Source organism: Triturus cristatus, chromosome 10 (genome assembly GCF_964204655.1).
Source record: "Triturus cristatus chromosome 10, aTriCri1.1, whole genome shotgun sequence".
Classification (NCBI taxonomy): domain Eukaryota; kingdom Metazoa; phylum Chordata; class Amphibia; order Caudata; family Salamandridae; genus Triturus; species Triturus cristatus.
The window spans coordinates 167,215,410-167,359,588 of record NC_140593.1 but is presented as its reverse complement, the minus strand read 5'-3'; the positions used below and the strand labels follow the sequence as shown (position 1 = coordinate 167,359,588).

Here is a 144,179-nt window from a genome sequence, read left to right as displayed (position 1 = left end):
TTTGTTGTTTAATGTGTTTTGGAATTTACCTAAAAATTCCTTTCGCCTTCTTGTGAGCAGAGACGTTTTAATGCATGGGCAAAGTGGGCTCTGGCCCAGGGCCCCACCCTTTCAGGGGGCCACCTGACAGAGTCAGCTCTGTTCTCCAGAGTTTTGCCCTAATGACCTTGAGTATTTCTCAAACAGATTGTTTTAAATACTGTTTTCCTTTAATTTATTTTTATGTACCTGATGTGTGAGAGTCTAGTACAGCCATTTTGCAGAGAAATGTTGTGTTTATGTTTCATGCAATATACATAAAATAATTTTCTTTAAGATCAAAACAAGGCCTAACATATAAGAAATGGGAGGGCGTCGCAGAGATTATTTGCAGTAATATTGGTGAGCTGCTGCTGTGTTACAATATTGAAAACACACATAACTATCCCTGAGTATTAGATGTAAACACATTTAGGGCCTTATTTATGAGAAGTGATGCATCGCTGTGTGAAAACAGGGATGCGTCACTTCTTAGCGCGCCCTCCTTGCAACATGATGGATGCGTCATATTTACTGTATGACGCATCATGTTGCAAGGAGTTACAGATACAGCAGTATATCTGACGTATTTGTAGGCGCACAAGTGATGCATTGCTGGGGTGTGTCTGAAAATAGACGCAGCTCCAGTAATGTGTCCTTTCACATGGGGCAAGCCCCATGTGAAAGGCCCTGCATCAGTCTTACACCTGCTGTGAGGCAGGTGTAAGATATTGACACAATGGCGTCCTAGAAGTGGCGCACTGAGTTCTCATAGGTTTCAATGCGCCACTTCTACGAGGCTTTTTGCGGTGCAACACCCACCCTGCATACATTATACCTGGTGCAGGTATAATGTGGTGCAGGGGTTTACAAAGTGACGCATCTGCCTAGATGCGTCACTTTGTAAATAGGGCGCAACATGGCACATTTGTTTACGCTGCCAGTGCGTCACAAAACATGACGCACCAGCAGCATAAAAGGCCCTTAGAATTTGAACGAGTGTTCCTTTGCACTGTCAGGGACCTAATGAAATGAAATAGTGTATTTATCAAAGAGCACAGCTACTCAGACTAGAGTGTCCTGTCACATGACAGCGGGAGGAAAGCGTGTGTAAAGGTCCTTCCTGAAAGAGTGTAGGTCTGTGGTTAGTATCAGAGACTCAGGGAGGCTATTCCACAATTTTGCGCCTAGAAAGCAGAGGGATCTGCCTCAAGTGCGGGCAGGGCATATTTTAGGCACGGTGGCCAGGTTGGCATTGGAAGATCTTAGGGGTCTAGATGTTGTGTAGAGATTAACTCGCTTATTTAGGTAGCTGGGTTCTAAGCCGTGGAAAGTCCAGCTTACCCTTGAGAAATTCAGTCACTTCCAGCAGAGAAGATTCCGTACTGTAGTTAGCCCTAAAACCGGATTGGGACTCATGAAGGAGCTTCCCATTTTCAATGCGTTTTTGGAGAACCTTGTTTACATGCTTCTCTAATACTTTGGAGAGGGCCATAAGAAGGGAGATTGGCCTGTAGTTGGCAGGGTCCTTCGGGTTGGCGTTAGCCTTTTTTATCAGTGGAAGAATCTTAGCATTCTTCCATAATTTCAGCTTGTTGTCTGAGGAGAGGGGAGCATTAAAGAGATGGTTTACCATGGGGTTTATGGTGGGAGCTAATAGGTTCAGGATATTCGCTGGACATGGGACGGTAGGAGAGCCAGACTTAATGCTTTGGAGAAGGGTCAGTGACTCTTCAAGCTGAAACTCAGGGAAAACTAGTAAAGATGAAGGATTCAAGAGGTGAAATTTGCTATTAGAACTAAGGTAGAAGGTCAGTTCTTCCTCTGAGATGTTAGTGAAGGCTTGTTGGATCACGGACATCTCTTTGTGGAAAATTTGAGCTATTTGCTTAGACCATTCTTCCTTGCATGGCCCTTCCTTTGTGCCGAATTTCGGGGAGGTAAAGGATTTGACTATGCTAAAGATTTCCTTACTCTTATTTTGGGCATTTTTTATCTTGGTTTGAAAGAAGTTTTTCTTGGCTGCCTTCACGAGAATGTAATTAGCTTTTAAGTTGTCTTTATACACTTTCCTGTCCTCAGGTAGATAGGATTTACGCCATTTCCATTCCATTTTTCTACAATTTCTTTTGCTAGATCTGAGGGAATCGTTAAATCATGGAGCTGGTGGGGCCAAACTCTTTGAGGAGCGCGAAACAACCAGTACTGCTGCATCAATGTTGGTTCGGAGCCATGAATCCATTGAGAGGGCGTCCGAGTCAGGGCAGCCAGACAGCTCCGGTGAGGAATGACTGAGGGCGTCTGCGAACATCGGGATGGATACTTTATGGAACGTCCTGTAATTAGGGACCCTCTGCCCTGCGTTAGCCCGAGTGGCTGTGGCAGAGTTGGGAATGACAAATTTTAAGAGGAGGTGGTCAGAACAGATAATGGGAAGAGGTAGGCTTACTGATATGTCAAAGTTGTGAAAGATTTGATCTAGTGTATGACCCTTCTCATGGGTGGCCGAAGAAACATGTTGCAGGCCTGCAGAGTCTCCAACAAGGAAATTTTTGAGGGTCTTTTCCATTGTCCATATGTATATTGAAACCTCCCAGAATAAGGCAGTTGTTGTATTTTAAGGCTAGGGAGGTGGTGGCTGCATTAAGCATACTAATACAATTTCCAATGGCACTGGGAGGTCTGTAAATCAGAAAACCAGCTAAGCTATGATGGGGGGGATAAGGTACAGCAGAAGCCTAAGGTCTCTGCACCCTCGATGTTTTCCATCAGGATGGGAGAGCAGTCTAGTTTTTTATTGTAAATTTTGGTGACACCACCCCCTTCCCACTCGGCCGGTCCCTCCTAAGGACTTTATAACCCGTAGGGATGGCCGAGGTGATAGTAGGGTTGGAGGCTTCAGACAGCCAGGTCTCAGTGAGAAATAAAAGATCCGGCTGTTCGTCTAAAAGTAGGCCATAAATGTGTGGTTCATGCTTTTGCATAGAGCGACAATTTTAAAGGATGGCCTTTAAGTCCTCTGTTTTCTTATTGTTTTTACACTTATTGTTGCGTGGGAGGATCTTGGGTATGAGTTTCCTGGGCTGGAGGAGAGACAAGTTGCACTTATTGCATCAAAAGTCTTCCTCCAAGCTCAGATCAGCCGCTGTACCCTGACATAATGGTAGCTGCCTAAGGCTAAGCAGTTTTTCCCTATTGTAACATAGTGGAAGAAACTCACTGGAGGGGAACTGGGCAGCATGGCCAGCGCTGGACGCATCCGGAACGCCTCCAGGCGCAGACGGGCTTGCCATTGGTGCGACATCAGCGCCCGCTGCGCGCGTCCTTTTGCATCGGGAATATATAGGCTTATACCAATGATGCAAACTGGATCGCTAACACAGCTGAGGAAGTGGAAACTGAGTGGGCAGTAGTGTGGAGCCCGAGAGTAGCCCCAGCCCTCCGCACAATTGGCGTATCAGCCGTGGCAGACCAGGACTGGAGGAAAAGCGAGATGCGAATTGAAGCAGACAAGGAGGTATAAGCAAGCAGAATCAAGTAAAGTGCAAGTGCGCGTAGGTATGAGAAATTGTTAAAAAGCACAGAGTAATTAAGACACACATATACAATTTTAAAAGTATTAAAAACATAGTAGCATGGCAGGAAACACTAAATCCTATCACTGTCAGCTGCGCGCATATGTTTGCATCGGGAATATGTAGGCTAATGCCTATGATGAAAACTGGATCACTAACACAGCTGAGGAAGCGGAAACTGTGTGGGAAACAGGGGCCCAAATTGGAACATAAATTCAAAGTTGTTCTGAACAGGGGCCCCCAAAATATGTTTGGCCCAGGGCCCCCAAAATCCTTAAGATGTCCCTGCTTGTGAGTGTGAATCCTTCCTTCTACTCCTCACTACTCAGATGCTTTGAAGTCCGCATCAGGACGCACTGCCTGGGGATACTCCTGTTCTCAGGCGCACGATGTTGCTGCATGTGGTTGCGCAGCCATTTGCATCCCGCTCCCAGCCTGTTCTCTTTCCTGCCTTTGCTTCCCGTCCGCTTCTGGAACTCTAGGCATGGAGCGTGAGGACGCGCTGCCATCATTTGCTCGCCCCTTGTCTTGGATTTAGTTTGAATAGAGCGTGAGGACGGGCTCCCAACATTTTGTTCTTTGACCTCAGACTGCCTGGATACAGCAGTGAATCATCGTTTGTAGCGCGAGAAAGCGGTGTGGGCGTTACTTTTATTATATTTGCACTAATCTGCTGCAGAGGCAGTACGAAGGTTCTTTTTCCTTTGCTTGTTAGTCAGCTCAGTGCTGGACTACAGCTGCCTTTCGTGTCTGGATCCATTACCCTTTTCTGTTCATTACGAACTCTACACGACATAATACTTGGGAAAACACTGACTCCTCCCTACAGCTGTCTCAGCTACGTGGTTCCTATGCCCTGGGCAGGCTTATGTCTATTACAAAGTTCTGGACTAAGTGACACTGATCAGAGTGTGGTCAGTTTCTTGAAGCTTTTAATTTTGCTTTATGGAAATACGAGATCTCTTCATTTTGGAACGATTCTGAAATCCGGTGAGTTTGGGAGCGCACACAATCTGCCCTCACTAACCTTTGCTATTGCTCGTAGTATAGAACCCTGTTATTGTGAAGAATTATACTTAACCCTTGTTTTTCTGTGTTTTCTTGCTACACTACAGTGCTGGGGACAAGTATTGCTGGTTCTCACTCTTTTACTCTGTTGACCCTGTTTTGAACTACTGTCTGGTGGTCCGGAGTCGTCTCTTCTCTCCTTGGGGGTATTAGTCCGTATTCTGTTGTCCATCACTTGGCTGGAGCTGGCTATACCTTGGAGGAGAGTAGAGGCTCGCTCTTCGCTCCTGTGGATGTCTGGTTGTCTGCTGTGTGGATCAGGATCCCGACAGCAGGAACTGCTGCCCTGAACTGCCTGCTTCCCACTTGCCTGTGGAAGAACTGAACCTGCAAAAAAAAAAAACACACACACACACACACACACGCATACACACATACCCCCTCACCCCCTTTAGTCCTGGGCCCTCGAGCTCTTAAAATCAAGCTTTAGATTTCTTTGCAACCACGAATGGGCTTGTTCACCCTGTAAATTGCACCACTCGCATGGAAAATCGGCATGAGCTAGTGCAAGCCAGTCTCCTCACAAAGCAAGCATTGAATGCCCACGTGGACCACCAACGTAAAGCTCCAGCCTTCCCGTGTGCAACGCCCAGCCTACTCCTGGTGCCATACTGACCACCACCAGTGATTCTCTTCTTGCTCATGGCAATCCTTGTTCCATGAGAACAGGACTCAGCTAGACTAATCTGAGACTGGATCTGACCTGTACTCCGTCGCAGTTGCCTGAACTTTTGACATTGATCCGGTCCAGCGTGACCAGATAGCCGCGGTTGGTGCTTTATGCTTTCATGTGCTATATTAGTTTATTCTTTAAAAAGTCATAACTCCAGTTCTGCTGATTGGATTTTGTGTCGTTTTGATCTTGTTTTGTTTTGCTTGATGTGGGATATTTGTGTGGTGTTTTCACTGTTTAAGTGTTGCATAAATACTTTACACATTGCCTCAAAGTTAAGCCTTACTGCTCTGTGCCAGGCTACCAGGTGGTGAGCACAGGTTAATTTGGAGTTCGCTTGTGCCTTGCCCTAACGAGGATTGTGGCTGCTGCTTGACCTCAAAACAGTGACCACAAAAAAGTTCTGGGTGGATGATCAACTTTTTGTTGGCTACGTGGGTGCAAAGAAGGGTTGGGCTGTACTCAAACACACCATTTCTAGATGGGTCGTGTTGTGTATTTAGGTTTGTTATTCTCTAGCTGAAAAGGAGCCTCCAGTGGGGCTACGCGCTCACTCCACCAGGGTGACTACTGCCTTGGGAAGAGGAGTGCTTCTGAATGACATCTGTCAGGCGGCCACTTGGGCATCGCTGCACACGTTCACCAAACACTACTGCCTGGACAACCAAGTCCAGAGAGACGGCTTCTTTGGCAGTTCTGTTTTCCGGGACTTTCTGGTTGATCTTGGTTCGCAGACCCACCACCGGGGTTGGTATTGCTGGGGTATCAATTCTAAGGTAAGGAATCTATAACTAATGTGTTTCTTTCAGATGCACAAGTTACTTACCTTCGGTAACGATATATCTGTATGAAACATTAGTTAGTTATGGATTCCTTACCGCCCCACCCATCCTCCTTTCTAGGGTTAAGGACATCCTGTCAGGGCCCTAGTTTTGTGCACCAATGGTCAGTGTCTTGCAGGGCTGTGCATTTCTGGCGTGTAAAGAACTGACGTCAGCGCGTGAGGGTGGCGTCTAAGTAGCTGCAGCGACATCATCCCGGCGACCACGACGAACGCGGAGCCGACTGCCACCTTCCAACGGGCCGAGGTACTGCTGATGAGAACTTTCCATATCCAGTCTGACGCCTCGGGGTAATTCTAAGGAAAAGAATCTATAACTAACTATTGTTTCTTACAGATATATCGTTACCGAAGGTAAGTAACTTGTGCATTGGGTGCATATGCCCTCAGTTATTGAAGCAGTCAAAAATGAAGCAGTTCTTTTCAAAATCTGGAGAAATTTCAGAAGGGATCTAGAACTTGTGCAGGGTACCTCAATGAGGCTTCATTAACTTCAAATGCCATGGTTGGTGAAGGGACATTCCTGTGCATTATTGCAAGCCATTTCCCATAGACTGTAAAAAAAAATTTCCTGAGTTGCTCCTCAACATTTCTTTGCTTACCAATTGGCAAGAATTCTAACATGGAGCGTGTTGCTGTCCCAAAGTCACTAAAAGTGTCACTCAGCCTACTCTCAAGGAGATGTTTCACATCTACACCAATTACGCTGAATACTTGGTAGACAAGGGTGTTTTCAGACTCTAGTATTTTGATTATGTCCACTATAGCAGTCATGTTTTCCTGCAAAAACCTAAGCATGCAGTAGACTGTACTTTTTTCACATCACTATCAATGTCACCAAAAATGATCACTTTTCTTGCCTCTGGCATCATCACGAAGTATAAATTCTGCAAACGCTCGCCACGTGGATAATATAGCATTCAAAGCCTCTAGGACTGAGACCCACCGGCTAAATAATACCATTAGGATGACTCTCTCTTTGATGCCACACAAAGGGCAAAATAAGAAATGTTTGCATTTTAGTTCATGGGCATAACAAAACAGTCAAATAGAATAGACTACAGAGTCAAAAGCATTCTTCATTAACTCTGAATATTGTAAAGATGCTTTTAGCATACCATCTAGCAAGTGACAAGGATCTCGTACAGGGAAGCACTTCAGCTCAGGTATTGATTTTGACAGATCTTCATACAACTTTTTCATATATGTAGCTGAATTACTGCAAATACAAACAATATCTCTCCAATCTTCATTGAACTTGGTAGGAACGTTTTGCAGCAGCATTCCAAGTGACACTGCGTTCCATGATTACCAAATGTCTCGTGTCATGTTTTCACCACTATCTCAGATGCTTGGTGACAACACTCTTTTTACATATACCTGTCACTACACCTTGGAATGTTTAAAGTCTGAGGTGTTTGGCAATTTACCTACAACCAATACTGACTCGCTAGAAAAAGGGGTGGATGTATCAAAGGATTTCACCCATTCTCTATCTGTGGGTAAATGTAATGGTACATATTGGGAAAGATTCTTATGAAACCAGCCATTTTACCTATCGGTGACATTAAATGTAGCCAAAATATTATTTAGATTTTTCCTAATTCTCTACAGTTTATAAAATAACTAAATAAGACCAAAAACATGCTTCTAAACACTGCATATTTAGACCAAACATCACAAAACTGTAACAAACAGAAGGAAGAAACAACAATTTAGCGACATCCCTAAACAACAAAACTCAAGCAGAATAATGTTAGTCCAGTCGATGACCTCCTCAGCCTGGAATTCCAGCTTTTCCACCCTTGGATGATTTTTCTCACCATTGTCAACGGCTTCACCAAGACTTCAATTAGCAGCTTCCCGATGACAATGACTCCTCCTCGGACATAGCCTGCGGCCTTGCTCCGCTGACCTCTTCCTTCTCCTGGAATTGTTTTTAAAGAAATTCTCAGTTTGAATGTAAGCAGAGACCGGGCCCAATCTAGTCCTTGTATCGACCCGTGCTCCATCGCGGTCATCCATACCTTTTGACCTTGCCTGGGTCTTGCGTGACCAGATTTCCACAGGTGGTGCTTTGATCTTATAGGGTCTAGATTTCACTAAAAACTTTAAAAATATATTATTCCAGTTCTACTGATTGATTTAACTAGTTTTGGTGTCATTTTATTACAATGGTCTCTATTTTGCTACTCTGGTTTGGGATTCTTGTGTTGTGTTTTCACTGTATTACTGTTTGTGTGAAGCATAAATACTTTACATAGTGCCTCTAAGTTAACCATGACTGCTTTTGTGCCAGAGAGTGAAGCTCAGGTTAATTTAATGACTTTTGTTGTTCACCCTGACGGGGATTGTGGCTGTTTCTTAAGTGGGGCTCCACTCCCCTCAACTACTAGCGATATCCTGGCAGTTACATATATATTGCTTGAGCTGAAAACCTGCTGCCTAACTTAAACTTTCATTTTTGATTAACATAATTTTTGGGACTGGAATGTCCCCTGCATGCAGTTCAGTAATTTTCCCCTGCCATGAGCACCTGACTCCCAGTGTCTGGTGTCCTCGATTTTTATTTGGGCTCTAGCCTCACACTAATCTAGCGTGTGCCCAGAAGCCTATGCCTTTTTCTTGATATGATTGAGATTCTGTACCTGTTCTGTGCCCCAGAGGAGCACATCATGTGTGCCCTCATTTTACAGGTCCCTGTCATGGATTTACTGTGTACAGCAGTGTTTTTGTGTTAGTAATTGTGGCCAGAACCTTTTTTTTTTATCAATGTCACTGGAATGGAGGCTTACTGTCCTAGTTGTGTAAAGTTCCTCTTTTTTCTAAATACATTCTTTTTATTGAAAATTGCTTCTTACGTCAATCCATATATTTCACTCACAGAGAAGAATAAGTAGGCTTCAAATCAGGGGGTCCATGTATGGCTAAGTCACATATACAGGTCAAATGTTAAAAAGGAGGAAAGTGTCCACAGTAGATATTAATATACATCCCCCTCTACTCCACCCAACCACACTCTTTATAACTCAGCTCTATATTTGGCCCATGCGTCCCATATCTTTTCCCACTTTCGGGGGCAGCCCCTGTTTTGGTGAATATCCTTTTTAGCTAGTTGGCACCAGTACACATCCCTCATCCAATCTTCAAGTTTTGGTGCAGTCAGTCCTCCTCATACCTGTTCTATGTTTCTTTTAGCAACCCCGACCACCAGTATGAGCCATATCTTAGTGTACTTCGACCAATCCGTTTCCCCTGTCACTCCCAATATTTGCCATCTTGCCTCCACTGGAAGCTGTAGGTCTACCACTGCCAACATCGTTTGGGTGACTTCCACCCCATATGCCTGGACTTTGGGACAGGTCCATAGAATATGAAAGAAGGTGCCTATTTCTCCCCAGCTCCTTGCCCACTGTTCAGATTCACAGCGACCCACGCAGTATTGAAGTGTCCTAGGGGCATATGACCTGTGTAGGATTCGTAATTGTATCATTCAAAACTGCACCCGTATGCCGATTTCCCTGGGGCATTGTTTGACCTCTTCCCAATCATCATCTTCCAACAATCTCATGTCCACCTCACCTGCCTTCCTCAGGGGGCCTAGTATGTCAGGGACATTGTTCATTATTTTCCGATATGTGAGGGAAACCGCTTTATCAATCAAGTCCAGTAGGAGCCTATCCTCTATAGGGCAATATTCAGGGATCTGCTCTCCATCTGTTAGATGGCATCGTAGTCCAAGACTGCCAATCTACCTTCGTACATTCCTCATTGTAACTTACGAAGCGCAATTTGCGGGCTACCTTACCCCAAAGCAGATTGCACTGTTCTGCCTCAATGGCCCAGAAAACAGTCTCCAGCACACTGTATGAGGTGTTTTGGAGCACGTATAATAGGCAGGGGAGAGCCATCATTTTTAACAGAACTGCTCTGCCCATGAGGGAGACTGGGAGGCGTCGCTAATGGGCCACATCCTCTTTTAGCCTCTCCAGCTGTGTCTGAACATTTCGGACGATGAAGTCTTCTTCCGATGTGGTGATCCTGATACCGAGGTATTTGAATTCTTCCCGGCCAGTCAAGGCCATACAGGAGGAGGTAAGAGTTGGAATCTCGCCTGCCAACAAGACTACTAGTGACTTGTCCCAATTTATATGGTAGCCTGAATAGCTGCCAAAGAGACCAAATATATGGATAAGCCTGTGGAAAGTTTGCGAGTGTCTGTTTTCATATAGAAGGATATCGTCTGTGTACAGGGAGATACGCTCCTCCCATATGCCCCCCACCTATATACCTTGGACAAGCAGGTCCCCAAGAACCCAAAACGCTAAGGGCTCTAGCGCCAGGGCGAATATCAGGTGGGAGAGCGGGCAGCCCTGTGTGCCCTTGAACAGTTGGAATTCCCTGGATGTCGTCCTATTTACTCCAGCCTGGGAAGGACCGCAAAGACATACACCCATTCAATGCTCTTGAACGCCATTCATGCATCAAGTGATAGAAGTGCTGCTGTCTGTCAGGTGGGCCGCTGTTGCCTGCATGACTCCGTACAGACGGTGTAAGTTCAGCTGGGTACTTCTATGTTGCATGAATCATGACGGATCAGGGCAAATTACTGTATGCACCACTGGGGCCAGTCGGTTGGCCAGCACTTTTGCCAGGACTTTCACTTCGAAATTGAGCAGTGATATTGGTCTATAAAGGAGCTACACAATTACGGAGGCCTTCATTTTTCAGAATGACAACAATAGTTGCCAATCGTAAATCTGCTGGTAGACGTCCCTCATCGCACGCTGCCGTGAGCATATTGAGCATCGGCTGTGCCACCCCTTGTGCTACACACTTGTATAATTCTGAGGGGAGTCAGTTTGGGCCCGCTGCCTTTCCAGGTTGTAAATCCCAAATGGCCCCCACGATATCCTCTGTCGTCGGGTCCTGATCCATTGCCTCGCTGTCCTCTACTGACCGCATCGGAAGGGACATCTCGCCGAATGGTTCAGCACAGTTCTCCCCCCAACCTGCCAAAGATCGACTGGTCTATGTCCTATCAATAGGTTGCGAAAACCGGCTATCTCCGCTCTTCTTCTGAGGTTTGCCGGGGTTACGGAGTCTTGAGACCCGATTCCAGCTCCTATCTCTCCGCTCAAGCCATGCTATTATCATGTTGGATTTATCACCAAGCTCCTACATTCATCCTTGTGCAGCCACCACATGTGCCCGGGCTGGGTTCTCCTCCAGCTCCCTGAGCTCTCCCTGTTTCAGGCGCAGCTGAAGTGTCAGCGCTTGATTAGTCACCCTTTGTCACCCCAACTGTATCTCCGTATCTACTATTTCCTGTTCTAGACTATTGCAGCGGGACAGCTGTTCTTTCCTTTTACCCCCAATCACAGCCTGTACGAATCCCTGTGCTACCACTTTATATGCCTCCCAGCATGTGCTGTGGGAACTCACCGAGCCTGTGTTTTCATCAAAATACTGTTCTGTTCGTTCCCGAAATTTGTCTTGGAGATCACGGTCTTTAAAGTGCCAAGGGTCTATGTGCAGTGGGAGAGTATAATCCCGAGTGGGGCCCTAAAGCAGTACCCCAACTGGAGAGTTTTCTGAGATGCCCCTTGCTCTGTGTTGTGCCTCACGAAATTGCCCTGCATACAGTTTGAGTAAAAATATAGTCCAGAAGGCAGCCGCTACCGTGTGCCGCCAATATGTGTGTGTATTGCCTGACGTTCGCATTGTGTCCGTTAACCCCATTGACTCAGCAAAGTCACGCAGTGGCTGCGGTCCCGTTCCCCGAGGGCCCTATCATGCTACTCTGAAATGTTGGTGTTCATATCCACTCCCAATATGAGGACGCCTTGGGGCATGTCTTGTTGTAGAGTACTTGGTTCATGAAGGGTCTTTGCGTAGAGCCTTGGTCGGATATAGGTGGTGCAAATGTTTATAATCCGGCCCTCCCATGTTCTTGTGAGTGCTACATACCTCCCTGCTGGGTCCTCCCACGTACGTTGTGGCAGCACATGTAGTGCATTCCTAACGAGGATTGCCACCCCCCTAGACCATGAAGTGAATCCTGCATGTGCCAGGAACGTGAAGCCGAACCGATTAAATGCCAGATACCTATTGCCCTTCAGATGTGTCTCCTGTAGGAGAGCTATGTTGGGGAGTGTCTACGAAGATACTGCCGCACCATAGTGTGTTTGATTTCACCTCCCAGGCCATTGATATTCCACATCATTACCTTTGGTATTTTTTTTTTTGCATTGTCCTAGCCCTGATTAATTGATCCGCAATCTTCTCGTGCCCTCCCTGGTCCCCCCCCCCCCCACCCCCCGTCCCAATACATCTGTATATCACAAGTACTTGGTAGTAATGATTCAGAAGATAAAGAAGTAGAAACACTGACACAACATAGTAACATCAATACGAACACCCTCGTCAAACACCCCCAGCCAGCTACCCTGCTCTGTAGGATTAAAACTGTCCACATCCCCAACTTGCTGAGCGCCTGTCGCCCAATCGAGCTGTCACTGTATGCTGGGAGCCGGCCGGCACCGCTCTCTTATAGAATCCAAGCGGCCCCCCTCCCATTCCCCTTTGTTCAGTATTGGGCAACCCCAGTGTTCCTACACAGTGGATTCCTGCACTTATGTAACCTTCAAGTATGTAGGAGTTCATATTGCAGTCTTCAGTTCACGTCGCCCAGGATCATCCTTGATCGGTTTCTCATTGTGGTTCATCTTTATCCCAGTTCAGTGGAAAAGAACGGGTGTCACCTTTTGTCGGAGTCGCTCAGTGCACCAGGTTTGCCAGATGAGGCACAGGAAGGGACCTCCACCAGAAGCACTGTCCTGTGTCCCATCTGAGGCATCTCCGCTTTCCTTCCTGCGCCTTTTTGATCTCAGTGCCGTTATTGCTTGGTTCCTTTTCTGTTTTACAGCCAATCCCATACCTCCTTGGGTGTAGCGAAGTACCACGACTTGCCATTATCCAACAACCCGAGCTTTGCCGGGAACAGCATCATATACTTGAGGCCCTCAGCTCGAAGTGCTTGCTTGGCCTCATCAAGGGTGCGTTGTTGTTGTACCAGGAGAGTAAAATCCGGGAAGAACCAGATCATTGCGGTTTCAAATGGCAGATTTCCCCCGGAGGCGGGCAGCTTGCAAAATTGTGTTGTGGTCCCAGTAGTTCAGGATCCTGGCAATGATTGTCCTAGGCGGGCCCCAGGCTGAGGCACTAGCTAGACTGTGGAGGGGCCCTCCGCCCCTTCTGGGACTCTAACCACCCGTATACTGTTCCTGCGGGGCCGGTCTTCCTGATCCTCGAGTTTTGCAGCCATCGTCTTTTGTTGATGGGTTAGGCATGGTACCTGATCTTCTAGCCGAGTGACAGACCAGAGATCAGTGATATTGGTTTCTGCCACAGCGATCTCTCAGAGGTTTTATTCATGTCCGCCCTGAGGAGATTCACCTCTATCGTGACCTTGTCCATTTTTGTTTCCGGAGTTGTTCCTAGCTCGTGAATAGCTGCCATAATTGCCCCGAGTGAAGGCTCTGCCATCTCTTCCTGCCCCCCCCCCCCCGTCGCACCTCCATCTGGCCCGTCTGCCTGGGCACCGCATGCTTGTCCAGCTTGTTGGATTGGACAGGAGAGACTCCCTTTGGCCGCATGTTGGCTGTTCTCTGATATAAAATATACCTCTGTGTCTACCTTAAGATCTGAAGCACAAGGTGACTTACACACATTAAATGACCAACGTGCAGCACAAGGTGACTTATATACACTACATGACCAACGTGACGCACATGGTAACTCACAAAACATTAGGAACATGACAACATTGCATTACATGGGACTGCCACCCATAAACCGTGAAAAAGGAAAAGACACCCCTCAAACCACCCCTCATGTAAGGGAATAGTGGCAACAAAATGGAAGTGGGACAAAAACCCATTCCCATCCCTCAAGAAAGATATACTGACAAACAAAACAAGCCAAAACCACCTAATAGAATGGGTCAAAGAAAGTGGTATTGCAAACCACGAGAATGAATAACCAACATCCATAAAATGATAAGAACACCCTCCTGTAAGGGTCAGTAAGAACACAGAACATAAAAATACTGGACAGACTACCCCCAACAACAACTTCAACACAGCCGTAAATCATAGAATAGTGCATAAATAAACTATAGCACATATCCATTTGAAAAACATAGAAACATGCGCCGGTGAGCGACCTCTCACCCGAGAGTTGTTGAACTGGTTGTACCTTGGTTAACCCAAATACGAAGACACTTTCATTGGGTTTGAGGTTTAAGATGAAAAAAATTAAAACGACAAACAGTACCTTTGTTGCAAGAGCACACAGTCCTCGAAGACCACTAGACATTGAAAAGAGTCTACATGTGAAATAAAATAAAATCCATGCAAAGATGACTAGGCTGAGGCAGCTATGAAACCCGGCTGAAAACGAATAAAGTTTTACATGAAACTCGACTGCCACTGCTTCTAGAGCATAGCCACTAAACCCAAGATGGCAGCACGTAGGGACGGCAGCGCAGGGTGGCTGCAGGTGGGAGCTTGCTGAACAGTGTTCAAGAGCAGCTCGCAGAACTGCTGACCAACAGAAGAGACTCCGAAGACCCAGCCGCACAGCCAAGCAACCACCTAGAGAAGGTAAGGCAGTGCGCGCAAAAAGCAGCTTGTGCCTAAAGTTTTCAAACTGCAACGCTGTGGTTAAACTGCCAAAACTCTTGTGAGGGCCTCAAATGGGAGAAAAAAAAGTATTCAAAAGTCAGACATAGTCTCACCAAGTGTCCCGCTCCTGCTACCATATCTGGCCTGATGTCCAAATGCGTGTGTAACAATATCAAACGTAAGGGGAAAAAAACACCTCAAATCCAACGCTGACAGAGACCATCAAGATGAACACAAAGGAACAGTGAACAGCAAACTCCTGTCCATAACCCAAGCATAGAGGACTGTGGAGCTTGGACAATGTCATAAATGTGAAGCTTGCAGTGTAACAACACTTCCCAAAAATAAGATACTGCAGGCACATACTTTAGTAGCCACTAGTTTTATTACATTCTGATGGACTGTAGTGACAGGCACTTAAAAAAGGGCACTGTGAAAAGCACTATTACATTACCAAGCTGAATCTTGTGGAGCTTAAGAGGCTGGAAATCCTATTGTAATAAATGTTCACCAGCAAGGTGTAGCTTGCCTTGAAAATACAATGTCCTGAAGATGTAAATGCGTGCAACTGAGCACAACACGCCTGGGCTCGGGCTGTCCGGTGTAATGGACACTGGTGGGGCTGCGAGTCGTGCTGCTCCTGTTTCTCTCGTTTCTTTTCTACTTTCATTAGTTTCAACACTTTATCCTGGAAGTGTATTTGCACTGTCAGTGGTAGGTTCATTCGCATTGAAAACAATTTTGACATATCACCATTTTTTCAAATTAACTTTGCGCTGTCTGTCTTGTCTCTTTTGAACCAATTCCTCTTGGAAATGTACTTGCGCAGACTGCTCTTTTATGAACATCTTCTTCCTGGATATGTGCTTGTGCAGTCAAGTACTGCCATTTCTGTAGGTTTCTTAAGCTTTCAAGACTTCCTTATCAAGACATCACTTATCTTCATTAAGACCAGTGTAGTATCTTGATTATTATGCTGGGCGTTTTTCTCTCAACTCTGTTTTCTTTTTCATTCTCAACACTGTAGCCCAGTACTTTTCTATTTTGTTTTAACTCAAATGTTTATTATATTATGGAGAAGTATGAGTTATATAATATATTTCTCTTCTTCTCTGTCATCTTCTATTTCTCCTGATGTGTATTGCTCGCTCGCATACTTACCTGGCCAGTTGGTGTACAGAGAGTATTCAGTGATGGTTTCTCTTTCTTTTCTTTATTTCTTTCTCTCATTTATAGAAAGGAGGATGGGAAACAGGTTATGTTTATCTGTATCTTTAAGATTTTTGGTTGCTTTCTTTCTCTCTACCTCTGCTTTGTTTCTCCCTACTACTCTCCTCTCTATTTTGTTCTTCCTTCTACACCTGATTCTATATTTCTCTTTTCTGTTTTCTTTCTGGAAGAAAGGAGGATATGTAGTATCTTGGTTATTATGTTTTACTTGTCATCCACTGCTCCACCAGTGGAACACTCTAGAAATGATTTAACATAGAATGTTGGTGTATGAATTACACAGTTGGAGAAGGGCTGAGCGCCTTGCTGGCTGCTCCTGGTGAGGCTGAATTACTTCTGTACTATTGATCTACAATAAATACTCCTAAAACATCTCAACCAGCCTGGAGTTATCACTACAACCAGCTGTACAGCATGAGTTTATCTCCAGATCGTTGCCAAAATGTAGTGATGTAGTTCCATGCATAGAGGTGATGAAGTAGACGTAGCCGAGTGGTGTCTTTGTAAGTTATTTATTAAGTCCATAACATCAGTGGTAGTAGGAGCAGCCTGACTGCTGCTCAGCCCATCTTCCAACTGCCAACACTCACACCAGATACCCAAGCATTCCACTCATGTCCATCACACCAACATTCCACACAGAACACTCACACTGGCTGAGAAGCTAGGAACCAGGAAACAGGGAACATTATAACCACAACAGGAAGATATTACACAGACCCCGCCCGACACTAACCAAGTCAGGGCACCTTACCCCCAGCAGTCATCTCCCAGCTCACCGTGCAACCCTCGGAGCCGTCCCGAGCAACCGCTTTGCCCGTGGATGGCTCCCTGGCAACCCGTCCTCACACCGGGTCTCCCTCCGGCACATAGGATTTTGTACGGATTCATGGGGAAAGTTGAGGAGGGCCGACACGGAGGTCTCTGTTTATGCATCCATCTTGGCTGGCGCCAAGCCACGTCCTCCCAAACGTTTCTCTTTTATGCGCTAACCCAGATCCTTGCACGAATATTCCAAGTGCATATTATGCATGTTTGTGTATCTGGCCTGGGTGGTAAATGTTCAGTGTGTTTGAGTAAGCCAGAGTAATGGAAGCCAGTGGGTTCCAATTTGAAAGTCCCTGGCCTGTTCCTGTATAAAAGATGGAAGTAAGGTTGTTTTCCCAGATGGTGGAAATGTATTTATCGGTACAAAAGTGGGTGGTGATGGACGGAGGATCAGAACCACTCAAACACTCACACCCAGTCAACAGATCTGGGTTTGATCCAACACCATTCTTTAGCCCACTCTGCCACCCCAGTTCAGACATGGCCATATGCAAATCAGTCTGACCCTGTGCCTCATGGGAACAGCCCAGCCCGTACTGCCAAGCCATTCCTTCCCTGGACCGGAAACAAGCTTCCTAGGACCGGTTTCTGGCATTTCAGCCGTCTTCAGCCAGGCTTGCTTGAATCCAGTGGCAAAGTGAGCAAGGGACTCATGTCTGAGCATACCCTGCCAACTTATGGCGCACAAAGCGGTACAAAAGGGGGTGGTGATGGACGGAGCATCAGAACCAATCAAACACTCACACCCAGTCAACAGATCTGGGTTTGATCCATCACCGTTCTTTAGCCCACTCTGCCACCCCAGTTCAGACATGGCTCCATGCCACTGGAATCAAGCTATCCTGGCTTAAGAGGGGTGAAACCCTGAAACTGGTCCTAGGATGCTTGTTTCCAGTCCAGGGAGGACCTGGTTTGACAGTTCGGGCTGGACTGTCCCCCAGAGGCACAGGGTCAAGACTGATTTGCATATGGCTGGGTTCAAGCTGGAATGGCATGGGGAGCAAAAAAACTATGGATTTAGGCCCAGATCTCTGTACTGGGGTGAATGTATGACATTGTTCTGCATTCTGTCCATCAACTTTTGGTTTTGCATTTGTCACCCTGAGTGGGACGGGTATGCTCAGACGTGAGTCCCGTACTCTCCATGCCACTGGAATCAAGCTATCCTGGCTGAAGAGGGGTGAAACCCCGAAACCGGTCCTAGGATGCTTGTTTCCAGTCCAGGGAGGACCTGGCTTGGCAGTTCGGGCTGGACTGTTCCCATGAGGCACAGGGTCAAGACTGATTTGCATATGGCTGGGTTCAAGCTGGAATGGCATGGGGAGCAAAAAATGTAGGCCCAGATCTCTGTACTGGGGTGAATGTATGACATTGTTCTGCATTCTGTCCATCAACTTTTGTTTTTAGAAATGTATTTATGACAATCCTGAAGCTAGAGGTTGGAGACCTTGACATTGAAGTTGTGACTGAGGGCACAAGACATCTTTAGAAATTCAATTAGGCCTTTGGTTTTGCACTGAAGAGGCTCTCTGTAGCACTGCCATTTTGTAGACTAGAAGAGATGGAAGCAGGACATTCTCTATTGTTACAGAGGAAACCCCTTTAGGTGAAGCCAGCCTTTTTACTTTTCCCCGATCACTGTTCATTGTGGCTTTCGATAGCCAGGTTCAGAAAGCTCACACCACTTTGTGCCTCTTTGGCTACTCCACCCTGGAGACTACCCTGCCGTGAAGTGCATCAATCCACATAAATACTTTCTCTGGACAGAAGCCTGAAAAGACATGTGAAACAAGAACCATCCAAAACTGATTCTGAAAATGCAGACAGGATCCACTGATTCTGTCTGATTTGACTGTATAAAAGTGGGAACCACTCCCCCACTTGTGGTTTCAGTTCCATGTTCTCTTTGACCAAGAAAGGGAGTGCTCATTAGACTACATCGAGTAATCAGCTCTCCTCCTGTTCGCGGGACGAACCTCCAGCTGATGTGTCTTCTCCGAGAAGTGTGAGCAAATAAAGACACGGGTTACAGGTCCCCACCAACTGCTGGGAAAGGACTCTGCCTGCGCTGTGATCAAACTGCTGAAAGAGGACCTTCTTTTATTAATTGAGTGCTACATACTGAACTGAAGGCATTCTGTACCTGAGCCTTGCTATATGCCCAACAGAAGCTCCAAAACACCGGGGGGGGGGGGGGGGGACATGTCAGAATTACCAAAGGGGGAGGGGCACCCAAGAAAGTCACCAAGGTGGAGTACAAGTCAAAGCATAGTAGCCCAAGCAACAGCTATTTGTACCTGTCACTTGTTCTGTGGGGAATATTATAAGTAAAAGAGAGACCCCTTACAGAACCAAAGGGATAAAGTACTCTAAGCAAGTAAGATATAAATTCCCTTTGGAATAATCATTAAGCACAATTGCGAGAATTCCTGAGCAACAACAGACGGGTAGAATCACAGACTGAAACAATACATAGCACGCCGGGGAGGTCAACTATTCATATATCCCTCGAGCGGGTCATCATAAAAAGTCCTGTGAGAAGAGGTATTTACAGAACCTCCCAAGAGGGCTTTATTTCGAAGGGGTGGGCAAGAGGAAAAACACCCACAGAAACACGGAGTAATATATTGTTTGACACGCACGTAAATCGAGGAACAAGGAACGTGCAGAATAAGAAAACATTTTGTTGAGAAAACCATATCATTTGTCTTGAAGAAGATGGAATAAATTGGAATGATCCATCGAAACGCGTCGACGCAATTTTAACTTACACAATCTCTATTGGAAGATGGTCGGGTCATTGCACAATTAGAAGTGTTTAACGGACCATTCATTCACTGGCATAGATGATGTGTTGTAACAAAGACCAACAATAGCAGTCTATGATTTTGTTTTCTCTTTTGTGTTTATGTTTTGATACTCATGTACTTGAAAATAACAATTTGTCTTGTATGTCAATGCGATTAGTATGTTATGAACTAAGTGTATGTATAAAGTAAAAATAGTTTAAGTGTGAATCTATTAATTTTTATGCAATTTTAATTAAAGAAATATATTTTTAATATAAATTGTATTTGTTGTGTTAATATTGATCATAGGTTTGGAAAAACGATGTTTATTTTCATGCTGTGCTTGAATGGTAACAATTGTGCTTAATGATTATTCCAGAGGGAATTTATATCTTACTTGTTCTGTGGGGTACTACATTTTACATGTATAGGTTACAGTACTTTTCTTTTACTAAAGTTCTGGGTTGGACAATCAGTTATTGCACTGCTGGGTGATTGTTGGGTTCTGAGCTTGTGTGCCTTACACCACCCCCACGAGAAGCCTGTGACTGTTTGCTATTGGTTCCACCGAGAGTCGAGTGCTGAGCGTGTTGTATTTGGTCTAGTTTTGTAGAACCATAGTAGGGCAGCCCTGGGACACTGCTTGCTCTGTGGCCCCCTCTGACAGAGTCTGATTATACATTTTGTATATTCCTCCGATAAATTAAATAAAAAATAAACACAGGTGTTTGTATACAAGAACTTAAATGAGTTAAAACTGAGAGACTATAAGTATCATTAAGGCAATAAAAAAAAAGTTTGCACTTGTCTAGACCACTGACGGCATACACATCAAAGACTAAGAAAGCCTGTTTTTTTTTTTTGCGCAACCAAATATTTTGGCGGTGATTGGACTCTCTGTCCTGGATCACTTGAGACCCGAACTGAATGATGTACTGGTAGGTGTTCTGCTTTTGTTAGAGCGCTGTGCTATGGCCACCAATGCTCAAAGCTTGGAACAGGTCAGCATCCATGATCAGAACACAATGAGATCTGGAAGCGATACATCGAAGAGAGAAGGCACAAGGCAACACATGCCCCTGATTCCATGGATAACATAAACCATTAACAAGCATTGGCATAGCCAATAGGTCTCGCTTTTGGGACCTTATAAGTATTTAGTTATGCAGCACAATATCCTTGCCGCTACAAAATCAACTGTTGCATGGCTAAGCACTTTAAAGGTCCCAAAGGCGATCCCTATGGGCTATGCCAATGCTTGTTATATCTCTTCTGGCAACCCTCCATGATGCACTGAGGGGATCAGTGCTGGTAATCTTGCATCGGCTGCCCACTAAAGTAATCTTGCCTCATGTGGTCCCTATTGAAATAGAAGCTCCGGGGGATTTTCATTGAACAGCAGTAGCTTATATTACAGAAAAGGTTGAAGACTTCTGTTCTTTGTAATGATCAAAGAGTGGTTTACCAGTAAGGCGATAGCAGTCAAATGTACAAACAAGTACCAGCATGCGTTGCAATGTACAGCATGCCCTGCTCATAAAAGGGAATGGTAATTAAGGTAAAATTTCATATGGCGCAGACAGCCTTTCCTGATGTTGCTCACTTGCTGTTTTCCTTAGATGAATCAATGTAGACCTCTGTACGTGGAATTCAGAATTTTAAAGGCAACTTGGCAACGCTTACTTGAGCAGTGTGAAAATACAGGGAATTTGCATAAGTCCACTGTGCTCATTGATACGTTCCCATAAGTAGGCCATTTAAATGGTAGACAGGCAGAGATGCCTCAGTAACAGCACAGTGAACGAGTGCCGGCCAGCTGAGGGAGGAGTAGTGATAAAGAGCCCTTCTAGGAGACAGCTCGCACCACAACTGCAGATTTACAACAAAGACACTGCTTTGTGCGTTCTTGGCTTGGCTGCCAGCACTATATGCTGTGCTTTGCAGAACAGTCACTCCGGCTATACCTGGACAAATACTCATACCTCAACCAGACACCCACCCGAAAAGGACATACCATCATAGAAATACAGACAGGCACACAAAAAGACACATACATGCACAAACACACACAAAACGTATATAAAAGTTACCCAAATTCTGACACAGCATACAGAAACACAAACATACCGCACAGCCAGCCTACACCAAGACACACGCAACCCCATGCATATTAAGAAACACACCATTCACACGCATATACAAAAACAGTTGAATGAAAAGAAATGTACATACAGATCTACTGAAACACGCGCAGAAACACATCCGTTGAACAAGCACACGCACAGAACCATAGTCTTGCTAGAAGAGATTACCACCACATACAGGCACACTAACAAGCACACAGGTAAGCACGTCTACAAAACAAATAAAAACAGATGCACACATGCATACATGCATGCACACACAAGCACAACTCGGAGAGAACCACAGATGGCCATTAGCACATCTAGGTAGACACAGACATACTTGCACATGTACACACACCCACAGGCACAGGCAGAAAGAACACATAAAGATACACACAACACACATACTGATACACACATACCCCAAATAGCCCCTTCCACACAGAGATACCCATAGACATGCACCTTTCCACTCATACTGTGCACGCACATGCATGCACACAACAAGCACACACCTTGAAGCTGCTGGACGTTACAGCGCAAGAACTCATCTTAATATTGCCATCAGTATATTTTCATTTGGTAGTAAACCAGATTAATAAATTATCTGCGCTAAATCGGAGCTACGTCTTTATCTCTTGTGTTGATTGTAGGCTAGATTTGCGTGATTAGTGATTTGGAGTATGTTAGAGGTGGGTGACCTCTTTATTTGTGAACAAGAAAAGTTGAGCAAGTAGAACGGTGATAGTGTACTGAAATCATCCCTCGGTCCTGCAAAAGAATGCTGGTTTGGTTAATACGATTGTTTGCATTTATTCGAGCTGTTATTTGAAGTTTTGAGTCATTTTGTGGTACTTTATAAACCAGCATAAACTGGCATTTTTTTTCAACCTCCAAATATACCATTACTTAAAATGCAGATTAGATTTTGCATATTTGCACTGAATCCTAATTGTTCTATTTGCCGGAATGTAATCAGACTATATTATTCGAGAATTCCTGAGCAACAACAGACGGGTAGAATCACAGACTGAAACAATACATAGCACGCCGGGGAGGTCAACTATTCATATATCCCTCGAGCGGGTCATCATAAAAAGTCCTGTGAGAAGAGGTATTTACAGAACCTCCCAAGAGGGCTTTATTTCGAAGGGGTGGGCAAGAGGAAAAACACCCACAGAAACACGGAGTAATATATTGTTTGACACGCACGTAAATCGAGGAACAAGGAACGTGCAGAATAAGAAAACATTTTGTTGAGAAAACCATATCATTTGTCTTGAAGAAGATGGAATAAATTGGAATGATCCATCGAAACGCGTCGACGCAATTTTAACTTACACAATCTCTATTGGAAGATGGTCGGGTCATTGCACAATTAGAAGTGTTTAACGGACCATTCATTCACTGGCATAGATGATGTGTTGTAACAAAGACCAACAATAGCAGTCTATGATTTTGTTTTCTCTTTTGTGTTTATGTTTTGATACTCATGTACTTGAAAATAACAATTTGTCTTGTATGTCAATGCGATTAGTATGTTATGAACTAAGTGTATGTATAAAGTAAAAATAGTTTAAGTGTGAATCTATTAATTTTTATGCAATTTTAATTAAAGAAATATATTTTTAATATAAATTGTATTTGTTGTGTTAATATTGATCATAGGTTTGGAAAAACGATGTTTATTTTCATGCTGTGCTTGAATGGTAACAATTGTGCTTAATGATTATTCCAGAGGGAATTTATATCTTACTTGTTCTGTGGGGTACTACATTTTACATGTATAGGTTACAGTACTTTTCTTTTACTAAAGTTCTGGGTTGGACAATCAGTTATTGCACTGCTGGGTGATTGTTGGGTTCTGAGCTTGTGTGCCTTACACCACCCCCACGAGAAGCCTGTGACTGTTTGCTATTGGTTCCACCGAGAGTCGAGTGCTGAGCGTGTTGTATTTGGTCTAGTTTTGTAGAACCATAGTAGGGCAGCCCTGGGACACTGCTTGCTCTGTGGCCCCCTCTGACAGAGTCTGATTATACATTTTGTATATTCCTCCGATAAATTAAATAAAAAATAAACACAGGTGTTTGTATACAAGAACTTAAATGAGTTAAAACTGAGAGACTATAAGTATCATTAAGGCAATAAAAAAAAAGTTTGCACTTGTCTAGACCACTGACGGCATACACATCAAAGACTAAGAAAGCCTGTTTTTTTTTTTTGCGCAACCAAATATTTTGGCGGTGATTGGACTCTCTGTCCTGGATCACTTGAGACCCGAACTGAATGATGTACTGGTAGGTGTTCTGCTTTTGTTAGAGCGCTGTGCTATGGCCACCAATGCTCAAAGCTTGGAACAGGTCAGCATCCATGATCAGAACACAATGAGATCTGGAAGCGATACATCGAAGAGAGAAGGCACAAGGCAACACATGCCCCTGATTCCATGGATAACATAAACCATTAACAAGCATTGGCATAGCCAATAGGTCTCGCTTTTGGGACCTTATAAGTATTTAGTTATGCAGCACAATATCCTTGCCGCTACAAAATCAACTGTTGCATGGCTAAGCACTTTAAAGGTCCCAAAGGCGATCCCTATGGGCTATGCCAATGCTTGTTATATCTCTTCTGGCAACCCTCCATGATGCACTGAGGGGATCAGTGCTGGTAATCTTGCATCGGCTGCCCACTAAAGTAATCTTGCCTCATGTGGTCCCTATTGAAATAGAAGCTCCGGGGGATTTTCATTGAACAGCAGTAGCTTATATTACAGAAAAGGTTGAAGACTTCTGTTCTTTGTAATGATCAAAGAGTGGTTTACCAGTAAGGCGATAGCAGTCAAATGTACAAACAAGTACCAGCATGCGTTGCAATGTACAGCATGCCCTGCTCATAAAAGGGAATGGTAATTAAGGTAAAATTTCATATGGCGCAGACAGCCTTTCCTGATGTTGCTCACTTGCTGTTTTCCTTAGATGAATCAATGTAGACCTCTGTACGTGGAATTCAGAATTTTAAAGGCAACTTGGCAACGCTTACTTGAGCAGTGTGAAAATACAGGGAATTTGCATAAGTCCACTGTGCTCATTGATACGTTCCCATAAGTAGGCCATTTAAATGGTAGACAGGCAGAGATGCCTCAGTAACAGCACAGTGAACGAGTGCCGGCCAGCTGAGGGAGGAGTAGTGATAAAGAGCCCTTCTAGGAGACAGCTCGCACCACAACTGCAGATTTACAACAAAGACACTGCTTTGTGCGTTCTTGGCTTGGCTGCCAGCACTATATGCTGTGCTTTGCAGAACAGTCACTCCGGCTATACCTGGACAAATACTCATACCTCAACCAGACACCCACCCGAAAAGGACATACCATCATAGAAATACAGACAGGCACACAAAAAGACACATACATGCACAAACACACACAAAACGTATATAAAAGTTACCCAAATTCTGACACAGCATACAGAAACACAAACATACCGCACAGCCAGCCTACACCAAGACACACGCAACCCCATGCATATTAAGAAACACACCATTCACACGCATATACAAAAACAGTTGAATGAAAAGAAATGTACATACAGACCTACTGAAACACGCGCAGAAACACATCCGTTGAACAAGCACACGCACAGAACCATAGTCTTGCTAGAAGAGATTACCACCACATACAGGCACACTAACAAGCACACAGGTAAGCACGTCTACAAAACAAATAAAAACAGATGCACACATGCATACATGCATGCACACACAAGCACAACTCGGAGAGAACCACAGATGGCCATTAGCACATCTAGGTAGACACAGACATACTTGCACATGTACACACACCCACAGGCACAGGCAGAAAGAACACATAAAGATACACACAACACACATACTGATACACACATACCCCAAATAGCCCCTTCCACACAGAGATACCCATAGACATGCACCTTTCCACTCATACTGTGCACGCACATGCATGCACACAACAAGCACACACCTTGAAGCTGCTGGACGTTACAGCGCAAGAACTCATCTTAATATTGCCATCAGTATATTTTCATTTGGTAGTAAACCAGATTAATAAATTATCTGCGCTAAATCGGAGCTACGTCTTTATCTCTTGTGTTGATTGTAGGCTAGATTTGCGTGATTAGTGATTTGGAGTATGTTAGAGGTGGGTGACCTCTTTATTTGTGAACAAGAAAAGTTGAGCAAGTAGAACGGTGATAGTGTACTGAAATCATCCCTCGGTCCTGCAAAAGAATGCTGGTTTGGTTAATACGATTGTTTGCATTTATTCGAGCTGTTATTTGAAGTTTTGAGTCATTTTGTGGTACTTTATAAACCAGCATAAACTGGCATTTTTTTTCAACCTCCAAATATACCATTACTTAAAATGCAGATTAGATTTTGCATATTTGCACTGAATCCTAATTGTTCTATTTGCCGGAATGTAATCAGACTATATTATTCATACAGGGATTTCTTTATCAATGAAACTCAATGGAAGCACAAACGGCCCTCTGGGTTTACAACACAACCCAGCCCTGGAAAGCACCACAGTTGTAGACAGGCTGCTAATAGTCCTGTGCGAGCCGAATGCACACAGGGGGCTGGACGGGGAGAGTTGTTAGCCCCCTGCATGCCACTGCCTAGGAAGGGATGGAAGCATAAAGAAGCCAGGGCACTTTCCCCACAATACCTATGTATTGAAGCAATGAAAAATGAAGGGGAACGATGGGGTGGTGCTGGGAGTCCCTTGATCATGAATAAAAATACAGTAAACAGCGCTGCTTCGGCATCCTCATGAAACAGACTACAATATGGCGGTTCAAAGCACTGACGGGGATAGTATGATTTGTGGACAGAGCAAACAGACAGGAGGAAGGAGGTGGGCGAAAAGTGTCCTTGCCATTTCCTTCGTAAATAAATACTTAAATATAAAAGAGAAGCTGTGAAACAAAAGGCATGTATAAAAGATTTATAATAGAAAATAGCTTTGGCTCACCGTGCCTACTCTTGTTGCTGTGGAGCTCTGTAACTGGTTGCAGTATCTCTCTGAGGAAGAAGTTTATAGAGTGTAGTCTGTCTTTGATACAAAGCAATGGAGAAAGATTTGGCTGCGGCTTCCGATGCTGCTCTAACAGAATGTGCTGTGTTTATCGCCGTGAAACTGTGAACTCCGCAGTACAGTCCTATGTGAAAATGGCGGTGGCCCCAAAACAGCTGCTGTTGCCCATACCCTCGTCACCGTCTGCTGAGCCAGGACAGCACTCGCCCATAAAAACAAACACAACACCGCTTGCCCTGGAGTGTGATGAACTGAAGGATTGAGCTGTGTGCCGTTGAAGATAGACTTGGTTAGGAGCGGCACATCACCAATTGTACTTTGCAAACATATTTAAAACAAGCATTGGCCGCGCTAGCGGCTGCGAGACGCGATCTGTGGGGGGGAGGGGAGGGGCGAGAAGCGGGAGTTCTGTGCATAAGAAAACTTGTGTGAAATAGCAGCAGGGAAGGGGGCGGAGAGGAGGCTATGAGGGAGAGCGACGTAAAGCCATATGGCTGCTTTGCGCGCGTGCACGCCTCGTGCACTGTAGCTCTATGCCAGCGGTAGCACTTTGAAAAGTCCCTTACAAAATGTCTCGCTAGCAGCGCATGCGCGCTGGCTCAGCGAGACCTAAAAAGCGGGGCATCGGAAATGCCCTACTGGAAGTGCGCTGTGTGTCACAGAAAGGCAGGACAAAGCTATTTAAAAAAATAGAGCTCGGAGGCTGCAATTAAAGCCTTCCGAGTAACTACACATGGCCTAGGGGGTGTTGCCATGGGAGGCTACAAAAAGAAACAAGGCGGTACTAAGGAGGGACAACTACGCCTTTTGAGAAATGAACAGCCACAGTTTACAAAGACACAAGCCAATGAAAAATATGGGCGGAGACTGGGCGGGGCTTCAAGTACCTAACTCAATACAGCATGCATCACAGAGCAGCGGGCGCTGCCCAGGTTTAACCTAAAACCAGCCACAAATAAACTAGTAATCCTGAGTCCGAAAGTAGAGTTTTAGCATTGGAAAGGCCAGAAGGAAAGGTTTTTGACACATTGCTGTGCACGTGCAAACTTGCCTTGGTGTGGACAATTCCCAAGTACCGATCTACCAACTCGAATACTCGGAAGTGCTTTAAGGCTATTGAGTGGGCGCTATGCAAGAAGTATATCCAGTCACTTTCTTAGCTTACAGAGTAGCAACAACAGACAGTTGCTTATCAGTAGGACACCCATCAGGCATGCATACCAACATTTTAGAGGAGGAAAGACGGGATAAACATAATCGGGAGAATGTATTTTTCCCAATAGTCTTCTAATCACCCACGGCACAGAATCACTGACATGACGTCATGGAGTAAGTCAGTGAGGTACAGTGATTAAATGAGGCAGGCTGGGTTACGAGATGGTGTCACTCATAATTGTAGAATGTCACTCAAAATCACACTGAAATTATGAAAATGTCAAACATAAGTGATCTAAAACCTTTGCTTTTATGGCACTGGCTGGCTATCCCAATCAGTAAAGGGATGAACATATAGCGTCAAAGCGCAGCAGCACTGAGTAACCTTATTTACACCGCTCCGTGTATGGGCGGGGTTACGGAGCTGCTATCCAATAGGACAGAGCTCCGAAGATAGCCAATGATCAGAAAATACACATAACCTATGGATGCCCCATATTGGTGAACCTCATCAAACAGTACGGCCATCTTGAAACTTCAAGGTGGTGTCCTCCTCATATTAAAATTATAGGGAAAACATACGCAACTTTTCTCAAGCACACTTGTTTGCACAATTTTGATTCTTTTATACTTAGTCTTCTAACTCACTATGTTGCTCTAAAGAAATCAATGTAAAATATTATTTTTTAAATTTGAAAGTGCATTTTATCTCTGATCCTAAAAACATGTTCTTTCTAATGAAGTTTAAAATGGCTATTCTACTCGGCCGCTTTCAAGCTCCTACTTCGCAATTGCTCTATTAATGCAGTTTACAATATAATATTTCCACACTGCCCTGTAACCTTTGTGGGTCAGTGCTGAGATGGGCGGAGCCTGGTAGATTCCCTAGGTTGGAAGTGATCGTTGTTGACATCGGAACCATCGCAACTGACACCCGGGAGCTAGCAGCGCGTGCCGCAGAGGGGACGGGGAAGATCAGTGAATGGTAGCCAGGGACTGACAGATGCTACGGGAGATGGAGTGCTATGAATAGTCGCCAGCAACAGCCATCGCTTACATTGTGCCTCTGTCAGGTCAGACCTCTTTTGCCCAATGTAAGTTTTATTGAGTACAGTTGTCCAGCGTATTTGTGTAGTTTTAGACAAAACTCGTTCTTTTAAAAGAAAATGTTATTTTCCTAACAAGAGCCTCTGTTAGGATGTCACCGCATAACGAGCTGTGTACTTTAAACAACTGTAAAAGGAAACCAGGGTCGTCTGCTACTTAAACGTTGGTGTGTTGAGCTGTCAGATAGTATTTTGAAACAAGCATTGGCAACGAAAGTCATCGCGATCACGATCGCTGTGAAAGCGAAAGTGATCGCGATGACGCAGAAAGGCGTTCATGAGTGCTGCTGGCTGGCCTAGCGCATGGCGGCTGCGCGCTCACGTGCATGCAAGCGCTAGGCCAGCCAGCAGCACTTAAAAAACCTCACATACAAAATGTCTCTCCGAGCCAGCGCATGCGCTGGGCTCAGTGAGACCTAAAAAAGGGAAAGCCGGCAATAAGCAAACTTTCAAAGAGAATGTCTCAATGTATAACCATGCAATCTATTTAATAATACGCTCATGGGAAGGCTTCGGTGGCACTGATGGCTCTCAATGAACGCACTGCAAGATCCGGAATACGACTTTATATAAAGTTTAGCAGTACAGTGACATAAGGACCCTCTTCTGCATAGGGGCCAACTGAAAGACCTGTAGTTTTGAATGATAGTATGTAAAGACTGACTGATGGAAAGTTCTACAATATCTCAAAAGAAAAATGGTCTCAGGGAAATAAACACTAGAAAATATACAGAATCAGAAGGAATGCTGCCTTGCAATAGAGCCTGGGAGGTAAAAATCCTTAAAATAGACTCCAGTTAAGCAGGACATACGAAATCACCCTGTGCCCTTTTGGAACCAATGTGTCTGTTGAAAACAGCACTCCCTGAGCTCTAGTAGTCTGTGGACAATCTCCATAGCGTAAATACCTGTCCCTTTGGTTCCCTCGAATCACCGGGCCTCCCAGCAAATACTGATGGTTGTCAAATTAGCATGCAGTTCTCTATAGACCACTATAGCACATTCAAGAAACCTCTACAGCAGGCTTCTCCGACACGTAGCTCGCGAGCCACTGGTAGCTCTCCCAGGAAGCTCTCCAGTGTGCAGCCAAGCCTTCTAAATGGGAGTCTTTTTTTTGGGTGAAAATGAAGACCTAAATTTAGAACTCATAAACCAATGTTTGAAAGCTGAATCAGTGCTTATTTTGAGCCAGAGCTTTCCGGTGCTGAGCACCAGCACTTAATTGGATTCCGGTGCTCGGCACCACCACCTAATTGTCAACACTACACTTAGGGCAGTCTGCCACAAGGTGGCGCTGCTCATGTAACTTAGAGATGAGCAGTATAGCAGTTGTTTAGGAAAACAATATACATAAAAAAATTACTAATATCTGCCTCCCCAGCCATTCCTTTAGCTTTGAGGACCTGGAATAATCTGAACTGTCGCATTTACATGCGAGAGAGATGGTTAGTAGTTGTTTTGGCAGTGATGATGGGAGCGATGGGTGGGGCAAGCTGCAGTGGCCTCCTGGTCAGAGCCCTGGCACTTAATATTTTATAAATTAAGCACTGAAGCTGATATTTGAGTGATAAATCATGTGGCATTTATAGCTAATGCCATCACCTTAGTGCCGGGGGCATTGCAACTATGGTTGTTCTGCATTATGCATGTAGAGGCATTCCGAATTGACAATACGTGTTCTACGCTAGTACTGCAACCATGCCTGATGCACTGAGGTGATCACAGCTTGTATATGGTGGCCACTACTGTAATCTTGTCTGATGTGGTCACTGTTAAAACTTTAATATTAGTAGCTTGGGATGATTTTCATTGAACATAAGTGGCTTTTACTACGGAGAGAGTTGGAGACTCCTGCCCTACAGTAAGCAGGCTAGTCCATGTATCTTATCTTGTAACAAATAGTGTACGTTTGAAGGACACAGAGAAATGCTTGAACTGTGAGAAACCTTGAGATCGTATTGTATATGTAATTGTATAACTGTATAATTTCGCTTTAACCTGATTGGGCAGTTTTTCTGAGAATCGCGTATAACTATGCAAACTGTTAGAATCCCTGGGTTTATTAAGTGTGCTGTCTGAAAGCATGGGATCCTTCTCAGGTATTATTCTTTGCCCTTACTTTACCATTTGAAAGCGACCCCATGATAAAATGATCCATAAGACAATGATTTAACCAGATTTTTCGTATTATTTGATGCTTCTGCTTTTTTATTAAGTGCTGCTAACCTGATTCTTGCCTTCTGCAAAACATTTGTTTTAATAAACCTTAATTGTTTGATACAAAATATTATTTTTCCTTTTTTTGGAGCCTAATGTGCTTCATGTAACATTGAATGAATTGATCTGTTGACTAGACTCCGGTGTAGAACACCAACATCCTTATGGGATTCCCAACGCTCCTGGTCCATTCAGAGAAGTGCTCTATGATTCTTGAATTTGCATAAAGAAAAGTTTTAACAAAATTGATTTCCTAGACCAAAATTCGCTGTTCAAATTAAAAAAATATGTGTAGGCTGCTTCAACAACCTCAGAGCAAATGCCCTCTATTTTCATTCAGGAAGCCTCAGTAGGTCCTCCATTTCGAGCTCATCTCCTCTGAGAGTTCATGCCCACTAAAATGTCATAAGTAGAAAACATCACTATTTGTGGCCATCTGATCAGCTAGGAGAGGAGGGGAACTACTTACTCTGTCAGGGAAACAACCTTTACATCGCGGTGATTACACCGCGATGCCATTACAAGACGGTCGTTACAACGACCGCGTTGTAACCACGCAATGCCATTACTATGCAAGTCATTACATCGACTTGCAGTAGATGGCGCGCTAACATAAGGAATAGTATAGTTTACTATTCCAACACCTTCCTTACTGTTGCGTAGGCTGGAGTTGGAATAGTAAATTATACATTTCTAATGTTAGCGCACCATCTACTACAAGTCGATGTAATGACTTGCGTAGTAATGGCATTGCGTGGTAACAACGCGGTCGTTGTAACGCCATTCGGTGTAATGACTTGTGTAGTAACAAGTCATTTTCGCTCTGTTAGCTTCCTCTCGGTTTTCAACGAGAATGGAAAAGCTCTCTTTACTACCTAAGGCGGACTTGCAGTTTCAATGGCCCACGTGATTTCCATGTTCTCTTCCTTTATCCCACTAATGAACGGATGGGACTAGAGATTTTACACCCAGGGAGGTCTTTAGTCACTGTATTTACAGGTTTGTGGATTATAGAATCAACAACAACCTTTTTATTGGTTTTGAAGGAATCATATTGATAAAAATAGAAATCTAAAGAAAGCAGATGCATTCTAGATTGATCTCCTTCTAAATTAAATATATTTATGAGCTACCTATCATGGTCCCCCCATAAAGGTCCAGGGTCCATTCTGTGAGAGGTAAGGCCGCTATGCATGCCTTTCTGATAACACTCCAAATTCAGTTCATCTGTCAGGCAGCTACCTGGTTCTCTGAGCTTTTTTTGACACTCTGTCTTTATTTAAGGTCGCAAGACTGGATTTGACAGGTAACATCAAGACTACAAAATAACTGCATTAAAATTATGATTTTTATTTCAGTGGGCCATGAATGCAATAAAATATTTATCACATAGATGTTAACTTATCTGTGACTAGATAAGTCAGTACTCTTTTTTTTTTCAGATGTGACCCTCTTGTGGTGTTAATTTTCTCAAATGCATTACAATGTGAAAAACAATATTCACCTGCATGACAGTAAAAGATTTTCTGATAGAGATTTCCAGCTACAGATTCCTTCCCTTTTGAATATTCCCCAGGAGTCAGACTGCACCTGGAAACTTTTCAGCTGTACCCCTGCGAGCCAGTAGGTGGCGCAGTATGGCTCCGAACTGATGCAGCTCCACTCTGAAAAAGACTTGTGGGTTCTATCTAGGGACCAATCCCGCACACTAACATCAGTTACTTTCTTTTGGTGACACCAGACATGGATCTGGAGCTACCCCTCATCTCCTTGATACAGTTAAAATTACAGTGTAAGGGGGGCGTGGCTTGCGCGCCGCTGCGAGATGGCGGTCTGCGCTTGAGCTCTGCGCTGAGCAACGGCCGACGGAGGTTTTGATGCCGCTGCGGATGGCCCCCTTTACGCCAGAAGGTGGTATCATGCCTACGATGCTGTCGTGCATACTTTGAGGAGGTCTCCTGATCTTTTGTGCTGCCGGTGACCGTATTTTGGACGTCTGGTGGTGGCGCTCGGTGTTTCTACGAGCGGCCGCCATTTTGTCTCCTCATTGACGCAGATATTTCTTCTCCTCAGCGGACTGGTCGGAACTGAGGATAACCATGAGCTGGTGACGTTTCTAAGTATATTTTGGTTTTTTTTCAATCTTCCTGCTGCATTGCTGCCGTCTGTGAGCATTTTTGTGGAACTTCTTTTCCTCAGAACGCCGACAAGACCTATGTAAGGGGTTTCTTGGCTTTGGTTTTTTATGCCTTCGAAGCTATTTTTTGAGGTCGGAAGGAATCCTTTGGTACCTGCAGGGCTTACTACTTTCATAGGTGGTTCCCTGTCCTGTCGTTGAAAGCCGCATTTAGTACTTTGCTCTTTTCCTTTTTCCTTAGTGTGTTTTTATACAACCTCGGGCATTTCCTTTCCGTGTTGTTGCCGGAAGGGTATATTTTGCGCCTGTTGTGGGGGTGTGCTCTATGGCTGCGAATATGGGCCCGTCATCCAATGCTAAAGATGCAAAAGACTCTAAAGCGTCCCTCAAGAGGTCCAAACAGGTTTCCCCTACACCTGAGTCTGTCTTGAAGGACCCTGATTCCACTCTTGAGACTATCCTATCGCGCCTTAATGAAGTACATGATATTGCGCAGTCTACTAAGACTAACACAGATTTACTGCAAGTGGAGGTGTTAGCCATTAGGAATGATTTCAAGGCCCTTTCCCTTCGTTTTTCAGGCACAGAAGCACGTATTAGTGGTGCTGAAGATGCCGTGCAAAAGCAATCTAGATCTCTCTGTCAGTTAGAGCGCTCAATGGCGGCATTGCGGAAAGATCTCACTGAGCAAGAAGATCGTAATCGCAGATCTAATCTGCGTATTTTTGGTCTTCCGGAAGAGGTGGAGAAGGATGCACCTTCCTTGATTAATTTCCTTTATAAATGGATTCCCTCTACGCTGCAAATTTCTTTTCAAAGGGATTTTGAGCTGGAACGTGCACATCAGGTCCCTACCTTTTGCCCTAAGTCCGCTACTCAACCTAGAGCAATAATTTTTAAACCTCTGCGACATCAGCACACAGAACAAATTTTGGCCCATATGCGGAAGGTTAGAGTTGTCTCATTGAATGGTCATCGCATTTCCATCTCTCAAGACTTTGCTAGAGACACAGTAATTCGGAAGAAGGGCTTTCTTAATCTTCGGAAACGTTTATCTGAGATGAATATCCCCTTTTCTTTTGCGGGCCCTTCAAAATTCCGAATTACTTTCTAAGGTCTTTCCAGAATCTTCGATGAACCTGCTGACTTGGCCTCGTTTTTAGATAATCAGATGGAGCTACAGATGGATCTTCAAACGGAGGCCTCGCTCGTGCCTGGTTCTTCTGGCACCTGATGAGGTTTATATTCTGATATGTCTTCTTCTCTTTGCCAGATCTCTTAAGCTTAGGTGCTTTTAGATCTGTGTGGTGGTCTTCATGTCCATGGGTTATGTTGTGTCGTTGTTGTCTTCTGGTGTTTCCTTCCTATTCGTTATGGTTAGTGGTCTTTCTGGTCGTTAGTTTTATTTTGCGATTCTTCCAATATTTGGTGATAGCATTTCTTGTTGTGTTGTTTTCTCTCCTGCTCGCGTGTCGTCCTCCGCACCCCTCTCCTTCCCAGTTTGTCCCTCGCCGTAGTAGGTCCTGACCTGTTTCTTAGTCCGTTGTATGACTTCTTTCTTGTCGCCAAATTTCATGTGAGACGTGGTTTTTTCTCTCCTTGTTTTTTGTCTTTTTTGTCTATGGTAGTCTTTTGTTGTCTTGGTTGTATGGAACATACCACTGTTCTTTGATAGTATTGATGTTTAGTTTGCGTTCAGTCTGAGTTGTAGGTGCGTACTGGATGTTTATGTTCTGCTAAAATTAGTGTTAATATGCCTCCTCTATATATTTTGTGGTTTACTTTTTTTCACTGCTATTTCACTGTTTGGTTAGCTCATTTAATTATTGATTATATTTTTCGACTAGGTCGGATTTCTATAGTTGTCTTGTAATTGATAGACTTATACTTTTCTATTTTTATATTCATATAATTATGTGATTCTTATCTCTTTTAGCTATTTGAATGTATCCGGTTCTATATATTTGTTGATAATTATTTGTAAGCTTATTTATAGATTCTCTATATATCTATGTCTAGTATTATTCTCTTATTTTTCTGCCCTAGGGCTTCATCGATTGATGCATTGAGATGTTTATTACATACTATTCTCTACTATGTCTTAATTACTGTTTCTCATAATGTACCATATAATATGCTTTGGAATGTATTTTCTTATCTCTTTTTCTTGCTCTTTCCTTCCTCATGATGCCTGCTTTGTTTTTTGCTCTACCTAATATTATTATTAGATCTTCGCTCACTTTTCACCAGCTCTTGGTTTCGTTTTTGTTTTCTCTCTTCTTTTCTGCTTTCTCAATTTTTATGATATGTCTTAGCTGTTACTTATTTATCAATTTGGTTCAATGTGATGCCGCTATGGATTTTAATGCTTACTGCTGCCAGTATACTATAATTAACTATAGTTCATATTGTTTAGACAGTTCTTACTTTTATATACATATATTCAGCTATGTATTGTGTTGGGGCTATTTATGCTGATGTTTCTTATCCCTCTGGTTGGTCCCCTTGCTCATTTTTCCATGTTCCCCCCTGTATGACTTTGGTCTTTTTCAGACCTGCCTTTTGGGCCCTTTTTTTTCTCTCTGCTTATTTTCTTACTTTCTTCTTCCTTTTCTTTCTTCTTTTCTCTTCGGATTTCCTCTTTGGATTACCTTCATTCCGGGGGGGGTATTAATGTGTGGTGGCGGGCTTTCCTAGATGTCGTGGTTCCTATATCATACATGGAATATCTTTTCCTTCTATTTTTGATTCTATGGGCGGTTTGAACATTCTTTCCCTTAATGTAAAAGGGTTAAATCACCCAGTTAAAAGGTCGAAGATTTTAGACTATTGCAAATCTCTTTCTTCGGATCTAGTCCTTTTTCAAGAGACAAAGGTCTCTGCAAAGGAGGCGTTATTTCTGATGAAAGAATGGGTTTCTGATGTTGCTTGTTCAGCTGCTCATGGTAAAAGGAATGGGGTAATTACCTTAGTTTCTAAACACTCTGGGTTGTCTATTGTCTCTTCTGAGCAGGATACAGAGGGTCGGTGGTTGCTCTCTAAGATGTCCGATGGTAATGCCGCTCTCTTTGTCATGAATATCTACGCCCCTAACAAGGATGACCCGTCTTTTTGGAAGGCAATAACTAAAAAGCTTAATGATACACCTCATTCTGGCAATCTTATTGTAGGTGGAGACTTTAATTTACCAATGGATCCTATTCTGGATAGGAATTCTGCCTTTAATTTTCGACCACCTCAAGCACATAAACATCTGATTAATATGTGTTCTCTGATCCATCTTCAGGATGTCTGGCGTCTTCATAATCCTACGGGCAGTGATTTTTCCTTTTTTTCTTCCCCTCACTCGTCCTTTTCACGCATTGATTATCTCTTGGTTCACTCCTCTCTTGTTCAATCTTCTTCTTCTCCGCTTATTCACCCTATCTTGGTTTCAGATCATGCCGCGGTGACTTTCACTCTTATGTCTTTTGCCCCTAGGGCAAGATCTCGTTCGTGGAGACTAAATACAGAAGTGTTATATGACGATTCCCAGGTTCGAGAGTTTTCCAATGACATTGAGACGTTTTTTCTTGAAAATGTTGGTTCAGTCAGCTCTCCTGTGGTTCTCTGGGATTCTTTTAAATGCACTTTCCGTGGTCAGGTCATTAAGTGTATGTCAAGAAGGAATGCAGCGATTAAAAAGGAGCTCACAGATTTAGCACATGATATTAAACGTCAAGAGTCCCTTTTTCGTCATTCTCAGGATAAGGTCTGTCTCCAGTCTATTAAGAATTTAAAGTATAAGTACAATACTATAGTCACCAAGAGAGCTCATATTGGTCTCCAGGCTCAGAAATCTAAGAAGTTGCTCTTAAAAAATCGTGCGGGTAAAATTCTTGCTGCCACATTAAAGTTCCAGGAATCCTCTTGTATGTCCTCCCAAATCTCTTTTATTACTGACCAGTTTGGTAAGAAAAAATTTCAATCTGAGGAAATTCTTGAGGTTTTCCGCGATTTCTATAATAAGTTATATACCCCTTCTACTCAAGCTTCCTTTGAACAATGCCAGGAGTTTTTGAAGTCAGTCCCTTTGAAAGTGGTGCCGGAGGAAGATAATAACTCGCTGAATGGTCCGATTACATCTGACGAAATCATTGCTGCAATTAAAGCTACTCGTTCTGGTAAAGCTCCGGGCCCTGATGGTTATCCTATCTTGTTTTATAAAACCTTCATATCTGTGCTTGTGCCGAAACTTCAATCCCTTTTTGACGCCTTTATTAAAGAAGGCTCTGTCACTGGCTCTGCTGCTGATGCTACTATTGTTGTAATCCCCAAAGAAGGGAAAGATCACTCAGACCCCAAGAATTTTCGTCCTATTTCCCTTCTCAACATGGAGGCTAAGATCTTAGCAAAAATCGTGGCTAAGCATTTAGAGTCCTTTATTCGGCAATTAGTTCACCCTTCACAAACAGGGTTTGTTAAGGGGCGTCTTGCACGGGATAATATTCGTACTTTTTGTCATATTCTAGGTGCAGCTAAACGATCTAACCTTCCGGCGGCGGCCTTGGCCCTGGATGCTGAAAAGGCCTTTGATAAGGTTTCTTGGCCTTTTTTACGAGCTGTTTTATGTGCACACAACCTTGGTGAACCCTTTATTCGAATGGTTATGTCTCTTTACTCCCGACCTAGAGCTAACATAAGAGTGAATGGAGCTACGTCGTCCTTTTTTAATCTTCGCCAGGGGACTAGACAAGGGTGCCCCTTGTCTCCTCTCTTATTCTTGTTGTCCATTGATCCTCTTCTCAGAATGATTGATGTACATCCTGACATTAAGGGGTTCTCTTTTGGTTCTCATCAGCTAAAAACAGCTGCGTACGCTGACGATGTCCTCATCTTCTCGAATGATATTGCTCTGGCCATTCCTGCCATTTCTGATACGATCTCTGTTTTCTCAAACGTTTCAGGTTATACCCTGAACAAAGATAAGACAGAAATGTTCCCTCTAAATGCTTATTGCTTCTCCTCTCACATGGGCTCGGCGGGCTTTAAGTGGCAATCCAAGCAATTAAAATATTTGGGTATTTATTTTTGTTCCACCCTTTATGCAACGGTTACTTATAACGAATCTCAAACTATTCTTAAGGTACGAAGTCTTTTAGACAATTGGTCTCCGAAGCATATTTCGTGGTGGGGCCGACTTCAAACTCTTAAAATGATGATAACACCCATTGTTAATTTTGTTTCTTTTATGCTGCCGGTAAAGCTATCTGATACCTTTTTTCATGATTTGGATCTATTAACTTACAAATTTTTATGGAATAACAAAAGGGCTAGAATTGCATATAAATTTTTGCGGAGGTCGTATGATATGGGAGGATGCAATCTTCCTGATTGGGAGAAATATTCTGGCCTCTCAGGGTGCACTGTGGCTTTCCTCTCCCTCTACTCATGTTCCAGCTTGGTTGCTAATTGAACAGGAACTGGCCTCCCCTCTTCCGACCGTCGCTTTTTTAACCACGAATACCCTTTCTATTCCATTTTCTAGATCCATTATTCTAGACACTATTGCGGCGATACGCAAGGTTGATAAGAGATTGGCGGTCCCACTGCAAAAAACCACTTGGTCATCTATTTGGCGGAATTCCAAATTTAAAATCAACATTGATTCAGACTTGATGTCTTACTGGGCTGGGAAAGGTATCTCTCTTGTCAAACATCTTTATGATTCTAACAATCATCCTCTCCCTTTTTCTAATCTGGCTCAACAATTTTCTTTATCTAATCTAGACTTTTATACCTTTCTTAAGATTAAGGTAGCACTTGCTAAGGTACACCTGCATCCTTCCTCCTCTTTGATTACGCTTTTTCAATTATGGATTAGGTCTGGTCATGTGGCTTCTAGGATTTATAAATTTTTGTCGTCTTCTACACTTCCTTCCCAGACTGTTACACAGCAAAAATGGCTGCATCACTTTGATCATGGGGTTACCGACCATATTTCTTCAGACACTTGGCAAGATATTGGGAAATTTTCTCTTCGTAATAAAATTGCCCCTTCATTAATGCAATCTAAGTTTTTTTCTATTAATCTTCTTCATTGGACCCCCACTCGTTTATACTCGCTAGGTTTAAAGGAAGACAATCGTTGCTGGAGCTGTGATCTTGCACCAGGCGATTTTCAACATATGTTTTTTGACTGCTCTCTTCTTCAACCTTTTTGGGGTTTAATTCACAAACATCTAATGATTATCTTTAATATCAAGTTTCAACTCTCTTTCCCATTAATTCTGTTAGGCCCGTTGGCGGCCTCGGTCCCTTTGCCTTTAGATCCCATGGAGGTACAATTATTGGATCTTTTACTAACTATTGCTGTCAAAGTAATTCTCATGGATTGGAAATCTTTCTCCTCAGTCTCTTATCATACTTGGTCGGCGTGGGTTTCCTTTTTAAGGAGTGCTCATACTTCAGTTGATAATGCCCATATCTCTCCTTCTATATCTAATGGTGTGTGGAAGGCTCTAGATACGTATATGGAAAGGGCTTCGGAGGATTAGGTGGAACAGTACCCCTTTTGATTTGTCTGGTTAATACGCTCTTGGTTGTTGGGTGAATCCTTTGGAAATCCTTCTCTCTCCTTTTACTTCTTCTGGTCTTTCCTCAGCCTTACTCTATTTTTTCTCTCTTTGCTTTCTTCTTTTCTTTCCCTTCTTACCTAAAATAATATCTGGTGGTGATACTTTTGATAATTACTTCCTCCAGTTATTATTTGATGTTTCTATAATTTAATTGTTTTTCTGTTATATACAGATTATTCCATATTGTATGCTCCAGCTGATATCATTTGTATCACTTGTACTTGTATTTTATGTTTTCATCTGTTCCTTTAAAATAATAAACTCTTTTGAAATAAAAAAATAAAAAAATTACAGTGTAAGGTCATAAGGGCTGTCACAAGCAAACGTCAGTGACAGATCCTCTGCAGGTTCACCCATGGTCCCTGGGGTCGAGTCATAACTCTAAGGCTTGCGGTGACTGCATGTTGATGTCCTGGAAGCCATATGTGACCGTGAGGCTTAACACCACATCGCCAAGAGCCAAAAGTCTCTGCGCAAGAATGATCCAGGTTGAAAGTTCGTGCTGGTCCTGTTCTATATCTAGAAGTCTAGAAGTTGCGGCACTTAAATTAAGCGGCGGCCCCCTGGGCACAACGTAGAGTCTCACCGGAGGTAAGATTTTGAAATATAATGAAGGTGTGTCCAAACTGGGTTAGTTGTAAACCATCAATGGAATTTAATACATTTCCTTAAAAAATGTCACATTAAATTTGAATCACAATGTAAGAGCTCTCCAAAGATTTAACATTCCCTATGCATTTCGGGCCCTTGGCCCTTCTTCAGGGGAAATTATCTAGAAAAAACATACAGCAAATTGATACCATGCTGATGCCAAAAACAACATTATATTAAATGTGCAAGAAAAACGTAATGCGTCGCGTTTAGTGCAAAAAATCACCGAGATGAGAATCACCAAAGTAAAGGTCACCAATGTGAGAAGATAAATGATGAAGGTGAAAAAGATTTCAAATGTGCGCGATATAAAAATGTGTAAAATAAGTGAAGAGAAAAGTGAAGAAAAAATGCTGGTAACGTTGAGGATCGCATTGTGCAATGCGGACGGAAACACTATGTGTTAACAAAACAAGCGGATACTCGTGCAGAGTGAAGAAATCGTCATGCAAGAAGTTATGTGGAAACCAAAAAGAAAAACGTGTAAAGCATTCGGCTCAAGTATTAAAACAATATATCCCAACAGCGGTGAACACGCGTATACCCGATAGTTGTTATGAAAAGACCTCTGTACGCTCCTGAATTAGTAAAGTCAAAAGCTGTAAGCAATGTAAAACTTGCCATCTTAGAATGTGCAGTAAGCTCTGATAAGAGATAGTGAAAAATGAGGCTGAATTCAAAGTGTCAGATGAAGTTATAATGATAATCAAGAAATATTATCAATGTCAGACAAAACGAAACATATCAAATATAAAAAGTATAAGAAAAAGGAGAAGATTTGGTGAGAGAATCAGGAACAAAAAGGTTGGGGGAGAGCAAGGTTACCTACTGTATCCTTAAAGGAGTAAACAAAGAATGCGAAGAATATGAGAAAAAAAAGTGCAGGTGATAATAGTGTGTGAAAAGTACGAAAAGATTGGAGAGATGGGTAAATACACATCAATAAAAAAGATGATACAAGTGAACATAAGGAGACTAGGTGTAGAGAGATAGTATCAGACAAAAAAGGGGACACAAAAGTGTCTAAAGATAGCAGGAAAACTCCATCCGATCATTAAGACCGTTGGGTTTCTTCGAATTTAGATGTTTGATCCAGTAATTTTCTCGTTGTAAAAGAAAGTTGTTGTTATTGCGGCCTTCCCGTTTCTCCACCATTTCTAAAACCGCAAACTGCAGTTGGCATAGGATGTGTTGATATTCCTTGAAATGGGCTGCAATGGTAGATTTCATGTTGCCAGTCCTGATGTTACTCTTATGTTCGTTGATACGGGTTTTGATTTTTCTCTCGGTTTTTCCAACGTAGACCAATCCACATGGGCATTTTAACGCATAAATGACGTTTTTTGTGTCACAGTTGGCGTTGACATTCAATTTGATCTTGGTACCCTTACTGGGATGTGTAATTGTGGGCCCTTTCATGATGTTGCAGTTGTTGCAATTGTAACAAGGTGTGTTGCCTTTGAAGATCTGTATTTCGCTGGATGTGCTGACATTGGTTATTGATTCTTTGATGTTTCTTCCACGGTTGTAAGCAAAAATGGGAAGTTCTTGAAAAATGCCCTTAAAGTCAGGTTCCAATGCAATGATAGGCCAATGTTTCTTGATGGATTTCTTCTATAGCGCACTAACTGTTGAAAATTTGGAAACAACCACGGTTCTCTCAGATGTACGTTTGGGTTTAGAGGCCAGTAAATCCAACCTACTTATCTTGTTGCAATGTTCTAAAGCTGAGTTCAAGATGTTCGAGGGATAACCTCTTTGTTGAAATCTATGCAGCATGTCAATCGCCTGCTGATCAAATTTGGCGGGATTGGAAACAATTTTTTTGACTCTCAATAGTTGATAATAGGGTAGATGATTCTTCAAAGAAGTTTGATGGTAGCTCTGATAATGTAATAAGTTGTTACGATCAGTAGGTTTCCTGAATAGGTTGGTTTCTAGAGAGTTGCCTGATCCGATGATCTGTACATCCAAAAACGTGATAGAATGCGCGTCAAATTCATAAGTGAATTGAATCCTTTCATTTATGCTGTTCAAAGCATTCAGTGCTTGTTCGAGATCCTGTAGGGGTCCATTCCAGATGACAAAAATATCGTCAATGTATCTAAGGAAGGTTGTAGCATGTCTCATCCAATGTGATTTGTTTAAGATGTTATTCTCTTCAAAATATTTCATAAAAATATTCGCATATGAAGGGGCGGCACAATTGCCCATTGTTGTTCCCAACATTTGCAGATAGTATTGGTCTTCCCATTTGAAATAACTCTGATACAGACTGAAATGTATCAGCTCCATGAGAAAAATACTGATCAACTTCGGATTGTACTAGTGCATTTTCAATGACCTCCATTCCGAGGTCATGCGGGCTCAACGTGTACAGTGATTTCACATCTATGGTGCATAACCAAATCTCATCATTGGTGGAAAACTTCAAATCGTTAATTTTGGAAAGAAAGTCAGTGGTGTCCTTTACGCAGGTGCACATTTGGAGCACTAGAGGTTGAAGATATTTGTCAATCAGTTTGCCAATGGGTTCGTGTATGGTGCCTTTAGTTGACACTGTAGGTTTAAATGGTGGGTGTAGAGCATCCTTGTGCATTTTAGGTAGCATATACAGGCTGGGTATTTTCGGATCAGTCTGTATGAGGAATTTGGTAGTTTTATCATTGATGGTGCCTAAATCTACCATGCGCTTGACCAGTTTCTGCAAAATCTCTGCAAATTGCTCTGTGGGATTGAAATGGATGATGTCATATGTATCTTGATCAGAAAGATGTTGTAACACTTGGTCACGATAAAAGCTGGTGTCCATAATAACTAATGATCCACCTTTGTCTGCGATTTGACAGGTTATTTCAGGGTTGGTTGCCAGATTTTTCAATATGGTGAAATCCTTATTGGAAAAATTACGGTGTTTTGAAGTACGCTTGTAATTAAGCTTGTGTATGTCAGATTTAACCAAGGTTTCGAAAGTGTCTATACTTTTATGGCTAATGGGTGCCATGTATGTACTCTTGCATCGTAGTCCTTTCAGTTGATCTGGTTCAGTAGGGTTAATATCAGTAACCACATTTTCAAAAAAATGTCTCAGTCGTAACTTGCGGGTGAGTTTGAATAGGCTGATCTCAAGTTCAAGTTCATTGGTATGACTAGTAGGAACAAAAGTGGTGCCTTTTTGTAAAGTCTTGATCTCACTGTCATTGAGTTGGTATGATGAGATGTTAATTACTAGGTTGTTGTGGTTTTCTTGGTTTTCGCCCCTTTCTTCAATGCAGTGGTGCTTCTCAAATCTTTATCCCTCCTTCTCTTTTTCTTGTTCCTACATCTAGAAGTCACAGGAAGCATTCCAAGGGTCAGTCTTCGTCTCAATCAAAGTTGTTGGGTAAGTCAAAGAAAACACACCAGATATCAATGCAGGACTCTGACCAGTTACACCACTCTTATTCCCCTGAGAAGACACAGGGGTAGTGCCATATATCTCAATTTTGCCCCTGAAGTCAATTAACTATATCTCAGTTCGTTCTTGCACAACTCGTGTTTCTGGGGCCGTTCGACACTCTGAAAGGGATTGAAGAGTTCTGCAAGGCATGCTCCTAATCTTCAGATCCTCGCCGACGCCTTCTGGCACCCCTTCCGGCCCCTCGTATCCGAGAGGCTTTCTGCCAGAATACCACCTCCCTCAGTGACAGTTGGACCTGCTGAGGCCATCATGAGGCTGTCTTCAATTCCAGTTCCAACTCTGCCTCTGGCGCGAAATTCAAAGCCAGTTCCTGGAGCTTCAACGCAGATGCTGACTCCAATAGTGTTGGAAGACAAGGTACCCATTGTACTCTGTGACTCGGTGTCACTGCTGGTGTGTCTTTGATGGAGGCCGTGACCAGCTGCTGTCCAGGCACCACTTCCTCCACCTGACCTGCTGCCTACACAAGGGAGAACACATACCCTGCATTCCCTGTTCGGCACAGATTTGGACAATAATTACGATGGGAGTGATGGGATTAGCCAGCCCTTCCATGAAGGGAATTGGTATGCTGATTTGCAAGATGCTAGTGGCCGTAACAGCACTCCTGAGTCAGGGCTCATCTCACCCTCTAGTCCTGCTACTGGAGAGAGTGCTTCTTACGTCATGGTGATCTGTAGGGCGGCCAAACTCTTTAACCTCAAGCTCCCCACCTTGAAGGGCAAGACCAATGACCTGACAGAAGTCCTCCAGCAGGGGCAAACCTCCACTGAGCTTCTCTTGTCTTTCAATGAGACAACCTTGTTGGAGGCATGGGTTAAACCTTGCTTTGGCCCCCAATGAACTACCAGATTGCAAGATACCACCCTCACTGCCACGGGTGGAGAAGTTTGGAAAGAGTCTAAATCAACCAACTTGGCTCTTAATCCATGAATGCCAGCTGCCTCCTCAGTTGCTATTCCCACACCCTTTGGGATTTGGTGGCTCAAGTCTTTCCAGATGTTCCTGAAGACCTTCAATTCACAATTCACTGTGGCTTGAACACCACTGATTTCCATCTGATGGGTCATTGGCACTAGCGTCGCCATTTGTTGCCCCGTTTGGCTGCGGTCAACTGGTTTTTTCAGGTGATGTCCAGTAATTCCTCCTGGACTAGGCCTTTGATGAGACTCACCTGTTTGCCGACTAAGCAGATCCCACTCTCGAGCAGTTCAAGGAGAGTAGGGCCACTGCACACTCACTGGCCTTATCTGCCCCACCTCACCAAGAGCATCAGCCCTACCGCTCATTTCACAACTTCAGTAGAGGTACCCCATAATATCATCCAATCCAGTCTCAATAATTGGGAGAGGATGTGGCCCAATGGCTAGAGCGGCTGACCTCGAAGATGGGGAACCGGGTTCAAGTCTCAGCAGGGACACTCAACATCCTGGGATCTGGGCAAATCACTTCATCGTTCCTTGCCTAACAAAAAAAAATTAATGTATGCATCTGTAACTCAGCTGAGGCTTATGTAAAGCACTCTGATACCTTCAGGTTTATTTCGAGCTATATAAATCTCCCCCCAAAAAAATAATAAGGTGCCCAGCAGTATGCCCCTCCCTTCTTTTCTATGCCACTGCACGTTTCAGCATTCCCGCAATGACTAAGGGAGGACTGTCTATCCATTCTGCTGTAGGAAGTGCAAGCCCTTTTGAGAGGGTAACCGTACCAGAGGTGGGACGTGGATGTTGTTCCCATTATTTTCAGGTGCCCAAGACGGATCGTGGCCTTCGTCTTATTTTAGATCTTCTCTCTCTCAACATCTTCCTCCAGAAGGACAATTTGAAGATGCTCTTGACTGCCCTCGACCCTTGAGACTGGCTTGCGGCGCTAGACCTGCAGGATGCCTATTTCCACGTACCCGTCCTGCAGGAACATCGGGCTTCTTGCCGTTCATAGTAGGACTTGAGCATTTTCACTTCACATTTGGTATCACCATTGTCCCTCAGCTGTTTATGAATGTGATGGCAGTGGCAGCATCACACCTTCTGAAGTCTGGGATCCCAGTGTTCCCATACCTTGACAACTGGCTGTCCTGAGGCAGTTGTCAACCACCTTCATATGACGACAAACCTCCTGTCATCTTTGAGGCTCACTATTAATGAACCAGAGTCACATCAGATTTCTTCCCAGATGCTCTCCTTCAACTGAGCCCCTCTGGACATGGTTCGGTTCCATGCCTTTCACCCAGAAACGAGAGTCCACGACATTCACCTGTGACCCCGATCTTTTAGCCTCAGTCAGGGATTCCAGTGAGGTCAACTGGGAGGCTGCAGGGACTGAAGGCATCCTGCATTCTGCTGGTCAAGCATGCCAGGTGGCACATGTGGGCTCTGCTGTGGGATCTGAAGTTTGAGTGGGTTCAACATCAAGAGGACGACTCCGACCATGCGCAGATCTTGGAGGAGACTGCAGAAGACCTGCAGTGGTGGTTACTGGATCATAATTGGGTCATCAGCAGACCCCTTTCCCTTTCCCACCCAGAGCTGGTGACATCACCGTCATGTGGTAATGCAACAAACAGGGTGGGGGTCACAAACCCTTTGCCACGAGGTCCTGCACCTCTGAAAATGACTTGAGTACTAGGGAATTGTCCTACTGGTGAACCACCAGCCAGGATCATTGAAAGCCAGGGCAGACGAGATGGGTCATCGGCTCCTAGCAAATCATTAGTTGCAGTTACACCCAGAGGTGGCACAAAGTCTTTTCTGCAAACAGATAGAACCTTGGCTCGATCTATTCACCCCTGCTGAGAACTCTTAATGCAGCACTTATGCGCACTGAATTATCCAAGGAATATCTTGCTTAAAGACGCTTTCTGTCTCAAGTGGAACTCAGAACTCCAGTATGCGTTTCTGTCAATATCACTCCTTCCCGAGTTCTCAAGAATATCAAGACTGACCGGGCCCAAACATTAAAGCATATAAGTAAAAAACTCCCTTCCAAGATGGCCGTGAGAGAACTGAGCATTGCGGGAGCCAGGCACCTTCAGATGCACTCTAGTGCTACAAGGAAAAGAAAGTTGGTTTCACATCAAGCAGCTGCCCCCATGTAGTCCATCCACTTAGGAGTGGGGGCACCTAGGAGTGGTTGAGGGCCTCCTCATTTAGCTGTGCTAAGACAGCCAGTACACCATGCTCTGAACTGTCAGTCTGCACAATGAACTCCTTGGAGTAGACAGGAGCCTTGAGTATGGGTGCTGTGCATATGACCTCTGTGAGGGTGTCAAAGGCTTTCTAACAGGCCTCTGTCCAAATAGCCTTTCTGGGCTGCTTCTTGGAAGTCAGCTCAGTTAAGGGGGTAACAATGGTGCCATATCCTTTAACAAACATCCTGTAATATCCAGTGAGGCCTAGGCAGGCCCTCACCTCGGTCTGAGTTTTGAGGGGTTGCTAGGCCAGGATAGTCTCAATCTTGGCCTGCAAGGGCTGCACCTTGCCCCGTCCACCATGAGGCCCAGATCCACCACACTACCCTGCCCTATCTGGTACTTACTGGCCTTGATAGTCAAGCCCACCTGCTGCAGGGCCTGACGCACCTCCTGAAGGTGGTACAGTGGTTCCTCCGAGCTGGAACTGAAGACAGCTAATTCATCGAGGTAGGCAGCACAGGATGCCTCCGTCCCAGTTTATCAACCTCTGGAGGGTGGCTGGTACATTCTTCAAACCAGAGGGCATAACCTGAAACTGATATTGGCCCTCTGGAGTCGAGAATTCTGACCGCTCTTTGGCCCCTTCAGTCACAGCAATCTACCAGTACCCTGATATGAGATCAAAAGTACTGAGAAATTTGGTAGCACCCAGCCGGTCAATGAGCTCATCAGCTCCGCAGATGGGGTAAGAGTCAGTCTTGGTGACTGAATTGAGTCCCTTGTAGTCCACACAGAACATATGTCGTGGTGTGGTGCCTGGTGGGCAAGCCTTGGGTAACAGCACCATGGGGCTGGACCAGGGACTGCTGGAGGAGTCAATCTCGCCTAATGCTAGCATCTTGGAGACCTCCTTCTTGATGCTAGCTCTAATCTTATCCAACAACCTGAAAGTTTTGTTTTTAACAAGCATACTGTCTCCAGTATCTATGTTGTAGTTACACAAATGTGTAACGCCAGGATTAGGCCGAACAGTGAGGTAAACTATCCCAGTAACAGATCACAGTTGCTCTGCTGCTCTAAGATCAGAGTAGGGGATAGGTTAATACCCTTCACTGACACACAGTGCTCCTCAGAAGACAGGAGATGAAAGAGAAGTTCACTCTCCTCTTCCACTCTGTCGCCTGTCACCAGGAACATGGTGAACCCAGACCTCTCAAAATGTGGTTTGAGGCAGTTGATGTGGAGCACTCCTAGGGGGTTTCTAGATGTCTTGAGATAAACTGGGTAGGTGGTCTCCACCTTCTGCTCCTTCACCTCATATTGGTGTGTCCAACAGTCTTGGAGAGCTGTGGGCTCTACAGGCACCATGAACCAGACTTAAACACCACCAGAGTGACGTTCTGGTCATATCAGAGTTTCGTCACTTCTTGACTGGCCTCAGGATTGTCTTTAGCCTTCGTCTCGAAGCACTACATCTAATTATGGTGAGCCAGCAGGTAGCTGACTACATCTCACAAGGCTGAGAGGACCATAGAAGAGCCAAAATGGGCTAAATACAGCTCTGTGGTCCCACCCTGTAGGCAAACAGCAGGCATGGCAAGAGGATGTCCAAATTCCACCTCGTGGGCTCAGACAGCCCATTATCATGCACTTCAGGGTCTTTTTGAATCTCTCAACAAACAAGTTGTTTGAGGGTGATAGGATGTGGAGAACCTGTAGGTTACCCAACATACATCCCACATGGACGTCATGTATGCGGACATGAAGTTGGTACCTCTGTCAGACACCACATCTTTGGGAAACCCCACTCAGGTAAAAATACCCATCAACGCCCTAGCCACCGCAGGTGCAGTCATGGACCTCAGAGGGATGGCCTCTGGGTACCATGTGGCGTGATTTACCAAAACCAGGATGAGCCTTTTGACTAAGGCTGTTTTGGGGTCCAAGTGACCAACAATGTAGATGCCTACCCTTTCAAAGAGAGTGCCAATGACAGACAAGGGGACCAGGGGAACTCTCAGTTTCTTCCCTGCTTTCCCGCTGGCCTGGCAGGTGGAACAAGACCTACAGAATATATCCGAGGCTGTCCTCATCTGGGGTCAATAGAAGTGGGGACAAGCCTGGTGAAGGTCTTGTCCTGTGCCAGATGTCCTGCCAGGGGTTTATCATGAGGCAGCCCCAGTAGGAAGGCACTGTAACACTGGGAGACCACCAGCACACAGGCTGCCCCAGGTCCAGAAACCTTAGGCTCACTATAAAGGAGGCCATTCTCCCAATAGATAAGGTGATCTCTAGAGGTATTCACTGCTTCCTGGGCCTCAACTTGTTGCCTCAAGCCCTCTAGGGGACGGCATTCTTTCTGTGCTTGGCAGGACTCGCCCCTGGTTGGCCCACCCAAAAATCGAATCAGTAGAACTGGAGATGTGAAATTTTAAATATTTAGTTCAAAATAGTGCCTAAAAGCGCAAAGCACCAACAGTGGTTATCAGGGTTGCGCCAGACCAGGACAAAGCCACAAGTTCAGGCCGACCGTGATGGAGCGTGGGCCGGACACAGTGGCCAAGTTAGGCCCCCCTGAACAAAGTGCCTTAAATCCTGGTTGCGAAGAGTTGCAATATCCTGTGTTGAAGATGTGTCGAGGGTACGTCGCGCAGCAGCGGTTCTGAGGGGCTGCAGAGCGTGATGCAAGGTTCTGCATCGGAGATGTGTTAGGCAGTGGCGGTTCCAAAGATGCAGTTGATGAGGCTTGCGATGCGAGGTCCCACTTCGTTATCAAGGGTCCTGTTGACGAAGTCTTGCAATGGAAAGTCTGGTTTCAGGGATGTGTCGCACAGCGGTGGTTCTGAGGCGCTGAGAGGTCCTGCGTTGGGGATGTGTCGGGCAGGGATGGTTCCGATGCGGAGCTGCAAGGAGATGTGTCACGCTGTCGGTTCTGCCCAAGAGACCATAGCTGGGCTTGTAGAACACCTTCAGGCCCACTTCCTAGAGTCCACGACTGGGGTGGCAGCAATTGGGGGCGGGGGGTGTAAAGGTCACAGAAGACAAAGTCCAAGTGCTGGGTTCAAGGTGATTGGAGCCTTTTCTGTACTTGAGCCTCTGGTCAGGAGGCCCACCAACTAGCCTTTGGAGTCACTCTGGTGGTCCTGGGTTCAAGATGCAGGTCCACTCATTTTCATTCAGGCAGCAGGGCAGGAGAGTAGCAGTCCTTCTTGCAGCAGAGCAGGCCAGAAGTCCTTCTGAGTCTTTCACAGGTCCAGAGGTGTACTGAAGTGTTGGGTCTGATGATCTAATATTTATACTTGGTGCCAGCTTTGCAGTAGGAGATGATTCTGGAGGATTCCAACCCAGAGGTGTCTTGGAAACTCTTGCCTCCCTGCTCAGGCACCAAGCCTTTCGAGGGGCACCAAAGACTAGTGTGAAACCCTTTGTGATTGTGCTGAGGCAGAGCCTTTGTTATGTGTAAGTGTGGTAGATGACAGCTCCTCCCCATCAAGGCAGAGATCAACCATCGTGCTAGCACCTATTTCTCCTTTTTTTTTCAATGTCTGGAATCAATACACAAAAGTCAACTGACAGCTACACCTAGTCTTGTCAGGCAGGATACAGGCACAAAATGATTGGGACAAGAAAAATGGCAACTTTCTAAAAGTGGCATTTTCAGAATTGTAACTTAAAATCCAACTTTACCATTCCAGAAATTGAAAGTTATCGCTTATTAAATGTAATAAGGCAACAGAATGTTATCCTATGGGACAGGTAGGCCTTTAGGAGTTTCCCTACCAGGATATATGAAACTTTAAAGTACATGCCCAGCTTTTTAAATAGACTGCACTCTGCCCTATGGGCTGTTTAGGGCCTACCCTAGGGTTGACGTATATTTATTAAAAAGGAAGGTTAGGTCAGGCAAAAGGTTTATTTTGCTATGTCGAAATGGCTGATTTAAACTGCACAGCCTGCAATGGCAGGTCTGAGACATATTTAAAAGGCTACTTAAGTGGGTGGCACAATGAGAGCTGCAGGTCCACAAGTAGCATTTAATTTGCAGGCCCTAGGTACATGTAGCACTTCTTTACTAGGGACTTACAAGCAAATTAAATGTGACATTTGGGTGTAAGCCAATGTTACTGTGTTTTTAGGGCGTGAGCACAGGCCCTTTATCGCTGATCAGTAGTGGTAACGTACTAAGGCCAACACAAACTAAATCAGCAAAAACGGAGGAGTTGAACAAAAGGTTTGGGGGAAGACCACACCCTAAGTCTGATAGGTCTGACAGTCCTCCACTGTTTACCATTTGCCAAAAGATCCTCTTTCAAGCTCTGGATCTCCCACAAAGCAATAAATGGCAACAGACTACCTTTTATCAGGAGGAAAATCCCAAAATACATCCAACACAGAAACGTTCACTCTAGATTGGCACTCTGTCTCAAAAGCCCAGCATACAAGAAAAAAACTAAAGGGCAGCACATCTTTCTCTGTGAACGTGGCTAAACTATGGAATTTGTTACCACCAAAAATAAGGTCTACTGAGAACCATCTTAGCTTCATAGCACTATCCAAGAGCTGGCTCTTCCGACATGATAACAATACTCACAACACAACAATCTACAGCAATAGTATGAACAAGACATTTAAAAAAAATAACCTCTGCTTTGTATTTAAAATGTATATGTCTATATATGTAGAAGCTGTAATCTGTGTGTGTACATATGTGTATGCATATGGGTCAAAAACTTGTACTGGGATGCACTGTTACGTATATGTCTTTGTGAATGCATATGCATATTTACATGTGTATGTATATGTATCTATGTCTATATTTAAAACATATCTGTTATGTATCTGGCAATGTATGTATATTTATGCCTTACATGTATATGTGTATCGGGATATAACTGCGGTTGTGTGCATATGTCCGTGTGGCTCAACAGTGGTGCTGGTTCACTTTTTATAGCGGGAGTGCTGACATCAATGTTACATCACCAAAGTCATGTGGGTTGTGAAAATCCAAGGGTCACACAAAGAACAAGTGTAGCAAATGAGCCACACCAATTCAGTAAGAGGGTATCGAGGGTGTGGTTTGTAGTGGTCGATTTTAGAAGACACTGTCGCAAATATATTAATATAGCATGGTATGGTGGCACATTGTCATTTACAGACAGCACATTTTCCATTGAAATGGCCACTAAATTGTCACAGACATGCAGTCTGACTGGCCATCTTCCCCAAAGAATGGAAACATGCAGAAGTCAAGCCCCTGCTCAGGAAACCATCCACTGACCCAGCAACCTCAGGAACTATGGTCCCATCCCTCTGCTCCCCTTACTAGGCAAGGTCATCGAAAAGGTCATCAACCGCCAACTCACGGCACACCTGGAGAACACCAGTCTTCTGGACACCTCTCAATCTGGATTCCGCATCAACCACAGCACCGAAACCACCCTGATTGCTGCAACGGATGACATCAGAAGTCTCCTAAACTGGTGAGAAACAGCAGCCCTGATCCTCTTGGACTTCTCAGCTGTGTTCAACACTATATCCCACCACACCCTCATCAAAAGACTCCACCACATTGGAATCCAGGGAAACGTCCTCAACTGGATTACCTCATTCCTTACCAGAAGAACACAGAGAGTCTGTTTGGGAGGTATGGGCAAAAAACGAATATAGAAGGCTTGATGTGTCTCTCAATCTTGGTGTTTATTAGGGGAGAAGTTCAAACAACAAAAACAAAAACTCATATGGGGAAGCAGATTGAAAACGTATTCAGTTCTTCCTTCTCTCACTCCACTGCTCCTCTTCTTTTTCTTCTAATTCCACTTCTTCTTCTAATTCCACTTCTCCTCTCCTTTTTTCTTCTTCTTAGGTCAGACATCCTCCAGTGCTGTGTCCCGGGATCTCGGGGAAGAAGACATGGAGGTAGCGGTAAGTATAACAATTTTAGGTTTTCAGAGGTAGTATAGGGACCGTTACCACACCCAGGAGTGCCAGGCAGAGATTGGGTGAAGTGAACAGATAGTTACGTGCTCCCACACACATTCTCTCTCTCTCTCTCTCACTCTCTTTCTCTTTCGGCAAAGCTGTTGGATCCTCTTTGGGAATTATGGTTTTGGTTGAGAAATGTGCAAAAGAAAAGGAAGCAGGCGTGGTCATGCAGAGTTAATTCCCCTCTTTCTTATTGTTAACCCGGACCCCCTATTCACATTAGCTTTACCGGGAAGCTGCTGTTCCCCAAAAGAAGTATTTCCCACGCTGAAGCTATTGCTGTCTTTCCTTATAATTATCAACTCTTAACAGTTTGGCCTTTTCCTCAGGCCGATCATCAAGTTCGACAAATAAGAACTACCGAGAGAAGAGAAACAAATATGTAAGCCAACAAAAAGGAAGTAAAAAAGGAAGAGAAAAAAAAACATCCAGGTCGCGGAGCACAATAATTATAGGCTGCCCACTTTATCAGTCCTAATGCTCTTTTATCACCCACCCAGTTATTTGCCCATGAATCTTCCTCCCTTACCCTTGGTCACGTACTGCAGAAGCCGCAACTCTCCTGAGTTGCGGAGCCGTTTTCACGTCTCCTGGGGCTACCACCACTCTTCACTCCAGACCTCTGGAGCCTCATCCTCCTTCTCTGCCTTCCCCGACTCGGTTGCAGTTTAAGGCGTCTCTCACTGTGTGCGCTTCTCCGCGCTCACGCTGGGCTATCGGAAGACCCCTCCACCACCACGGCTAACTTCCGTAGATACATGACAAGACTGGATTAAAGACAACTGTCTAAAACTCAACACAGACAAAACAGAAGTGCTGATCTTCGGGGACAAAACCTTGTTGTGGAACGACTCCTGGTGGCCCTCCGAACTTGGACCCTCATCTTCTCATACAGACCATGCCTGCAACCTAGGCATCATCCTGGACACCAAGCGCACCATGAAAAGACAGATAAACGCAGTCTCATTCACCTGCTTCCTCTGTAAGATTTTGAAATGGCTCTCCTTAAAAACCAAAAGAACAGTCACTCAAGCCCTAGTCACCAGCCGAATGGACTACGGCAACGCACTACGCAGGAATCCCGCACAGGTCCTGAAAAGACTACTGACCATACAGAATTTAGCTGTTAGACTCATCCTCAACCTCCCCAGACGAATCCCTTCCTCAGGAAGCTTCACAGGCTGCCCATTCAGAAGAGATGTCAGTTCAAGATGCTGATTCACACTTACAAAGCCCTGCACAGCCAAATACCAGCATACATTAATCACCGCTTGAACTTCCACCAACCAGCCAGACTCCTGTGCTCCACCTCGCTCACACCCCTTGCATCTGCCAAAGCAACCGTGGGGGTCACTCCTACTCCTACCTCACTGCCAGGTGATGGAACGATCTCCCCCTTCACCTCTGAGCCTCATCCGCACTGCGGGATTTCAGGAAGAGACTCATGACCTGGCTGTTCAACTGATCCCCTTCCAGCAGGGATCACAGCGACTGAAAACCTCACGGGTGATTAGCCGTGCTCTACAAATCCTGTTTGATTGATTTGCACATCAGTAAGTTATATGTCTTGATTTCTTTTGCTCCTATTAAAAATCTTTGCTTCCATCACATTTGTGTTTTCTGAACTGTTTTTATTTTGAAATATTTGTACAATACATTTACATGTATTTAAATTGTAATGTGTTAGAAAACAAATGGCATCCTACAGCCTTTCCTTTCACACTCATTGCACTCCAGAAAGTTTGCCACGTAGTTCACTTTACAAAATCCTCTCACTTTGCGGTCAGAAAACAAAGAGTAAACACCAATCTCCATGTTAAACTAATAAGCAGCCTTCTGTCAAGTCCGACATTTGACCTATGGGTTTGAACGCACAGCAAATGTATCAAGATTACAAGGCATCTTTATTGCTCATTCGTCTTCCAAACTCTAGTATGGTTGTTTTTGGGAGTGCTTCAGCACCTCCCGCACCCATACTTTCAACACCTATGCCATAGTTTCAAGGACGCATCTTGGCCTCATTATAGGGGAGCCACCTGCCCATTTTCTCACCAGCCTGCATTTTTAAGATCAGGTCTGTAAATATTGGGAATAGCAGTGAAATCTGGTATTCTTTTCCTTCTGAGACAGAAACCTGAAAGAGCAAGTGGCTGTGGCATAACAACCAGAGCTGCTGACTTTTGAACTGGGGAACCAGGTTCCAGTCTGGTCAGCTCGACATCCTGTGATTCTGGGCAAATTGCTTCATTTCCCTGTGCCTACAAAAGAATGAATGTGTAATGTTACCAGAGCTTTAAGTGGGCCGGGTCCTGCTGGGGCTCAGCACCGGCAGTTTGCAGGTGCTGAGACGGGTCTCTATGGGGCTCTCCACATTTGCCCTCAGGGTGATTTTTTTTTTTACTCTGCTGCAATACTACCCTTCACAACCTTTGAGGTAACTTCAAAGAGACTCGATTTTTTTTATACATTTGTTTATTGGCACCGTGTAGATTGTGAAAGTCATTACATAACACAGCAGATGCACAGAAGTCAGCTGAACACTTAGATGTAACGGGAAAAGAATCACAGTTGGCAAGTAGTTCATCACATCAGCATCAGACATGGAGATATATGGTAGATGTGCATAGGAGGAATCCCCTTGCTTTTACGAAGGGAAGTCCCTAAGCATGACATATATAAAGGAGGTAATGAGATTCATCCAAGGAAGGTGTCCAATATATAACCTCCGGGAAGGGGAACCAGGGAGAACAGAAAAAGCAATCAGCCGAAAATCAGCAAGCATGAGGGTACGGCCCAGCCGGGCACGTGCTGCCAATAAGGACTGCGTCTAGATTGTAGATTTCAAGCAGTACCTGGGCAGAAGGGGAGGAAAAGGGAAGCATAAGGGAGGAGGGGGGACACAAAGAGCCCCCCCTATCCCCCATCCCCCAAACCTCAGGTGCTGCCACCGCTGTTGTGTCCTGCTGTACACAGTCTAGTGTTTTACCAGCCTCTCCCATGAGGGCTGGCTCATACACCCACCCCACACCCATCCAACACAGGCGTCACCAGTCAAGTGAAACTGACAATAAAAGGGCCCAGGTTGCACGTACTCTGAGCCAGTTCAGTAACTAAGATGTGTCTGTGTCATCATTCACCGAGTATGTGGGCCTAGAGCCCACAACACCTCATTGGAGAGGAGTGGGTCTGACCCCATGCCATGTTGCCTCGCAGTTCTCCGTGACTGAGGGGGACACCAGGATCTACATTGTAACTGCAGCCTGCTCAGGGATGTGGGCCTGCCGCCCCCTAGAAGAGAGTGATCCCGCTCCTCGCGGCTGATCATCGCCAACACCTCACCACACCTGCCACCGTCCACCGTCAAAGAAGGATGGGCACAGCAAGGTATGCCAGGGCCCTTGATGTTGCTGTAAATCCACACTCGCTGGCCGGCGCCTTGCAGAAACAAAAGCGTAAGTTGAAGCACGGCGCTCACCTCAGCTTCTTAAATCTAAATTGAAAGCAGCACAGTTGATAAATAAATAAAGGGCCTAAAAATGACAAAATAATGAAGTAAAACTATCACAAAATGTGTCGTACAATGCCGCAAAATTTGTGTTTTGTTGCTGCATGATTTACACAACCCTGCCACATAATTTGACCCTCCCCTGCTGCATAGTTCCAGTGGCCCTCATACAGCCTGCTATGTTCTGCCGTCTTGCCTTGATGATCTTGAATAATTTTTAAACAGATTATTTTAAAAAGTTTTCCTTTAATTTAATTTTAATGTGAGTAATATGTAGGAGTCTATTACAGACATTTTGCAAAGAAATGTTTATGGTTTTTAACACTATATAACATCCATAAATAAAATGTTTTTTTTTAATAAAAGCATGGCGTCAAAAAAAAGAAATAGGTAGGGTTACAAAACTATTTGCAATAATATTAGTAAGCTGCTGCTGTATATTCTAAAATGGAAAACATGTCACTATTCTTAAATTATAAATTACATTTAGAATATTGGCCAGTGAGCCTGTGCACTTTCAGTGACCTGGCCAAAGAGGGCATGAAAGAGACTGGATCACGAATCCAAAGCTGTTATGAACATGGGCCCCCAAATGACATTTGGCCCAGGGCCCCCGAAATTCTTAAGATGTCCCTGGGTTGTCCTGTGCTCCTTTACTCTTGCAGTGGTGGTGAGAAAGCACAGGAGAACCATAAGTGCTACCGGGCGGACCAAAGGATGGTTGGTTGGTACAGCAGTGGGTGAAGGGTGCAGTTGCAGTGTGACTGGCGAGCCTGGTTAACAGTGACAGCTACAGGAGAAGAGGGGTAGGTTGATTGGTCAGGAACATGGCATAACGTTGGAAGTTTATTACAGCGGTAAGGGACTGGCACAAACCTAAGCAAAGGAGGTAATGGACAAACCATCCCTTCCTCTCAAAACAAGCACTGGCATAGCCAATAGGTTTCGCTTTTGGACCTTATAAGTGTTTAGCCATGCAACAGTTGATGTTGTTGCACCAAGGATATTGTGCTGCATAACTAAATACTTATAAGGTCCCAAAAGCGAGACCTATTGGCTATGCCAATGCTTGTTAGTATGTATGTAGTATGTATTTTCTTGTCCCGAAAATGCAATGCAGGGGGGTGTGCTTATTTAGAGAGGTCCGGGTAACGTTATCTAGTGGGAAACTATACAATATTTTGCCTCGTCCTTGTCTTTAATTGTGAGGCGACTATTTTGCCAGAAAGGCCCATAAATAAATGAGACAAAAGATAAATAAGTGGGTGGTCTGGTTGTCTTCCATGGGCAGCACCAATCTTCCATCTTGCAATTCCCATTGTTGCACAAAGTTAGATATTTGCAGTCAGATATGGGTACTGGAATTAACAGGTGCCCTGGTAGTTTACATGAAACATTTACCTTTGCATGTATTCTAATGTTCACAAAAGAGTATATCGGTGATAACTGCACATAATATGCAAATAACACATATTCATTCATTCAACCAAAATATACAAGGGAGGACCCACGTTCTGTTATAAGCCTCTGGACCATCAGCCAGGGCTTGCAGAGGAGGGTGGTGGATGGGGGGCAGCTGCAGGTGTCATGGTGAGCTTCATGCGAGAATATCAATGTAAAATCTGTACTGCCATATCTGACTAAAATGAGTGCCAATCTGAAGTCTGAAGGACCCGTAGCAATCATGTCTCCAAACAGTTAAAATTGGTGGGGGTTGCCCAGCTGCACAGAGTACTATGTGCTTTCGTGCCTAAACCTGTGTTTACAACAATTAGAAACTGAGGTGCATTAGGCAGTATATCCAACCAAGTTATTATTATTTTTTTTATGTCAGTTTAAAGCTATGGCCATGTTACTGTACAGCAGCCATGGATTGGTTGATGGTGTGCGATATAGGTGGAGGCGAGTGATAGGCCATATGTCTGTTGCTGCAGTAAATTCAAGGGACTTGCAAATACAGAAGCTATTTTAGCCTGTTGACTAGTTGAGCACTGAGCGCCACAAAAGTGAAAGTGATCGCGAGTGTGCCCACGAGCGATGCAGCCGCGCCGTAAAGTGATCGCGAGGGTGCCAGCGAGTGATGCGCTTGAGCGATGCCCTTAATGAGGAAAAGATAGGAATGCCAGATGGCGGCTGCGCGCGTAACCACAAGCTTGAGGCCAGCAAAAGCCTTTGGTAGCACTTTGAAAAGCCACTTACTAAATGTCTCGCAGAGCAGCGCATGCGCTGGCTCAGGCGAGACCTAAACAACACAGCTTGATTTCCAACGAAATTCAAATTCTTGCAAAGCCTTTCTGTTCTCACTTGGTAACTGCTTCGAGTCCAAATCCAACAAAAAAACCTCAGTGATGTGAATAACATTTGCATAAGAGCTTTTTCAGGAGAGCAAAACCCATTCAAAGTTACAAATCTGGGATTTTGTACTGCGTTTACAATCTCTCATTTCCATTTCGAGGAGTGCCCAATTTTTACAGATAATTTTGCCCCGTTGCACAAGGGAGAAAAGGTTTTTTTTGTCAGAGACACACAATTCACAAGTTAAAATGTAGAATCTGAGATTAAAGTGCAGTTTATTTGGTTCCTCTTTAGACCGTTTTGCCACATTTTGACGTGCTGTTATAGTACTGAAAACTGCCGTGACAAAAGCTTTCTCTAGTGAAACTGCCATATCAATTTATGACGTTCTTAATTTATTAAGGGCTTGGGAGGTCACAAAAACGAACAAATTCGTCTCATTAAGCTGTGTCTGATATCTCGTCCATGGGCGTGTGTTCAGCAGAAGAGAACATACCCACCAGATTGAGTGAATTCAGCATTGTACAAGCAAAATAAGACTCTGGCACTGTGGCACACTTGTCTGATATCCAAACGAAATTACAGAAAATGCAAACATAGTTCCCCTGTAAGAGAGTGTCAAATATTATTCAGAGTCTCCAGCTAATAAAAGTATCCACTGTCATTCCCCCACAATCCTTTGCAATAAGGCAAGGCATAATTAGCCAGCATGGGCCCCAGTGTTCCCCATTAGCTGGCAATTTGGAGGCGCGAAGAGTACACCTTTTCTGAAAAGGACCCTCTTGAGTCTACATGGCAACTACGTTGCACGCTGCCCCCCTCTTGCACGCTGCATCAGAACGGACCTCGGTACGTGCAGTACTTTGTATGTACACAGAGCGTGCCTCTAATTTGCTGACCGAGGGACCCCCAGGAAGCCTGCACAAAGATGTGCGTTCTTAAGAAATACTGTGGAGTCCGCCAACCCCTGGTACCTTGGTGTCCCGGGCTCCGCGGCTGCTGTTGCCCTCCTTCCAGTGCAGGCTGCTCCTCTGTCCCTCCACCGCCACCTCTCCTCCTCCTCCTGCTGCTGCTCGTACAGTGTGACAGGGGCTCGGGTGTACGGGTTTACCAGGGTGCTGAGGTAGGAGGCGGCCAGCACTGAGGTGCAGTGCAATTGGTCCATGCTGTTCCCAGCCTAGGCGGGGCAAAGGGGTTGTGATGAACTGAGCAGAGCAGCCGACCCACCTAAGCAACGGCCCACAGCGGCTCAACACAATCGCTTGTAACCTGGAACAACAGCCACTGTGCTGGTAAAAGGGCAGGGAGCGAGAAGGCACGAACAATGAGGGGTGGGGGGGCGAGAACGATCGAACTGCAGGAGGAGGCGGTGGGGTAGAAGGCACAGAAATAAAATAGTTACAGTGCAACACGAAGTAAAGGGGCCAGTAGCCTTGGAAGGATACAAATTACGACATGGTCGTCATGAGGAGGGACTAACAAGCCTAAAACCAATCGTAAGACAGCATTTAGGGCCTAAGCCAATGAAAAAGATGGTTGGAGAGTGGGCGGAGCTTCCACAAAGCTTCCACACTATACTGAATAACTGCATGCCTCGCAAAGCGAGCAGCGCATGCGCTGCAATGCTAGGCTCAACCTAAAAAAAGGAAGATGAGGCACCTGTGCGCCAGGGAGAGGTACAGAGACCTGAGAGGATTGTGGCCGCTTTCTCAGCAAACCCCAGAAGAATTTCGTTTTATCTCTACTGAAGAAGGATGAAATCGAGAAACACATGTGTCTAGAGATTAACAGCACTAATCTGCACCAACTTTGGTGAGACACTCTGCAAAATTTCAAGTAAGCATTTAAATTGAACTGCATGTACCAGGATGCAAAGGGGCAAACTGTGTTGGGAGGTAGCAGTGTGCTCCCATCCCCCTTCTGTAAAAAAAGGAAGATGTGGATCAAGCGTGACAGCACCGCACTGAGGGCATAGACCAGCAAGTTTTGCCTACCCAGCCACAGCCACTCTCCTGAGTACCTACAGATTAGGAAGCTGCTCTCTGCCCCTCACCCACATCAGACAAACAGGAGCTGAACCAGCAAGCCGGGTACAGGGCGCTGTGGGCCGGCAGGATGCCAGGAGAGAGCAACTTCAAATACTGCCTCATCACCTGCCAAGGTGGCCCGTAATTCCGCTGCTGATGCTAGGCAAGCCCTGTCACCTAGAAAGCAAAGCTACCCTTACCACACAACCTGTGCTTCAGAGGACCCCCCCAAATGAAACCTGCTGCCTGGCCTGTTGTTTCCGTGCCCCCTGCCTCAGACGTCCTTCATCCGACAGTGTTTGTCAGAACCAAAGGTAAAATGGATCAAACTTTAAAACGGCAGCGCAATAGCAAGAGATGCCCACTAGAGGCCGCCATGTCATAATAAATGGCAGAGAGAGCTGCCACCAAAGAATCTTTCTGCACAAGACCATGACTTTAGTAGCACAAGAGGGCTGAGTGGTCCCTCCATAACTCAAAGAACACAACAAATGCCCTAGTAAAGACTTGGAGCACCAGCACACGTGGGCAACTACAGCAAACACACAAAAGAGACAGCATGGAGGAGTGATCCTCTGGAAAAAAAGGGTGAGAGGATGCCCACAGCATCGATGAAGGTAAGTGATACTATAAAGCAGCACAGCACTGGTAGCCAGCCTGAAGCTGCCACTGCACTCACCACTACATGAGCCTTGCCACAGATGGGAGCAGTTACACAGGTTCCTGCATACAGTAAGCTGTTCACCATCTCCCTGGCACCACTGTAGAGGAGAAGCACCAGGGGAAAGTGTACACTTCCCGTGAAGAGAACATTGCACAGACCCTAACCCAAGGAAGGTAGACTAGCGAAACAGACTGAGTACAGCTCTGCCACCACAGAGAGATTGATCACATGACCGCCACACTCCCCCTGTGCGCTGCCTCGTTTGAGGGGAAAGAGACTCCTAACCCTCTCCAGGAGCACCCAGAAACCAAAGCTGCCCCAGCCAAGAGAGCTACAAAGAGTCAAGTGAAAGCCAAGGTAATGGGACCGGAGGCAGACACCCCACAGGAAGCCCAACAAAAGGCACAAAGAGAACGTGGGTCTGACACTATAGCAGCTGCTGTTGCAGTGAAGAGAGCTTGACTGACGTTCTCGGAAAAGGGGGAGAAGAGCATGCACACCCCTGGTGGCAAGTGGCCACCACTGCAAGAAAGAGGAGCACATATGCAAGGAGCCAGCAGATGTCACCCACAAGGACTAGTTGCTGGGCCCACCACTGTCAGAGCCCAGAAATGCCAAGAGGGCATATAGACAATGCACTTCTGCATGAAAGGAGCAGCACCAGCTGGCTGACCAGCACCGCTTGGCCACCCTTGGCCTGTCAGTGAGAATGTCACTGAGTGACCATCACTGCCACACATGCACAAACCTATGGAGGACCCAGAACCGAAATGACGCAGCTTCAAGGTGCAAACACAGCGCCCTCGAGCGAAGAGGATGCAGAAAGAAGGTTGCCCGCCATCTATGAAATGAAGCACTGAGGAAATCCCAGAGGAGGGGCCTTGTGTGGCCCGAACGTAGGAAGAACAGCATCTACACACCTTAACTGCACAAGCACTGCCCCGCAATGGGCCAGAGACTATTCAGGGAATGCCCCCAAAACTACCTTAAAATTATGTCGCGCATCAGCCTATTACAGGCATGAGGTCTGTCTCACATCCACACATGGCAATCTGCCACGACACAAAAAGAAGGAGACTCGTCAAACCCAGCGATCCCGAGTTGCACACGTGTCTTGCTTCGCCTATGAGAATCTCTCTCATGGTGGGTCAACCCAACGAAGCAGGACACATTAACACAAAACAAACAACACCTTTAGAAAAGGGCTTTATTTTACAAAATGCAAAGACTCTCTTTTTAGAATAAGGCTTGGGGTTTTATTTTACACAATGCTCTCTAACAGAAAGACTTTCCCAGATGCACAAAATTTAAATACACAAAGAGATATATATGTTTATATGCAAGCAATAATAACACACTTGGTAAATGTAACAGTCAAATGCATGAATAATACTGATGAATAAACAATCAGCAAATAATATGAGATTACACTGAAGAAAATATAATATGCTGGACTTCCTGCAAGAGATCAGAAAGATATATACACACTAGATACATCAAATGATTACTTTGGTTGTGCACCTCAACTCACTAACACATCACAAAGAAAACACCTCAAATGATCAAAGCCACTGGCCACACATCACAATGGCAATAATTAAAACTCAAGCACCTCAAATGATCAAAGCCACTGGCCAAACATCACAATGGCAATAATCAAAACTCAACACTTCACCTGGTGCAAACACTGCATCTTAGCCCACTCCTGACCGGGGGATTAACAGCCGTGGTTAAGAGCCTCAGCAACCAGAGTTCCGCTCCGAAGTAGATGCGTCCGTCCCCGTTCGGATTCCAAAATCCCGGTTTTTAAGTCAACAACCCTCAGCTTTATAATCTCAAAACTCGCATTAGAAGGTTTGAGAAAACAGTTCCACCGCGCCACAGGAATCTTACCAGAACTGGCCAGCTTCCAAGTAAGCATTCCAATGGAAGGAAGGAGTTCCCACGTTCCCTCTCCAATCTTGCATGTTCCATCCTTTATCTTGACGAAGCTCACGAAAGCCTTCTAGGGTACATTAAACAATCTCTCACAAAAACAATCCTTAAACGTGATTAACCTAAACAACTTACAAGTGTTGCTGTGCACGCGGAAAAGCTGAAGCCAAGCAGAGTCAGAAAACAGGATGACATGAGGCCATGTCAAAGCCAATGGTAAGAACTTCATAATTCTACCAATGTACAACACAATGCACATTTGTGAACACACTGCTTATAGCATCACATACTTCATCTCTCAATGTACACCACAGTGTACATTTGTGTACCACTGCTCACAACACTGCATTTTGAGACCAAAAAGTACATTCCACACCTCTCTCTCTCATGCTTTGAAATGCACATCCCACACGTTCGGTTCTTGGCAAAGCTTTTCTACTCCGTGACAGCTCCCACTGAAAGACTGCAAGATTACAAGAAAGAAACTTTTAAGAGAAATAGGCATATGCAGGACATCGTACATTCAGGCTAGAATAAAATAACACACCAAAGTCAATTAAAATAACGGTAGTCAAAGTTCATCACAGGGTGTCACACCACAAGAGTGCCTCTAGCACTAACTACAATGCGTAATACCTTGTCGAGGAGAAGAAAGGTTTGGAAGATGCTGCAGACCAGATCCATCAAAGCACACCTACCTTCACTGCAGTCCATGAAATGGCTGACGCACCTGAGAAGATGCCCAGTCCCACAGGCCGGACTGGTGAGTGGTCCATGATAGGAGAAGATGCGCAGTCCATCGGACATGATGGAGCTGGCAGGAAGTCCCCATGAGAAATGCTGACAACGCATGGCTTGTCGCCACTTCACAACATGTGCAGAAAAGACATGCAATATGTGGCGCCGCCATTTTGCAGCATGTGCAGAGAAGACATGTAGCTGGATGCCACAACTCACAGCAAGTAGCAAGATGAGAGCGTGGCATGTTGCCACATTTGTGGAAAAGAAAAGGAGTGGAAAGAAAGGAGTGTGACAATCATGTCACACAGAGCAATGTATGACCACAGGTGCACAGGAGAATTTAACAAGGGGGCAAGAATGAGGACGCGTACCACTATCTAAGTGCACCTACTAACACAAGCCAGCCACTGGGGTGTGATGACATCACAGGAGATAGCTCAGCGGGAGTACCGAACATAAGCTGCCTGCATACAGGAACAGCGTATCTTCCCGATGCTTCACAGTGTGACCGTCCAGCCACCTGTCACCGACTGCTCAGAGCTAATGTGATTCCTGCTTAGAAACGCACATATCAAAGAAGACCTGCGCTAAGTATACAACGAGCTACGTGGCTGCACAGTCCCTCCAGTTACCCTTCCTCCATACAAGTCTTTGATACCATCTAAAGGCAACCACTCCATCATTTTGCCATGTGCATCACCACCACCCCTGGAGGTCAAGTAACAAGACTGGAGTCCTGCACCATTGTCATACACACTGACAAGAAGCACCAGTGACGATCTGAAGAACTAGTGACCACCTGCTCAGCTGGTTTACATCCTGATCCCAGTAGCGAGCGCATGTTCTGACTAGGACACATCCACCCTTGATGGTGCACAAGTGACTAGGCAGTGACTAGGCAGTGGCTCCAAGGTGGTCTTGCGGCTGTCTAGATGCAGACACATATGCAGCCCCAGTACAGCCCATAGGCAGGTCTGTGGCACGTCAACCAAGGGGCCTCCCCCAAGCTTGAGAGATGGACTTGACTAAGCCCCAGTGCTGGATTTCAGGAGGTAGCCAAGCCATGTAACAGAGACTTCAACAGGTCGCAGCACACCAAGACTGTCTTCAGTGGATCAAGCAACACCATCTTACAGCATTCACAATGGACTCCACTGATGCTCCTGATGCATCAAGTTTGAACTGTTAATCACCAACTCCATCACAGTGAGAGCACGCTGGACTGAACAACATCACATAGGTGGACTGTCACCCGACTGGAGTGATGCAGACGGATCCGGACTTCATCAGCACTGCGTTTGTGTCCAGAGGTATCTGGTTAAATTATGGGTGTGTGTCGAGATGCCCTGGTGCTCCCAGCTGCACCTGTCCACCGATGTCCTGCGGACTGCCTCTCGAAGCTGTGAAACTTAATTTGTTTTAGTTGTTTTTCATTCCTTCCCACAGGATGGACTTTTGTTTTTTTTTGTTTTTAATAAAATTTGGGAAGAATGTTGTGTCCTGCTGGACACAGTCTAGTGATTTACCAGCCTCTCCCACGAGGGCTGGCACATACACCCACCCCACAACCATCCAACACAGGTGCCACCAGACAAGTGAAACTGCCAGTAAAAGGGCCGAAGTGCACGTGCTCGGGCCAGTTCAGTACAGTAACTAAAGTGTGTCTGTGTCATCATACACTAAGTATGTGGGCCTAGAGCCCATAGCACCACAGCCTCCAGCCATACCAACCACGGCCAGGGTCTCAAGTCCAAATATCAAAGAGACTTGTTATATTTCTTTCACGGTCCCGTATCAGAACTGAAGCCTTTTCAAAATTCTATACAAAGAAACAATGGTTGTTGCTAATTTATCTTACACAACTAACAACCATTGGCAACGCTAATAGACCTGACTTGTTGTAGGTGTAATGTTACTTGTATTATATATCTGTATGCAATGACAGAAACTGCAAAATACCAGTCGGGTGGCACACTAAGCTAAGGACAGATTTTGAGCTTGCCTATTTTTGAGCCACGCCCTCAATTACATAGGCCACATCCCTTTGGGAGACCCCCTAGTTTTTTTTTCATTCCACTTAAAGCCCTCAATGTAAATGGTGCTCATGTAAAGGGTTCCAGCCCCTTTGGGGGAGTCTGTGCTATATAAAAACTACAAAAAAGAATAATAAAGAAATAAATCAGTTAAAGTATTTGAGATCTGTGCAAATCGATTCAGATTAGAGCAAACAGAGGAATATTTGCCATGTTACAAAAGAATCCTGACAATTTTACATCAATTATTTTGCACCCACCCTCTCTTGGCTGTTCAGTGCCAAAAGAAAAACAAGCATTTGCAATGCAATAAGTCTCGCATTTGCAAGAGTTTGAGCTATTGGCATTGTAAATGACAATGCCTTTTATTTATGTGTTTTGAAAACCTGCAAGTGGTGCATAAACACGCATTTTGTACTCATAATTGTTGCTTACGTGAAGCAAGGCTCGCAGTAAAAGAGGCGCAGTTACTTACTGCCAACCTTGTTTCTAATAAGCCACGACTATAAGTACAAAGTGCAAGTTTACACACCACTTACAGGTTTTCAAAACACATAAATAAAAGGCATTGTCATTTACAATGCCAATAGCTCAAACTCTCACAAATGTGAGACCTATTGCATGTTTAATTACTAATCGTATAATAGACAACAATATTGTTCCTCAGTGGATTCTTTTTCTGTGATTTGTTTTAGGTTTCTTAATAATATACTTAAACAAGTTCCCATAATTTGCCTATCTCAATCCAATTTGGACATAAGGGGCGATTCATGGCCTTCAGCCAGGATCTTGTCCTAATACTACAGCAAGTGCTTGATAGCCTCTGCCTGTGGCCAGGCCCAGCAGTACTGAGCTTAGGGTATATTTCTGAGCCACTTCCTATTCCTAGAATGCATTTTTAAGTACTTTTTGGGCATGTCTCTTGACACAGGGCATAGAGCACAGGCCATAGACTCTGCCCCCATTGCTCAGTAATTATTATGCACAGCCTGCAGCCATGGCCACTGATAATGGCCACAGGGTGTGTTCTCCAACCATGACGTTGGCCCAGTATCAGAACCCTTAGTGCATGCTGAGCATGGCCTTGACCTGCAGCACGCCTAATGAGTACTGTGCATAGTGCTTGTCCTTAGGCTCTATAACATGTCCAGTACTGATTCCTTCGCTACCTGATGGAGATGGTCTAAGATCATGCCTAGCATGTAGTTTTAGTGCCTCACCACAACTTTTTTTCCTATGACCAATCCCTGCAAGCCTTCCAAGGTCAGATTTATGTATCCGTGTACTTTTTTTATTGTCTATCAAATGGGACTTAAGCTATTAGAAGTGTTTACTTTATGCCAATGGTTGGAGGTGTGGGCCGTGACACTTATTTTTGGGGACTTATGGTTCATCACAAAAGCTAGCGAGAAAAAGACGCAAAATGTAAAAAGGATGGAGAGAAAAATAGGAAAGCCCTGGCAAAGGGAGAAAGCTGTGATGAAAAAGAACCTTCACGAGTGGGATAAGGATATGGAACGAAATGGAATAAAAACTAGGCTCTCTCAATATTCATGAGATATAGAGACGGAATTTAATATAAAGAGTGACTCAACCATAACGACAGAGATGATGTCACTGCCTCTGAAACACACAGAGGCTGAACATATTTAAAGATGTCTGCATATTCATTATATATATATATATATATAACATTTGGGGAATAAAGGCTCAGAATAAAGCCCTGGCGTACTGTGATCAGTGAGAGGCTGCTGCTTGCTTCCCATGAGTTATGGCACTCTGGCCTCACTAATGAATTTCGCAGGCTTGTCTGGCTGACCTCTGGGCCTCATTATGTCACGTGTCTTTCTTTAAAGTCACTGGAGTACAGTTCAAAGGGCTGAGTTGCATGGGTCGCTGCAAGCCACTGAAAAGCGCTGCTTACACTGGTGTGCTTACAAATAGTGCCTGCTACCCATTACTGCTTTGTAAAACAATTTAGGTCATCACCCATGTATGTATCTTGAGCATTGTGTTGGGCGCACATGAAATGGAAGTGCCTGTGTTTTTTACTCCCATGTGTATAGTTGTGGGGGCTTCGTTGAACGTTTGAATTTCACGCCCCCTCCTGAAGTATCAGGGCAGAAAATGTTGAACTCAGACAGGCTTCACTCACATTATATCTATCCGAGGTCGACACAAAGTATTATTGCGGCCAGTAATATTAAAGCATGCTGTTTGCAGTGCAATGAAAAGACAAAACTGTAGCAAGTGTTATATAAAGTGGACATTAGTTTAATAAGGCAGAGTTACGTACCTAGCACAGACATAATGTTTAGCAACTATTCTGTCTGCATCGGGAATTGATGGTGAGGCAGACGAACCGTAGAGTTACTTGTGCATGTTCTTACTGCCAAAAAACAAACCTTTTCTTTAAATCCAAATGGTATTCTGCAAAATACATCCATTAAGCGTTACCTCATACAGTACTGTAGTAATTGGACAGGCTGAAGACCAATACATAAAAATACATAAGATATAACAAGTAATCACTTTTTTTTATTAATTCTTTGTACATTTTATATAAGAAACGCATATATGTGCAACGGATAACAAACATTGATTACTGTCTCGATAGACATTCGTACATACATACACTCGCAGTTTCTTTTATCCGCTCCTGTTTTGTCTAAAGCGACCTGAAGCTGCTGACGACTCAGTGCAGCGCTGTCAGAGGAAACGCAGTCCCATCACATACCAACGAACCCATCATGGCAAAAGGACCAGCGAGATTTGTTCTTAAAATATGGGAAGGGATCGAGGATGAAGAGGGTGTAGTGATCGTCCGATCACCAGTCTAGTGTTTTGCCTGTTGAATCACCCACTAAACACCCACCCACCACAGGCGTCACCAGTCAGGTGACCCTGATAATAAAAGGGTCCAAGCGCACGTGCTCGTGGCCAATTATCTAACTATAACTCCAGTGTCGGTGTCCATCCTTTGTATGCATGTGGGCCTGAGGCCCAAACACTACATTGGCAACGAGCGGGCTAATCCCGCGTGCGCAGCTGCCTTTTTTCGAAGGGGGAGAGTGTTGCCCGTGGCGAGGGCACCCCCTGGAGAAGGCGGGGAAGCGCCTGATCGCCCCCCGGGCGTGTGAAGAGGCCCGGGCATGAGAAGTGCTCTGGCGCCCACCCCGCACCGAAATGAAGACCGCCAGGGGAGTGTGAAGTACCCCGGGGTGAAGGTGAGGTCGGGAGCCCACCCCGATCCTAAAGTGCCTGCAGTTGACTTGACTTGACCTCCCCCCCCCCGCCCCCCGGCGACCAAGCGCCAGACGCGTCTAGCCACTGGAGGGCGTGAGAAGAGCCCTGGGGGTGTCAGAAGCCGAGCGGGAGCCCACCGTGCATCGGAAAAGCCTGCTGCGTGAGTCCGGTGAAGTAAGGCCCGGAAGGGCAGAAGTAATGGTATGCGGGGTCGGACTGCCAGGATGCCGGCTGCCGCTGCGGACTAGGCCTGAGTCAACTGTGAGCAGAAGGTGAGCCCTGGTTGCGGGGGCATGGGGGCAAAGAAGAATGACAGAGCCGGCGGCGTAGAGACTTAAGTAAGCAGCCCCGGGTGCAGCGCGAACACACCCCCCTACCCCACGCGGCGTGTGAGGAGAGAGGCGGTGGGATGAACCAAGGAAAGGAAAGACAATGTGTGTGACCGTAACGAGCGGTGAGCGGAAGGGCCGCTGAGCAGCGTGGGCCCTGCTCACCATGGAAAACTAAAGAACTTACGGGGGTGGAGAAGGAGCCCTCCTGTGGTGTCCGATCACCCGGGCGTGTCCTGGGGGGCAGTTGTGACCGTGGGGCGGCCCATGAGAGCCTCCGGCGACGTGTGGGCAAGGAAGCAGCTGCTGAGTCAGTGCCCCGCCCGCAGGAGGCAAGCGCGCCTGTTCGGCTGGAACCGAACGAATTAGGCCGTGGTAGCAGGCTGCGAGGTCCCGGTGCAGCCAAGGGACACGAGTATTAAGGGAAGTGGCAGGCGTGGCCGCGCGATCAAAGAGGCAGGAAAGCGAGGCCCGCAGTGTGGGTGAAGCTGCTGGGTGCCGGTCGGAGCGCTGCAGGCGCGAAAATAATTGCAGCAAAGTGAGATCGGGTGTGCACCAGCAGGAGTTTAAGACAGCCCGTCCTAAAATCACATGGAGAGAAGTAATAAGGAAGGCACCTACCTTGATGCGAGTGCCTGTAAGGTGTGGGGACAGCGATGAAGAGCAGGTGTGGTCACAGACAATCCTGGTGACAACACAATCAGAAAAGAGAGACAGCGCGAGGGCCCCAGCATGTTGCAAAGCTGCTGGATTGTGAAAATAAATACAACACTGCCATCTAGTGGCCTGGTGGCAGCAGTGCTCCAAAAGACAATAAGCAGTAAAGCTCACACGATGTTCAGAGACAGTTCCTGGCTACTGTGACCCCCAGGGAGGGGTTGACTGAGGGAGAGCCACCCTGCTGGAAAGTGTTTTCTCCATGGACAAAGGGTGAAGGAAAAAGCATGAAAACCAGAACGGAGAGAGAGGCAGAAGGGTCTGTGACTGAATGCTAGCCAGAGGAGAAGGGGCAACCCTAACTGCTTGGTGGACCCTCTGCCTAGGCAACTCACCGGACACCAGGAGGGACACTGAAGCACCAAGACGACGCACTTGGCGAGGTAGATCCAGGGGGTTCAAGGAAAGTGAATGCAGCAGAGCACAAAGGCGCCAGGTGTAAGACAAAGCAGCTCTGGGATAGCTGCCACACAGAAAAGCATATACGTGGAAAGTGAAACTGCCTGAGCTGGAGTGGCAAACATCTACAAGTGAGCCTGCAAAGGATCCTCCAAAGGACCGACTGCCAAGGGTGCGCAATGTGTGGTAACACCTACTGGCCAGGGGCGTTCGCCACAGGAGTGAAAACAGCAAGGCGCAAAGCACTTGGAAGGCAAATTGTGAATAGATAGATCCAGGCCCTCTACGCCGGAACAACCGCCAAGCTCCAGAAGAGACTCCAGCGAATCCAGAAAGCCTCAGCGAGACTCATCCTCGACCTCCCCCGACACAGCCACATCTCCGGACACCTGAGAGACCTGCACTGGCTCCCGGTCAACAAGAGAATCACCTTCCGCCTCCTCACCCACGCACACAAAGCCCTTCACAACCAAGGCCCGAGTTACCTCAACAGCCGCCTCAACTTCTAGGCTCCCACACGCCAGCTCCGATCAACCAGCCACACCCTCGCCGCCGTCCCCCGCATCTGAAGAGCCACAACAGGAGGAAGGTCCTTCTCCCACCTGGCCGCCAAGACCTGGAACTCCCTCCCGACCCACCTCCGCCTGACCCAAGACCACCTCGCCTTCAGGAGGCAGCTCAAGACCTGGCTGTTCGAGCAGTAGCGGACCCCCCCACCCCCAAGCGCCTTGAGACCCTCCGGGTGAGTAGTGTGCGATATAAATGTCTTTGATTGATTGATTGATTGAGGCAGCAAGTCTCTAAAGGCAAGCGAAGGGCGCAGTCAGAAGCACGCCGAAGCAAGGTGACTGCGGAGACAAGGAGGAGAAGTGGTTGCGCAGACCACGAGAAGCATGAAGAGCCAGACGGTCGCCAGGAGGGAGAAGCCGACCAACCAGATGGTCGCAAGGAAGAAGCCGACCAACCAGATGGTCGCAAGAAAGAAGCCGACCAACCAGATGGTCGCAAGGGAGAAGCCGACCACCCAGATGGTCGCAAGGAAGAAGCCGACCAACCAGATGGTCACAAGGAAGACGCCGACCAGCCAGATGGTCGCAAGGAGGACGGAGCCGACCAACCAGATGGTCGCAAGGAAGAAGCCGACTCACCAGATGGTCGCAAGGAGGATGCAGACCTACAAGAGGTCAGAGAGAACACTGACCTGTCAAAAAGTCAGAGCAGGAGTGAAGAGGAAGACCGATGGGACGTCAATGAAGAGGACCCCAGGAGAGGTCCGCGAAGAGGACCAGAAACAGACGGACGAGAGGTCCAACAACATCACTTTGAAATCAGAAGTAATCATGAGAAAGAAGGTTGCGATGACCGGTCCAGTCACAGAGTGAAAGGAAGACAGTGTCCTAGTGTTGGGAAAAGACCAGAGGGAAACGTGTAGAGTGCACGCTACACGGAGAAGCCTGGTAAGGACGAGCAAGAAGGCGAGAAGACCAGACCGCGTCGCAAAGAAAGGAAAAGAAAGACAGATCCTGAGTGGCACGACGCCGCGACGAAGGAAGAAGAGAAGGAGACAAGACGAGCAACGAAGTGTGCGTGACAGAACAACACAACACGCACCAGAAGGGGAACACCCGAAGAGGAAAGGAGAAGAGCAAAGAGTTGTGCGTGACAGATCAACACAACACACACCGGAAGGGGAACACCCAAAGAGGAAAGTGAGAAGGTTCCTGGACATCCGAACTCAGTACCTGGGAAACATCAGCACCACTGGGAGTACACGTCTATGTGCAAACCCGAAGGTCACCCGGGGACGACAGAGGCGAGCAGGCCGGTTCGTTGGTAACAACCACCTCTGGGATGCAACGGACATAAGACCGTGGATATCCAAGGGGCAGAGGCCTCAGGGACACCGGTGGCAGTGGGTCTCGAAACGAGAGACGGACTGTTGAAGCTTGCTCTGGAGATCCTGGGAGAACAGAGGTAGCACGCAAAGGACCTAGTGCCAACAACACCCTTTTCAGGTGGAGCTTCGGACACAGAGAGAGGACCCGTAGCGACTCCTCCAATGCGGTTGGAGCGACAAGGCGGCCGTCCACCGGTCCAGTGGAAGCCTGGCAACAAAGGGACACCCACGAGAGAGGGGTATCCGTGAGAGGGATATCCTGCAACTGTAAATCCTGTTAGAAGACAACCACCAGTTGGAGAAAACACCTCTACCAGGACTGTACAGCGGAAAGTAAAACACCAATGGCCCACCATCATTCTATCTACACTTTTCACTGACTGCAGTACAAGAAGGAAGAGACTGGAAAGCACACTTCCACGGTGCAAGACCAAAAGAGCACATCCACAGAGCACCCGGACATCGTGCCAAGGAAACAGAGCGGTCTTGGCTGCAAGGATACCCTCGCCGGCAGTTGACCATCAGCGAAGAGACTACGTGGAAGTCATTATCACCAACTTATATTTTGTTTGTAATTTGTGTTCTCTCTCCCACAGGATCGGACTTCATTGTTTTGACCTTTATTAAAGTTTGGGAGGGATGTAGTGTTCATCCGATCACCAGTCTATTGTTTTGCCTGTTGAATCACCCACTAAACACCCACCCACCACAGGCGTCACCAGTCAGGTGACCCTGATAATAAAAGGGGCCGAGCGCACGTGCTCGTGGCCAATTATCTAACTATAACTCCAGTGTCGGTGTCCATCCTTTGTATGCATGTGGGCCTGAGGCCCAAACACTACAGAGGGGACGCTGGAAAGAGAGAGAGAAAGAGGGGGCAGGGTGGATGGAAAGTGGGAAGGGAAGTGGAGCCCGTCTAGGTTGTGCAGAGTGGATGCGGTTGTTGTAAAGTTGGTGGAGGAGCACAGAAGGTAAGGAGGGAGGAGGAAAAAGGAAGGAGTAGTAAATGTTGGTAGGAGTAGCAGAGGGCTGGAAGAGAGGGGGGAACAAACAGTGCCTAAACACGTACTGTGTACTCAACAAGCATAGATGGGTGAAGGTACTGCACTGGGCAAAGTGGAGCAGCTTGAAGCAAAAAGAATTCAAAGGACATTAAAATAATTCAAACAGCGACTGGGGCATTTGGAACGGCCAACACCGACCTACAGACTCCAACATCCTAACAGCAGAGAGAGCGGCGAGGTCACGCAGGAGGAAGGAGAGGGGAGTAGGATCGAAAAGGGCTGGTGAGGCGGGCCCTTAGCGCGTCACTTAGTAAAGCCGAATGTGCTTGAAGGTAGAGTAATTATAAAGGAACAGGATTGGCCAGAATCAAGACCGTCTTCTGACATTAATTATATCCTTACGCATGCAGTGCAGCTGCCATTACAAATCATAACGGTAGCAATTTTCTCAGCACATTGACAGCACGTGGAAATTTATGTAGATAACTGTGGTCATGATTCTCTTTTCATGGTGGCAGAGGGTGGAAACAAGCACCCTCCTACACAGCAAATGTAAGGAGAGAAAAACATGATTTACAGCCTCGCTGCAGCCCGCGCACTCTGGTGAAATGCCAACAATAATACATGAGCAGGCAGAAAATAAAAATAGTCCCCAGAGGAACAAATGAACGACTAAAGCGTAAGGAGACTGTACTTGGCAAGTGCTCTGTGAGAGGAAACAGGAAACAACAAGCATTTGCAATGCTATAGGTCTCGCAGTTTTGAAACTTTGACCTATTGGTATTGTAAATGACAATGCCTTTTATTAGTGCATGTTTTTAAACACATAAATAAAAGGCATTTTTATTTACAATGCCAATAGCGCAAAATCTCTCAAAAGCAAGATCTAAGGCATTGCAAATACTTGTTTTATTTATGGTTGGGGGGTAACACAAACAATAGCAGAATGAGAGGTGGGGCGAAGAATTAACACAGACAATGGGAGGGTGTGCAGAAAGAAGGATAAATGAAAGAAGCAGCACAGGCAGGAAGAAAGAAAGAAGCAGCAGCAACACTGACACTGAGATAGAAGGAGGCAACGGGGTCAGGTAGCATTTTCAAAGTGGACTTGACAAACACTGCAATTCCGTGGGAAATAATATTAGAACAACACACGCTGGAATAGCTACCCCTCAATCTGTAGGCTGAAAAAAGATGTTAAACCCAAAGGATCCAAAGTTGCAGACTAAAAGTGACATAAAATGGACACAGACCAGTTGATAATACCGCACCTGAAGTATTTAAGTCAAAGTTGGCCCATGATGTGTATGGCGTACGCTGGCCCCTCGTTCCTGGTGGTTGTGCACAACTTCCTGTTTACTAAAGCAGATCCACCATTGTCTCACAAGCATAAGCTCCGTTTTCAAAGTACACACACTTCAAAGCAGTTTCAACCCCGAACAGAGAGGAATAACAAAGTAAAAAAGAAAAAGCTACCTGAGTATTAGAAAGAACTGGATAAAAACAGTGTTCTGGGAGGAGGTATCATTCTCTGTAGACGTATGAGCTGAGCTCCTTCTTTCGCAAAGAAAGTAGAGGTTAGCTTGTTTCTCATTCTTTCCCTTAGTTTACCACATTGGGATAGTTTTTTTTTAAACATGCAGCACCAACGGTTAAAGAATTCTGTTTTAATCTAATAATTGGGACACAACTGCTACGAGGGCACACCTGCACAGTGGGGAAATAACGGATATACTTTGAAAAATCCTATGTCGGAACACAACACTGCACAACTTTGCACTTTCACCAGGAAGTGTGTTTTGCCCCCAGTCGGTTTCTGTCACTGTGGAAGACCGAAAGCAATGTGTATTTATGATGGTCATTTAGGTAGGTTTCACAGCTGTAATTGGGCAAGATAAAAACTAGGCCAGCTAAAAAGTACACTCTTGCGCAGGGCCCATGGGTCAAGGCACTGGGGTCAGCAAAGGGGTCAGCAAAGGGGTAGGCTGATATGCGTGGGAGGGAGCATTATATTGTTGTCTGTTATTGTATAACGTGTTAAACAAGACACTTCGGAAGTAAATTGAGAACAACAAAAAACGGCAGACAAAATAAGGAGGTATAACGTGTTAAAGAAGACACTTCAGAAGTAAATTGAGAACAACAAAAAATGGCAGGCATAATAAGGAGGCACAAGTCATCTGCATTTCACAGGCGTTAACAAGTTTTCACGACCTGTTGGCAAAGGAAAGGGAAGCGCTTGAGGTGCTGACAATGCATGACACATGGTTACCCAGAGCATGCTTTGGGCTTTAGACTCTTGACATGCTCCCATTAAACAATCCCACCAGGTGTCTAAATCACGCTGTGCAAAATTGCCGCAAGGCTGTTACTTGCATTTCAGTTGTTAGATTTCGTCAAAATGAAGGTCTTTGAGCCGTGCAGACCAAAAGTTCAAAATAAAGTGTGGGTAAAGTATTGTCTGTTTCTGAGGTTTGCAGCCAGGAGCCCCTGCTCTGTGATGTTTTTAAATAAAACATGCCTCATGTTTTTCTAACTTGAAAGCGGGTGCCGCTCTAAAACAAAGCGTGGCACCTGTGCACCTAAAACAGATGTGCGGCTGAAGTATTGTCTGTTTCTGAGGTCTGCGGCCGGGAGCCCCTGCTCGGTGAGGTTTTAAGTAAAACATGGCTCATGTTTTCCTAACTTGAAAGCGGGTGCTGCGCTGAAACAAAGAGAAGCGCCCGTGTACTTAAAACTGATGTGCTGGCTGGCACCCGTGTACTTGAAACAGAAGTGCTGTCTGGGGTCCGTGTACTTAAAACTGATGTGCTGGCTACCAGTGAAGCGGACGCATAGAAATAAATAAATACATTGTCCCCAAACAAATTACTTGAAGACCTACAGTGTAAGGCAACTGTAATTGGCCGGTGCCCCTTGCTAAAAAACAGAAGTGATGTATCGGGAGCACCGGCCAATGAGGTGCCAGGAAATAAGTGCGACTGAGCTTTGAACCAATGGCAAGCAGCATGTGTAATTTCACTCGGTAGAGTGATGACAGCAGGTCTTGAAAGCAGCACATGTGCGCTGATGCTCGACCTAAAAATGCATGCCTTTAACAAATCAAAATAAAGAATGTTGGAGTGAAAATGCAGCTAGCCAATAGCAACAAGCATTGGCATAGCCAATAGGTCTCGCTTTTGGGACCTTCTAAGTATTTAGTTATGCAGCACAATATCCTTGGTGCAACCACATCAACTGTTGCGTGGCTAAACATTTATAAGGTCCCAAAGGCGAGACCTATTGGCTATGCCAATGCTTGGTGTGGTTGTGTGTGTGGTTGTGTGTGTGTGGTGTTGTGTTGTGTGTGTGGTTGTATGTCTGGTTGTGTGTGTGTGTGTGGTTGTGTGTGTGTGGTTGTGTGTGTGTGTGTGGTTGTGTGTGTGGTTGTATGTGTGGTTGTATGTGTGGTTGTGTGTGTGGTGGTGGTTGTGTGTGGGGTTGTGTGTGGTTGTGTGTCTGGGGTTGTGTGTGTGGTAGTGTGAGTGGTTGTGTGTGTGTGGTTGTGTGTGGTTTTGTGTGTGTGTGGTTGTGGTTGTGTGTGGTTGTGTGGGGTTGTGTGTGTGTGTGGTTGTATGTGTGGTTGTGTGTGTGGTTGTGTGTGTGGTTGAGGTTGTGTGTGTGGTTGTGTGTGTGTGTCTTGTTGTGGTTGTGTGTGTTGTGTGTGTGCGGTTGGGTGTGGTTGTGTGTATGGTTGTGTGTGGCTGTGTGTGGTTGTGTGTGTGGCTGTGTGTGTTTGTGTGTGGTTGTGGGTGTGGTTGGGTGTGGCTGTGTGTGTGTGGGTGTGGTTGTGGTTGGGTGTGTGGTTGTGCGTGTGGTTCGGTGTGTGTGGTTGTATGTGTGTGGTTGCGTGTGGTTGTGTGTGGTTGTGGTTGTATGTGGTTGTGGGTGTGGTTGTATGTGGTTGTGTGTGTGTGTGTGTGGTTGTGTGGGTGTGGTTGGGTGTGTGGTTGTGTGTGGTTCTCTGTGTGTGGTTGTGTGTGTGTGGTTGTGTGTGGCTGTGTGTGTGGTTGGGTGTGTGGTTGGGTGTGGTTGGGTGTGGTTGTGTTGGTGTGGTTGTGGGTGTGGTTGTGGGTGGTTGTGTGTGTGGTTGTGTGTGTGGTTGTGTGCGGTTGTGTGTGTGGTTGTGTGTGTGTGGTTATGTGTGTGGTTGTGTGTGTGGTTGTGTGTGTGGGTGTGGTTGGGTGTGGTGGTGGTTGTGTGTGCTTGTGTGTGTGTGCTTGTGTGTGTGGTTGTGTGTGTGGTTGTGTGGTTGGGTGTGGTTGGGTGTGTGTGGTTGTGAGTGGTCGTGTGTGTGTGTGGTTGTGTGTGTGGTTGGGTGTGGTTGTGGGTGTGGTTGTGTGTGGGGTTGTGTGTGTGTGTGGTTGTGGGTGTGTATGTGTGTGTGGTTGTGTGTGTGTGGTTGTGTGTGTGTGTGGTTGTATGTGTGGTTGTGTGTGGTTGTGTGTGTGGTTGTGTGTGTGTGGTTGTGCGTGTGGTTGTGGTTGTGTGTGTGGTTGTGTGTGTGGTTGTGGTTGTGTGTGTGACAATAATACTAAAAGCATCTCAAAATAAAGGAACACAAACATCGAGTTTGTGGAAAGAGAAAGCACGTTGTAAGTCAAACGGGCGCAGCAAAGCATTAACACAACAACAAAACAAACAAGATCACTTAGCGAAGACTGAGTGCTGATAATGGATACACACAGCCCATCATCTTAAGAGTTTGATTGCAGCCAATGTGCACTCAAACCTGCCCCCTCCTTGTGAGTTGCACCCCATATTTAATGAGTTGTAACTGCTGCATCCACCATAGCGCTTTGAGATCTAAAGCGCTACATAGGTCTAATCGATTAACCAGTCGCCAACATGCTGTGCTTTTAAAGAGAATGTGCCAAAAGTTTCCAGCTTCCTCATCATGTCCTCATGAAAGCGCAAACGAAAGGACTCCCTGAATGGTGCAACGGATATGAAGCAGGCGCTGCGATCAGAAATAAACACTGTAAACGTTGTCCAGTTTCACAGTAACATTTCCTTAATGTTCTCTAAGTCACAAAACAGTAATACTAAAAGCATCTCAAAATAAAGGAACACAAACATCGAGTTTGTGGAAAGAGAAAGCACATTGTAAGTCAAACGGGCGCAGCAAAACATTAACAACAACATGTTCTTTGATGTTTGATGTTCTTTGAACGAGAACATCAAAGGGGCGCCGCGAAAGTGATCGCGGGCGAAAGTGAAAGTGATTGCGGGCGCTTAATGAGCATGACGAGGTTTGCCTGCCTCTGCTCCTAAGCGCGCGTCCACGCACATGCACTGCAGCTCTATGCTGGCCATGGTGGCATTTTTTGAGCCCTCACAAAAAATCTCGCCAGAGCAGCGCATGCGCTGGGTCAGGCGAGACCTATAAAGAGGGTCTGACAGGACGCCCACTGAGTGATTACAGCAGGTCTCAAAGAGACAGCACATGAGCTGTCTAGCTCGACCCAACAAATGGGAGGTATATTTACTAAGAAACTTGGTGGCAACCCTATTTTATTTATTTATGTATACACAAATGACATCTGGAAGGCAAAAATGCACAACAATCCTACCGAAAAATGTCTCTAGCAGATATTTTCATATGCATCCTGAAAGGTTTCCGATGTAAAGGAAGAAGAGTCTATCCGTTTGTATCTTTTATGTTATTCATGTACTCTGTAGTCCTTATGTAATGTAACTGGTTCTATTGTAAAGCGCTCCGACGCCTTCGGGTAAAGTTCGCGCTATATAAAAACGCATACATAAATAAATAACAAAAAATTAAGCGCTAGATATCTGCTTCGGCCATACCCAGAAAAATGGGCGGAGTAGAAATGCTTCCGCTAGTATCACTTGTTTGTGAATAAGACGGCCATCTTTTAGTGGCTGTTTTTTCCATTCTGCTGGCGAACATTGTAGCGCAATGTGTTAAAAAATAATTCGAAAGACATAATGGGGCTAAAAGGGCACATTTTACTCCCAAAATAGCATTGTTAATTAAACTTAAATTCGGAATGCAGATTTGAAAAAATATTTATTTTAAGCCTCTACGCGTAGTTAACAATACTCTGCAACTATTATGTTAGTCCAAACACCCACAGAAAAGGAGTATTTGTACGTTCGTTCTCCGGATAACAATTGAAAAATATCCGCTTCCGACCGTTCAATACCATCGCCGTTTCGAGGCCGCCTCTTCAGCGAGCATACGCAGTGACATTTATATAAACCCTGTCGCAAGGTATTGTGGGTGGGTATTTTGAACAGCGGCGCGCGAACAAGTCGCTACGCCAGTGTATCTGGAGGAGTAGAGAGCTGCCCCGTGCGTGAGAGGGTTCCCCGATCCCGAAGATGGAGGAACAGGGTGGAGGGCCCTATCGGAGCGGCAGTGACTCCATGCCCGCAGCTCTGTCTCAGAGCAGCACGGTTACCAGCGAGCAGGCAGAGAAATATGAGAGGTAATTTTGGCCATTAGCATGCATATTCGAGTCGAAGGAGGTGGTGGACACAGAGGGACCCAGGCTAACCCATGTTGCACATTTCCGAAATACATTTCCTGCTTCAAGGACAACTCTAACCATGGCTTAATCCTCCCCCTCCCCCCCCAACCAGTTAAAGCCAGGGCAGCTCCATACCAATGACCATATCATACATGATGTATTTTCTCTGCTAGGTTGTGCCCCATGCCAAAAAGGGTGGAGTGCAACAGTGGGGTTATTTATTTGTGCATATTTATATAGCGCGGACATTAGCCAAAGGTGATAGAACGCTTAACAAGATAAATATTTAGTCACTTGGTAGTTACACATGGTTTAAGATGAACACGCACTACTATAAATAATTACCATGGTTGAGAATAAAACATCGTAGATCATTACATGAAACGGAATGTACAAGAGGTATGTACAGCTGTCAAAAGGTTATGGTAGTGTAGATGTCTGTGCCAAGAGTTGATTGCAGTGTCTGAGCTAAAATATTATTGGAGAAGAATGGTTTTTAGGTCTGTTTTGAAAGTCGCCAGGGAGGTGGTTAGATTAGGAGGTAATGAGTTCCAGATTCTGATTGTGCTACTTGAGAAGGGTTGTGCCATCGGTCTTTACTTTTTAAAAGATGGGGGGTGGGGTTGTAGTAGTATTGGTTTCACAATGGTCTGGAGCCGCCACAGGGCTTGAGTTTGGCCAACAAGTAACAGGTACTGGATGTGTGCAGATCTTTATGGGTGAATTCTGGCTTCAATAGGCAACCATTGGAGAGTGATCAGCATAGGTGTAATGTGGTCATTCCTTTTGGCCCCGTAGGTGAACAGTGCTGCCTGGTGTTGAATCGATTTCAAGGGGGTGGGAGGTGAGATGAGTTTTGGGGAGCTCAGTGAAGAGAGAGTTACAATAGTCTATTCTGGAGAGCACCAGTGTATGAGCAAGAGATTTTAGATCTTGCTCTGGATTGTAACAGCGTATTCCCAACAGAAGATATAGTTGATAGCACACTTTTTTGGCCATGTTGCTGTTTTGAGAATGTAGGTTGAGCCTTTTGTCTACGATGACGCCTAAAGATTTGAACACTGTCAATGATGGTGGGTGTACTGTTGAGTATGTTATGTGTGTCATTGTAGTATTGCAGCGGAAATGTTGATTTTGAAGGGGAGATGAGAAATTAAGTTTTAGAAGAGTTTTGGGTGATGAGAGGTCGTGTGGTCGTGAACAGAGTTTAGAGTGGTGACGATATCGTTTTGTGAGGAGATCGTTCGATAGTTGTGTGTCGTCTGCATATTGATGATAGAAGATCCCTGCCGTCTTAAGGAGATTCCAAGAGGATTTATGCATGGGTTGAATAGTCGGGCGAAGGATGGACACCTGGGAGACCATTTGTCCAACCACAATCGATGACGAGAGATATTCATCAATTTTTACCCTTTGCGACCTGTCTAAGTAATGAAGCAAATCATTTAACTTTTAAGGACCATGCCACCAATGTCCATCCAATTTTTGAGTGTGTCTAGAAGCATGTGGTGGTTGACCGTGTTGAACACTGATAATAGGTCGAGAAGAATCAGGAGGCAGGGGTTGTCTGAGTGTAGAATTCCTGGAGCTACATAGACCACCTTTAATAGAGCTGTTTCTGTGCTGACTCCCTGATTGAAACCAGATTGGAATTAGTCAAGGAAGTAATTGTATTTTCATGTATTGAGTGAGTTACTCTGCTACACATCTATCAGTAATTTTTTAGAGGAAAGGCAGGTTTCATCTTTTCGTTTCCTATTCTCTTAGTTTCTTTTTACCTCTCATTTTTTAGTTCTCCTATTTATTTCATCATTATATGAAGATCATTCATTAGTGTACAATATCTTATAATAGCTAGTACTTTGTATTCCACGCTTGTATATTGCTTGCAACAATTTTTCCTTTTCTTTATATTGCTGAAGCTGTTATGTTTCTTCCCAACTGATGTATCACATCAATTTTATATTTCTGTACACTATACGGCGTATGTCGTTCTTTTGTGTTTTTCTATTGAAAATACCTAATAAAACCATTTGAAATGGAAAGGCAGGTTTAAGATTGGACCATAGTTTAGGTCATTAGTATCTGCAGTTGGTTTTTTGAGGAGAGGGGTGACTTGTCCAGTTTTGAGGCAGTCAGGAATTGTTCTTGGGTTGAGACAGATTCACCAGTTTAGGTTTGTCCAGTGGGGAAGCCTGTGAGTATAAAGGTCTAAACCATCGTCGCCTGGGATTGGGCCTAAACAGTGGTCGTAGGGTTTTGTTTTCATGATTATCTTGGGTAAGTCTTCCTATGTGAGTACATACTTGTTAAGTCTCTTTGAATTGCACACCAAGGGAGAGGCTGGATGGACATTATGGTGTAAAAGCAGTTGAACTTTGGAGTCAAAGAGCTGTAGAAAATCCTCTGCTTTTGATGGCGGGTCTTCAAATTTGATGGATGTGGGCATGGATCGGTTGTTGGTGGTTTTGACCAGATAGATGAATTGCTTTGGTCGATTCTTGGCTGAGCCCAGCAGAGATCTGAAGTGGTTGGAATTCTCCCCAAAGATGTGTTTTTAGGTCTCGTCTACGAAGCGCTCATGTGCTGCATAGGAGGACCTTTAGCCGTCGTTCTGTTCTTTTTCAAAGCACATACTCGTGTTTGTGGTGGCATCCACCTTGTGGGAGCACGCAGGGGCGTGCCACAAGCATGTGCTTTTTAAAAAGAGCAGACTGCGCGCGCCCCACTCCCGGGCTCACCTCCTGCTCCCCCTCTCGCGCGCGCTCCCAGGGCATAATCTTTACTCCCTTTTTCTGCTGCTTTCACTGGTCAAGGCCTTCTGTACAACACTTTGCACGTTATGGTTTTAAACACGCAAACTGCAACAGGCATATGATATATTCATTTTACCTTCTACAATTTAAGTGGTAAACATGATTATTATGCTGGGGGGGGGTTTGCTCCAAGCATGCGATGAGTTTTGGATGAAACAGTAGAAAACCGTGGCATGGAGTATCATGGTACTGCTCGTCAGGCTGCAGCCCCTTTGAAATAATTTGCTGCTACTTCCTGGGACATCAGCAGCATTCAATTGCGTTAAGCTCTGACCCCATGCTGCACATGGTTTACATATGCTTTCTCACTTGCATACGGCCTGGGGTCAGCTCGTAACTTTCACTCGTCATCCAGGAATTTCCTGCAAATCCTATACCATCCCAACATGGCATCTGTGTATACAGGTTAACATAAGCTGGAAATCTCAATAGAAAAAGACATAGAAGAAAGACGCGTTTGCTCTGGCAGACTTGGTTCCTGCTTTGGAGTCATAGAACCTGTCATCAGCAAAGGAAAGAGGACAGGGTCATGAGGCGGTGGCTTGCCTTACCACCTTAGCCAGTTAATAAACAAGCATTGGTAAAGCAATAGTTTTCCCTATGTGAATTCAAGTGACTGTTATTTTTTTTTAATGCTGCACAGATTAACTGCTGTGCAACATGACTTAGAGTAAAAAAAATAACAAGCATTGGCATAGCCAATGGGGTCTCGTCTTTGGGACCTTATAAGTGTTTAGCCATGCAACACTTGATGATGTTGAACCAAGGATATTGTGTTGGATAACTAAACACTTATAAGGTCCCAAAGGCGAGATCTATTGGCTATGCCAATGCTTGTTTGTATAGGATCCTATCAGTTGTTTTAGTTTATAATGGGGATGTTTCTAATAGCAGGTGTCTTCTTTTGGAAGTGGTTTGTTTATTGAATGGGTGGAGGAGGTTTTTTAAATTCTGTGCTGGTTGGAATTGTCTAGGGTGTGTGTGGTAGTAGGATGTGTGATTGAGGCTGAGAGGAGGGTAAGGGGCAATGAAGGTGAGCACCATGAGGTGATGTGTAGGTTTGTGAAAGTTGGAAATTAAGTGAGGTGGGGCTGATTGCCATTTGCTGTGTGCTGATGTCATGTGAGGGGAAGGAGTGAAGTGAGCAATCGAGGGAGATGTGTACCCAGAGTGAGTGAGAGGAATATATGTGCATAGCCAGGACGAGGTCGATTTAGGAGAGGTTGATTTTTCTCGTCAGAGGGTGACAGTGTGGACGTTTGCATTGTCTTACAACACCAGGATTACTCATGCCCAGAGAAGTAGTATATTAGCCTGGATTCACCTTCTTACTAAATTTGGCAGACTGACAATTCATTGTAACTACGGACCCGATGCTTCAGCCCTACATTTTGGCTTAACCCTCTGTATTGTAGAACTTCTGGTCTTGGTTCACTTCAGTTGATTCAATTCAAGACACCTCTAAACATTGATTTGTGAATGTGAAGACCAGGAAGGTAACACTGTGTCCGTGGGTAAAAAATGGAACCATATAGTGATTCCACCAGTCCGGCTTTCTAACTGGCACTTAGGCTGCGCTCCAATTAGGCCTGGGTGGAATTTAAATTATGCTGGCGTAATTCCATGAATTCACGTGTTTTGCTTGGTACGTGAAATTCCCCAAACTAATGTCCCTTTGTGTAACTATGTTCCTTGTGCAACAAAAATGTATGTAAATGGCTCCGCAGCGGCAAACATTTACCACAAATGCAGAGGAACAACAGAACGCAAGCAGCTGTTGTTCACAATACTTTATTTCAAAAGTGTCCTCGCGCCAAAAAGTAGTGCAAAAATCTAGTGCAAAATGACAGATTTGCATTTCACATTTTCATGTCATTTTACCGTAACTGCATACATTTCGCACCCCTACCTCAAACCACTTGACTACAGTTTTCCTAAAGCCATTATATTGGTTGCTGCCACTTGACAGTGGCAGCTTGTAAATTAGCTGTTCTGCTGAATCCAGAATTCAGGTGGGCGGCTAATGCCCCGGTTAACTTACCGGTAATCTTCATTACTCCGAGTATAGTCTTCCTTGCCACATGACTAACAAAGGGAGCTTCAGCTCCACACCAGAACCCTCCAAAGCAAAAAAGTCTGCCTCCCATCTCTTCCCAATATGGCCGACCCATTACACCCTTGACCTCTATAAGAGGCGGGCCGGCCCAACCCATCAGCCTGAAACTACCAAGCATAAACATGAAGCCGACAGCCAGATAGGGAGGGATGGGAACTCATGTGGCGAGGAAGACTATACTCGGAGTAATTAAGATTACCGGTAAGTAACCGGGACATTACCTCCTCGTTAGTCTTCCTCGCTACATGACTAACAAAGTGAGCACATACCAAAGCCAAGTGGCTTCATGGAAACTCACAAGAAACCAACAGACCAGAATGGGACGCCCACGAAAGAGGGCAAACCCAATAGACCAGACGAGTGGAAGGACCACCCAAGAGAGAGGCAACCAATGAGCAGGAAGAACCAGCCCGGGACAGAAAGACACCAGGAAGGCCGAAAACCCAAACCCCAGAGACACGAAGTGCCGCCAGAAAATCCGCCCCAATCAAAAGCTGAAGGAGGACAGAGAAGGTACGGAGCCAAAAGCAACAGCAAACAGGCCCCAGAACAGAAAGCAGCAAGCCAGTCCAAACACACCAAGACTGCCCAAGGGACAGCCAAAAGTGAGAGGGGAGCAAAAGCCCAGAGAGAGGAACTGAATGAACAGAGGGCATCCCCACCATAGTGGCCCAACAAAAAAGCCACAGCAGAAGAGACGCAGTCCGACAAACACAGTAACACCACAAGGTTGATCACCACCCGCGAGAGATCCGAAACCACCAGAGGAACGGGGCAGCGGAACCAGACGCAATCAAACAGACTGGCAAGAGCCGCAAAAACGGAAAGGGCTACAAAGGAAACCAGCACGCGAACCGAACAACCCAAAAAAACGAGGGTCACCACACCCGCAAGAAGAGAAACCGGTGGGACACAGATCCCAGATGGCCGACCAACCGACCCAGCACTGACCGGGAAGCCACGCACGTCCCAAAGGACGGCAAAGGCCCACAGCACCCGGGAAAGGGCACCAAGAACATAAAGACCACCGGCCCAAGAAGGAAATGTCCGAAGACACACAAGACATGGACCTCACTGTAGAGGCAGCCCAAAGCACCAGGCAGACCCAGGCTGCCACCCATCAAGGTGCAAGCCAGGCCAGACCCGGCCAACTCCCCAGCGCAGACGAGGTCAGATGCACAGAGGGCAACAAGGTCATAGGGCCCTGGAAGACCAAGTACGGGAAGCATGAGGAGACATTCAAATGGCAAGGCGCAGCACCACAAAGGCTGCGGCAGCCAGCAATACCGCTGTATAGGAAGATACCCGAGAGGGCGCCACAGAGAGGAAGTAAGGGAACACCTCACCCGAATGCCATCCAGCCAACAATGGGAGAACGACCCCCGACACAACCAGAATCCCTCACAACCATGTGAAAGGGACACTAGAAAAGGACGTGAACACAAAACCAGTGGAGTAAGAGACCTCAACCACCAGGCCACAGTAACTCACGGACAAGGAAAGGCACAACAAGGGCCTGAAAAGGAGCCCAGGGTAAAAAATCCTGACAACAAACACAGAACTTGACGCAACTTTTACCCAAATATCATTAATAAACAATGGTTAAACATCTAATCCAGCATGGGACACACCCCTGCAATTGTCTAGTATAAGTCTTGGTGAACCCCATTACATTGGGTATTTGCAGTGTTTATATGAATACACCTCTGCTGTGGTGCCGTTGAGTGATACCAATCACCTGTGCTATTTCGTATGCTATTTGAGCGTTAACCAAGGATATATATGTCATGTCAAATGTTGTGGTTGTTTTCCGTATCATCTACTGATGTAACCATATTAATGTATTGCTTTTTAATACTGTGATCATGAATCAAGAACCAGCAAATGGTCCCTGCTTTAGACGAGCTGACATCAGCTTAGCTATCATTACACACCCTTTATCCTCCACCAATCAGGACGCGTCTGATCGATATATATTTGATCGGGTGACGCGGCTCAGGGCTAGCTGTCAGACCGACTTACGCGGCCCTCGAGGTATGTTATCGCTTGCAGCTGCGGTGGTTTCGCTTCTCTCCGTCTCTCGTTAAACTTCCAGACCCTTGGCCGGGTTCGCACATGAACACGTGACCTGACACACCCCCAAGCCTACCAATCAAGGCGCGACCAATTGGTTGTGCGCGCGATTGGCCCGTATTTGTTTAGTCCTGTGACGACACCCAGGGTTAGCTGTCAGTTTCCACGGCGCGGCCCTCGAGGTATGTTGCAGCCCAAGTACTCAGTGGTCCTTTCCCCCAATGCTATTTTACGAGTGAGTCTTGCCACTTTTTCATTGTATTTGGGATTCCCTACACTTCTGTACGCCCCGCCATAGTTTGCAGACGTACCATGAATGCGCTGATACTTAATTTTGCTTCGCATGTTTCCCGCGCAATATATTCAGGGTTAGTAACCTTATATGCGCTTTGTTTCACAACGGGTTTGGAGTGTGGGAGATCATTAACGCCATCTCCCCCCCTTTCTTTCCAGCTTCTAACACCATTGGATGAGTGTTTATGCTGATACATTCAGCCTTCCCTTGTCTCATTTTTCGAGCATTGGAATACTACACCTTGGGTGAGTATTTCTGGTCACTTAGGTTTTACTGACACCCGATTTTTAAGTATGGTTTTAGTATTCCTCGTCTCTTTTCCTTCCTCCTAGGAGCACTGACTGGCCCCTTCCCAATTTTTCCAGCGTGACATTTGCTGCTGATGCTGGTAATTATTTTTCACATTTGTTCTCTCTTAACTGTAATGGTCCTCCATAGACACACCTCACGGTTCTTTATTTTTGACCTTCTGCCCCCAGGTGTAAGCCCTTCCCCCGGTCCTGATGAAGACCCCAACCAAACCAATTTGCTGGCTCTAACAGGGGTCGAAACGTCGACTTTTTCATTTCCTCAATCAACACAGGAGATTGTCAGTGAATGTACAACTGCTGTCTTAGTCTGTGTTATCTAATTTAAGTTTTGTGGCCATTTAACTGGCAGGTCAGGTTCTTCAATTGAATTGTGGATGTTCCTAAATCTTTCACAACCTTCCTCCCTCACTACGCCCTGCACTAATCCCTAAAATCCTGCACTTATCACGTACCTTACACCAAGATACTTTTGAAAATGTTGATATTGTGATGCTTTTGGCGCTGTGTTGAATTACTGATCCTTTTGTTGGACTGAGAAACTGGACATTAAATAATGTGCATACATGCAAGTAACAGGTGTTGTCGTAAAATTTGTTTGTATTGCTAACAGATGTATGGCTTTTTTACATTTCTAAATGTGTTTCCACTGTGACAGTTTTTTGTGTACCTAACAAACACAGAGGCAGCACGCAAGATGCCACCTCAACCCAGGCTCCCGAAACATACCCACAAAAAGCCGAAGAACACCTCGGCCATACCGGGAGACGGAAGTACCCTCTGGGATGAAGGGGACCCCCAGCAATGAGTCCATGGAGTCCAAGAATAAGCTGCACAGTGGAGAGCCACACTCCTGCCGCAGTGGAAGCAGACTACGAGGAGGGCAGAAAAAAAACACACAGCGCCTCCGCCCAACACAACGTCTCAAGCCCCAGGAGGGATTCAGGGAATGTGAAAGAAAGATGATCCCATACTGCCTGTGCCCCACACGGCGATCACAGTAACAGCCATCAGAAACACAGAAGCCAACAGCCCCTGGAAAACCCAGGGGGACGCCCAAAAAGGGAACAACCAGGCCAAACCCCGCACCATAAAGGAGAGCAGGAGGAACAGACCGCAGGCCCAAATCCCCGATGGAGGTGCTACCACCAGGACGGCCAATAAAGACAAAACATAGTTCCAACAGAATGTGAGAAGCACTACTCAAAGGAACCCATGCTGCCAACCCCAGAAAAGGATGAGTGAGAAAACACCGGGAAGGCCCCAATGCAGCGACCAGCCGCATAAAAAAGGAACCATGACCCCATCCTCGACAAAGAACTCAAAATAAGTGAGACAGCAGGAGTGGCATTCACAACATCACGAGTAGAGTCAGCTACCATAACTGCCAGGCCACAGCGCCACATCCAGGCGAAACAATCAGGGAACCAACGCACCCAAGGGAGGTAACGGAGGACCCACCTACACATAGCACAAAACCGCAATGTGGAGCACAGGCAGGAGTTGAACCCATAACCCGCGCGAGCCAGCGGCACAGGACCAACCAGAGTCCAAAAACCCATAAGCCCATTCTTAGAATGCACCATGAAGCAGGATCGGCCACACCAGCATAGAACGGGGGAAATCAAGGACAAAACTGCATAAAGTGACGTGCCCAGAGTCACAGGCAGGTGCGAGGCCGAGACACGAACCGGGCCACATGCAGCAAATGGTGCCCAGAAACGCGTACTCAGAGTGCATGCACCGCATGTATGAGGCCCCGGGGCCAAACCGGCAACCAGGGAGCCCAGGCACCAACCAGGCCTGAAGCTGACTAATGTCCGAGAGCAGGCAACCGCCAATGCTCACAGGGAGCCGAAACAAATGACCCCAACACGGTCTACAAGAAAAGTAAAAACCGCGCCCCAATGCTCAGTGGCGTGAATAACGTCAGTCAAACACCAAAGGGTACGTACAGGCATGCATTGCAAACAACCCCTGACCAGTGCATACTCCGAGAAGAGCCACGAGTATCAGAACAAAAAAGTGAGTCACTACATAGAAGCAAAAACGCCCATGAAAGTGTACCCACCTACTAACACCCGGACACAACGCCAGGCAGAGGAGACGAGTCGACCTGAGAGCACTCATCACTTGCCCACTCCCATCGTCAACTGCAAACCAGGGAGTCTGGTCTGCTGCGGAGAACAATGAGGCGCGCGTGTGTAAGACTCCTCCAACCCCAACCATGGGCCGACCGAGGCAAATGCAGCTGCCCAAACCGAAGCCGGGACAGCCATGAAGCCTCCCCCTCCCCCTCCCCCCCCCCCCCCCCCCCCCCCTCCCTCCAAGAGTGGAAAGAACAAGCCTGCGCCGGGGACTACTCTGCCACAGACGACAAGCGGGGAAGCCCATCAGCGCCGAACAGCCCGGCTGTGCGTGCGCCCACTCGGTCCTTGAGAGGGCAGCTGGATGAAAACGCAGGCCGCAGAGTCCCTGCACAGCAGGGAAACCAACTGGGCAGGGGCCACCCAACCAGGTGCACCACAAAGGGGAAAGCGACACCGGCCAAAAAGGCAGCCAGACCAGAATCGGCCAATGACCGCAAGCGTTTCAATGTTCATGCCACACTTAAGTCCTGATTAGTTAACTCCACACCAGTACTTCTTCCTATGTAGTGACTGCTTAAGTTGCGCATTTCTCAAATTTTAGGAAGGAAGGCAATCTTTTTCTTCAGTGCACCCATCTTCAGCATCAAATCTCACAACCGATACTTAACTGTGATAATCTGTTTCGTAAATTTAGTATTCTTGGAGTAGATGCATCAAAAATTCTCTCATTCAGCGTTCAATCTTAAAAATTCTCAGCAATGCGTAGTAAATTGCACATCATGTCATTTCTTTTTTTTACTGTGACCTGACAAAAAGTGAGTGAAAATTGGAGGACATTCATTTCTGAGCGGGTTTTCAGGTGACAGGTTTTCTTAGTTTAATACTCAAAGGTGTAGTTCGATATTTTTATTGTATTAATGTATGGAAATAATAATGTTCAAGAGTTTTATGTAAACCTTAAGTGATGAGCACACAAAATAATGCTGGGGCTATGTCACGTGTTGGTAGCCTAATTTTTGTGCTTGTAACCTAGTTCCAGTTTATGGTAGGAAAAGTTGCGAAACCCATGGTTGATGTTATAAAGCTATACAGTTCTCAAAAATATAAATTAAATTCTGAATTCCGCAAGGGGTAATTTGTATAGATCCATCAAGGTTTTCCAAAAGAAACCAACTGTTGAAATAAAAATAAATATTGAAAATGGGTTATAAAAAACAGCGTTTTGTGACAGCGTATCATTCTGTAAATTCTTTTCACGATGGCTAATTTTCAAAAGCAATATACTGTTATGTTCGCTGGACCCTAGTGGTCACAAGGATATATAGAGGTTCTAGGCTCTCCAAGAACCCGAGGTAGCCAGAGCCAACAGCTGAGCTGCACCTTACAATGGTAGTTCATATGGTAAAATATAAAGAGTGAAAAATAGAAATAAAGGAAACCTATGTATTTCTGAAATTACACCAGAGATTGCATTTAGAAGCAATGGTTATTTGTAAATCTCTGAATTAATTTGTACCCATACTATCATGCGATTCAGAGGGCATTCTCCCTTACAGTCTCCTTTCTTACAAACTGGCTTACATTTGCAAGGTACAAGTGCAGAGAAGCCCACTTGGTAATAACAAATGTTCTACTATCCTGTGTTCCCATATGTTTTCCGATAAAAACGGTACTTAACGTTGGTAGCTGCGGATGTTGGGCCCCTGCTCAGTTGCCATTCAGGAAAAGCTATCATACCCAGATATTTCTGGGAAATAGACACCTGGGGTGTCCAGGGTGGTGTGACTGTGCCTAAAAGTGCAAATTTTCCTCAAATTTCTGTGAAGGAAATGTGAAATTGGAATCGGAGGGGATCCACAAATGTCCTACTATCAGATCCTCCTCCCCCCACACAGACATCTCTTGAAAAACAAACGCCACGTCACTTGTGCAAGTGGGCTATGCGCCTGTGACAGGAAAGGGCAGAAAACGCAACATGGAAACACCAAATCATGCCACTGTAAACCAACCGTTTTTTGCAATTTGGGCAGCTGTGGTTTTTGCCCCTCAGCTCAGCCAGCTTCTCAGGGAACCTACCACACCTGTGGTTTGTCAGTTTCCATGGGTGGCATCCAAGCCTGGCCTCAAATACTTCGGCTACCCCCATCGCTGATCTTCCCACATAGTATTTTAGGGCCTTTTGTGTCGCAGTCTCTTTGCCCACTCACACAAGTAGGGTGCCATGGTTACTGGGAGACGTGTGGGACCGCTGGGTGGTAGAACATTTGTGGATTCCCCCAGATCCCAGAAACTTCCTGCACAGAAATGTGAGGAAAATGTGTGTTTTTGTTCAGAACGTTGAGGTTTGCAAGGGCTTTTGTAAGAGAACCTTGTGAGATCCACGCAAGACACACCAACCTGGACTCCCCTGGTTCTCTAGTTTTCAGGTAGGTGCAGGTTTGTTGAATTTCCCTGGGTGGTGGCCGATCACAGGCTCCAAATCTACATGTATCCACATGACCAAGAAATCCTTTGTACGAAAGGGCCTCTTCTTTATGATCACCCACCCAATAGTTTGGACGGATTCTCCGGGTTTTTCGAATCTAGAGCACTGAGACCTGTTGTTCAGGCCCCATTGCATGTGCTCTGACCCCACAAGTATATGTAAGATTGACTAATACCTAATTGGCTCATATAACTTACTTAGAAGATTATGATGATTAGTTTCTAAAGCGCAGCAATACCCTAAGGTGTCTAGACGAACTCCCAGAAAGCACATTCAGACTCCATTTACGGGGGGTGGGGGATAAAGTTATACCCTAAAAAGCCAGGTTTTTAGGTTTTTCCTGAACTTTAAAAGATGTGTTTTTACTTAAGAGAGGTTGGCAGGGAGTTCCACAATTTTGCTGTTGTGGTGGTGAAACTTTCCACCCCACTTGATCTTTTTTACTCTAGGGACAGTCAAATTCCCGAGCTCTGCTGATTTGAGTGACCTTACGGGATTGTAGGGTTTTAGATGATTTGCTAGCTGAGTTGGGCCCAGATTGTTGAGGGATTTAAAAGCAATGCAGAGGGATTTGAAATAGATCCGCTTTGCTATCGGTAACCAGTGAAGCTGAGACAAAGCGACGGTTACCAAATCAGATTTGGGGATTCCCAGGAGTCCCCTGGCTGCAGCGTTCTGTACTGTCTGTAAATTTTGAATTCTGCATTGTGTAGCGCTGGTAAGCAGAGCATTATAATAATCCAAGTCTTGAGGATATCAAAACAGATGCCACAGTTTTCCTTAATTCTGGTGAAATTGAAGATTATATTTTTCTGAGAATTTTTAGAATGAAAAACAGTCAGAGGTGGTAGAGTTAATTTCCGTTTCAAAGGACAACTTGGTGTCCATAATGACTCACAGGTTTTTAGCTTTAGAAACAGGCGCTGGTAGTGGGCCGAGCTTTTCCGACTACCAGCTGTTGGCCCAGATGAGAGGATTATTGCCAAAGATTAAAACCTCAGTTTTGGAGGAATTCAGTTTCAGCCAATTGTCTGACATCCAGTTCCCTGTATGACTCATGCAGTCATGAAAGCTGTTTGCTGTAGAGCTCTAGGGGCCGCTTACTGATACGATTATCTGCATATCGTCTGAATCCAATACAAGGGCACAGCCATAGCTTTTTATGAGTTTGGCCAGTGGCATGATATAGAGATTAAAAAGTGTAGGACTCTGGGACGATCCCTGAGGTACACCACATAGCAATTAAAATGGGGATGATACAATACACAATCACCCAGTGCGACCCACTTAGATCCCCCAGACATAAAAGAAGCCTAGCATGGAGCGTGCCTTATCCCTGATGGAAGCTAGACGGTCCAGCAGCAGCCTGTGATTAAAGGTGTCAAAGGCTGCTGACCAATCTAGAAGGATCAAGGTGGCAGCACCACCCCCGCTGCCATCCAACATCAGTCAGAGCCTCCTCGGTAGCCGTGATAGGAACTAGTTCTGTGCTATAATACGCACGAAAACCAAACTGAAAATGATCCATGATTTTGTTTTGCTTGACAAAGGAGAATAGTTCTAAATTGACCTCCCTAGTATAAGAGGTGCCCAGGGCTGGTACATTAAATATCACTAGCGGTGGACTGTAGCACTGAACTGTTCCACCATTGCTGTGACGAGATGAAAATCGCAAAAGTCCCTTGCTGAACTTTGTGGGACTTTTTACCAAGAACAGGGAAAAGCCTTATATCTATCCTGCTCTATGAAACTGGCCTTCAACTAAGAGCTTAGGAGGCTGTGATGCGGGCTAATTCCTCTAAAAGGATACATATTTGGGCGTTTAAAAGGCTCTCCTGAACACAGCTGTCGAAACTGTAACTTTAGGAAGGAGTCCTTGATGCATGTGGTCTGCGTTTGCCCCTGTTTAAAAAGTTTAAGGTGCTACTGGTAAAAGCAGATATTTCGACACTTGGGCATAACACAATGCAATAATGCCATTACTGCATGTCTGAGTGGAGCTGATGCAAAGCTTTTAAACCGAATGTGTGAAATTACTCAGGGAAGCACTTAAGTTATTGGACCCGTGTTCTGCTGGCTGGTAAAGGTGGTAGTCTATCTGCTTCACATTAACTCAAAACAGCGCTCTTATGGCGATCCTATTATGTACCTCCACACTCAGCACACAGCTTCCCGGCCAGAGCTGGCCTAGATCAGCAGGGTTTAGTTACGGCTGGCCTGTCTCCATCATAAAATAATCCTGCTTATCGAATACTAAACATCCGGGCTCGTGTAGCTAAATGAAACGGCCTCGCACACAGCACCAACTGGTCTACGCCAAGACAGACAGCTTGGATCAGAGTAAGCCAAAACCAATAGGCCACATGACATTGCAAGATGCACCTTATTATATTCAGTCTGATTGCTGTCTGCACTTTATTGTCCAGTGTCGCAGGCGTGTGAAGCCAAAGGAAACTGCACCGCACACATCACCAACTTGCTCATGAACGGGCTGCTCCAGGACAGCTAGGACCAGTGTGAGCCAAAAACAGGAGGCCACATAACACTGCAATATGCACTTTATTAACCCCTTCCATGCTCAGGACGGCTCCCGGCCGTCATGAGTCACGGTAGTCGTGTGCTCATGACGGCCGGGAGCCGTCCTACCGTTGCCGCTCCGCCCATGCGCGGCAAATTCCCCGCCTGTGCGGGCGAATTAATTAGTGGGCGGAGTTCGGACGGCTCCCGGCCGTCATGAGCACACGCCCACCGTGATTTATGACTGCCGGGAGCCGTCCTGAGTGCCACGCCCAGCCCCGCCCCTCGCACCGCGGCGGAATTTGCCCCGCATGGAAGGGGTTAAATTCAGTCTGATTGCTTGCTGTCTGCACTTTACTCTCTGGCCTGTGTCGCCCTATGACTTGATGGGATCGCCACCGGCCCTTATCACCCAACAAGCCCCTTGTTACTGACAGTCCATTTTATGAATTAGGATTTTTAGAATTGATTTTATAGATATACAAAATATAAATACTTTTATGATTTCCGAAGTCAATAGATGTATGCATTAATGAAATAAATGAGACATCTGACTTTGCTTTGTTTTAACTGTTTTTTATATGCTTTTGCTATGTTATGGTTTTAAATAACCAGAAACAATAAAAACATACCTATTTACCATGAGAGGCCTCAGTTTTTATATTGATCGTACCAGGGACTACTGAGTGTACAATCCCCTTTTTGTGGGTTCTTGGGGGCAAAGAAGGGCATACCAGTGCAGAAAAGAACTATCTCTAGATGGATAGTACTCTGCTTCCGCTAAAAAGAAGCCCTCTAAGGCTCGCAGGCTCATTCCACTCGAGCTAAGGCTGCTACTACTGCATTGGCACTTGGAGTACCTGTCCTGGATATCTCTCATGGGGCTATGTGGGCATCTTTTGTACATGTTCACAAAGTACTACTGTCTTGATAGTCAAGGCAGCAGGGGTGAGCACTTTGCCCGTTCGATCCTGCTGGACCCTTTGGTCTCATCCATTCCACAGGCCCTCCACCAGGAGGTGAGGAATCTGCTGGTAAAATTATCCATCAAAAGAAAGTTATTTACCTTCGGCAATGCTATTTCTGGTGGATAGTCTAACTGGAGATACCTTACAACCACCCCACCTCCCCATTCAATGGAACTGTTCCTTTTTCAATTAAAAAGGTTGAATCTAGAGGTCTGCACACTGGTCAAGAAAATTTGCAGATGGGCTCTGTGTCTGAGGGCGCGAACAAGCCTTCAAAAGTAACTGACAGCGCTCCTTGGTGGTGTTTTTATGTGGCCCGCTTGTCACTTCCGTAGGAGAACATAGTCAGTGCACACACCACCACCTACCAGCATGCATGAATACTGTTGCTGAGTTTCTGGATCCAATGTGATGCCTGTGGGAATAATCAAGAAGTGAAGAATCTGCATTTGCAGTATCCACCAGAAAGTTTTACAGAAGGTAACTGTCATGAGCATGCAATAGCTGTATTCCCAAGTGACTATCAAACTTTACACTCTTGTTCCACTGCATCTGTCCATCACCTAAATTGAAGGCAGCCGAAAGGCTTTAATGCCACAGCACAACCAGCCAGTTAACTCAATAGATCTTCAATCTGCAGCCTATGCGCAAAAATGTAATCCATAGTGCTACGATTGCTCAAAGGAGTTTTGCATTAACTTTCCTTACCACATCTAGTAGGGAAATAAGTCAATATTTAGCTGGTGGGAACAATCAAACTGGTGGTGCTTCATTCTATAGGTACACCTGCTGCATAGCATAAGCAAAAAGCATTTGCACAGCGAATAGGTCCACAGGGCAAGACCTTTTGACTTTGCCAATGCTTGTTCCAAACTGACAGCATTGTATTTTATTGTAATTGCATTTATATAGCACTTACTACCCCATACGAAGGGTAAAAGCGCTTTTTCGGCGAGTAGCACACTAAGGAACCCATAAAGGATTAGTGTTGAATTAGTATAGTGAAATATGAAAGTAATTTGAGTGGTGGACAGGTCAATTATTTGGACTCAGAAGGATAGCGAAGAATAGAAGATGGAAAAAGGTTTGTATTTATATAGCACTTGTTACCACTGATGGGGTGTTGAAGTGCATTTTCGGTGAGTAGCACGCCCCTGCGGAACCCATAAATGATTAGTGTTGAAATAGTATAGTGAAATATGAAAGTAATTTGAGTGGTGGATATTAGTTGGTTATTTGGAATGAGAAGGGTAGTGGAGGGATAGAAGAGGGACAAAGGTTTGCATTTATATAGCGCTTGTTATCCCTGATGAGGTGTTGAAGTGCTTTTTCGGCGAGTAGCACGCTACTCTGGAACCCATAAAGGATTAGTGGTAAATTAGTATAGTGAAATATGGAATTTGGGAAGTGAACATGTTAGTTTATTTTGATTGAAAAGGATATTGGAGGGATAGAAGAGTGAAGGATTTAGACTTTTTTTTTTTGCTTTGGAGGTCATCGCAGTAGGAGGAGGTTTGGGATGAGTAGAAAGGGATGTGAAGGGGAATATTTAGAGGGAAGAGTTTAGAAAGGCTTGTTTTTGGTGATTGGTATAGTATGTCAGATGATGGAAGGAGGGTTAGAGTAGGGGAGAGTCTAGAAAGGCTGTTTTTGCGGATCATAGTGGTATGGGGTTTGGGATGAATGAGATTAAATGTAGATGATCTATTGATAGGTGTATAGGGTGAGAAATAGGGTAGTGTATTGGATATGCTGAATTTGAAGAAAGTAATACATATATAGATCCATAAGTACATGGAAAGTATATAGATGTATAAAGGAAGTAAGTATATGTAGATAAAAGATATTGATAGAGGTATAGGGTGAGAAATAGGGTAGTGCATTGGAAAGAGTAGCAGATATAGGTTTGCGATGAGTCAGACTTGAAGTAGAGGATATATTGAGAGAGGTATAGGGTGAGAAATAGGGTGGTGCATTGTATGCTTTTTTAGTAGAAAAGTAATAAATATATAGATCCATGTATATGGAAGTTATATATATGCCTAAAGGAAGTAAGTATATGTAGATTAAAGATGCATTAGATAAACTCTGGTTTTCAAGTGTTGTACTTACTTTCATTATTTAACATAATTATTTTACATGTTAGTACAAAGTGATACATATATATAGGTACATATCTATAATTCAAATAAATGCTTATATACAGAGAGATATGCTGTATATTTCTGTTTGCGTATCGTGGTTATATGGGGGAAGAGCCAATTCTTGAGTAGTTTTCTGAAGATAAGGTGGTTGTCTGTGGATCTTATGTTGGGGATAAAGAGTTGCATAGTTTGGCTGCTTGAAAAGAGAAGGATGTGCCACCAATGGCTTTTTTCTTATATCTTGGGATTTTGAGGCGAGGTGCCACTCTAGATCGGAGGTTTTCTTTGTTGAATCTGTTTGTTGATTTTATTCCTGATGAACAGTGGCCCCATCCCATGTATCGCTTTGTGGGTGATATAAAGTAGCTTGAACGTGGATCTTCTGGCAACTGGTAACTAATGCAGGGCTTTCAAGGCAGGGGAGATGTGGTCTTGCGGTTTGATATGCAAGAGTAGTCTGGCAGCTGAGTTCTGAATTCGTTGTAGCATCTATTTGTATGTGTAGCTGGCAAGTGTTGATAATTCTGAGCTTAGAATGGTCGAAATCACTAGAATCCAATTTGAAATCCACACAGGTAGCTCATTTCTGATTGGCAACCTATCTGTCATAAACAAAACTACAACCCAAGTCCCTTAAAATAAGGATAAAACTGTTGAAAAATCTCTCTATGCCAGCATTCTCTAATGAGCTCAGACTGCTCTCAAAGACCAACCCTATCGCTCAGTCTACAGCCTCTTTTACAAATAGTACATAGACTTAATCAAGAAAATTTTAAATGAGCTACCACCTAGAAGACTAAAATCGGTCACTCACCAAACACACTTCCACGAAATTGAACCCCAGAGGCATGCGAGAAAACATGAGAAATACTGAAGACAATATAAAATGCTGGCAGACCTCTCTAGTTAGTGAACAAAGCAAGGCACATGAAGATCTCATCACTTGAATGAAATTCTAACTGCTACGTAAATCGCATCAGCAAAGCAATTAACTAAAAACTCTTTCAAACAGTAAACCTGTGAACCAAACTGTGAGAAAAGAGAATAGCTAACATTACCCACAAAATTGAAGATTTAGCCAAGTGTTTTACAGACAAAATGTACAACAAAAATAAACTATCGCAAACTATCCAGTCCCTCCTTCACCAGCATAACTACCACCACTTAGTCACCTTTCATTCCTCTAGATCTTGACTTAGTAACCAAGGTCATTGCCTTAATAAGCCCCTCTACCTTTTCAGATTCCGTATAACAGCATCTCTAATCAAAACAGATGCTGCGGACAGTACCCCTCTCTAACATAAGATAATTGACTCCTCTCTCTGGAAGAAATCATTTTCCCAGAAGCACTTGAATCTGGCTTAATACTTACCCATCCCAAAATCGCAAATCTTGACCCAAACAACATAAAGGTTTTTAGACTCCTCATAAAGCATTAGTAGGGCGAAATCATTGAAAAAGCACTTGCAAGCCAACTGGCAAACCACATACAAAAAGAATTACCTCCTGAACAAATTCCAGTCTGGCTTCACACCCAACTGCAGCACCAAATCAGTCTCTGTATAAATTGTAGACAATATCCTAAAACACTCAATTTTGGAAAATGTGTGTCTGCTGACCTATCTGCAGCGCTTGACACATTAGCACGACGCACTTCTCAGCCTTTTATTATCTTGAATGGCCATAAAATACAAAGTTCTAAACTGATTTGTCTTTCCTACCAATACAAGCACAATTTGTCACTTTAAAACACTTTAACATCTTCTCCATACCCAGCTTACTGTGCAGTCCTTTAAGGCTGGATCTTCTCGCCGCATCTCTTTAATCTCTACATGGAGCTGCATAGCAAAGTGGTCCATCGTTAGAAATGTGGTTTCTGGTTTGCTAGGGCATACACCTAAGTGAGGCAGAACCCACCACTCTAGTCATGGCAAGTAAGTTACACACCAAAGATAACCTGTGCTCACCCCCTTGGCAGCTTGGCATATAGCAGTCTGGCGTATCCCCAGAGGCAATGTGTAATAAGTTTGGTCAACACACTCACCAGCATCACAATAAATACTCCACAAAAGAGACTCCACACTCTATTATATAAAAATATAAAGTATATTTTACATAAATCTTAGACCAAAACCCCATTAACCAATAATTACTTTCCCAACTAGGCAATTGTCAAGCATCACAATGTGAGGCATAAAAGAAAAGTTTCTATGATGCACAAGTTACCAAAACACCATTACTGTGCATATTATGCAGAACCTGAAACAATACTTGTTATCCTGACAGTGCAGGGCAACACTGCACATATTATTCATGCAGGGAAGGTAATGCAGCGGGTAATGAATGAAACCCATGAATCACCAAATACCGCCCACAATTGAAGTCCAAACCTAGCTATAGCGCACCTGCACTCTTATTACATGTTATGCAGTAAATTATCACCAAACCTAGGTTACAGGACCTCCTGCACACCTACAACATTGAAGTGATTTCCTCAATGACCAAAACGGGAGCCTCTGTCGAGGTTTCTGCCCATAATGCCACCAGTGACGACAAAGGACAACGGGCGCAGACACTGTAGACACTAGTGGGGAGACTTCTCCTTGTCCCCTGCATGCAGGATCAGCTGTGTAGCTGGCCAAGTGCGCGCGGCACAGCTACTGAAGTGGTGTAGCCCCCCTCTTCATCACAATGGGCCAGACTGCCCGCTAAAGCGGTGCGAGCCAAGTGCTGAACTGTTCCTGGGGCCTGACTCACTACATAGGCTCCTGGTGCGCATAGGGCTGTCCCTGGGAACCCGCTACCTCTCCTGATCAGGGGCACAGCAGGTGGCAACAGGGAAAAATCTCTGTATATGGATGGTAAGCCCTGCTCTCCGCATCACTCGAGGCAGATGGAGCCTCGCTAGGGGATTCTCAGCAGCCGGCATGAAGTTAGGAGCAGGGAATTGCGCCTCAGCACAGCGCTTTCCCTTTCAGCAGTCGTGCCCCTACCCAGGGGGTGGTGGGGTTGCCATACTGAACACATACTTCGCTGGTGTTGGAGACTACAACACTCACCACACGCTGGCTCTGACTAAAAGCAGATCAATTGCAGCACTCACCATGTGCTGAATTTGAAGACTTCCCCAGTCTCTGGACAACGATGATTCTCTCCAACTGCGCTGTTCATGAGCCACCTGTACGAGAGGGGTCAATGTTTTGTGATCTTGAGATTGCAGAGAACAGGGGGCAAGCCAGCATGCCCTTGGAACATGCCGCGGTCCTTGCAGCAAAGTGGCAATCCTTCTTGCAACCCGGCAGGCCACAGGTCCGCACAACAAGCAAGTCAGTCCAATGGTGGTTCTTCCTGGCAGCATAACAGTTCCTTCCGGCAGTCTGTAGAGCGTGCAACGTCTTTTTACAAGTCCACGCAGTGTCTAAAAACATTGGTTCAGAGCCCCTGTACCTATAGTCCATGTCTTTGATATGGGGGAACTTCAAAAGAAACCTTAGAAGTGCACAACAACCCCCCTTTCAACTCATCCCTGGCTCCAGATGTACAGTCAGGGGTAAAAGAGCCTTTTGTGTGAGAACAGGGCAAATATAAGTGCGTCCCACCTCCCTCTCTCCCAGCCCAGGAAGACCATTCAGTATGCAGATGAATGCAGCTGCTACTCTGTTACACCCAACCCTCCCTGTTTGATGGATGTCTGTAAAGTATGTACAGTGTAGCTGTCAACCAGGCCCAGGCATGAATTGGAGTCAGGTTGCAAAGCACATAGTCATAAGCACAGAGAAATGCCCACTTTCTAAAAGTGCAAAAACCTATAGGGGTTAAACCCAACGGACCGGGGCCAGGTAGGGCTATTCAAAATTCAGAACACAAAACAATGAACCCGGCTCCGTACTACCGTACACTCTTACTACTAATGGAGTAAAGAACAGTCAACTCTTTTATGTGTCCGAATGGAATTTTTTATTAGACCATTCCTGTTTCTTATTAATTTAAAAATTGATCAAAACAATTTTTTGGACTGAAAAAGAAACACTTATCGAATTCACAAATGAACTTACACATATATACAATTCAAATTAACATACACTTGAAGACAAAAATTGACTTGGACACTGAAATAATTATTGGCAACAGCTTGCAACAGGACAAAAGCAGCAAATGAATTCATACATTAATCTGATGCAAAACACATTTTTAGGAAAATTTACATCATTTACAAAATTTAGTAATAAACATGAAAATATCCAATGTTATGAACCACATGTGTTATTCCAACTCCAGCGTCAAAAGAGTGTCTGATTGTAGAATAAAGAGTCTTCAAGGAACTCAGTCCTGCCCATACTCTGCAGTAAAGGTACATATCTTTTTGGTGCTTCCCTCTGGGGGTGTAAGTCGAGAGTAGCAGTAGATGTATTCAATACTTTGGTTCTTTCATTTCAGAAATTCATACTGGCAAAGTGTTAAGGGAGCCTCGTAGGCAGTAACCTAAGCGAGTCCAGTGGCAGAAAAGCCAAAAACTCTTGGAGCAAACGAGCTGGAGCGGCCGCTCCATCTGTAGAAAACAGGTACTCACTAAGTTAGTTACATGTACAAGAGAGAGAGTTAGTTCGGGTTGACGCTGTTTTTGCATCATTTATTTATTTTGTTTTTTGTAGAATATCCGGTCCATGTATATGAAGCCCTGATGATAGTCCCAGTACTATTTGCCTGGGTCTTGAAACGCATTGGCATTTTGGGAGGCATTTAGTTAATTCTGAATGCGGCGAGAGGGTTTTTTTTTTGTTATTATTAAAATTTTTATTGAAATTAACACAATTACATACCGTAACCAACGAAACAAGCCAGTTAGTGTTACAGCCGCTTTACAATTGTGGTGCGTGCCAAATCATTTGTGTGCATACATCTTTATCTGTGGGGTTTCCTGTCACCATGATAGACACACACATAATATACCCCTCTGTTTATGTTCGGGCCAGTCCGACTGATCTGCCTACTTATTAGCATGTGTAATCATGACTGGGTCCCTCAGATACACCTCGAGTGACGACACAAAAAGTATCCGCCCATGCTCTCCCCGGCTAACATTAATCGAACATACTAACCGCCCACCCACCCATGTAGACAGAACACATATCTTTACCTTCCCAGCCTCACTCATCCAATACATCCCCCTCACCTTCCATCCCTCTTCTCTCTTGAGCCCATTGCGCCAATGATTCCCAGATGTCCCGCGGGCGCCAACCATCCCTTCACCGAGGGCACCCGGTTCCTACCCCAATATAGTGCCACCTGCCTTTTAGCAAAGAGGAGTACAGCATGTAGTTTTCGTGATTTAGGTGGAGTGTTCTTCACATAGCCCAGTATCCCCAACTCAGGGGATGGGGCATCAGTTCGCCCTACTATCTGATTAACCAGAGTAAACACCTGGGACCAAAATTCCGCAAGGCTGGGGCAAGACCACGCCATGTGCAAGAAAGAGGCAGGTTCACCCCCGCATCTCCAACACCCGGCATCCTCCCTGATTCCCATCCTGTGTAGAGTAATCGGTGTCCTGTACAGTCTATGCAAATACTTAAAATGTATGAGCCGCAGTTTATAATTTGGAGAGAGCTCCGCTAGCTGTCCACAGCAAAAGGTCCACTGTTCTTCTGATAGTGGAGAGCCAAGCTCCTCATTCCAGTGTTGAAGGGATTGAGGTTGGACCGCCGGCGCTTCGTTTTGCATCGATTTGTAAAGTCTAGTGACCGATTTCCGTGGAGATGGGGAACTCACCAAGCTTTCCAGTGCCGGGAGGACCGGGGGGCCGCCGGGAAGTTCTCACTCCGCGCACGGCAGGTTTCCCGCAGCGTGTGGTATAAAAATAATTCAGAAGAATGCACTGTCTGCCCCCCCCGCTGCCACCGGCAGCTGCATGAAGGTATTGTCCGGAAATAGGTCTGCGAATGTATGGAGGTGCATCTTCCGCATCAAGGGTGGGCTAATTCCGTCCCCGATGCAGGGCAGCAGCGGATTACGCGTCAGGGACAGAGACGGGGCATACAAAAGCGCCACCCCTGCCCTTCGTCGCTAGTTCCTCCCAGACCCAGCGTAGCATCTCAACAGAGTCTACATCTCCTCGAGGGCGGCGCGCCTTCACACAAATGGCCACTCTTAGCGGAACTCAACACAGGCACATGACCCAGCACCTATGAGACCTCCACTGGCTCACTACGTTTTGGGCCCTTGCCTGCCGCGGGTACTTGGGCCTCCCACACAAGTGAGGCACCATTTTTACCGGGAGACCTGGGGGAACGCTGGGTGGGGGTAAATTTGTTTGAGCCCGGTGATGCCACTACTTTCCCACCCCAAAATGTGTGAAAAAAGTGAGGTTTGCAGGGGATTCTGGGTAAGGAAACGGGGGATCCACGCAAGCCATACCTCCCTGGAAGCCGCCGGGTGTCTAGTTTTCAGAAATGCGTGGGTTTGGTAGGTTTCCCTAGATGGCCGCCGAGCACCGGGCCAAAAACCAAAGTGACCCCCCTTGCAAAACCAGGTGGTTTTGCCATAGGCCACTTTGATGTCGCCTCACTACGTTTTGGGCCCTTGCCTGCCGCGGGTACTTGGGCCTCCCACACAAGTGAGGCACCATTTTTACCGGGAGACCTGGGGGAACGCTGGGTGGTGGTAAATTTGTGAGAGCCCGGTGATGCCTCTACTTTCCCACCCCAAAATGTGTGAAAAAAGTGATTTTTTTCAGCAAAAATTGAGGTTTGCAGGGGATTCTGGATAAGGAAACGTTGGGGGATCCACGCAAGCCATACCTCCCTGGAAGCCGCCGGGTGTCTAGTTTTCAGAAATGCGTGGGTTTGGTAGGTTTCCCTAGATGGCCGCCGAGCACCGGGCCAAAAACCAAAGTGACCCCCCCCCCCTTGCAAAACCAGGTGGTTTTGCCATAGGCCACTTTGATGTCGCCTCACTATGTTTTGGGCCCTTGCCTGCCGCGGGTACTTGGGCCTCCCACACAAGTGAGGCACCATTTTTACCGGGAGACCTGGGGGAACGCTGGGTGGTGGTAAATTTGTGTGAGCCCGGTGATGCCACTACTTTCCCACCCCAAAATGTGTGAAAAAAGTGATTTTTTTTCAGCAAAAATTGAGGTTTGCAGGGGATTCTGGGTAAGGAAACGTTGGGGGATCCACGCAAGCCATACCTCCCTGGAAGCCGCCGGGTGTCTAGCTTTCAGAAATGCGTGGGTTTGGTAGGTTTCCCTAGATGGCCGCCGAGCACCGGGCCAAAAACCAAAGTGACCCCCCTTGCAAAACCAGATTATCTATTGTTCCTACAGCGTAAGAATTTTGGAATAATATTGCAAAGAAAATGTGGCAGACATTTTGAGGTTTGCAGGACATTGGGGATAAATTTTTTTTTGTAATTCACAATAGAGACATCACCATGAACTCCCATGGGTTTCCGACAATATCTACAGTTGGTGGGTTATTCTTGCATGGAAAGTGTAACTTGGCAGAGAAACTAAAGACAAAGATTCCTGCACAACCATCTATTCCTCAAACACACACACATACTGGTTGGATTTGGCACGAGGGCGAGTCATGGTTCAGTGTATTAAATTTTATTAACAAGAGATTTCACAAAAATGAAATGCACTGTCAATAATTAAATTCACAAAAACCCAAACCAATGACTCGCAGCTCGTGAGCTGTAAAGCCACGACAAGGCACCAACCACTTTACAGGCCATTCACACACCTTTCATACGTGATACAAACAAGACCATTCGCACCACCAGGCACAAAAGCAACACATTACAAAATTCAGAAAGACAAATATTACTGCACAGCCATCTAATCCGCAAGCACACACACATACTGGTTGGATTTGGCACGAGGGTGAGTGATGGTTCAGTAGATACAATTGTATTAGCAAGTGATTTCACAGAAATGAAATGCACTGGTAATAATTGAAAGGGCGAGAAACTGAACCATTGACTCACAGCTCGTGAGCTGTAAAGCCACGACAAGGCACCAACCTCTTTACAGGCCATTCATACACCTTTCATACGTGTGAGACATACAAAACCATTCACACCGCCAGCCGCGGGCCCATCACGTAACAAAACTCACACCAGCACACAGCGCCATTCAAGGGCCCATCACTTTCACACGCCCACAATCCAGACACAGCAACTACACAGGCTGATGGATTGCGTGGAGTGGCACTCAGCTAGCAGTGTGTGTAGTGACCAGCAGAAAGTCAATACTCGCACACAGCCAGCAGAGCACCAGTCCACACACACCGCTAGCCAAACACCAGTCCACGCACACCGCTAGCCAAGCGCCAGTCCACGGACACCACCAGCCAAGCACCAGTCTGCACACACCACCAGTCCACGCACACCACCAGCCAAGTACCAGTCCACGCACACCGCCTGCCAAGCACCATTCCACGCACACTGCCAGCCAAGCTCCAGTCCACGCACACCACCAGCCAAGCACCAGTCCGCACACACCACCAGTCCACGCACACCGCCAGCCAAGCACCAGTCCACGCACACCGCCTGCCAAGCACCATTCCACGCACACTGCCAGCCAAGCTAGAGTCCACGCACACCACCAGCCACGCACCAGTCCACGCACACCGCCAGCCCATGCACACCGCCAGCCAAGCACCATTCCACGCACACCACCAACCAAGTGCCAGTCCACACACACCAACAGCCAAGCGCAAGCCTACACACACCGCCATCACATTTAGGATTTTTTTAAAAAAAAATAAAAACACAAACAAATTGCAAATAGATACAAATCTTCTAACAGAAAATCAGCAACTAAATACATTGCACTAACACCAACCTTGAAACAGAATCAAATTATCCAAAGAATACAGACCAGGCACTTCACTTTACCACTCAAGAATCCTCCCAAAAATTCTTTCGTGTGTGGTACGCTCTAAAACAAGCAGAGAGACACAGTGCAGGATGAGAAGGACAGTCGGGGCAGTACATACGACTCTCCTTCCGCAAACCTTTTCGCCAACAGACTCTACATCTCCTACTGGGAAAATCTTTTGCGGGTGTGGGAGGAATGTGATCTGGAAAGTGGCGTTCTTTCAATCTAGCAACATCCTCCACCAGTCCAACTCTAGGAACACTTGCATGTTCCACTACAACAAGGCTGCCTATTACAGACTCCTGAAACTTAGCAAAAGTCATCTTTGACTCAGGGCAAGAATCCTGGAACACAACAAAAGCATTAAACATTGCCATGTGGAAAAGATGGATAGCCAACTTCTTGGACCAAATGTAAGCCTTACGAAGAGCAGTGTAAGGTTCCAACCTCTGATCTACTCTGTCAACACCACCCATGTGCCTATTATAGTCTAAAATGCACACAGGTTTGCGCGCTTCAGCGACCTGACCCCAAACAGTCACAGGTGCAGTGCTTTCATCATGGATGGTAGTCAGCATGTAGACATCTCTCCTGTCTGTAAACTTCACAGCAAGAAGCTCCTGGCAACGCAACGCACTGCACTGTCCCCGCACAAGCTTTTGACAAACAAGTTCTTTCGGGAAACCTTTACGGTTAGAGCGGATTGTGCCACAAGCAAGAGTGTCCACTTTGGCCAATTGCCTGAACAACCGCACACCAGTGTAGAAGTTGTCTACATATAAATGGTGGCCTTTGTTAAAAAATCCTCTTCCAAGTTCCCAAACAATTTTCTCAGTCACTCCAAAAGTGGACGGACAACCAGGGAGGTTAAACCTAGATTCCTTACCGGTGTACACCCTGAAATTAGAGACATATCCAGTCCTACTGTCACACAGCATATACAGCTTTATTCCATAGCGTGCCCTCTTACTAGGAATGTATTGCCTAAAAACCAAGCGGCCCTTGAACAACACCAAAGACTCATCCACTGCAATTTGTTTCCCAGGAGCATAGATCTCAGGAAATCGATCAACAAAGTGATCAAGGACAGGCCTAATCTTAAAAAGACGGTCACAGTCAGGGTGATCTCGTGGCAACGCTAAACCATTATCAACAAAATGCATCATCCGAAGCAGTAGCAAATATCTGTCACGAGTCATGACTGCCGGAAAAATAGACGTTGCCATCAAGGGACTGCTAGACCAATATGAAGACATTGATGGCTTCCTTAGCAAGCCCGTCAAAAAAGTTAAACCCAAGAACTTCATCTCTTCAACATTTGTGGGAGTCCACCGGGTAGCTCTAGAGTGTGGCTTAAGACTGGCACAGTTGTCCCTCAAAAACTGTTCGGCATACAAATTAGTCTGCTCAACAATCTCTGCAAAAAACACATCATCCATACACAACTGAAAAAAATTGACCGGCAAAAAGTTTTCAGTATTCACTCTAGACCCTGGAACACCAGTAAACTCTGGCAATGCCGGCTGCACCATGCCAGGGGCAACCCAGAGGTCATCACTTTCAAAGGGAAGCCTAGCAGCCCCAGCCTGCAGCCCAGAAGCCTCTTCCCGCACTACACCAACGGGAAGCCTTGCAGCCCCAGCCTGCAACCCAGATGCCTCTTGCCGCACTATCGGCACATCAGTCTCCTCCTCTAACACAGGCACTTCATCCGCACTAAGAGTATCTTCATCATCCGATGACTCCATACGGAGAGACAACTCACTGCCAGAATCGTCCCCTGCCTCCTCTCCCTCAGATGCAGAGTCAGTCTCTGAACCAATATCAGAGGAAGACTCAAACAGCAAACCAACAACCTGCTGAGCAGTCATCCTGCGGCTAGCCATTATACTTACTAAGATAGAAGACTGCACAAACAAGTCAACAACAACCAACAATGTGCAAACCAAGTAAGTAAAGAAATGTGTACCTTTATCACAAAGATCAATGTACTCAAAAACTATACAATCCAATTACAAGAGACAGCTGCACTCACCAGAAACCAACTCTGCAGTGACACAGCAAAAACCAACGATATCAAACTAGAAAGAAGAGAAAAAAAAAACAAATTACTCACAAGACAACAAAATACACATCGAGCACCAATGCAAAAAGTTTTTGACACTCAAAAAACAAACATACTGCTATTACACCATTTGCAAAAAAAATTCATGCAGAGAAATCAAACACATTTACATTGTACAAAAAAGAGTCTCTTACCAAACTACACAAACAGCAGAACCGCCAGAAACACGGCAAACTGAAAAGAGCAAAAGCCTTCACCTAGAACAAAAAAGTTAAAAAAAAAAACATTACTATTGCAATTCACAAAAAAAAAACAATAAACATAACGTTCTATGTTACTACCCAAATGGTCAATCGTTATGTTCCAGGTGGGGCAGAAAACAGCAGGAAAAAAAAAGGCTACTCTGTCCCGGGGCGGGTAGGCCAAATACATATTCTAAAAATTGCCCCCTGGAAGCGACACTTGCCAAAGGGGTCACTTCCATTTTTATTTACACTGGTGTCTAGTGGGCTTTTCTGCCTCCCCCCCTGGGGCCAGACACGGAGCTAAAGTGGACCGATCTGCCCCCAGGGGGGGCAGAAAAGTCTGTGCAAAAATTATTCCCCAAGGGAAGCGACCCTTGCCCAAGGGGTCGCTTCCCATATCACTATAACGAAATTCCCTGGTGTCTAGTGGGCTTTTCTGCCCCCCCCCCCCCCCCTGGGGGCAGAAACGGACCGGAAGTGGACCGATCTGCCCCCAGGGGGGGGCAGAAAAGTCTGTGCACAAATTCTCCCAAATTCAGCCCCAGGGAAGCGACCCTTGCCCAAGGGGTCGCTTCCCATATCAATATATCGAAATTCCCTGGTGTCTAGTGGGCTTTTCTGCACCCCCCCCCCCCCCCTGGGGGCAGAAACGGACCGGAAGTGGACCGATCTGCCCCCAGGGGGGGGGGGGGCAGAAGAGTCTTCGCAAAAATTCTCCCCCAGGGAAGCGACCCTTGCCCAAGGGGTCGCTTCCCATATCACCATTACGACATCCCTGGTGTCTAGTGGGCTTTTTTGCCCCCCCTGGGGGCAGAAACGGACCGGAAGTGGACCGATCTGCCCCCAGGGGGGGGCAGAAGAGTCTTTGCAAAAATTATCCCCCAGGGAAGCGACCCTTGCCCAAGGGGTCGCTTCCCAAATGGCCAAAAACAACATCCCTGGGGTCTAGTAGGGGCATTCCTGTCCCACGATCGCGACGCAGTGCGCGATCGTGGGACAGGAATGCCCAGCATTGAGACATCAGGGGAGAGGAAATACTCTTTCCTCTTCCCCGATGCCTCAAGGCCCTGGAATTCAGCCCCCCCCCCCCCCCCGCCACACCGCAGCAAAACACCTACCTGATCCGTTGGACGCGCTGGAAGAAATGAATTCCAGCGCGTCCAACGCTTCCTGATGACACCAGCGCGTGCTGTGCGCGCTGACGTCATCAGGAAGCGTGGGGGGGCTCGGGGGTGGCAGCGGAAACTCTTCCGCTGCCATCCCCATCTGTGGGGGCACGATCGATGCCCCAGGGGGGGAGCGCCAGCGCTTCCCCCAGGGGCTGTGCTCATGACGGAGCGGTTCCGTCATGAGCACAGCTCAACCGATGCTCATGACGGAACCGCTCCGTCATGAGCATCGAAGGGGTTAAGGTTTAAAAGTCATACTTCAAGTACAGAGATCTACTTTATGAACCACCTTCTAGAGCTATTGAGAATGGAAAATGGCTTTTAAAGTTGAGGTCACTCCTTTTCTGTGACTTTATAAATTGATAAATGTATACATTTTGGGGTCATGTTATCAAAGGTGAGGCCTGGTGTATGATGTGGATTGTTGTGATGTGTTGAATTCTGAGATGTCTTTTATGTGGTGTGATGTTTGGAGGTGTTATATGTGACTACATGGGGTCGTGCTACATCAAAACTGCCATTAAGTAGGAGCCACTGTGGCCTATCACTGCATAGACATGGTATTTTTTTATTGTAATTAGTAACTGTGTTGCCTTTACGTCCACATAGACCCTACATTTAACCCAAACACTGCTACTTACACTAACCTAAGACATACTTCTACTCTATAACCCTGTGATGTGTTGTAAAATGCTGCAGTCAGTCTGCTGAAGGTGTGTTTATGGTGTCCTGTGCAAAGTGTTGGACAATCCATGTCCTACTCTCTCCCTCTATGCTATGTTGTTTTGTCTTTGTATCTTGATATTGTGGATATGTTTTGGTAAAGATATGATGTGTTGATTTTGCCCCCTCATTAATATTTCCGTCCAAAAATCTTTCGGATTGCCAGTTTGTTTTACTGAGTAGACTGCTGTCATTCTACGTAGGCCCTCCATCTAGACCGATATGTGTCTAGGTACTGTATTATTGAACGTGTCTGCCTTCAGAAACCCAACAGGCTAGATATACCTTCGTTCTGGGCAGAAGTGCTCATGACTTGTGCTTCCAGATTACAGCTGCACCCATCCCCACTGTATATTTGAGTTAAGCTTAAAAATTCCATTTGTCTGTTTGATTAGTGATTTAGTGGATAGAAGATTGAATGCCAGATATCTCCTGATGACCAAAAGCGATTGTCTAAACTTGACAATCGCCCAACTGGCCTATATTTGTCCTTGATCTCTCTACATTATTCAGTTATTCACTCTTCCAAATCTCTTGCCTCCTTGTTGTATAATTTAAGGGTTAGTTAGGGACGGACTAAGGTAGGTTTATTAGATAATTTGAATAATTTAGTGCAACTGTATTGGCAGTTAATAGTGACTTAGGTGCTTTTATTAAAATGGCAGAGCTTTTATCGTTAAGCAGAACAAATCGAAAATAGAGGATTAGGTAGTTTAACTGATTTGTGGTGGTGGGTGGGGTAGAATACCATGTACTTGTGTGTTAATTTAGATTGTTTTGTGTATCATTTTATGTCTTAGGTTTCAGTCTCCGATAATGCATTAAAAGCATGGTCACTTGCATGTCTTACGATGTCGATGATAACTAATAGTATGTAGTTTTCTTAAGGATGTTGGGCTCTGTTGAGACAGTCAAAATTCTGATGTATCAAGTACACATTTGACTGAATATTTGTCCATTCCTGTTTTCTGTTTCCACAGGTATGTGATACAGGCGAAACATGAAGCTAAGATGGGAAATCTCTCCAAGTCCATAGAGCTGTTTACTTTGGCTAACGAAATTCACTCTAGTGAAAAGTTAAAAAGCAGGATCAAGAAACTCGAAGAGGCACTTAAAGTGGTTACTCTTGATGAAGAAGATAATGATGACTTTGTTGACGTTTTAAACAGCGGTCTACTATTGTACAAAGATCTTTACAACAAACTTTTTGCACATCAGAAAGAGGGGATTGTTTTCTTATATGAGCTTTACCGTTCCAAAAAGAAAGGTGGTTTGTTGGCGGATGACATGGGATTAGGGAAGACCATACAAATAATTGCTTTCCTATCCGGAATGTTTGATGCAGAGTTGATAAAATATGTGCTACTGGTAATGCCAACTACACTAATTACCAACTGGATGAAAGAATTTGTCAAGTGGACTCCTGGAATGAGAGTGAGTGAGTTTCATGGTTCAAGTAAGAAGGAACGTACTAGAAATTTGGAAAAAGTCCAAAGAAAGGGTGGCATTGTAATTACTACCTACCAAATGCTGATTAATAATTGGGAGCAACTTTCTAGCTACAATGGACGAGAGTTCATGTGGGACTATATGATTCTAGATGAAGCTCACAAAATTAAAAGCTCCTCTACAAAGTCAAGTAAATGTGCCCACAATATCCCTGCAAAGTACCGAATCCTCCTGACCGGCACTCCTGTACAAAATAATCTACGTGAGATGTGGGCACTCTTTGACTTTGCCTGTAAGGGAACACTGCTTGGTACATCGAAAACATTTAAAATGGAATACGAAAACCCAATAACTAGAGCTAGAGAGAAAGATTCTACGCCAGGAGAAAAGGCTCTTGGGCTTAAAATATCAGAAAATCTTATGAATATCATCAAACCATACTTCCTCCGAAGAACAAAGGAAGACATTGAAAAGAATCAAGCATCATCACATAAAAGAACAAGTGTTGCCCCTAGTGAAGTAAGCCGAAATGTTAGTACTCCTGAAATGCCAGCTCTTTCAAGAAAAAATGACTTGATTGTTTGGGTTTACCTATCAGAAGTACAAGAAGATATTTATCGAAAATTCATTTCATTGGACCAGATCAAAGAGTTATTGATGACTACACGATCTCCTCTGGCTGAACTAAATATCTTAAAGAAGCTGTGCGACCACCCAAGATTACTGTCAGCACGTGCTTGCAGCGAGCTTGGTCTTGAAGGAGATGAATGTGATCAGTACAATGAAGTAGAGTATACTGGCCATACCGGACCAACTAAAATTGATCATCTTTCTGATGAGTCTCTTATTCAAGAGTCTGGAAAGCTGATGTTTCTTATGGGACTTTTGGAAAGACTACAAGAGGAGGGGCATCGGACTCTTGTATTCTCCCAGTCAAGAAAAATGTTGGACATCGTTGATCGTATCTTAAAGAACAGGGGTTTTAAGGTCATGCGTATTGATGGAACAGTGTCTCACATTGCAGAAAGAGAGAGACGCATTAATATGTTTCAAACTAATAGCGATTACTCTGTCTTTTTACTAACTACACAAGTGGGTGGGGTTGGCATAACCTTAACTGCAGCAGACAGAGTTGTAATATTTGATCCTAGCTGGAATCCTGCCACTGATGCTCAAGCTGTGGACAGGGCTTACAGAATTGGGCAAACAGAGAATGTAGTCATCTATAGGTTGATCACTTGTGGTACTGTGGAGGAGAAGATATACAGACGGCAAGTGTTTAAAGATTCCTTAATCAGACAAACAACTGGTGATAAAAAGAACCCTTTCAGATATTTCAGTAAGCAAGAACTGAGAGAACTGTTTTCTCTTGTAGATGCCAGAACATCCACAACACAGATTCAACTTCAAAGCCTTCATTCAGCGCAAAGGAAAACGGATACTGAACTTGATGAACATATTGCATATCTTCATACTTTAGACATATTTGGTATTTCTGATCATGACCTTATGTACTCAAATGAGACAGCTGCACATGAAGATCAGGAGGGTGATGAAGAGGAGCATAATTATATTCAGCATCGGGTTCAGAAAGCTCAAGAACTTGTTACGTTAGAATCTCATATGCATGGACAGATGGTAAGTGGAACTGGAGATTCTTGGATAAAGCAACCTATAGGTGGTCCTGCAACAAAATCAAAGCGTACTCCTGCTGCAGAGGCAAATAATAATGCAAAACCCGATTTCTCTACGCCTAACACGGTTGATCTGACATCGGATGAGGATGTTATTAATGTCAGCTGCCAAATGACTAGTCTAGTTATTGAAGATTCAGATGAAGAAATGTTGGAAGTGAGTATTTCAAAACCGGATGTGTTTATTACAGAAGAATCTCAGTTTACAGAGCAGCTGAAAAAAGACCCACATTCAGGTTTCCCTCCACCCGCTGCACAGTCTTTGCTTGTTAATGACAGCCATATGCTGGATACTTCTGCTGAGTTTGTTTCTAACAAGAATCACTGTTCTATGTCACAAACTAGATCATTTAATGCCCCATCTTTGAACAGTCCTAATCCTCGCATTGAAGGTGACAAACAAACTGTGACTTATGGTTCCATTCTCACTTGTGAAACTGAAGCTGAGACTGATGAGCACAAAGGGTACTCGGCTATTTCTGGACAAATACATAAAACTGATGAACAGAAACTCATGGACATGAGTTTAATAATGGAACATCATGCTATGCTTGAAGCCTCTGATGCATTAAATTCAAGTGATGTTAATAGAAACAAGGCAAGTTCCAAGAACATATTGTCAGAGGGCATGTTTAAATCACCAGTGAAAGGTCTTGTTCAGCCTAACCTTGCTTCAGGATTAAGTGGTTCAAGGCATTCCCATGAAGGAATGTTACAACTGCCTGGGCAATTTAGGCCTATTGGAGACAGTAATTATGAGGGTGACTCGTTGGCCGCACAGTCTCCATTTCAGTGTGACTTTAATCTTTTGCTGGAAGACTCTGTTGAAGGTGAACAGGGTACAAAGGAGAATTCATGTGAATACATTGAAGAAAACTCTAACCTTCATCTTCTGGTAGAAAGTTCTGTTGTATCTGAAAAGAATTCACTTGTTGAAGAGAATCAAGGTTACAGAAACTTAAATCAAAATGACATGTCTAAACAAAATCCAGCTGATATTCTTGAAATGGAGAGCGGAGTAGAGTCTGAAACAGAGGACATGTGTGTTTTAAGTAGGAGAAGATTTGGAAGAATTAATTCTGATAGTGATGAAAATGGCTCTCTTCCTGCTTTAGTTGGTAACGCAACTGATAAAAACAGAAGAGTCCGAAGAATTGATTCCGCAAGTGAAGAAACTAGCATTATTGACCATGTAAGTGATAAGAAGAGAAGAGTACAGAAAATTGATTCTGAAAGTGAAGACGATATTAGTCATGTATATGACAATATAAGTGATAAGAAGAGAAGAGTACAAAAAATTGACTCTGACAGTGATGAAGAAACTGGTCTTTTTATTGACAATGCAAGTGATGAAAAGAGGCAAATCCAAAGAATTACTACGGATAGCAAAGAAAAAAGTGGCCATATTTCTGCTTTTTTTGATGACTTAAATAAGAGAGAGAGCCAAAGAATACATTCTGAAAGTGAAAATGAAAAGGTCTCTCTTTGCGGTTTCAGTGATGGTGAGAAAGCAATCTCTCCTTTCAACAGTCCTTTCCATTCCACAGTGAAAGGTATCAGTGCTTCAACTCCAAAACAAGACCGCTCTATCCTTGGGTTGCTTTTCCCTACTAGAAAGAGTATGGGTTTAAATGCATCAACTGCTTCAAGAAGATCTCTTGTGCAGGTTGCCGTCGAGGACCTGGATGACTTGGATGAAACTGTAGAAGGCAGTGATGTGCAAGAAGAAGAAGAAATGCAAGAGGCTGATCTCATGGTTGAAGAGGAGGAGAGCAAGGAAGAGTTCAATCAGCCCAAAGATGGACATTCAGCGCCACTAAACAATGGTAACTCTAGCTACTTAGATGATGAATCTGATCTTCCTAATTCACCTGAGCTAGATAGGGTGGAAGATACTGTAGATGAACTAAGTGAGAAAAGTCTCAATAAATCTACTGAAATGGTCCATGAATCCACTGAAGAAGGAACCCATGAAGAACCCACTGAAGAAAGTGCAGGAGAGGAGTCAACTGGTGATGGAGAGCTTGTATCTGGAGAACAAATTGACTATTGTAGTCCAGAAAAGGGTTTTTTCAAAGAGGATGATCTACAGAGTAACTTAAAAAATAGTATTGCCCATTCCGAGATTAAGAATACCACTAATAGTTATGATACTTTAGTTAAACTTGGAAAAAAATTAAAAGACGATGGCAAGTTAAAAGAATCTTTGAACTGTCTGCTGAAAGCACTTGATATACAAAGCGGGGATCCAGAAGTTATGCTATTGACTCTTGGTTTATACAAGCAGCTTTCCAATTGTTAATAATTGAAACTATTTATTTGATAAATGTATTCAATTTCACCATTTATCATGAATTTGTGGTTTTATTTAAAGTGCTCATAAATAAGGGGTCACTTTGGATAGTTGACCTTTAAAAAAAGTTGCACTTTATGGTCCTATTTTCAGATTAAAACTGGGTCAAAGGAGTTTTTAGGCTAAGCATATTAGGCATGCTGTCTCTACAAATGAATAACAATCACACAACCTTGATAATTATGAAGTAGAGAAGAGTGATCGTATATAATAATTTTTGCAGTCATTCAGAATTGTGTTCGGAGATGTATAAATTGCTTTTATGTGACTGACCGGATTTACAATTGGAGTGTAGCTTTCAACATTTTAACAGAAACATTATGGCACATTGAGCATATTCTTTGTCAAAGAATACATCGAATGACCTATGCAAGTGAAATTGGTGTTTGAGGAGTAGGTTGCAATATCCAGGTTGATGATGATAGTGTTGCTTTGATGTGTAGTACTTGGTATGATGCACAACATTTTTCTACTGTCTCCTTGGGATGTGTTCACAATATATGTTTATATATATGCATACATGTATATATTTGATTACAGAACTCAACATTGGCACTTTGGTACCCTTTATATCACTTTTGTGAGAAGGAAAGAGACAAAACGCGTATGTTATGTAAAATGCTTGTTATATCTACTTAAAAATAAGTCATAGGTTTGGTCCGGTTTCTTGTGTCAATAGCAGTTTCCCAATGATGTACTAATAAGTGACAAATCTGAAATGTAGGTTTTCAGCAGAAACACTTGAAAGGGAATAATAAAGTTCTATTCTATAGAATTAAAGATGTTTATTTCAAAAGATAGTTGAGAGAGTTGGATAATAAAGCATTGTAATTTTCAAGTTAAAGCCGTAGCCGTGAATGCAACAACGCTAATAAGAAATTAGGCTGAGGATCTCATGTGCTGCAGATACCACCATTAGACTTGATTCAGGGTTAAAGTGTAGATAAATATTTGCAAATCTTGAGCTCTGAATATAGGATTGTTAGTGGTGGCTGCTGTAAGCCAGATAGTAAACTGCATTAAAAGACATTGGTCAACAGTATTGTAATAAATTGGTATTGTTTCGTCAATATATTCAAACATCTGTTGCTTGCTTTCATTCAGTGCCATGTTATTGTGTGGAGAAATGTCATGCTAAAACGTGAATCTTTTGCCCAGACATGCTTGATACCAACGGAAACCGCTTTGGAATGTTGAAGAAATCATGTTTGCATCCTTGATAGTGAGTCCTTGGATGCATTCAGTCTGTTAAGCTATTGGTACATTTATAAGTTGATGATTTTGAACAAATTTATTACAAAATATTTTTTTCTCAAAAACTAATAGGTTATGGATATGTATCTCTTTATGAGAACACAAAATAAAGCAGTTGAGTACGACCTATAAAATGAGCTGCATAAATCTTTGTAGTTACCAGTCTAAGGTTAATACTTTAGCTACAGTATTGAGAAGATTTGATTTACAAATGCCTCTTTTCGTGTATCAGTTTTCCTGGATCATCTCTCTAGCTTTTTGTGTGGAATATTCCTTGTAGTTTGATATTGTTTTTTTGATAATCAATTTTATTGAAATTTTAACCGGCAAGAGACACAGCATCCAAAGACAGAAATCACATACATATTGTGGCGGTTGCATGGATTGACATTAATGTAACCAAGATACATAGAGTTACAGAGACAGCCCATAACAGTTGCACCATTTGTGTCAGGGTGTTAAATCCTCTGGATCGGTTTGATGCTCTCAATGGTCCAACCCTTGATAGTCCCTAGTTTGAATTGCTGTAATAGCACAGATCAGTGAGCTGATCAAGTGAGAGAAGGATAGGAAAGGAACTGCAGCGCGGGAGACCTGAAATGACACAAGGAAAAATTCAGGAACACTATTGTCCCTTCCTCTTGTCTACGTTTACTATACAGGTGTACACAGTTATAACATGGGTTGCTTTACCTGTAAAGGAAAATAGAAAGCCATATATTTTCCACATTGTCTGTGGATCCAATGTTGCACACAGTGGAAATCCTTATTATTCCGCTGTGATAAGAGAAAGCACGTACAAGCTTTACCAACTCTCCTTTCATCTAAAACAGGCAGATGATTTCTAACTTTACCCAAACCCTAGGACTTACCCTTGTTTGCGTCCACTTATCACATGGGTGTAGCGAAATTCATTATAACTTTCTCAGCCACCCCTGTTAAACGCCACAAAGACAGAACAGGATAAGTATGTTCAGGGGTGTGCATATCGTATATCTTTATTACTGCGGTCACTGATGAGCAGGCTAAAGAATATCAAAACATGTAGAGGAACCTTATAGGGTTCATAGAACTTGTTCCAAATTATTCCAAATGTCTTGATTCTGAATGCAGCGTATCTCTCCGCGGGCACTGCTTCCAGAAACTACTAAATGTTTGAGTGACACAGGGGGTTTACCCCCTTCACTCGTATTGTCACAGAGTTCAGTCTTTCCCTCTGCATTCTATAGCGAAGCTTGCCAATGGAGGAAAGACAGGGCCACCAACGATGAGGGTCAAGGAAGGAGCAAAGTTTTCTCCTTTCCAAGCTGGGCAAAGAAATGTGTGGTGCAAACGCACCCTTCCCCGACCGGAGAAGCTTCCAACGTCTGGACACGAGCACTCCAGCATCAGCTCCAAATTTTCGACAGCGTTTCGTGGACAGGCCTCCGTTAAGTAGACTGCTCTGCCCCCGCATTGCACGCTGGCTCGGCTGAGGATCTTTGGATGTGTAGTCCCTTTCTCATCCCATAAATGCTTCTGGTTTCTTGACCTTCGCTGCGATGACACAGGATTGCGTCTACGAGCGTGTGAGGTAGGGAAAAAGTGTTTAGTGGCATATGCGGGTATCGATCGATCATTCTGTGATCATGACAATTTCTCCCATATGTGGCTGTGCTTCTGAGGGCAACCACGCGCTACAAAAACTGTTTTTTCCCCGCTGGGCACACCAGTCTACCCCTTTATGCCAGCACCTGATGGTCATTGGCACGTGCTGCTGCCAGGCGCAGGCTGCATCCCTTTATGCGACCAGGCATGCCACCCCGTAGCTTGATATTGTTAACGTCATTTTTGCTGTGGTGTTCATCAAAGTGTTTGGGGTATTGGCTATCTATGATTTGAATTTCATAAAGCTTAAAGGTATTCTTTTCACTTGATACCTAATGAATAGATAGTGGAACTAACAAATTGTGAGCCATTAACACAAACACATATATTCAAAATATGGTCTGCTGGTGATATTGAAATAATTATTGGTAAATTCAATTTTTCTGGAATTGTACATAACCTTGGTAATGTTAAACACAGTGTTTTTGCAGCATTTATATTGTTAACTACACATAAGGGCTGTACATTGATTTATTTTTTATTTTATTTAAGTAATTTAATGAGACACTCCTTTGCAAATGTCAACCATTGGCCAATGCAAGACAGTTAGTTTTTACACTTAATTTGCGGTCCTTCCTGGTGGATTACCTGGTTATTCAGGTAATCCACATAAGAAAGGTCAATATAGTGGATTGTACTTGATAGGCTTAATTAGGAAAATAGTGCTAGGTTGGTACTTGAAATATTACTTTTACTTTATCTAAGAGGAAGGTTAAAGTGTCTTCCAATAAGGTATGTGCCTAAATCAAAACTGTATACTACAAACGGATTTGTAGTCACTGCTTTAAAAAAAAATATTTTCATTAAACCTATGCTTCAGACATTATGCAGTGTGATACATAAACAGAATGGAACTTGTCGAACTCCCACTACTTTGATTTACAACAGTACGCAGCCATTACCTGAGGATTCTAGTTCAGCTTTCTATACATCAGCATTATGACTTGTCCTAAACTCTCCCCTGATTCCCCTCGTTTAAGCTAACTCCTATAATTTATCCAGGCACCCCAAATCTTTTACCATTTGTGGGGGCAACCTCTGCTCTGATAAATTATCTTCTCTGCCCACTGACACCAGTCCAGGTCTTTTTTCCAACCCTCGATTTTGGGAAACTCGCCCACTCCCCATGTTCGCACAGTATTCCGCTTTGCCACTCATCGGCAAATCTAATCCATATTTTAGCGTATTTAGGCCAGACTATCTCCCCCGTCACTCCTAGTGCATGCCAACGTGCGTCGACCGGAACCTGTGTGCCCACTACTGTCATCACTTGGACTGTACCACTCCAATATTGTTGAATTTAGGGACAGGACCATAGAATATGGAAGAAACTGCCCATCTCGCTGTACTCCCTAGCACACCCATCCGAGTTGCAGCGACCCATACGGTACTGCACTGTCCTTGGGGCATACGATCTGTTAAGGAGGTGCTAAACCTGCTTAAAATGCCCGTTATTACACAACCCTCTCCCAGCCTAAAGCCAGGGTAGAATAATCAATCCTTTGATGGACTTCCCTGCTTTGGGCGATGGAACATAGACCTGGCCCACAACAACGGGGGCACATTCACGTTCTACGCCTCTGAACCCAGTTGGATCCCTCTATCCATACTCTCGACATCGGTGCAGCACCTACCTTTACTTTGCTCCCAGCTGTATCCATGTGGGCAGACAGTACCACCATGGCCAACACAGTTGTGTGGCCCAGTCCTGCCCCGGGCTACGACTCCTGTTTCCTCCCCCAAGGGCACTGCTTGCAAGACTGGTGAGTCAGTTTCTGACTGTTTGTCACTTACCAGGGCTTCTACCATGGAGGAACCCCTCTCCCTGCACCCCTCTTCTAGAGTCAGTGTCCCTCCCACTACTAGGAATATGACCCCTGTGCCAGTTCCCCAATCCACCTCAGGGACCCTGTGCACCACTGGACCAACCTCATAATCCTGAACCCCCTGGTATATGTCAACCCCCGTCCTTGAAGTAGTTTACCAAGTCTCTGAATGGGTGTACGTCTCCCTCGGTACTGGAGATAATACTTTTGCTGCCACTATCTGTGCTGAACCTAGCCCTCCTAGCTTCCCATTCCAGTGCCAGCTCTTATCTTTAGCTCATGCTACAATAATTTCCTTTTCCTCCAACTCCAATTGCCTTTTTACCCTTTCCAACTTGAGCTTCCTGGTTCTCCGCCTATATTCTCCAGCTCCTCTGGAGACAAACCTAGAGAGGGACGACTGCTGCCTGACCCAGAGGGTACGTACCTCCCCCCTTCACGGCTCCTGAGCCCTCAGACATCTTCCCTTTGAATGGACTCCTCGGCCTCCATACTAGGATCCTCAGAATGCCCACTGGCATTCCTGGCTGCTACCCAGGCCCTCAGTGCCTTTTGTGGCTCTTCCTTTTTGGTGTGACCTTTAACTTGGACTTTGAGGTTTTTGCAAACTGCCTTCAGTTCCTTTACAGTGAAGGTTTCCAACCTATCCTCCTAAAAAAACAATTCAAGGAATGTAACTGACAGTGCTCTTGACTGAGACATGATGCAGGAGGAAGGTCAAAACCGGGAAAGACAAAAAAAAAACCTTATATGTGGTACTCTGAGGTCTGCGATATGGTTGTAGAGTACACCAGTCACTGTAGAACAAATGCAAATCATATCCTCACCGCTGACAGCCAATGTTATAAATGGGGGTCCCTAGTTGCCAGAGGTATGCACTTTGTCCAAGTAGGGAACTCTTACTAGTCAGGATAGGGGTGATTACACTTTTAAAATAACCCCTGCTCTCTACCATGGTAGCTTGACAAGAGCAGTCAGGCCTATCTCAGTGGCAATGCGTAAAGTATTTGCACATAACATACAATAATACAGTCAAAACTCTACAAGAGGACACCACACTAGTTTTAGAAAAATAGTCAATATGTATCTTTGTAAAACAAGACCAAAATGATAAGAGTCAAACATACAGTAATCCAAATTCGAATATTGCAAAAATAGACTTTATATACAGTTGCTTGAAGTCAATAGCTCTGTCTGGAGCTATCACAGCGTAGTGAACAAACAAATCCAACAGTTCAGGCCGACCATGGCATCGCGGGCCAACCACGGTGTTGGGAAGACCCGCAAACAGTACCTTGGAAATGCAGTGCTCTCTACGGGGCTAACAGGTCACGGAGGCAGCAACAACGCTGTCAGGTTGCTTTTTCTTCTGGTGCAGCACAAAATACACAGTTCCCAGTGCTGGTAGCAGATCTTTTTTTTTTTTTGTATTGTTTTTGTCCTCATTTTGCCAAATTTCTTGATGGGTTATACTCTAGTCCCACTAGGTCGTACCGTGGAGAACCTGACCGTGGACCATAAAGCGAGATCCAAGAGTAATAGCCCACGAGTATACAACTGTTTCCAATTACTAACTGGGCCTGCCGGGAAAAAAAGGAGATATGTCCAACCGAGTAGGTGGCATAATCATAGGACTCACGTTTCCTTCTCTCTCAACTTTATCAACGGAGCCCACACTTTCTCTCTGCTTTTTTGATCACACGTCAGAACAGATTCACTAATATATATAATGTTCCTAATCTCCCGTCTTGCCAGCAAAACAACATAAAACAAAAATCTGGATTCAACAACAGAAATTTGCACTTCTTGATCCAAACTTAGCCCAAAAACAATTAAACAATGTTACTCTTAGTTGTATCCCAATGATTTCTCAGAGAAAAACACTAATCGCATTCCAGAAAGGGACTATTTTTGAACATGATATAAACATGTGTATCGTCAGCCTCTACTTGCATGCACCTGGGACAGGTATATATGTTACCTGTGACCTTGGAGAGTTTTACAGGAGACCAATACATCCTATATGTGGTGAACAGGTGATTTCGTTTTAGTGGTGCTGATTTTACTACTTTTCGTAACGTGATATATGAATTACTCCACATTTGCATCAGGTCCCGATTTTTGAACTCTTTGCCCCACAATTTTAATATTTCGTTTTCAATCTGTCCACCTGTCTTCACAAAGGCCCAATACCAAAACGATTTTTCCTAACTCCACTGACCGGTTTGCATTACTTGGTCAAATTTAGAATCCTCAACCTCTCCCAATCTTGCGTTGCCCACCAAGAGCTTAGTTGATAGTATTTGAACCTTGTAAGCAAACCGTTAGTACAATTGCTCAATGCTTCCCAACTGATCAAGTTAATACCGACCTTAAGGTCTGCCCAGCAGCGGATGCCTCCAGTTTTCAAAGGTTGACTTAATTGGTCTCTCAAGCACTCCGGTATACCGGGAGAATCCCAAATTGGTGCCCATGATGAAAAATATTAGATTCTTAAAGTCCTTCGCACATACATCCATGTATTCAGTGCTGACTTTAAAATCTTAAGCCTCACTTTAAAAAAAAAATGTAGGGTCCCCATATTTAAAAAGAAAACCAATTTGACTTTGAGGTACATCTGTCAACAATGCCTCAAAGAGTGCACCTATCGTTGATTTTTCAACTTTGTTAGCAAGCATACGAACATTCTAAAACTGAAAAGCATAACAATATGCAAGTATGTCTGGTAATGCCAGTCCACCAATTTCAAGTCACCTACGTAATTTTTTCCAGTAAATCTTGGGGCCTTTTGATGCCCTAATAAAGCTTCCTATTCTTCCCAGACGTTTTGCTATATCTTTCTTTTGGAAGGTCAACACGATTGTATTAAACAAAAGTCACTTTTGGCAAAATAATCATTTTTGAGATTAACCCTACCGTAAACATTGTGGTAAATTTGCCCATTTAGATAGCAAACCTATAACTTCTTGACTAACTTTCTTCCAATGTACTTTTATAGTATCTTCGATATTCTGTGTTATTTGGACTCCCAAGTATCTTATTTGGTTCCTCGCCCCAATGCTTGTCGCCCCACTGCTTGCCACCCCCTGATTCCAATCCATAATCTCGGTTTTCCCCGAGTTCACTTTGTACCCAGAAATGTGGCCGAAGACCTCTGCCTTCCTCATCAAGTTTGGAATTGCTTCTTGCGGATTACTTGTATAGAGCAGCAGCTCTTCTGCATAGAGCCCTACATTAACTTCAAAAGTATGGAATTTAAAGGGAAAAATAGCCATATCCGCCCTGATCAAATTAGCTAAAGGCTCAATATATATATATATATAAAAGAGGAGCGGGGAAAGGGGGCAACCCTGCCTTGTCCCTCTAAAAATTTCAAACGAGTCTGACAACCTCCCATTTATCAAAACTCTGGCTTTAGGACCCTGATATAAAGTCTGGACCACCGTTGCCATATTCTGCGGAAAACCAAAGCTTCGCAAAGCCTCCCATAGATAAGGCCAGTGTACCTGGTCAAAGGCTTTGGCTGCGTCCACTGCCACTATAGTCAAGGGTATTTTCTGAGCCTCTGCCAAGTCTATAGCTCCTAATAACTGAAAAGTCAACTCATTTAATTGCCTCTCGGGGATAAAACCTCTTTGGTTAGGGTGGATGATCTCATGTATTACCTTGGCCACCCGAGATGCAATAATACCAGAAAAGATCTTGTAATCCTGTATGCACTAAGGAGATCGGCTTATATGAAAATATATATATATATTTATATATATATATATATATATATATATATATATGATCAATCCATAGATAAATATATCCACCCCAGTGGATGTTTTTTTTGTATTGCTAATAACTTTGGCACCGTTTGGTGAACCTCAACGAAACCTTCCCAAAACGTGCTCTTTTCTTACTAGTTTGTGCATGGAAAAATTTGGGGTGATCCTTCAAGGGGGCCAAGGACGAAAAAAAGGGGTTTCCAAGACGTCTTTAGGCCGAGCTACAGCAAAAACTGCTGAACGGAATTACACCAGATTTGAGAGGAAGCTAGATCTTGGCACACAAATTGTGCTTTTTGTGATTTGATATAAATCTGTTCACTAGAGTTTCCTCTACCACACTTTGCAGACCGTGAGAAATACACCACAGAGTATTAAAATGTATCTACTAAAAACAGTGTACTTTCTATTCAAAATGTGTCCAAATAGTGACTATTCTCTTAAAATAACCGAGGTCTGAAGTTGCTTATGATCATACTACCTGCAGCCTTCAGACTGTGGTGAAAACTTTACAGATAGCCCATCTTCTGTAGCATATGTACATAGGTTAGTACCTAGTTAGTAACTGGTGCTCACAGTATTCTATGTTAAGTAGAAATTGTCATGCTGAGATGATTGTCTAGTAACTCAAGGCTGCTTATGTTGTTCGATTCAGAATTTACCTTGAAAAATAAAAGATGAGGTGTTTGGCAAAACAGGAACAGTTGGTTTAATTAAACGCTGCGGCCAGGAGAACAGTGACAGTCCGTGTCTGAAGACTGTCTCAAAGTACATTGGTTTTGGCCGTCGTCATATTAATTTCACGGAGTGTTATAAAACAATTTATACATTCATCTAGAGAATGAAATCTGGGCCTAGTCATGAAGTCATAAATCTGACCACCTGGTATGGAGCGCAGGTGGGTCTCGACCTTGCGTGTACACTGTGCGGCCAGTGGGTATGTGTCCAGATGTCTTGGATGGGGAGCTCATGATAACTGCGTATAGTGTGCATGCTGTGTTCTGATTGGCTGAGTTTTCCTAACTTCATGTGGCATTTAACTTCATGGGGTTTAGGAAATGTGCACCCCTCCGAACAGATGTTCTCTATTGGGGCCAATCTCCTTGGCCCATTGTGGTGTCGCAGCCTACCTGTGGGATTGATCTGGGTTTTTGTATGGGTAGGCCTAGTGCCTAAGACAGGAAATGTCCTAAAATGCAACGTGGACGCATCACATTTTTCCTCTGAAAACTGGCCCTTTTTTCCCCAATGTGCCTAGCAACGGACTTTGGGCCCTAGCTCAGTGGGTACCTAGGAAAACCTAGCTAACCTATACATTTTTGAAAATGAGATACCCATAGGAATACAGGATGGGGTGACTTGTGTGGCTCTCATCGGGGTCTGTTACCCAGAATCCCTTGCAAACCTAAAAGAAATCACATTTCTGTGTGGGAACGTTGTGGGATCATCGGCCCGGTATAAATTTCCTACCACCCAGCATTCCCCCAGCTCTCCCGATAAAAAATGCTACCTCACTTATGTGGGTGGGCCATGTGACCGCAACAGGCAATGGCCTAAAACTTATTGTGGAGGCATCAAAATTATTGATCACAAAATGACCAGGTTTTTACAAGGGGGCCACCTTCGGTTTTGGTCCTGGGCTTGCGGCCATCTAGGGAAACCTGCCAAACCCAGACATTTCTGAAAACTAGGCACCTGGAGGAGTCCAGGGAGGTATGGCTTGTGTGGATCCCCCAACGTTTTGTTATCCAGATTCCATGTAAACCTGAAATTTAGCTAAAAAAAATAATCACATATATTCCTCACATTTCTATATGGGAAAGTTGTGGGATCACCGGGTTGGCACGAATTTCCTACCACCTGGTGTCTCCTACCACCTGGTGTCCAGCCACCCCCCCCCCCCCCCCCGGTGTCCTGTGTGGGTGGTCCAAGTGCCGCAGGGCCATGTGTGGCAAGGAAGGGGGGCCGCGTGGCCTCCCCTCCCACTTTAAAGAATGCATTTGGCCCTGGGAAGGTGGTGGTCGAGGGGTCCCGCATAATTTTTCAGTTAGCCCCAGAGAGGTAGTGGTTCCCAGGGCATATAGGCCTGGGCGGAGGGGGGGGGGGTCCATGGGAGCCTCCTCCTTTGGTTTACATAAAGCCTCGGGGAGATGGCGTCCCAGGGAGCTCAATGGAGGGGGGTCCACATGGACTCTCCTTGATATCAGTAAAGCCCTGGTGAGGTGGTGGTCTCCGGGGCTCAAAAGAGCCTCAGGAGAGGGTCTACGTGCATGCCCTCGGAACCTGGCCCACCTGGGGATGGTGTTTTCCATTTTTGCTACAATTTTGTGGATTTCGCGGTGTTGACTGTTTAATGGGGTGTTGGACGCAGGCTAGGCCCTGCGGCCAACCCCGCCATAAATGGCTAAAGGCCTTCGTGATGCACGGTTGGGTGTTTACAGGGGTTGAGCTCCTATAGGGAGTAGGTTGCAGGGCCTTAACTTAAAGTAATTAAAATTGCTTAACATTAAAAAAAATATATATCAATTCAGTGAAAAAAAACTAAAGTTACAGGGACGTTATAGTTGGGTTCTGAATTTACACGAAACCATAGAAATCCAGCAGTTGTAGTCCTGGTTAGCAGAAGTAACTATAACTTGTGCCCTAAGGCAACTATAACTCACGCCCTTGCTATGCACTACTAATTACCCCACATATTACAACACTCATGACATCTTTGATAGCAACAAGATCTGTGAAACATTTGCAGTAAAATTGAGTAGAAAACTGCATGGCAGGGGCGCTAGTTATAATTACCTTAGGGTACGAGGGCAGTTCATTGATGGTTATGTTCAATTTGCAAGGCCGATGGCTGTCTCTACTCAGTTTGTTCTCATATAGTGGTTGCGGTTGAAGTCCGTTCAAAATGCCAGGCCTTCAGGCTCTTGGATAGTTATTTGATAGCCATGATCACCATGCAAGGCTGAAGGTTGAGCTTTCCATGGATTGTTTTTTTTTTTTTTTTTGCCTTATGGCAGGGGTGTGTAAGGCCTGGCCAGACCTTCAGGCTTCTAGATAGTGCTTTGGCAATGATTTTCACTTTGCATGAACAAAAGCTGTGCCTACCTATGGTTGTTCCTTTTAGTAGTTAAAGTGCGAGGCCTGGGCACAGGCCTCACTCATGGGTGTTGATTTTATAGTTAGTCACTATATCATGCATGGTCAGACTTTTGTCTTGTGCTAGGTAAGGCGTAAGTTCTGGCCACAGGACAGACTTCAGGTTTATAGATAGTAATTTGCTGAAGATGCTTTTTTTTTCTTTTTTAAATATTTGCAAAGTAAAAAAAGTAGGTGCAAGTGTAGAATTGTAATACAGGGAAATGTGCTATGTAAGTAAATGGCTCTTTATGTATGGTCAATTCCAGGTTTTTTGACTGATGCTGCTGGTTTTTTGACTCCGAGTGCACTGAGGCCTGCTAACCAGACTTCAGCCGGAACTGCTAAGCCAGGTCTTCCCTGGATGGAAACGATCATCCTGGGACCGGTTTCAGGGTAACACCCCTCATCAGCCAGGCTAGCTTAAATACAATGGCAAAGTGAGCAATGGACCCACGTCTGGGCATACCCTGCCAACTTAGGGCAAACAGAAAGAGATGGACGGAGCGCTGAAACGTTTCAGATACCCACCCCCCAGTCACAGATCTGGGTTGAATCCATCATCATTATGCCAAAGTCCACAAGGAGGAGTTCCACCAAGAATATTTTGCCTTAGTGCCCAGCACCTACCGCTGCAAATATAACCTGTCTGAATGTATGTTGAGTCGGCTCCAAAATAATGTGCCTCACCTGACCTCCCCATGAGTCACAAAGTATTCTGCGTAAGCCAGTGCAGGTCAGTGTCTCCCTTTATTTTACAGCAGAGGGTCCAACAAGGGTTTAGCAGAAAGAGAGTGTGCTCCCCAGCTGCTCAGGCCCGAGTCAGCCCCACTTGTGTTTGTCATCCATTACAGCCATCATAGTCTGAGAGAGGGCTGCTGCATGCGTCTGTTCAGTAAAACAGAAGCAGGACCCGAAATCCAAGCACAATCTCCCCTGCTTTTTGGTCTTCTCTGCAGGTTAACACTAACCAAGGGGCCAAGCACACTCTCTGCTCCAGCTCAGATGCCAAAAAAAGAAGGGATGGGACTGAGAACGCACCACTGCCTTGAAGTACTTCTCCAACACGTCTCTTTGGATAATTCTGATAAAGCGAAAACATAGGGTTATAACCACTAGGTATTAACATTCTAATTGTTGACTTTGCTGAGAAGTGAGCTGGGAATACATGGTGAGAGCAAGCCCACCTCTTGAGAGGCAATGATTCCGGGCTTCTATGCAAGCTCCTAGGCTATGGCAGAAGATGTCTTCGGGTTCAGCCAGAGGAGCTCTGGGTGAGGGTCACCGGGTCTTTTTTTAGCTAACTGTGATGGTGTCCCTATTGGAGCAACCTGATTTAACATGGGCACTCATTCTCAAGGCTACTCAGCATGGTCTGCACCAGCTTCTCCAAGTAACCCCTCTCCCTGGGGCAGCACCACCACAGCAATTGGTCAGTGGGAGACTTGGGAGAGGCTCAGGTGTGACCCAATAGTACCAAACTGGCTCATTACAACAGTCACTCCCAAGAGGCTTTGCCACCCTTGGTGCCATGGGGACCACTTGAGGCCTTTCAAGTAGGGTAGCTTTTCCATCTCCACTTTGAAAGTAAAGAAATCTTCAAAATAATGACTTTTCCTCCCCGAATTGCGGCTGACAAACCTTTTACTCCCACCTGTGAATGGACAAGCCAGCTTGCCTCATATTTGTATGACAAAATCAAAACCATTCAAGATTCCCTTGAGGACCCCACCCTGGCCAAAGGAGTGAACATAGCTCCTCCATCACCACCGAGACAGGTCCTTCTCTCACACAGTTTCCTCCAATTCCTCTGGAAAAATCTCTGGAGATTATGAAAGGGCTCAAGGCAGGCTCTCCCTCTGACCCCTGTCCGGCCAATTTGCTGTCATTTGCAGCAGAGATCATTAATCCAGCCGCTAATATTGTCCTCAATGCCTCACTGAATAATGGCCAGGTAGATGGAAAAATGCGAAAATCCTCCCACTATTAAGAAAACCCTCTGCCGACCCCTTAGTGGCATCCAACAATAGGCCAATATCACTACTCCCTTTTTTCTCCAAAGGCCTAGAGAAATATGTGAATTTAGTCGCCACAGATTACGTGGAAACTAATAATTTGCTCTATCACAGCCAGTCTGGCTTTAGAACTAATTTTAGCACAGAGATGGCCTTGCTTGAAATCTCCGAGGTTATTAAGGAGAAGCTAGATAAAGGAGGCAAAGCAGTGCTGATCTTGCTGGACCTCTCCGCAGCTTTTGACACTGTGCCCCATGACCGACTCCTGCAAAGACTTCAGGAGTGCGGCCTGGGTGGCACGGTACTAGAGTGGTTCTCCTTTTTGGAGGACAGGCATCAAGTGATCTGGTCTCCTCCTTTTGCTGCCCTCATTTCCCCCCATGAAGGTGGGTGTTCCTCGGGGTCCTATTTTGAGCCCGACACTTTTTAATTTATATATGGCTCCCTTGGCTAAGTCCTACAGCGCGACAATAATTTCGTATGATGATGATACTCCGATTTTGTTCACATGTGACAAGGGCGAGGTATTTAGGGGGGAGGAGATTAACAAATGCTTGACAGGGGTGTTCACTTGGCTCAGGTTGAATCAATTAAAGTGCAACTCAGAAAAATCGGAGAATATTCTGTGGTTCTTCATCCTGCGATAATGGGCGTCAATGGTGGCCTTTAGACATGTCACCCCCCTTACCATCAGTCAATACAGTTAAGAACCTGGGGGTCAAGCTGGATGACACTTTATCTACAAAAGCTCAAATTCAGACAGTAGCCGGATCCTGTTTTGGCCTCCTAAAAATGCTAAAGAATTTTCTTCCCTTACTATTGATCACTCACAGGAACACCGTAGTCCAAGCTCTAATTGTTTCTAGGCTGGACTATGTAAACGTCTTGTACCTGGGTCTCCCAGAATACCTACTGAATAGACTTCAGGTGGTCCAGAATGCGGCTGCCAGGGCGATTTTCATGTTGGGACCCAGAGCGCAGGTCTCCACTCACATGAAAGTTCTGCACTGGCTCCCTGTGCAAAAGAGAATTCATTTTAAAGCTTTGGTCTTAGCTTTTAAAGTCTACATGATACAGGCGCCCTTTATATCAGAAAGAGAGTTCTACACTATATTCCCGGTAGAACCTTGAGGTCCTCCTTTCGTCAGCAGGCGATTGTCCCCAAGTTTTCCCACGCCCACATAGGTGGCTGCTCCTTCCAAGTTCAGGCTGCCTGTCTGTAGAACTTTCTGCAGGTGTCACTCAGACGGGCGCCTGACTGACTTACCTTTAGGAAGCAGCTGAAAACCTGGCTATTTCAGCAATAGTCTAATGGCCTCTTTCAGTAATAGTAACATTTCTGCCTTAAGGTTCTTTAGCGTTGGGACTCTCTTCCTGAGTAGCTGTGCGCTCTATAAGTACCAATTTAACATAACGTAACATAAGATAACAAATGCACGGGGAAATACCGAATGTTCAAGATGGACAGGTTAAAACTGTAACAGGCACAAACAAATGGCATATTGTCAGCCAATACCATGGGACAAACCGGCAGATGACCACTGACCTAGACAAAGATAGCAGAAAAACAAGGGCATCTGCTTCTCCAACCGAGAAACCAAGACACCCAGCGGCTTATTTACAAGCTGGTGTCACTTTTTATATGGGAAAAAGTGACGTGCAAGTGGCGCAAGGGACTTGTAAATAAGCTTCCCAGTGTGCCACAAACACAGAAAACGAGGGACTCCGGGAAACTAATGTGTGACATATACGCAGCTAGGGAGCTAATGGCAGATGCCAGGGACAGACACTCAAACAGTGACCAAGGGAAGAGACAAATACCCAGAGATGTGTGTGTGTCCACAAACACACAACCCAGCCCCCCTCCACAAAAACAGACTGGGGCCAGTTGAGGAATAAAGAGACAGATATATGGAGAGTAACAGAAGAAACAGACCTACAACCAAAGCCATAGGAAGAGGTAAATGAAACCATAGTAAAATACTATTCAGAATACTAATTAGAATAAAACAACATATGACTAGATAAAGTGAGGCCAACAGTCTGCTTGGATGGTCTGGAATGAAATCTTTATTGGTAAGCTGTGTTAGGAAGATATCATTTGTATACAGTTTGGATTTTCTTATCTTTGTAGATAACGGATTGGGTAATGAAAATATATTTTTAAGAAATCTACGATGTGGAAACTTTTGGACTAAATTATTTGTAGGAATTATCAGGTATGAATTTCGATGTTGATGGGTGTTATGTGAAGGTAACTGGTACCCCTATTTTTGGAATCCGTTTTACTTTATATGATCATGGAGCATTAAGTTAAAATTTATATTTAGATAGATATGAGATTGTCTTTAACAAAATGATCTAAACTAATTTCAGTTGATAATGAACTCGTGTGGGATTAATCTATACTTTTAGGATTGTTTAATTATTGAGCTACTGTAATATATAGATGCAAAAATTGATGTAATTGAAGAAATCTCTCAAATAAGAATTATTCTTTCTATTTTTGATTCTAATTTTATTTTTTCTATTTATAATTTTTTTCTCCATTTTTCCAGAGCTCATTCTTTATTATGTGAAGTTATATTTGATTCTCCCTTCTAATATTTCTAACATTTTCTCAATCGTTTTATTCTATGTTTTTAGAACTGCTAGATCCCATCAAGAGAGAGGAGCCAATCTTTTATGATTTTACGTTTGAAACCAGTTGGTATTATGGATTTTAAATAGGAGTGTCCTGAAATTTACCTTGTATGTGTGATTTTAATTGTACTTATTTGTGGTTCTAATTTACTTGTTTTTGATTTATATAATTCATAGCCCTGAGGAAGAGTTTTTTTTTCCATCAGAGCACACGTTGGCTGACTTAACTTTTGAAGAAACTATTAAAGATTTAATATATATACACATACAGAAGATATGATGTGAATCAATTTTGAAATGAAAGCACGCTAAAAGGAAATATAACAATTTAAAGTAAAGTTTTCACCACATACCCCCTTCTGTTGGACTTTTTAAATGTGGCCAGTGACTGTGGTTTGGAAATGAAGGCGCAGGGCCACGTAGCTCTAGTCTCACAATTATTTGGCTCTTTGGAATGTAGTGAGGCTGAGCCTGCCTGTGACCGAGACCCATACAGCCATGGTGGATCTAGTGACTGGGGAGGAGTAAAGGCGCTAATGCCAGTGACGTATGAACAGCCAGGGAGTTTTCCAGATATGGATTCCTGAAATATGCTGGTCTATAAATCACCAGTGTTTCTCCGACAGCTTTCTTCCCTATTCTACCATGGGTCTCAGTTGGGCTGCTTGATAATAATATTGTAGGATTCAGGAAGTGCCCAGACTTCCCTCTTGTGGCTGTATACAGGAGAGTACCAAAGGCAAACGTGGCTTCCACCCGGCCCATACGATGCTATCATTTCCTGCTGTAATGACAGAAGGACTTTAGGAGATGGCTGTAGGGGCAGTGATTGAAACACAACTTATATCTTAGCTAGGGTAATAATTTTTTACAACAGCGATTATCCCCAACCATGAAAGCCCATGTCTAGTCAATGAATTCAGCTCCCCTTTAAGCTGACATATTAAAGCCTTGTAGTTTGTGGCCTTTGGGGTATTTGCTAGATTTAGTTCCAAGTACGTCAAGTGTTTAGGAGCCAAAAATTGGCAACAGTGAATGGAGCTAGTCTTGTAGCTTGGCTGAGAGGAACAACATAAAGATCTTTACAGATTTAGCTTTAACTCCAAGCCCTACCCATTGCAATGCATTTCTGCCACAACAGGGAAGGGAGTGATCAGGGCTCGTCAACACTGGTCACGTCTGCATCCATGGTTATCTTAGGAGTCTCCTGCCTGAATGTGATATCAGAGATGTTTGCTTGTGTTCTTACTCTCTGGGATAGTGGCTCCATGTAGACAAATGATGAGACTGGGGCATCCATGGCGAGTTACCCGTTAGACTGGAAAGGGATCCCACGGGGCCGTTCACCCTCATGTGGCCTGTTAGGGAGGAATACCCACAATTTACCCATTGACCAACTGAATTATTTGAGGGTGTCCATCAGGCAGGGTCAATTAACTCTATCAAACGCTTTTTCTGTGTCTATAGCAGAGTAGGGCTGGACGTGCGGATCAATGGACTTTTTTTCAATAGGGTGTAGCATTCTTTTAGTGTTGTCAGAACATCTTCTCTCAGAAATACATCCAGATTGATCTGAATCGATAAAGCCCCGAATATATGGGTTGGGCCTGGTGGCCAGTGTGCTTGTGAATAATTTGGCATCTAAACTACACTAGGTTGGGTTTAACACTTGTGGTTGCAGTGAGAATGGAGGGGTTTCAAGCTCTACGATCAGCAAATTAATTAAATCGCTCTGGGAGTATGGGAACCAGAGTATGGCAAAATGTTTTATAAAACCTGGCATTGAACCCGTTTGGGCCTGGGGCTTTGTTTTCAATCTGGAAATAGCTGGTACTATCTCTGCTACTGAGATAGGGTTATCTAGGGCAACTGCCTGAAGACTGGACAATGTGGGTAGGGCAGCTGAGGTTCCTTATGAGACAATTGTTGTGGATGACCGGTATTGTGCCGTGTAGAGGGACGTGTAGTAATCACTAAATTCCACTCTGATCTGTTCCTTGCCCTGCATCTTATTTCCCCTCTTGTGAATCACATGGTCTACCCTATCCCGATTAACTTTTGCCTTTAGTTTATGTGCGAGAGCCTCCTTGATGTATTACCTACCAAGTAATATTTATGTTTGAGCATGATCAAGGTATTACTGCCGTCCTTGGTCTAGAAGCCTAAATTGGGCCTTTTCGGCCATTAAGGATCACCAGACCCTGGAAGTTCTTTGGGTTTGTGCATCGCTTCTAGCGCCTTTTTGAGCTCAGTTCTCTTATTCCTTCCACACTTGTTGTCATTGGCAGGGATAGCAATAACGTGACCCCTGATTACAGCCTGCTGTGTGTCCCATAAAATGCTGCGGCTGCTTTCACTATAGTCCTTTTCAGACATACATTGAGAGATTGCTGTGTCAATAGACTTTCTATTTAATTCACGCAATACCAGCGCACCCAAAGTCTGCAGGTGCCCTTATGTGTTTTACCACCTGGGAGGACTAGATCATTGGGGGCATGAGCCGAGAGGGCCATGGGGGACGATCTCCACATCAACTGTTCCCTCTACCAAATAGGGCGTGCCAAGGAAGTGATCGAGGAGAGCATATGTCTTGTGCAAGGCAGAACAGGAGTAATCTTTGCAGGAGATATGCAGCTTTCTTCATATGTCTTCTACCCCTGCGTCCTTTAACCATTGTATACCCTTTTGGGAGAGGACCCTAGACTGCCCAAACCATTGTCCATATCTATCTTTGTTGAGAGGTCCTCAAATCTCTCCCTGCCCCCATTTCTGCTAATCACATTAGGGATACTTTTACACTTTAGTAAGGCATAGGTGACCAGAATATTATGTTTGGCAATCATATATTTGATTGCATTTATAAGAGGTAACAAAATTTAACTCTGTGTTTGAATATGTTGCAACATTGCTAATTTAAGAGCATAATTGTATTTGGTTTCTTTACACGGGTGGGGGCTCAGCATTAAAGAGTTTGAAGACCACTAATCGATGTGTAGTAGTCATAGTAAGTAAACCCAGTTGCCCCATGTTTGGTGCATACCGGTTTACCACAGTGAAGCTCTCCCCTTTCAAAAAGAATCTGAAGGCCAATACCTTTCCCCTTTGTTCAGACACTTTGTCTCCAACCTCTCCAATGAATCTACTTACCACCAAATTTCAACTTTTTTGGGGGCAGGACTCTAGGAGAAAAACTGCCTCAGGAACCTTCTGGATTCAAGTCTATGCCAGCCTTTTGAAAGAAGGTTAATTCTTGAGTTGATGTTTCATTCGGTGTTTTGTAGCATAGAGAACACCACAGGATGTTTAGTTGGGTTGTTAAGGCCTCTAGCACTGCAGCTACCAATTTTGATCGCCATTCCCTAGCATTCCCCTGAGGATTCAGTGTCACGCCCTGTGTTTTATCCGTTTATAATAGCTTGAGGGAGAACATCGCAGTTGCTATAAAATGTGGCTAGTGTATGCACATATCTGCAGTTGCTGTGTATGAACCCCATATGAACATAGAACATTAACAAATATATCACACCAAAACTTGAAGCAAACCAGGTCTCCAGTGGTGTCTGGGAAAGGCAGCTCCTTGACAAAGGAGCAGGGTCTAAGGGAACAGTGGCACAGCACTTGGTCAGTACCTCAACATCGCTGCCGACCCCACACCCCGTCAGCACCAACTGCTTTTTCCGGCCTAGCAGCACACAAGCAATTATCCCTTTGCTTGTGCAAACCACAGCCACTAACACCCATTCTTCAGGAGTGTCGTCTTGTGGAAGCAGACTGTGAAGAACCGCCTTTGTCTCCTGCACCATAGTTGACCGTTCTGGAGTCAGGCTACTTAATGTTCCATTCAATTGCCAGGATTTGCACAGACGTGTCGGCGATCTCCCTCTAGAGCTAAATTTTTGTCTGGGAGGCCTAAGACCATGCGTGCTTCAGCTAGGGAACAGCATATCTGGCATTTCTGCCTGAAGATAATGGTGCCCATCCACATTTAATTGGCGATGTGCTTGAGGTCTCTATGCTTTTAGTGGGCTATGGCAGAGAGGTGCGGAAACAGGAATATCTTGTGTGCTTCAAATTCAAAGTATCCTTTGTCCCTATGTCCTCTTTTGCCAAGAAGTGATGTAAAAATCCAAGCTGACTGGTGACTTGGATCCAGCAGCGCCCGGAATGCTCTACTCTGTAGACCCTATTTATCTTAATGTTGCTAGTGTTGTCTGCAGACAAAAATGGATTGACAGAGCCGATTCACATATTGAGCAACGTCTGAACCGTCTCCATTAGAGGGCCCCTCGTATATGTATGTTTTGACGCCGTAAGTTCGCCAAGTCTTTTGCGTGGGCCCAGAGGTCCAGTTGCGGATCTTTTTTTTTTTTTTCTCTCGAAACATATTTTATTGAAATGTTATTGGTAATGCAATGTGGCCTGAAAGACCTGAATAAATAGACACTATCAACTGTAGCTTAAACCCAAGCGACACCAATCGTGTAAACCTTTTATAAAGAACCCAAGGCACAGACCAAGTACTCTGCCTCAACCCCCCCCCCGAAAAAATATAATCTACTAGATAGATAGATAATAACTTTATTTCGGATATTTTCAATCCATAAAAGTACACATCAATAAACAGTTCATATTAAAAAACATCACATTAATAACAAAATCAATCACACACATACAATACATAAATAAATTCCATAAAAGAGTGCAAAGGCAAAACAGTACAGGAAAAAAAGTGCATTGGTGCAATGGGCGACTGATAGTTCAGAGGTAGTTACATTTACTCATCTAAACATTTTCTAAATCTTAGTGTCAATTTTAAAAATTCTAACACCTGGAGGACACTATCCGGGTACAGCATCTGTAAATACATAAAGGCAGGTCTAATTTGTTTAAAATTCACTTTCTTTAAAAGGGTGAGAAGATATCTCCTACGGGGATATTCATAAAATGTACATAAAAACATAAAATGTAGCATATCCTGTGGAGACTTCCCGTCGCAGCCACAGGGAGCTACAGGTTTCTTAAAAATATCTACCGTGGGTCTAAATAAGAGAAGATGGAAAATGTTAAGCCTGAATCGGGTCAGCAAAAATTTCTCATGTGAGGTGAAGGAGCATGTTAGATACTTTTCCATAGAGTTACAAGTACTCAGCATAATATACTTTCTAACATTAGGTTTTAAAAGTTCAACTTCATCTCTTAGGGCAATACATTTCATAGAGAAAGCTTTTTTAATTGCTACTACATCACCCTTGACTATATCCCTCGGATTATCAAACAGATTCAGGCGACCAAGTTTCAAAAATTGGGACTTCAGGTATTTAAGCCAAGGCACACACATGGCATGATCAAGTGATATAAGGTCTTCCACTATCAAGTGTGTTAGAGGGATTTCATCACTTAACCATAGTTTTATCCAGCATAACAGAGGTTTTAAACCGACAATGTCGGATAGATACTGGCAGCCCAGTTCTTCATGCGCAATTAAGTTCGAGGTACTACATGGGACACATAACAGGCGTTTTAAAAATTTATTTTCAACTATTTGTAGTTGTTCGCCATTTATGTAGCCCCATATCTCACTACCATATACAGCAGTGGCTATGGATTTAGAGTTGTATAATTTCATCATAGCCACATTTGGTTTATTCCCCAGTTTAGACGCAATATTGAAGATGGAAGCATTGGCTCTAGACATTTCCCCCTTTTTTTTGGCCAGGTGAGGAGCCCAATTAAGTTTGGTATCAAATAAGATACCTAAATAGGTGAATGTTTGGGTGGTAGGGATCGGGACATTATTCAGTTTAAAATTAAACTTCTTCTTTGGTTGTCGGCCAACATGCATAATATAAGATTTTGAATTGTTGACCTTAAGATCCCTATCAGACATGAAATTATTAAAAACATTCAATAGTGCCTGTAGACCAACTTCAGTTCTGGAAATTAAGACCGCATCGTCAGCGTATAAAAGTAGAGGGATACCCCTCAGACCAACTCTAGGGCAGTCTGATTTTACCTCTTGTAACACAGCCTCAAGGTCATTTATATAAAAGTTAAAAAGAAAAGGGGCCAAAATACACCCCTGACGTACTCCTTTGTTGATGCTAAAACTTCCTGTAGTTTCCCCGGTCGATGAAAACCTCACGTTAGCTCTTGTGTCATTGTGCAGGTCCGCAAGGAACTCCACAATCCCCTTATCAATACCTTTATCCTTCATGGTCTGCCACAGCCTCCCCCTGTTAACACAGTCGAAGGCAGAGGACAGATCCATGAAGGCAAGGTGAATTGTTCCTTTATACACAACAGTATATTTACTCAATATAAGAAACAAATTAAGACATTGAGTTATAGTTGAACGCCCTTCACAAAAACCATATTGAGAGGTCGACAGAATATTGTTCTCGTACGACCAGCTTGTTAGGCGTTGGAGTATAACTCTCCCCATTATCTTCACCATTGAATCAATGAACGAGATTGGGCGATAACACAAAGCACTACCCCTGTCTCCTTTCTTAAAGACCGGAACTATTGTTGAGAGACCCCAAGTCTCCGGGCAGCCCAAAATGACTGCTGCATTGAAAACAGCAGTCAGAATGGGAGCCCAAAAGTCCGGATCATATTTATAAAGATCAGGTGGTATTCCATCAGGGCCAGGGGCTTTGTTAGCAGTAAGACCCTTTATAGCAACCAGAACCTCATTTATATCAAAAATGATGGCAGTACTGTCCATATCAGAGGGGACAGCAACCATAGTTGCATCAGCTTCTGAATAATATAAACTTTTTATAATCTACTATATTCAGGAAGAAAGAGCTACCTGCTATCCTTGTATCTGTGGTTGTATGACTGTATCTCATGATTTAAGAGGGGTTCCAAGGACTATGCATGGGACAAATCAATTCTTCGGTACTGCGCCTACTGTTTCCATATTTTGTGTTTCTGGGTGCATCCACGTGCCTGAAATACTGCTAGTTCCAATCCAACACATTTATCTATGGCACGCTTCCATTTACCCAGCGAGGGTGGGGAGTCCTCCCTCCAGTGTTGGGTTATGTCACGCTTGGCCAGAGTCAGCCCCAAGGACAAGAAGTGTTGTTTGTATCTATTGTCACCGTACTGTGTAGGAGAATTAGCTTGGGGTCAGGCAGAATCTGCCAGACAGCACCCGGGCCAGGCAGGAGGTCACCCCCCACCAGAAGGACAAGCGCACGGAACAACTCCACACCGTATGTCAGAAGGGGCCTTCCTCCCCACCACAACAGAGGAATATAGAAGAGGATATCACACCCATGCACCATAGGTGATACCTGGTAAAGTATGCTCGATGTATTATTTAAATTAGACAAATGGTGTGATGCGATGGCCATACTACGGGGACTTGCTAGTGCTCCTGTCATCGTCATCAAGACCTTCAATATCACCCTCCCAAGCAACTCGTCCAAAGTCGTGGGGCTATGTGTAGTCAGGGTTTGGTATACCTCCCTAATTTTGTGTGCACGTATGTCGCCCATCAACAACAGCCCCACCAGTGGGTTAAATTCCAGTATCGCATATATTTATTTCCTTGATATATGGTGTCGGCGTGTCTGAGTTGTAAATATTATAGATTGGACTACAGTGAATGTGATAGTCCTCCTGTAGCTGTTGGAATGATTTGAGCACAGTCCCTTTCACGACGTCACCCAGTGGATATGCTGATAAGGTCCCATGCTCGAAACCCTGGAAGTGCAGCTACATGTCGGATGACGGTTCCATGCCACAGTGGGGTTGTCTGAATCAGCCGACCCCACCAACCCAGCCTCCGGACTGTCTGTCGCCATAAACCGATGACCACTCCAGTTGCTGGCGGCAGGTGGGGCTATTCCTATGTAACTATAGAGAAAGTCTGTCATGGGCTGGTTGTCCATCGCTCGTCTCCACCGCGTACACCGGGTCTGCCTGTGCACAATACCACCATGAGTTAATGTTAAGTAGGTGAGAGGCAGAGTAGTAGGCTTGCACGTCCGCCGCGGCTATACCACAGCAGTAAGTGGATTGTATGCAAATACGTAGGGCGACTGACCACGCCACCATCCCAAAGAAAGTGATTGTGACTGCGTTGATCGGCTTGAACCATGATTGTGGAATATCATATGGGAAGTTCTGCAGCCTATATAGCATTTGTGGCAAGGAAACCATTGTAAAAACGGCAGATTGGCCAAGCAGGGACAAAGGTTAGGAAGACCACATCTTCGTCTCCTCTCGGATGCGTGGCGGTAGAAGATTTAGTTTGTATGTCCATGAGACGTCTGGTTAGGGGATATGTAGATTCCAAGGTATTGAAACCCATCACTGGCATGGGTCCGGTGGGTGGCCCAGGTTCCGCGGCCCTGATCTCCGCAGACTGGAAACATCACTGACTTGGACAGGGTTGTACTTAAGCCCAAGGTCTCTCTGAACACTAAGAATCTGCAGGATCCATGGACCGTGCACCCTGGATCGGTAAGAAACAAAAGCATGTCATCTGCATATCGTGTGATTCTGTCCAACAGTCCCACAGACCATTCAAACCTGCGCACCAGGGAGTCCTGCCTTACCCATGTAGCCAATGGCTCGACCGCCAGGGCAAATAATAGGGGTAAGGGGACACCCCTCTCTAGTACCTCTGAGGATACAGATTTGGTGAGACCCTGCCTCCCCCACTCGCACTGAGGCTGTAAGGTCTGTGTAAAGGAGACTGATATATGTTAGCGACCACGGACCAAAGTTGAGGGCCTGTAAAAGAAGGAACAGGTACTCCCAACTGAACAAATTAAAGGCTTTATCTATGTCCGCTAGTAATATGCCAGTGGGGCGGCCGACTCCGACGCTCTTGCCAGGGCATTATAGACCCATCTGATGTCATGGCGTGTGGAGCGATGCGGCATGAAGCCAGCCTGATCAGGGTGAACCGAATCAGATATATGTGGCAGGAGAAGGTCCACAAGAATCTTACCCAGCAACTTGGCTTCTATATTCAGCAATGATATAGGTCTATAAGAAGAGGGTTCTTCAGGGGGCCTCCCAGGCTTATGGAATACCATGATTTCGGTATGGCGCCAATCCGTTGGGAGGCTCTGCGACTTGAAGGCCTCCTGCAGTGCTGCCTTCAGCAGATATATTCCTAACTGGGACCTGTGTAGTTTCAGGAATTCGCAGGGGAACCCGCTGGGTTCCAGGGCTCGGCCGGTGCGCAGGCCCGACAGTGCATTCAAGAGTGTCTTCTCAGTAATTGGCATGTCAAGTTGTGCTCGAGTGTCATCCGGGATAGTTTTTGGTGGGATGTCTTTCAGAAATTCTTGGATTTGATCACAGGACATCACCACTTGGTGGGGTGGGGGGGGTTGGGCGGTATGATGCCTACCCGTTGCATCTCGCAGCACCGGCACCTGGGTTGGCTCCCGTGCGATTTCGCACAAGCGATGCAGCATCCTACTCGATTTGTCCCCCCACGGATATATCCTACACTGGGTCACCTGCCACGCCGTCCGAGCCTCGTTCGTAAGCAATTGGTGTAGTTGCTGTTGAGAAAGAATCAGGTTACGTCTATCCCCGTCTCTGATTTCAGCATTGAGAGTCCTCTGTCAGGTTTCTAATTCCGCTGTCTGCGCATTGCGCCGTCATTGCTCTCCTGCGCAGAAACTTGGGGGCATATTATCAAGAAACGGCGATAAAATGATCGCCGCTTTAGCGGCAAAGCTGCCGCTAAAGCGGCGATAATGGGCTTGATAATATGCCCTAGAGAATTCCCATAGAAGCCCATGTTCTGGTGTCAACACGGGCTTCTATGGGAATAATTTTAACGTCCTGCTTGATAATATGCCCCTTATATCTGTACCCTCAGAATGGGATTCAGGGCTTCCCACAGGATTACCCCAGAAGCGGCCGTATCTGCGTTGGATGCCAGAAAGTCTGTGATCCCTTGGTGTAAATGGTCCTATAAGATGAGTTATGTAGCTGCCAAGGGGACATGCGCCAACGGAAAGCGGGTCTTCGAGGCCCCACCTGCAGCTGAATTCTTTTGACAGTACTGGTGGATAATTCTAAAGATGCGTCAGTTGCATCTAGAGCTGTCTGGGATGCGGACGCATTCCTGTGCTGCACAATAAACTGCAAGAAAACCTTATTTCGTATCGATTTATTTATTATATGTCACTGTGCTGTATGTTGGCAACCTTGCACACTCAGACCTATGATGTTGCTGTGCTTTGTGAGAGAAGGAAGTTTGCAGTCTACTTATAACCTGGGCATGTTTTCAAAAGGTAGATACTACTGATACTAATGAGCTAAGGCATACTTAGTCCCACTCATTGGAATTCACAATGGGCAGCAGGTCCAAAAAGGTAATATTCACCCCTATGTCAAATACATGTTATAATCTAATAGAACAAAAAATGAACTATAGGCATTCCTCGAAAGATGTCACATTTCTTTAAAGATGTCCATTTGCCAGATAATAAACTAATAGGTTATGCAAAAGTGGTTCAATTAAAGTTTTGCTTTGTAAATTGTCTTTTTCACTGCATCTTCATGTTTACATGTTTTTTATATTTATTTGTTGAAACCTTGAAATAAATCACCTTGAGTCTACAATAAATCAGCAGTTTTTCCATACAGCTGTTTATATGTTAATTTTAAATACTCTATTCGCACAGTCTGCATAAATGTGATTTCTCAAAGAACTGCTAACAAAACACGTCTTCCTCGAACCAACAAAAATAGAAAACACTCACTAGTGAACATGGCTTATGCATGGGCCAAATCAGTTTTCAGGTTCACCTCACA

At 44.9% G+C, this 144,179-nt stretch overlaps 1 protein-coding gene and 1 long non-coding RNA gene across 2 annotated transcripts; one reads left to right on the top strand and one right to left on the bottom strand.

Annotated features, from left to right (window-relative positions):
* Nucleotides 1-55,828: 55,828 nt before the first annotated feature.
* Nucleotides 55,829-70,840, bottom strand: LOC146789168 (uncharacterized). The gene is made up of 3 exons (XR_014969758.1): nucleotides 70,764-70,840; nucleotides 68,864-68,997; nucleotides 55,829-56,857 (listed from the first exon to the last, which is right to left on the bottom strand). It is a non-coding gene; the product is annotated as an uncharacterized LOC146789168 (long non-coding RNA).
* Nucleotides 70,841-80,444: 9,604 nt separating this feature from the next.
* Nucleotides 80,445-118,168, top strand: LOC146789167 (DNA excision repair protein ERCC-6-like). Its single transcript, XM_085630761.1, has 2 exons — nucleotides 80,445-80,653; nucleotides 112,571-118,168. Exons 1-2 carry the CDS (start codon nucleotides 80,547-80,549, stop codon nucleotides 117,033-117,035), a joined length of 4,572 nt encoding a protein of 1,523 aa, XP_085486887.1. The 5' UTR covers nucleotides 80,445-80,546; the 3' UTR covers nucleotides 117,036-118,168.
* Nucleotides 118,169-144,179: the final 26,011 nt, after the last annotated feature.

What these genes read in the sequence shown, in the direction of transcription:
- LOC146789167 (XM_085630761.1), top strand. Translation starts at nt 80,547, where the DNA reads ATGGAGGAACAGGGTGGAGGGCCCTATCGGAGCGGCAGTGACTCCATG. An exon ending in CAGGCAGAGAAATATGAGAG is followed by an intron (nt 80,654 to 112,570) that starts GTAATTTTGGCC and finishes CTGTTTCCACAG; the next exon opens with GTATGTGATACAGGCGAAAC.